Source organism: Manacus candei, unplaced genomic scaffold, assembly GCF_025592945.1.
Source record: "Manacus candei isolate 608988 ecotype Guabito, Panama unplaced genomic scaffold, ASM2559294v1 h1tg000078l, whole genome shotgun sequence".
Lineage (NCBI taxonomy): Eukaryota > Metazoa > Chordata > Aves > Passeriformes > Pipridae > Manacus > Manacus candei.
This window is the reverse complement of record NW_026138126.1, coordinates 1,366,596-1,508,998: the sequence shown is the minus strand read 5'-3', so window position 1 is coordinate 1,508,998 and position 142,403 is coordinate 1,366,596. Positions and strand designations below refer to the sequence as shown.

Genomic DNA, 142,403 nt, shown 5'->3' with positions numbered 1-142,403 from the left:
CAAGGAGGAGGGACATCCCAGAGCCAGCTGGAGGAGGCTCTGCTTATCCTCCTCTTTGCTCATGTAGTCTCTGAGAGTTCCCAAAGCCTCTCACTCCAGCAAAACAAATAAATGACACTGAAGGAATCCTGAAGAACACAGAACATGGCAACCACTGGCTGGGTCCTCCCCACAGGATGTAAATCCACTCAGTGGATCCACGACACCACATGGGCATCTTTGCTGCCCCTGCTTCATTGCAGGAACCACTGAGGAGGAGATGGAGGCTAAAAGCTGCTCACATAAGGGTGCTGTGATGGTTAAAGCTGTGTGCTTAAAGGGCTTCACGGTGAAAAATCCTCTCAGGGGTTAGAAATCAGCCACAGAATCATTGTGGGGTCACAGGATGGTTTGGCTTGGAAGGGTCCTGAAGGATCACCTCAGTCCAACCCCCTGGGCAGGGACACCTTTCACTTGCCCAGGTGGCTCCAAGCCCCCTCCAGCCTGGCCTTGGACACTTCCAGGGATGGGGCAGCCACAGTTTCTCTGGGCAACCTGTGCCAGGGCCTCCCCACCCTCACAGCCAACAATTCCTTCTCAATGTCCCATTGAAATCTCCACTTTTCCAGTTTGAAGCCATTCCCCTTGTCCTGTCCCTCCATCCCTTGTCCCCAGTCCCTCTCCAGCTCTCCTGGAGCCCCTTTAGGCCCTGGAAGGGCTCTCAGGTCTCTCTGGAGCCTTCTCTCCTCCAGGCTGAACAGCCTGAACTCTCCCAGCCTGTTTTCAAGAGATAATCAAGAGATAAAACCCTGAAATACAGAAATAGGAGACAAACTTTCAGCATGGAAAGAGATTAACAGCTCTATAGCCAACGATTCAGGCAAGAGAGAGAATTACTGAATATATTTAGTGAGGATCTATAAAAGACAGTGAAAATACCAGAAAATTAAGGCTTACAGAAAATTATTTAGATGTGAGAGAATTTTGAATGGTCCCAGATAGGAGAGGATTTTGAGGAACTTTGAAAGGACAGGAAGAAAAAGATCAGCTGGGCAATAGGATGGCAGATTAAAGTCAGTGCAATGTGATCCATATGGGAAGGAAGAGTTTGAAGTATTCCTGGTCTTCATGCATTGGAAATCAACTCAAAGGCCTTGGTGTCACTGCAAAGAGCTCATTAAGAAGCATCTGCTCAGCAAAGTGCTCTGACCATAAAAGCAAGATATTTAAATATAGGGTTTATGTAATGATGAAAATATTATAAAGCCATATCTTACAGTAGTGAGGACACCTCCTCATCTTAACCAGTGGGTTCAATCAGCTCTGTTCCCCTCATTTGGAAAATGTAAATCAAGTTCAAAGAGTGCAAGAAGAAATGCTAAAGACTTGGAAGATTTCCATATGAAAAGAGCCTGCTTGGACTGTTCCAGCTTTAGAGAAGACTTTTCTAATGGCAAAAACTGAATTTCATTCACTAACGAATGGGATGGGATATTTCAAAAATGATCTTCCAAAATACTCTGCTTCAAGAATAAGAAGGAGACACTGAGATAAATTCAAATAACCCTTTTATGTCGAGCACCATCAGAACTCAGATGAAGCACTTTTGATCTGGAAACTCATTAGTGCAGTAATTTGTGCCCAAGAACTCACTGAGCTTCCAGGAAGAGTTTCCTCCTCCTCCCCTGGACACTTGGCACAAAGATAATGCCAGTTTTCCCAAGTTCTGGTTGAATTCTCAGTCCTCTGGGAGAGTCCAAGGTTACTTTTTGAGCCAGAGCTCGCCCTTATAATGTACCAGTGAAACTGGGGTTTTAGATGGCCCATTTCCTTCAGGAAACATCCAGAAAAGCTCTGCAATATCACCTCTAGTAAACCTGGGTTGCTCTTCCCCACCTGTCAGTTTAGGCCCTGATGGAACAGTTAAAGCCTGTAAAATTCAATTCACATGCACGTCTTTATTTCCAGCAGCTCCAGGTTATTCCCTCGCCTCCAACTGCTCCTTTAAAAACCTAAAGTAAAATCCCATGGCATTCCAACTCCAGATACAACCCTGTGCCTGAGGGCAGAGCCAAACAACCCCTTAAAACCCCTCGAGGGAAGCCCAGTGGTCACTACAGGTTCTGCAAGGACACATCTGTTACACTGCAGATAGTCTCAAGTCTAAATGTTGGGTCTTAGGAGTGAGCTTAAGGCCAGAATTAGGGCAAATTAGTACATTTGAGATCTACCCCAAATATCCCCTGCATTTAAAGGGTGTTCCAGCAAATACCTGTGGCACAAGGAGCCAGCGCAGTTGGGGCGACCATGGGGAAGGTGTGGACACTCCCAGGGACATCAGCGATGTCAGAGGGCCCCAAATGCTGCCTGGAAATCCTCAGAATTTCCATTTTAAGGTGGTCGAAGTTCAGCTTCTCTTCCAGAGCCACGTGAATCCCAGAAAAGCTCTGAAACTCAGGTGTTCCCAAAAGCAACCAACTGAGGAAGAGCATACACAGCAATGAGAATTCCTTGTGCTGGGATTGCTCCAGAGCTCCAAGGGGATGGGTAAAGGCTGTGATGGGGACTGGAGGGTTACACAGGAAAGTCTCAAGTGCTACAATTTGCACCAAAACTCATCAACCCTTAAAAGAATCTTCTGTTTTGCAGATTTTCCCATGTTGTTCCTACACAACCCTCAGGAATTTGTACCGGAGATTTTAATTCTCATGGAGAAATCCACCACTCCCAGGATCACAGAGCTACCCTGACAACACATTTCAAACTCAGTTTTCCTCCCTGCCAATCTACTGGCTGCAAAAGCCACTCTCCTTCCCAGAAGGAATTCCCAAGCCCTTCTGGTGAGGGGATTTTGCATTTGGGCTTGATTTTGTTGTTGTTGTTTTGATTTGTTTGGGGTTTTTTTGTTTTGCAGGACACCCACTCATTGCCAAGCCACAGAAAACCCCCCTCAACAGTGCAATTTCAGTATTTCTGCTGAAAGCAAGGAAGATCATCTTGGAAAAACTCACCAGGGGACGTCCTAAGGTCCTGCAGGAGCTTCATCTGCAGTGTGGCTGTGGAGAAGAAACTTAGTGTGTCATCCAGCTTTTATAGAATCAAGGAATGGTTTGGGTTGGAAGGGACCTCAAAGATCATTTCATCCCACCCCTGCCATGGGCAGGGACACCTTCCTCTAGCCCGGGTTGCTCCAAGCCCCATCCAACCTGGCCTTGGACACTTCCAGGGATGGAGCAGCCACAGCTGCTCTGGGAAACCTGTGCCAGGGCCTCCCCACTCTCACAGCCAACAATTCCTTCCCAATGTCCCATTGAAATCTCCACTTTTCCAGTTTGAAGCCATTCCCCCTTGTCCTGTCCCTCCATCCCTTGTCCCCAGTCCCTCTCCAGCTCTCCTGGAGCCCCTTTAGGCCCTGGAAGGGGCTCTCAGCTCTCCCTGGAGCCTTCTCTCCTCCAGGTGAGCACCCCCAGCTCTCCCAGCTTTGAGCCCCCAACAAACTGTTCCCGGAGCCGATAAAACAAACTGGGCAACGTTCACAGCCGTTTTACGCTGCAATATTTGAAGTTGCCACAGTTTCCATGTATTTCAACATTTTCACACATGCAGGGAAAAACCATTTTCTGTTGTTAACATGAAGAGAAATTATCATGAAGCAGAAGAATGCCCATTAAACGTTTCCATCTGGGTGTTATGGGAAACCAGCCTGGCACAGGAGCCACTCCCTTTGCCTTGTCCCAGAGTGTGTGGCTGTGTTCTGGCACCTTTAACAGATGAAATCATGAACTGAAATATTATCAGAGTATTAAATGTTATCTAAATATTAGAACTTAAATATTATCTGACCTTAGAAAACCAAAAGTTCACTCAGTGAAACTGAGTTTCAAGCCAGGGAAGGGAAGCCACCAATCTCAGATGAGGACCTTGCTGGGAACTCCTGCTGAGGACACTTGTGCCACCAAATTATCTCTCTTTCAATGCTTCAGGTTTTCAAAGTTCTCAGAGCAATGCTGGTAAATTCTCTCTATCTGATACTTTCTCCGTGACTTTTTAAAGGTTTCAGAAGTTGTTTTTGAGCACTTGGTGCCACCCAACAAAGCTGGGGTTTGAAATGTTTAGTGCACTAATAAAACACCCACGTGGAAATTGAAATGTCTCTTTCCTTGGAAATTCTGTAATTTCCAACTCAATTTTCACTCCAGTGTGGAGTGAAATGTCATATTTAGAAATTCAGCACAAAAATGAGATGTTTAAGAAGTTTTTAAAAGTTAGTTGAAACACCCTGTTGTCATTTTGACAGGTCTCTCTGAGATTCTTATTGTCATTTATTACATCAGGTAATAATTTGCACAGCAAAAATTATTTTGAAAGCAGAAATGGAAATGTGAAGCTCCTGTCATTTGGAAATGGAACATTTCAGCCTTATTTGCATGTTTGACTTCTCATTTGGAATATAACAGGCAGGAACCAACACAATTGTGCTGCAAGCTTGGATTTCCATAAAGCATCATTATTTTTCAGAGGAAATTGTGTGAAAATGATGCCCAGCTACAGCAGGACTCGGTGCTGACTCATTCCTGGCCTCATCCCACTTGGAGACTCCTGCAATCCTTTGTCTTATCTTTGCTGTCACCTCATAAAAGGGGCACAAACCCTCCTTGGAGTCAGAGAGGGAATGTTCACCTCAGATCTTACATATATTTGGTGTTGGACATTTAGCAATCACCAAAGAAGGTCCCAAGGTCTGAGCACCTCCGAGCAGCTCTGAGCTGGATGGGCCTGGGGAATAAAACATCTCTTGGGCTCCACTGGATAATCTGAGGTGCCCTGGGGAGGGGGTGGAGGATTTAATCTGCTCACATCAGGGCTGCTTGCACCTGGGTGGATCCCTGATGGAAGAAAACCTAAAAAGACCACTTTAATATTATACATTTCCACTTCCAATTCTTGCTGTTTTATTCAGGCAACTCAGGTGTGACAAAGTTTTTTCAAGCTCATTGTAGTCACAGCTCTCCTTGTAAGAGCAGCAACCCCTGCTGTCCTGATGGAACAGGTGGAACACAGATGTGCAGCCTGAGAGGATCCTGAACTAGCAATGTTTTCAGCTCAGTTCTTGAAGGGCTCTCCCTGGTGAGGTCTCCCAGCACTGAAACATCAGGGCCAGAGCGGGACCGCAGCTCTGCTGTGGGCAGCTCCTGGCAGGGGAAAGAGCTGCACATGGAAGAGCTCTTGGTGACCAGGGACAGGACCCAGGGAAGGGCTGGAGCTGTGCCACGGGGGGTCGGGATGGATCTCAGGGAAAGGTTCTTCCCCCACAGGGTGCTGGGGCACTGCCCAGGCTCCCCAGGGCAGTGGGCACGGCCCCAAGGCTGCCAGAGCTCCAGGAGCGTTTGGACAACGCTCTGAGGGACAGGGTGGGATTGTTGGGGTGTCCTGGGCAGGGCCAGGAGTTGGGCTGGATGATGGTGAGACCCCACCTGCAGTGCTGCCTCCAGCTCTGGGGTCCCCAGCAGCAACCCCATGTCCCCAGGAGGGACAGGGACCTTTGGTAGCAAGTCCAGAGGAGGCACCGAGATGGTCAGAGGGCTGGAGCAGCTCTGCTGGGAGGAAAGGCTGAGAGATCTGGGATTGTTCAGCCTGGAGAAGAGAAGCTTCAGGGTGACCTTCCAGTACCTCAAGTTACTACAAGAAAGCTGGAGAGAGACTATTTACAAGGGTATGGAGTGCCAGGACAGGGGAGAATGGCTTCCCACTGACAGAGAGTAGGTTTAGTTTAGATGGAAAGAAGAAATCCTGCCCTGGGAGGGTGGGGAGGGTGGCATTGTTGGGGTATCCTGGGCAGGGCCAGGAGTTGGACCCGATGATCCTTGTGGGTCCCTTCCAGCTGAAGGTATTGTAGGATTCTAAGAAAGGTGTGGCCCTGGTGACAAGTTTGCTGAGGAGGAAGGTAATCAACTCATCTGATCTGTTCAGACAGGCAAGTAAGAAGGAAACAGCAGATGCTGAGTGAAGCTGGAGATGCCAAAGACATTCCTGCCACAAGTGTCCTCCTGCCATGCCTAACCCGGAAAAAAGGTCTTTTTTCCTTTATAGAATCACAGAACAGTTTGCGTGGGAAGGGACCTTAAATCTCATCTCATTCCACCCCCTGCCATGGGAAGGGACACCTTCCACCATCCCATGCTGCTCCAAGCCCCATCCCACCTGGCCTTGAACCCTTCCAAGTGTGGGACACCCTTTCCAGTCCTCTGCATTTGGCAAAATATAAACTTAACTTTCCCAGGCCTTTGTGGTGATTAATTCCTGTAAGTTGGCAAAGAGATTTTAGAAAAAATGACTGTTATGAAACTTTGGATCACTAACAATGATCTTGTTCCCCAAAGCACACCGGGAGGTACTCACAGTGTCCCTCATGACTCAGAGCTGGTGATCCTTGGTGTTACTCCTCCAAGGATTTCTGCTGTGTCTGCCACTCCTCACAAGGTTGGCCTTCTCTTTCCTGCTTAACCTCGAAGGGGATTTGGGTTGAAGACAGTTTTATTTTACCATCACATCAATGCAGCATCATTCCAGCAGGAATTTCTGGGCTGGGGAGAGAGAGAGAGAGAGAGAAATGGGCAGGAGCAACATGCAGAGGTCAGATTGCTCCAGGGATGTCTGCAGGGAGATGCAGGGGCTGAAAACCAGGCCATAAACTGCACAGCCCATAACCCATGAGGGCAGTGCCACTGCTACAGTGACATTCATGCTGCTCCCTCCCTGCTTCTTGGAGAAGATCTGTGGAATCCGGAGCTGTTTCTGCCAATGGGAGCAAAAGGGGTGGCAGACTTCCCTTCTCCCTGCAGGGTCACCAGTGGTGTCCCCCAGGGATCAGTGCTGGGCCCAGTCCTGTTTAATATCTTTATTGATGATCTGGATGAGGGGATGGAGCATCCCATCAGCACATTTGCAGATGACACCAAGCTGGGGGGGAGTGTTGATGTGCTGGAAGGCAGGAGGGCTCTGCAGAGGGACCTGCACAGGCTGGATCCATGGGCTGATTCCAAGGGGATGAGGTTCAACCAGGCCAAGGGCAGGGTCCTGCACTTTGGCCACAACAACCCCCGGCAGCTCCAGGCTGGGCCAGAGGGGCTGGAGAGCAGCCAGGCAGGAAGGGAGCTGGGAGTGGGGATGGACAGGGAGCTGAACAGGAGCCAGAGTGTGCCCAGGTGGCCAAGAAGGCCAATGGATCCTGGCCTGGTTCAGGAACAGGGTGGCCAACAGGGCCAGGGAAGTGATTCTGCCCCTGGACTCAGTGCTGGTGAGGCCACCCCTGGAGTGCTGTGTCCAGTTCTGGGCCCTCAGCTCAGGAAGGACATGGAGGGGCTGGAGCAGGTCCAGAGAAGAGCAGCGAGGCTGGGGAAGGGACTGGAGCACAAGTGCTGTGAGGAGAGGCTGAGGGAGCTGGGGGGGCTCAGCCTGGAGAAGAGGAGGCTCAGGGGGGACCTTCTGGCTCTGCAACTCCCTGCCAGGAGGGGGGAGCCGGGGGGGGGGTCGGGCTCTGCTCCCAGGAACCAGCAGTAGGACAAGAGAGCTGGGTCTTCAGCTGTGCCAGGGGAGGTTTAGGTTGGACATCAGGAAGAAATTCTTTACAGAGAGAGGGATCAGCCCATGGAAGGGGCTGCCCATGGAGGGGGTGGAGTCCCTGTCCCTGGAGGTGTTTAAGATGAGACTGGATGTGGCATCAGTGCCATGGGCTGGGAACCACAGCAGGGTTGGATCAAGGGTTGGACTTGATGATCTCAGAGGTCTTTTCCAACCTGGTTGATTCTGTGGTTCTATATCCTGGGTGCAGGAAGGGGAATCTGCTCTGCCTTTAATTTAAGCTGAGCCACGATGGCTGCACTTTCACAGCGTCTCTGTTACAGGTGAATAAACAAAACACCTGCAAATCCTCTTGGAGGCAGCAGGGCCTGCTAACACACCTCCAGTTTCCATAAAGACCTGCTAATGGGTCCCTGGGCTTCCTTAAAGGAGATCCCAACAAGGGAATCCCTCAGGCTCCTGTAAGAAGAAAACACCCCCAACCCATCAGCAGCAAAATGAACCAGGAAATACTAATTACCAAAAGAGAAAAGCCCTTCTAAGGAATGCAATGCTAGAAATGCAGGTCTACAGGATGCACACACAGCCCTGAACATTTGACCTTCACATTAATGCTTCTCACCACACCCCAAATGTATGAGCATCCAGTAGAACCTCATGCCTCAGGTGCTGTTGTGCCCTCTGTCTGCTTTCCTTGCATTGACATTTGTCTCCCCAAACCTTCCCCTCATTATTCCCCTCTTAACCATTTGGTTGCTGAGGAGTTTAAAGCACCAGGGTCAGATCAGGCCGTGATTCTCAATAGTTGTGTGAAACAGAGGTGTCTCGAGTTGGGTTTCACACAATCACAGAATCACTGAGGTTGGAAACGACCTCCAAGATCATCAAATCCCACCCTGGGCCAAATCCCACCATGCCAACTAAACCATATTGCACAGTGCCACGTCCCCTTGGTTTTTTAGCTCTTCCAGGGGTGGTGACTCCACCACTGCCCTGGGCAGCCCCTCCCAATGCTTGGCCACTCCTTCAGGGAAGGAATTGTTCCTAATATCCAACTCAAACCTCCCCCAGCACAACTTGAGGCCGTTTCCGCTGCGATGCAGCAGGAGAAGAGGGGACACTTGCAAAAGTGAGAGCCCAAGCTGAGACTGAGTCTCAGATTTCAGTGAAACACAGGTTTGGGTTCAAGGTTTGGGTTCAAGACCAGACTGTGCTCACACATCTACCAGCAAATCCATTGCACAGAGTTCTTTTGGCTTTCTGCAAAGAGGGTTTGAAATGCAACTGTAAAAATGCATTTATATAATATAAAAACATCATAATTATATTATAATTAAATTATGTATATATTATAAATATAATATATAATATACATAATATAATGTACTATATATAAAATATATAGATGTAATTAAATTATATAATTATATTATATTATAATAATATAAAAGCGCATCTGTATAATATCCGTTAATAATCTCTGGGATTGTGACCTGACAATATTCCAGGTGTTTGGACCATTTTTTTTCAGAAAAGCCCTTTGGACTCTTACATTTAATGGTATTATTTACAAGCTGAACAGAGGAAAGGGACCCCCCAGCAGGTCCTGGGTGAGACACTGTGAGCCCCTCCTCACACTGGGAGGGGCAGTGCCAACCTTGAGCACCTCCCATGGCACAGGAAGGACACCAGGGTGGTGCTGCAGGTTCAGAAGCTGAGCTGAGCACGTTATTACCATCGTGAGATGGTTCTTTGGGTTGCTACAGAGTTTACAGGTAATTTCTTGCCAGGGAGAGGTTTCCATGAGTGATGGCAGCCCGTTCTTGCTCCTCACCTTCCAATTGAGATACTCTTCCAAGCACCAGTGAGAGGAGCTGGAGGTGTGACCGGTACCACTGGGGGCATCCCCCCTGCCCTGTGACCCCTGGGCTTGTCCCCGGGCAGAGGGAGGTGCTTTGCCCAGGGAAGGCCCTGGGGAGGCCCAGTGCAGCTCTGGGGTTGTGCTTCCCATCCGGAATGCGCCGAACCACAGCTCTCCTGGCTGTCCCCAGCTGGGGCTGTCCCAGGGGTGCAACATCTCACACTTCGCACACCACATGAGGCCTCCCGTGCAGCTCTGGCTCTACAGCAAACCCTGAGGAGAAGAGCAAACTCTTGCCAATATCAGAATTTTTCTTTTTTAAAGATCAGTTGAAAATTAAACTTATTTTGTATCCTGGAATGTCTTGCGGGACCTTGTAAGTCCTATGAGGAGCAGCTGAGGGAGCTGGGGGGGCTCAGCCTGGAGCAAAGGAGGCTCAGGGGGGACCTTCTGGCTCTGCAACCCCCTGACAGGAGGGGGGAGCCGGGGCGGGTCGGGCTCTGCTCCCAGGGAACAAGGGACAGGAGAGGGAATGGCCTTGAGTTCCACCAGGGGAGGTTCAGGTTGGGCCTCAGGAGGAATTTCCTCATGGAAAGGGTGGTCAGGCCTTGGAAGGCCTGGCCGTGGCTCTCAGTGCTCTGGGCTGGGGGACAAGGCGGAGATCGGGCACAGGAGGGACTCGATGGGCTGGGAGGGCTTTTCCAACTTTAATAATTCCCTCTCCCTCTCCCTCTCCTCACAGATCCCACCACAGTTCCACCCTCCCAAGCCGCAGTTCCGAGAACTCCCGGGATAATCTTTGCTTTACAAATGCAAATTCGATGCCCTTTGTGTTCACCCCGCAGGTGCTGCCAAACCAGCCCCTCCGAGGCCTTTGGGATCTCCCCCGCTCAGCAGCCTCGTCACTGCCCTTTGGATGTCCAGGAGAAAACAAGACCTCAGGAGCCTTTTGTGGCCTCTGCTGCTGCTCCTTCCAACCAAGGTTCGCCCAGCGGGTAAGGAATGGATTTGGCTCAATAATTTCCTTTCATTCAGGCTGCCAACGTACAATCGAATTATTTTTCTTTAACCAAAGCTTTCCTGCATAATAATTTTCTCAAAGTTTTTGTCCCCACGCACTTGAAAAAATAAATAAGTTGTGAATTTATTTTATAAATGTATGTTACCTGCAAAGAATCCCCACGGTGGTGGCAGCCCATGAAGGCAACTTTGCATAGTTTCATTGCAGCTTCTTTTTTATGTTAAATAAAAAATTTAAATTATAAATTTAAAATAAAAATTATTTTAAATTAAAAATTTAAATATATAATATGAGTATTATAAATTTATATAAATTTATGTTATAAATTAAAAAATAATTATAAAATGAAGGTATGAATGATTAATCAACAAAACCCCACTGGCACTCAGCCAGTAAAATGGCCAGAAAATAGCAATTTGCATATAAAGCGGTGGGATAGGCTTCAGGGTTTTATGATGGGCTGATCCATGGATGGATAAATGCTACCAAAAAAAAAGCTGGAAGGAGCATTTAAAGGTTTCAACCTTGAACCTGTAATTCTTTGGAAGTACTTTGGGGTAAACTTTGGAAAGTCTAGTGTTGAATGACATGTTTGAACAGTTACCGAGGGGTGAGGTTAAATAAGTATTTCCATTTTGGTCAGACGTGTTGGTTAAAGGGTTTCATCAGCAGATCTTTTCCATTCACTCTTTGAAGTCAGGGTGGTAAATGGCAATTTCAAGGTTACCACCAGCATTTTGCAGAGTAACAGATTATTAAAACCATTATTGTTTTAATTAATCTGAATTAAGGGCTGCAAAGACTCTTAAAGAAAATACATTTATGTGTTGGAACCCTGGTAATGCATGACCACTCTCTTTGTAATGCAAGAGCATTGGCTCAGTGTTTTACTGCTCTTTGTAAAAATAAACTCCTCAAAGACAAAAATAATGCACTTTCTGCCTTAAAACTTCAGTCCTTCTAGTGCATCATCCCAGACATGGAAATGTGCTTTTGGGAAGATTTAGGATAATTCTCGGAGGTGTTTGGGAGAGATGAGAATCTCAAGAATGGGTTTATTTCATGATTCTCTGTGTCAAATCAACCCTCTGTGAGTGAACCCAAATATCTGCTGATATTTTTCTGGCCAAAGGAACGTGGAAACCCTTTGGAGCCCACAGGTCTCACTGGTAAAGAGACTTTCCTGAAAGGGCCTGTGCTGGTTTAAAGGTAAACCAGCAGGGGAAATGAACTCAACTCAAAAGAGAGATTATAAATCAGAATAACAATTTAATAAAATAATACAATAAGTACGATTATACAGACAAACAATTGGTTTTAACCCACAAAACCCAAATATATAACCCAGCACCCTGGGGCATGAACAGAATGGGCCCCCTGAGTCCAAAGGAAAAGGAGAGGGAAAAACCTGTTGGTGAGAGTGCTGGTGCAGTCTGGTCAAGAGTGGTGGTTGCAGTCTGGTTGAAAAGTGGTGGTTGCAGTCCAGTTGAGAGCAATGATCTGCAGTCTTCCTCTGGATCCCACGAGTGGTTAAAAAGGTCCCAGGACTCCAAGATTATATATCCTCCAGTTCAGGCAGGAATGCCCAGTACCTCCCTCAGGGCGGGGGGTTCCTTAATGGGTGTGAGGACAAGAGCAACTCCCTTTATACCTGAGGAGTCAGGCTCTATGTGCAGAGGGTGTAAATGGTTCATTGATAACAGTTTCTGGGAAATGGCATGGAAGGCTATGGAATACACAGTTTTGGGTTCCACCCATCCAGTGATGAACTGGTCTCAACTGTCCTAACTAGGACAGGGCCTTTCTCCAGTCCCCTGAGGTACCACGTGGATGGGGACCCACAGAGGTCCCTGGGAATCCTTGGCAGCATTTCTGGGACCTGGAGCAGAACTGGGGGAGCCTTGAAGGCCCATTGGCTTCAGTCCCATTTCCAAGAGAGTCCCTCTGACACACCCTCCCCCCTCAGATGCTTTAAGGAGTGTTTTCCAGATGCCTTGTGCAGTTTTGGTGTCACAGGGGGGTCATAAATGGGCATTTGGGGTGTTCTCTCCCCGAAGATGCTGTACTAGGAGAACAGTTGGAGATACTAGGTTAGAAAAGAAACCAAAGGGATTCTCAGGTCCTTTTTCAAATTAGTCCTTCCCTCCAGGCAAGAGAAATCAGCCACTGACAAAGAGAAAGGACAGTTCCCAGCTGGCCAATCCCACCAACCCCTTCCTTGCTTTTCCCAGAGCTGTTCCACACTGAAATTAGTTCACCTGAGCCCAGAACCAGGAAGCCAGACAACAAAAGATTCCTAATCCTTCTGTAGCCTCCTTTGCTATTAAATCTCTTCATAACTGGCCAGAGAATTGGTCACATAACTCCCCCGAGCTCGAGGTGGTCGGTGGAGCATTAGGGAGGAAAGCTCCTCACTCCTGGGGCTGTGCCAAACTCTGCCCCAGCTGAGAGGCAGAGTCAGCCCTTCTCCTGGGCTGCATCCCCAGGCTCTGCAAGCTGCATTTGCACAGGATTTAGACCCTGAAATCCTATTCTGTGGCCAATCCCTGCTCTGCTGCATTTATTCCCATTCTCTTCACTGACAGCCCCCTGCTCAGAGCATTTGTCCCAAAACTGAGATGTGGGTTCAGCTGCTTGTTTGAGAAGAATCATAGAACAGTTTGGGTTGGGAGGGATCTAGAAGTGAATCTCATCCCACCCCCTGCCATGGGCAGGGACACCTCCCACTAGCCCAGGTTGCTCCAAGCCCTGTCCAGCCTGGCCTTGGACACTTGCAGGGACGGGGCAGCCACAGCTGCTCTGGGAAACCTGTGCCAGGGCCTCCCCACCCTCACGGCCAAGAATTCCTTCCCAATATCCCATCTATCCCTGCCCTCTGGCAGTAGGAAGCCATTCCCCCTTGTCCTGTCCCTCCATTCCTTGTCCCCAGTCCCTCTCCAGCTCTCCTGGAGCCCCTTTAGGCCCTGGAAGGGGCTCTCAGGTCTCTCTGGAGCCTTCTCTTCTCCAGGATGAACAATCCCAGTTCTCTCAGCCTTTCCTCACAGCAGAGCTGCTCCACCCCTCTCATCACCTTGGTGCCTCCTCTGGACTTTCTCCAACAGCTCCAAGTCCCTCCTGTGCTGGGGCCCCAGAGCTGGATTCAAGACTCCAGGTGGGATCTCCCCAGAGCGAAGCAGAGGGACAGAATCAAAGCTGGTTTGCTCCTCTCCAGACTATCCCAAACCCCATAAGAAAACTTGGACCTTCTCCCAGGAGAGAAGAGCAGCAGGTGCATGGCTTGTACCTGCCATAATGAACATTCATATGGGCCCCCTTTGCAATAATTCTATATTTGTGTAAGGATTTCATGCAGCAGTGAGGTTTTAAATACTACTCACTGCAGAGCAGATTTCAGCACTAAATGTACTGAGACAGGGAAATAAATATGTCCAGACAGAAGCACTGGAAGTACATCCATGTGTGCAGAGCCATGGCTCAAAGGAGTTCAAGGAACACGCTCCAGCGCTAAATTTGTCCTTCTTGGGTCCAGACGTGCTCTGTTAAAATATCATTATTTATCTGCATTGCTGATGACATCAACAAAATCCACTGTGATTTTGGATTCTTTCCCTGCTGACCTCAAGGCATGAATTGGTTGGAAAGGGCTGTGGATCTTTGTTCCTCTGATTTCCCAGCACAGCTGGTGGGTCTCAGCTGAGCTGGCCCTTGACTGGGGCAAGAAGAGCCTCAGCCAGTTTGTGAACAGCAGCATTGGAGGGAGGATTCCTTCTCATCCATGGCAAAATCTGCAGAAGCAGCTCCTTTCCTGGGGCCTCCTAATCCTTAAATCTCAACCAGGACAAAGATGTCACAACAAGATTCAGTGCAAGACAAATATTTGGATTTAGAACATCGCAGTTTCCTGATGGTAACTTTTTATCCCTGAAGGGCAGGACTGGGCCAACATAAACTGTTCCTTGTAGAAATATCTTGTTTTGTTTGCATAACTGACCAGTTGTCTCAGGTGGCATTTAGATTAAAACCTGTGCAATCAATACCTGCACAGATTTCCTTTAAACTATGGGAAAAAACAAGTAAATCTTGTTCTTCTATTCCAGATATAAAAAAACCCTCTTCTAGATCTTGAAAATGTATTTAAGCTGAAGCATCTAAACAGGGAATTGTCTTCCTTTCAAGTTTTGTTTTCTTCTTTTTTCAATACACAGCACAGTGCTCTGGCCTCATCATGGCTAATTTCAAAGTAAATATATATAACAAGCCAAAATAAAGGGTCATAGAGAAATGAAATGTTTTAACTCCAACTTTTTTTTTCAAGCTTTGTCATCTGAAACAGAAGAAATGGAGTTGGTGACTCTGGGAGAAGAGCTTTGCTTGGACTAATTTCTGTTTGTATGAGCAGAAATCTAAGAGTAATGTGATCTGAGGCAGATTGATGTTCAACCAGAGAGGAACAAACATCTTTTGATTCTGCTTTTATCCCCTAAGTAAATAACACTAAGAACGGCAGAGAAGCCTTTAATACATTTCCTGCTTCTTTCTTGGATCAGTCCCACATTAGGAACATTCTTAGTCTTCAAACTGAATTTGTTTCATTTAGTGAGGTTCAAAAATTCTTTTAAATATGAAAATGTAAAATGGGAGATGAAACAATCCAAATCAGAATACGGACTGATTGTTTTTCTTATATTTTTAAAGGCTGTGACTGGTGAATTATTGCCTGTTATAAGAACTGCAAGAGGCAAGAAATAAAGGTCCATATATTAATTACAAGAAAGGCACAGCTGGGCAGAATGTCTTTGGGACTCTGAACATTTACATTTGGAGAAGGCTTTGCTTTCTGTATTTGTTTATTCTCAGACTGGCACCAGCTGGGCTGTGTGGACAGCACATGTTCCGAGATAAACATTCATGGAATCACAGAATTGTCCAGGTTGGAAAAGACCTTTAAGATCATCAAGTCCAACCATCAACCCACCACTACCATGGTCACCACAAACCTTGTCCCCAAGTGCCACATCCAAGTGTTTTCTGAACACTTCCATGGGTGGTGACTCCACTACTGCCCTGGGCAGCCTGTGCCAGTTCCTGACAAACCTTTCCATGAAAAAATCTATCCTAATATCCAACCTAAACCTGCCCTGGCACAACTTGAAACCTTCTTTCCAGTACCTAAAGGGAGCCTACAGGAAAAATGGAGAGAGGCTTTGGACAAGGGCCTGGAGGGACAGCACAAGGGGCAGTGGCTTCCTACTGCCAGAGGACAGGGTTAGGTGGGATATTGGGAAGGAATTGTTGGCTGTGAGGGTGGGGAGGCCCTGGCACAGGTTGCCCAGAGCAGCTGTGGCTGCCCCATCCCAGGAAGTGTCCAAGGCCAAGCTGGATGGGGCTTGGAGCCACCTGGGCTAGTGGAAGGTGTTCCTGCACTGGATGAGCTTTAAGGTCCCTTTCTACCCAAACCATTCTGTGACTCCAGAATTTCCACGAGAAGAAAAGGAAGCAAAACTATAAAAAACTTGGGAGATTCAGGCATTTGATCTGGATAAGGACACATGGGTGTGTGTGATGCTCTACACTCCCAGGTTTTGCTGTTTGCACTGTGGATGATTGTCACTTAACCCCCCCAGATCTCCATGTGACATTGCAGTCTGGGATGTGGAATCATAAGGCTGAAAAGACCTCCAACATCATCAAGTCCAACCTTTGCACAAACACTCTGTGAGTCTTTTGGCAGATCATCAAGTCTGGTGTCATCTGATGGCTCAGACTCCAACCTGCTTCTCCCTGCTTTGTCAGACCCACTTTGAGCTGAACCAGACCTGGAAGGAGCCGCGTTGGAAGTTCTAGTTTTAGCCCACTGCGAGTTAAAAATAGGCTGAGGGACTGGGAGAGGAGGAGGAACCGAAGCCAAACCACAACACGAGGCTTCTGTGGCACCGAGCTGTGCCCATCTGTCCCACCCGTCGGCGTGGGATGGACGTGCCAGCGTGGGCCCGGCACCACCAGCAGCAGGTTGGATGTTGGACTTATGGATCCTCCTGAAAAACGAGACGAGGCTTCTGGGAAAAACCATCAGGGACCTTCGAGCTGTTTGCATTCGGAGAGTAGTAAAATTCAGAGTAAAAAAAATCTCCCCTCTTTTTTTTTTTTTTCCCCCCAGATGAAAGGTAGTGAAAGAGAAAGCCTAAAATAATAGGTGATGTCCCAACTAGCCTTAGGAAAGAACATCCCCTGTTTAAAATAACGCCGGTTTTAAGATTCTCAAAGAAATGGTGTTTTTTTGGATCTGCAAGTAGGTTAAAGATGTCAAAGGGAACAAAAGCAAGATAGCAGGGAATCCAGGCATGGAAAATACATGGGTAGCTCAGCAAGTGCTCTCAGGATGGGAAAGCAAGTACAAATTCAGCTACAAATATAAAGGGGGAAGAAGACTGACCTGGCTGAACAAAGAGCTTTGTCTGGAACTCAGGGATAAAAAAGTTTATCACCTTTGGAAGAAGGGGCAGGAGGACTACAAGGCATCATGGAATCACTTAGGTTGGAAAAGGCCTCTCCAGTCATTGAGTCCAACTGTTACCCCAGCACATGTTCAAAACTAAACCATGGCCTCAAGTGCCACATCTGTGTGTCATTTAAACCTCTCCAGGAGTGGTGACTCCACCACTGCCCTGGGCAGCTGTGCCAGTGCCTGACCACCCTCTCCATTGAGAAATATTCCCTGATATCCAGTGTAAACCTCTCCTGGAACAACATGGGGCTGTTCCCTCTCCTCCTGTCCCTTGTTCCCTGGCAGCAGAGCCCGACCCCCCCCAGCTCCCCCCTCCTGTCAGGGGGTTGCAGAGCCAGAATGTCCCCCCTGAGCCTCCTTTTCTCCAGGCTGAGCTCCCCCAGCTCCCTCAGCTGCTCCTGCTGCTCCAGCCCCTTCCCCAGCTCCATTCCCTTCCCTGGACACGCTCCAGCCCCTCAAGGTCTTTCTTGTCCTGAGGGGCCCAGAACTGCCCCAGGATTTGAGGTGGGGCCTCAGCAGTGCCAGCACAGGGACAGTCACTGCCCTGGTCCTACTGTCACACCATGGCTGGTCCAGGCCAGGTGCCCTCGGCCTTCTTGGCCCCCTGGACACACCTGGGCTCATGCTGAGCCAGTGTCAACCAGCACCTCCAGGTCTCTCCCAGCTTTCCAGCCTCTGTCCCCCCAGCCTGGAGTGCTGCAGGGGGTTGTTGTGACCCAAGGGCAGGACCTGCCACGTTGTTGAACCTCATCCTTATCAGCTGAGAGGATCCCAGCCCTCCTTTGAGCTGCACTGCAGAACAGAACTGAGGTTTCTATGGTGTCCTTATCAGGTCCAGAGTGAACCTGGAATTTCTGCCACCTCAGCTCCTACAACCTGACATTTTATATTTCATTGAAACAGACTGGAAGGATCCAGCTCATACAGTGATGCCCCAAATGAAAGACTCATTCTGAAGTGTGCTGTTATAACTCATTAGACCAAGTGTCCTTACATTAATTATTCCAGATGATGGCAAAAAATTAACTTAATGTTCTAGACAAAAGATGTCAAGGTTAATGATTCAATCAGGAGAAAAAGTGCCAGAGGGAAAAAACCTCCATATGACAGATGTTGGGATATGAAATGGATAAAAAGAATTACAGATTTAAGAACTGAAGATGGCACCTACAAGAACCCAACCTCCCCCACTTGCACAGTCCCAGGCTGTATTTTACATTGAGGTTCCTCAAGTAAACAAACCTTTGCTCTTCCATATTATATTTTCTCCAAACAAATCCTCCAAGACCTATATTTATACCACAAAATGCTTGAAAAAAACCCTTCAAACACGAAGCTGATTCCAGGGGGTGGTGTGAAAATCAGCCTGTTCAACGCCAGCGTGTGTCTCACCCAATCTGTACCTTGGCTCTGTGCCTCCAGCTCCGTGTGAGAGCCAGGCATGGGGTGGTATTTAGAGCTCTAATTCATCCCACCAGCTCGTACTACAGGACTTGTGTGTTGAGTGGAACGAAGACACTTTTTTCCCATCAAACCTGACCAAGTTTTGCCAAGAGTGAAGGAATCACAGTGTTAAAGACATCGAGGGAACCCCCCTGTCCTAGTTACAGGGGCTGGGACTGGTTTATCACTCTGTGGGTATAACCAAACCTGTGTATTGTACCCTCCTGTGCCATTCCTGATGGACTGGGAATAAAGGGAGGGTTTGCAGCAGCTGCCCGGGGCACAGCTGACCCCTCAGCTCCCAGCTGGGTGTTGAAGAGCCCTGCGAGGCTGGGGAGTGTTTCTTTGCTTTCACACCACCAGCCAGCCGTAAAAACCCCCTCCAGAGTCAGCCTGAGGGGCCACCTCTGCTCATGGGCCACAATGGACTGGCATAACAGGCAGCTGCAAGGAGCCAGACCATCCAAGATTCCAAAGTTATCCCACGACTCACAGAGTTAAATCGCCCATTGTGGAACTCCCCGCCCTGGGGGAGGTCCTGGGCATTCCCACCTCAACCTGAGCACATATAATCTTGGGGGTTTGGGACTTCTGGGACCACTTGTCGGATCCAGAGGAGGACCAGAACTTCAGCACAACTGTGACCATCATCTGGACCAACAGGTTTCCTTTCCTTTTCCTTTGCCCCCAGGGGTGCTCAGAACACCCTTCTGTTCTTGTCCCAGGGTGCTGGGTTATACCTCTGTCTTTAAGGGTTAAAACCAGTTTTTTCTCTGTATCCTTGTATTTATTGTAATCTGTTTTAGTAAATTGTAACTCTGCCTTGTGATCTTTCTTCAGCTGGGTTCACTTCTCCTACCAGTTTACTTTTAACCCAGCACACCCCCCACTCTATGAATTGTCTTTTCTCTTTAAGTTTCTCACTTTTACTGAATATCAACTATATCAACTGTTGGAGCAAGACCAGAGGAGGTCACAAAGTTGATCAGAGGGATGGAGCAGCTCTGCTGTGAGGAAAGGCTGAGAGAATTGGGATTGTTCATCCTGGAGAAGGGAAGGCTCCAGGGAGACCTGAGAGCCCCTTCCAGTACCTAAAGGGGCTCCAGGAGAGCTGGAGAGGGACTTTGGACAAGGGATGGAGGGACAGGACAAGGGGAATGGCTTCCTACTGCCAGAGGGCAGGGATAGATGGGATATTGGGAAGGAATTCTTGGCTGGGAGGGTGGGGAGGCCCTGGCCCAGGTTGCCCAGAGAAGCTGTGGCTGCCCCTGGATCCCTGGAAGTGTCCAAGGCCAGGTTGGACAGGGCTTGGAGCCACCTGGGCTGGTGGAAGGTGTCCCTGCCCATGGCAGGGGATGGAACAGGATGAGCTTTAATGTCCCTTCCAACCCAAACCATTCCATGATTCTAATGAATGTTTAATTAGGTAGGTATTGAAGTCTCACTGAAATAAAATACTGCCATGCTCAAGGCTGGGCTGTGGCCCCAGGATGCACCAGCTCCATTGTTTGCCTTGTCCCCAACCCACCTTCATCTGCCACTGCACTGATGGGCCTTTAGGGAAAACAAGAGCCATGCTCTGGTTTCACAAGGAAATATGGGGTTGGCCAGGTCCCTTGAATTTCAACAGAATCCTGGAATATCCTGAGCTGGAAGGGACCCACTAGGATCATCAGCCCAACCCCTGGCCCTGCACAGACACCCCAACAATCCCACCCTGTCCCTCAGAGCGTTGTCCAAACGCTCCTGGAGCTCTGGCAGCCTTGGGGCCGTGCCCACTGCCCTGGGGAGCCTGGGCAGTGCCCCAGCACCCTGTGGGGGAAGAACCTTTCCCTGAGATCCATCCCAAGCCCCCTGGCACAGCTCCAGCCCTTCCCTGGGTCCTGTCCCTGGTCCCAGAGCAGAGCTCAGTCCCTGCCCCTCCGCCTCCCCTCGGCAGGAGCTGCAGCCCCCGAGGAGTCTCCCCTCAGTCTCCTCTGCTCCAGCTGAACCAGCCGAGTGCCCTCAGCTGCTCCTCAGACCCTTCCCCTCCAGACCCTTCTCCATCTCCATGTTCCTCCTTTGGGTACTCTCTGATACTTTTTTATCTTTCTTATATGATGGTGCCCATTTTTAGCCAATCCTTTAAAAGGATGTAAAATGCCACCAGAAGTCCTCGTTATAAAGCCCAACTCAGCTGACTGAGCTTCAGTTCCTTGTTGCTTTTCCCTTATGGTAAATGTTTGCCCCCTTCATTCTGAATTGCTCCAACAAAGCCCAAATATTTTGTGTTTTCCTGCTGCGTGGTGACAAGGGCCAACCTCTCCCTCCACTCCCACAAAGGCTTTTGTGTTTCCCATGTTGCTGGGAGGGAAGGCCTGGAAGGCCTGTGCCTTGTTAGCTTTCCCTCTGCCTCCTTCACGCCCAAACGTGCTCTGTGTGACTTTAGTCTTTGCCTTTTGGCAGCCCCTGAGAGAAGGAATAGATTCAATACAGAATTTAATCTGTAGTTAAACAGAAAGACAGAATGGAATGGTCAGACGGGGAAGGTTTCAATCCTCTCCTGTGAAGCTGCAACAATGCCAGGTGGAACTGAAAGGCTGCTGGATTTATACAGCCCAAGGGAGCACAGTGTGGTGCAGAGCAGCTCCCTGGCTCCATCAGCAGCAAATCCTGCAGGAAAACCCACACGAAACTCGTGAGGGTGCAAGCAAAGAACAACCAATCCTGAAACAAACTGCTTGGTCTGTTTTAAAAATATCTAAACTTTAATTAATCTTTTATGACTCTTGCTGTTGTCCTTTATTCCCACATGCTTTGCTACTTTATTTTAGGAGGTTTAGGATGGCCTCTAGTGGCCCACATGATGTGCAAGGAGAGACCCCTGTTTGGTTTGACTGAGTGGGGCTTGCACAGAACAGGGAACAGAGTGAAGCAGGGAAAACACCCTGGAGTGTTACTAAACAACCTTCAGACAACAACTCCTCCATGTCAAACTGTAAATGTAATATCAATGTGATAGGACAGGGGGAATGGCTTTGGGCTGAAGGAGGGTGGATTTAGGTGGGATATTGAGAAGGAATTGTTGGCTGTGAGGGTGGGGAGGCCCTGGCACAGGTTGCCCAGAGCAGCTGTGGCTGCCCCTGGATCCCTGGAAGTGTCCAAGGCCAGGCTGGATGGGGCTTGGAGCAACCTGGGCTAGTGGAAGGTGTCCCTGCAGGAGGTGGGACTGGATGATTTTTAAGCTCTCTCCCAACCCAAACCATTCTGGGATCCTGTGACACTTAACGAGGTGCATTTTTCACTTTAGAAACAAAACTGAGCATTTTCCAGGCTGTAATTTATTTTCATCTCTAAGAAAGCTGCCTTTGCAGAACTGCTGCCTAATTAGGACAGCAGGGATGTGCTCAGGGTTGAGGTGTGTGGTCAGCAGTGTCACTCTGGTATGAAATGAGATCCATGATCTTACTCTGGTCCCCAGAGGACACGTCTGAACATCTCCACGCACTGCTGGGACCTTCAGCTCTCTGGGTCCCTGAACATCACCCGAAGGAGTAGTTACAGTCCATTGGGTTCATTGTGATGCTGGAATTCAGGAGGCAAAGAACCATCCCAATTCATCCCTCTGAGGACACACCAGGAGCAGAAGAGGAGGGAATGTGCATCTCAGTCCCTTCCAGAGCCTTTGATCAGCACATTTCTGCCCAAAGTCTATTTGAGTTGGATTTTAATGACAAAACCACACAGGAGTGAGTTTTTTTAAATGAGTTATTTCCTTTATTTGAGCCAAAGGTGGTGTGAGGAATTCCTCCTGCAAACCCAAATCCTCTCCTTGTGCTCTGTGAGAGAGTTGTGGGTAAAGGACCCCTTGAGTGATCATCTGTCTCTCCTTTCAAGCAGTTGTCATCAACCCATTTTCTCATGGTCAATAATGATAATATTACTGTTGGGGACCTGCTTTGTTCCCAAACTTCAGCCCAATAAACCCTTTCTTTCTTAATTTATTTAAAATTCAAGTGCTTTTCTATTAATATTGCCACAACTCCATTTTTAGATGCCAAAACTTTGCATACAGAGCCTTCACCAGGCGATGTGGGACCTCAGCAAAGTCTCAAATGGATTCACAAAGAAAAGTGCATTTTTAGAACTAGAATTCAACATACTGGACCCAAGGTTTTCTTGCCCAGATAAAAGTTCCTTAAGCTAAGCAGGGTTTAAGGTGTGTCTGCTCAGCTAACACAGCAACATGCTTGTATTACCTCAGTTACTTCCATAACATTTGGAATTTGCTTGCAGGGGGAGCAGAGTTGTGAGGAGCCTGAAACAATCTCTCCTTTGGCTGAGGAGTCTCAAGGCAACAAAATGACCTGGAAACGTTGCTCTGGGCGATATTTTACACAAAATATGCTCGTGGCCGTGGTATTTTATTTCAACATGTGCACAGGAACAGGTAGGATGGACCTTGTGTTAATTATTTCATGGAATGCTCCAGGGAACGGTGAACTTTTGTAATGAAAGAGGGAGGTTTTTTTTAAAAGGGAATGTCTGTCTATATGTCAAATCTATACATATATTTTAAATTTAAGTATTTTTAAGCTAAGCTTAGCAGTAGCAGAATGTATTCAAAAATTCCTGGAAAATATCCGCACACACAGGGCAGAGGCAGGAAATTAAGGCAGAAAATAGTGAAGATGTTTTCTAGTCATTATGGATTATTCTGGGAGTAAAGAAGATGAAAAAAAAAAGGCCAAAATAGTCAAAATTGAGCATATTCCTTGTTGTGGGAAGAGAGGTTCGCTGCATGTTGTTCCCAGCTGTAACAGGGGACAGGAACTGGGAGGGAGGTTGAACAAGCAGTGGCTGATCCAGCCATGGATCAGAGCTGCACCTTCGCAATTTGAAGTTGTCCTTACTAATTTTCCCGCTGGATACAGAAAGGAAGGACACCTTACTCCTTCAGATCTCTTTTAACCCAAAAAAAGGGGAAATTTAGGTTTGAGATACAGAAGGAATTGTTGGCTGTGAGGGTGGGGGGCCCTGGCACAGGTTGCCCAGAGCAGCTGTGGCTGCCCCATCCCTGGAAGTGTCCAAGGCCAGGCTGGACGGGGCTTGGAGCAACCTGGGCTGGTGGAAGGTGTCCCTGCCCATGGCAGGGGGTGGGACTGGATGAGCTTTAAGGTCCCTTCCAATCCAAACCATCCATGATTGGCAGCTGTATAAGCCAAATTTCTAGGAATGATTCAGTGAGAGATTTTTTAACAGTTGATTTGTGCCCAAATCCATTATTTGGTTAAACAGAACCCCCAAATCCAGCATCTGCAGAGATGTTTTTACCCCAGACTGCACATATCTGACATCTGAGGGTTCAGCACAGGAAAGAAAATGTGGCTGAAATTTCTGCCCACATAAACCTGTCCTAATCCTTCAGCACGGGGCAAGCACTAAGAGGTAAAATTGCAGTGGAGTCTAAGAATGTAAGAATAGGAGAATTATTGTGGTGTAAGAAGAAACTCCTAAAAAAAGGGTTTCAGTATTCATTACATCATTAAAGCCCAAACCCGCAGATTGCCCTCAAATAAATGTTCTACCAGTATCTGACACCTTAAATTGCCAGAATTAGGTGAACATCACCTGAAGCAGTGGCAGAGGGATAGTTACAGTCCATTGGGTTCATTGAGATGCTGGAAATCAGGAGGCAAAGCAGTTCCTATCTGTGACACAATGATCCCAAGTCATCCCTCTGTGGAAAGAAAAGGAGCACAGAAGGAGGTGAATTAGGAGGAGAATTAGGTGACAAAAAGCAACAACCATGAGGTGGAAATTCGGAATATGAAAAAAAAAAGAAGAAAGAAAGAGAAATTCTATATGTGAGTTTTAAAACAAAGAAAGGGTAAATCCAGCCAGGCTGGGTGGGGTTCTGACCTCCCTGGTCCAGTGGAAGCTGTCCCTGCTCAGGCAGGGAGTTGGAACTGAGTGATCTTTGGGGTCCCTTCCAACCCAGGTCTTTATATGATTCTATAAGTACTGGAATTATTGCAGAGAAAGCTTCTGCCTCCCTGAGGGAACATAGAGGACACTCCTCATCCTCAAGGATTGCTTGAGCAAGAGGGACTGTAATTCCCAGCTGGAAAGAATCTTGGGTCTGCTCCACAGAAGGGCTGTTTGGAGCAGATGGGTCAGGAGACCTGGTTCAGAGAAAAGACCCCAAAAGAAAAGAAAAATCCCACCCAAAAATTGCAGAATCTGCTGATCTGGAAGGGACCCACAAGGATCATCCAGTCCAACCCTTAGCCTTGCACAGGACATCCCTGAGAGTCACACCCTGTCCCTCAGTGTCCAAACACTTCTGGAGCTCTGGCAGCCTTGGGGTCGTGCCCACTGCCCTGGGGAGCCTGGGCAGTGCCTGACCACACTTTTTAATTAATTAAATTAAAATAAATTGGTTAACAAAATAATTAAATTACTTAAAAATGATGAAAATCTTCTCCTCAGAAGAAGCATTCCTTAATTTGTGCTGGGTACTGAGATCCATGTATTCCCTCAGCAGGTGCCAGGAGTGCAGGGCATGGCACAAACATGAGGAAGATGCTGCAGGAGGCCAAACTCAGCATTCTGGGACCCGTGGCAGTGCCAGAGGGGAACCGTGGGCCTGGTATGACCAGAAGGACGACCCTGGAGGACACATTTTGGCCCTTTGGGCGAAGGCCCACAAGTGAACTGGGCCAGAAGCCCCCTGGGAGCACAGAGCCCTCAGCCCACGGCCCAGAGCCCCCCAGGACACAAAGGGTGGACGTGTCGCTGTCCCTCATCCACCAGGGGGGAGGTGGGAACTCTCCAGAGCCTTCACCCCCCCCAGCACCCAAGGCTGGAGCCCTGCCAGCCCTGCACAGCTCCATCAGTGCCCAGGGCCCCTCTGCAGGTGTTCGGGTGGATCTCACCGTGCCTGGCGTGGGGGCAGCGGGGGATCCTGGGGGGAGCCCCTCACCCCTTGGCACCCTGGGACCACCCAGACGCCCTCACGACCCCAGGACTGACTGCAGCAGGGCCCCGACCTCGAGGACTCCCCTGGACTGGCTGGGCAGCACAGCTGCAGGTGAGGGCTTTTACATGTTCATTACAAGTGATCAGCTGTTCCTTTTCTCTTATTTAGTAGTTTGAAACAGTTAATTTGGGGTCAGATCATCATCCTTCTGGTGGAAGGTGTCCCTGCCCATGGCATGGGGGTGGAGTGAGATGATCTTTAAGGTCTCTTCCAACCCAAACCATTCTGGGATTCTATGAAGTCCTCTTGCAGAGGTGTTTTCAGTCCACCCCGAGTGTCATCTGAAATGAGTTGATATCCCTTAAACTAGGGAGATTTTGCATGACTTAAGGAACCTTTTCCTCTGAGGTACATTATGGATGTCTGTTTATGCCTTAGAAACTCTCTCTGTGCTGTGGAATTGTTTTAATTCTCCATTATGGGCACTGAATTCCCCCCATGCAGTCCAAGAGATGCTGGGGACACTCAGGGCATGAGTTTGGGCTGCAAAACCAGAAACTTGTCTGCAGATTTCTGCCCTTTGACATCCAAAGGTTTTTGTTTGAGCATCCACTCACAGGAGCATTGTCCAAATTCTCTGTTATATTTGCCCTTTTAGCTTGATTGTCAACATCAGGGTTGAGTCACGTTCCAATTTTAGGCAGGTACCTGCGTCAGAGGAGGGGTTTGGGTGTGGCAAAGGAGCTGTTGAGAGGACACCTGCTGAGACAACAGCAATCAACTCAAATTATGCCTTAATCCAGAAGTAAATGAAAATAAAATAGGGGGAAATCACTTCTTTCCACAGCCTGGTTTGTGTTCAAAATGCAGTTCTTGGTTAATGCCAGCAGAAGGAAGTATTCGGTTACAAAACAGACTGGTAAAACCTGATAAATCAATCATAGTTTAGTGAGAGTTCATCAACACAGAACACCTAAAGAATGAAAGTTATTATGAATTCCTTTTCAAGCCACTCAGAAAAGTTCTCAGGAGTTCCCACTGAGCTTTCCTTTGCCACAGCAGCACAAGTGCAAGAATTACCCCCGTTTCAGAGCTGAAGTTCTCTTAAGGAAGTTAATTCTTGGATCAAATGGCAGGTTTAAAAAGGAAATTATACCCAGCCTTGTTGAAGGTGCTGCATTCTTTCCAAACCATTTAGGCCTTTCCCTTCACTTTCATTTACTGGTGGGAAATCAGCAGTGCACACAACGAGCTGTTCCTGCCAGGGAGGTGCAAACACCTGAGTTGGGCTTGAAAGGAAATTATGTTGGATTATGCAAAGGTCACTGGAGAGACATGATCAAAATGACACCTTTTACATCATGAAAATAGCACCACCTTTTTTTTTTTAAAGGTATTTCTTATCATCCCATGTAGTGATTGTTGTCTCTCAAAGATGTTTGTGACAGATTTTACTGCCATGAGTAGATTTTGCCTGCAAATTTGATTAGTTTTTAGTATCAAGCCTCCCTTTTGGTGCAGGTGTCTGTGGAGCTCTTCCATCCAGGTTTTGACTCTCAGTGGACTAAAATAAGCAGCCTGCACTGGCTAGTAGTACTTAAAATTCAGAGTGAAAACAGGGGATTTGTGCCTTTTTGCTTAAACCTCGAAGATCCTCAGAATTATTCCCAAAGCTCCTTTATTTCAATTTTATTTTTTAATACTGCATCCCTCTTCCTCTCCAAAGCTGGGATGGATCCCCTCCCCTCCAGTTTATTAACCCTTTTTATGTACAAAGGTCAAGCAAAATACAGATTGTGTAAAAGACAGTGGGGAACCAAGCAGAAAGGGTTGTGAATCACAAGCTGCTTCTCCCTTATAACACTTGAGGAAAGGTCAAGGATGTGCCTTCAACTCACCCAACTTCTTGCACAACCAGGCAGGAACACCCACGTCAGTCCCTCAGATCATGACATATGTGCTTGAGGTGATTTCAGACACTTTGGGAGCAACTTTTAATCTTTCCGTGTTACCCGAGCAGACCAAGCAATGAAGAGAGAGGGTCTTTGTATCACAGAAATGAATTTTCCAGAGAAATAAGATTTATGTGAACGAATCCAGGCTTCTAAAAACTATTTAATTACTCAACTAGGAAAACAGAATTTGCATTGGTTTTGTTATTATTTATTTATTTATTTATTACTAATTCTTTACCTGTGTAAAGAGCTTTTTTAATATAAATTATCTCAAAAATTTACAAAAAATCTTGGATATTCAAAGCAGAATTGTCTCCTACAAGTTGTACAAGACAGGAAATACGACATGATTTTTCAATCCAATCAATATTTCTCTAATATTCATAAACCAGCTGATTGAATTATATATAATTGGTTGATAGAGAATTTCCAGCTCATACAGACAAATATGTACTTTTCTACAGATATTGCCAGTTACTGTTTGAAAACTGACCCTCTAAACCTTGAACTGAGCTGGTAATGCAGCCTCTCTATCAGATATTATAAAGGTTTTGGCCCTTTCCCTGGTTTAGTGAGAACTGTTAACTAGAAAATAATGGAAAATGCAGATAAGAATTTATTTCTTTCTCTTGGGTCCACCTTGAACAAGAAATTTTGGGTTTGGAAGAAATGTGAGAGGAAAAGGAAACAGGATTCTGGAAGGAGAAAAAGGGCAAGACTTGAGGGATGAGGGAGCCCAGAGGCAGGTTCTGTACAAGTGTAGGTTTTCATTTCCTTTGTAGGTTAATCTGATAAAGAATTAAAGAGGGACAAAGCATCAAAGTAATTTAATAGTGGTGATGGTCCAAAATAGTTGCAAAGCTTTTTAATTATCCTCTGAATTCATGGATGTGGCAGTTCCTCCTTAAACTACACTGTTACCTACTGCCCCAGGTATCCAGCAATAGCAGCATGTGGATTTGCTGAATTTTGCCACTTTATCCACGAAACATTCCCTCAGAGAAGCTCTGAGGGGAAGAGGAGGGGCAGGCACTGATCTCTTCTCTGTTCTGACCAGGGACAGGACCTGAGGGAATGGCCTGAAGTTGTGCCAGGGGGGTTGGGATGGATCTCAGGGAAAGGTTCTTCCCCCACAGGGTGCTGGGGCACTGCCCAGGCTCCCCAGGGCAGTGGGCACGGCCCCAAGGCTGCCAGAGCTCCAGGAGCGTTTGGACAACGCTCTGAGGGACAGGGGGGGATTGCTGGGGTGTCTGTGCAGGGCAGGGGTTGGACTGGATGATCCTTGTGGGTCCCTTCCAGCTCAGCGTGTTCTGTGATTCCCAATGGAAGAAATCCCAGGGGGTGACTGAGATCAAGCCAAGTTTGCAGTTTTGGCAGTGGATGTACCCTTGATCCCAAAGAATTAGCACAGCTCTGCTGGGAAGGAGGGATGAGACCAGTGAGCTTTTCTTATCAATCAAACCAGGCCTTCACTGCCACAGGGACCCAGAGAACAGCATCAGGAAATGTTTGCTCTTTCCTCAGACAAAAGTTGTAATAGTGAAAGGTAAACTTCATTCTCAGCCAAACTGTTGCCTTCCCCTCTGTACCGTGTCCACCCTCAACTTAAATATCTCCTTCGTGAATGTGTGATTGTGGCCTCTTGAGGGTGTAGACTCGTCCCCATTCCTGCTCATTCATGCTCAGATTAACTCCCAGTGACCTTTTCAAGCAGCAAGTTTCTTATTTACCTTCCCTAGAGGGAAAGTACCCACTGGTGATTCTCAGCTGCTGGGGCTGTGAGGTGCAGGCAGGTGTGTCCCTCCCCAAGTCCTCCTCCAGGCCCTGGCATTATGCAAGGGGCTTTGCTTTAAGAGCTTTCCCCAACCCACCGGCCTCGCCTGCTCCTGTCCCACACCAGGACACGAGAGCTCCGGAGCCGACCCTGGGCTCAGCTCGGGAAACTGAACTCCTGGGAGGGAGAAGGATGGATTGGACAATAAATTTACCTCGATATAAGATGAAGGTTCTGTGTGTTGTCGTAGCTTTATGCTGCTTTTCGGGTAAGTTTGATTTATCCGTTACTTGGAAAAACTTTGGCGGTATATTTTAAGTTTAGCAGATTTTTCAAATTAAATTATTGCTGCTAAGAATGATAATTAAATAGAATGTATTTCATATTTATATTGTTAAACAATATCAAAATAATATATTATTATAATATAGATTATATATAATATAAAAAGAAAAATAATATAATATATTTATAGAATATGAAATTATATATATTATATATAATATATGAATAGACTTATATATAATTAGATACTTAGATACAAATAAAATCTGTTATATTTATTTATAATCTCTATATATAATCTCTTTCTATATAATCTCTCTGTATATAATCCATAAATAATAGATATATAATCTAATATCTATATATCGATATCTATATATGATATAGATATACAAATATATAATCTAATATATCTCTATATCTCTATATTATATAGATATACAATCTAAGTATCTAATTCTAGATATTCTATTTGTATCTAATCTTCAAACAATATTGATGATTAAATATATTCAGAATTTCACACAAGTGAAAAACTCTTTTTTTTCCAAAAACTTTGGGGTGATGTGTTGATTTTGTCCATTGCCTTGTCATTTTTTAGCATTTTACTCATGTTTTCATCGGTTAAAAGGAGAAAATAACAGAGGAGACATTTGGTTTTCAGATCTATTGAATATAAATTGGGAGGTAATTACAAAAGCTGAGCTGCTCTAATTTCATTTAGCAAAAGCCAGAATATAAACTGGGATATTTGTTTTTAGCAACCAAAGTTAATTTTGTTTTCTGAAAAGAATGAATGAGATGTTTATATTTACTTTATAAACCATGTACATTCCTCAGTTCAATTCTGAATTCATAAAAAGAGAAAAAAAAGAAGTCTAAAGCAGAAATGTTTCTAGAAAATAATCAGGCTAAAAATATTTTGAAAATTTTACAGTGTTTTCCAATTGCTTATTTTTTATCCCACATGAAAAAGTGGTACCTGAAAATCAAGAATGACATTTTCAATGGCAATGAAATGACAAAGGTCTGAGGGTCTGGAGTGCTCCAGTCACTGAAATGATATTTCTTTTTAAATGAAAATTAACTTTGTAAATATCTCTGAATTTAAAATCTAGGAGGCATTTAACCATCTAAAGTTTCAATATTATTTTTTTTTTAATTCAAGTTTGAATTACTTGATTTCTCTATGGAAAAGCAGTTTTGTGGTAGTGGTTACTCAAAGCTGTGTAAATCTCATTTTATGAAATAAAGAGGCCATTTAGGATTTGAAATCCCAGTGACTTTCAGAGCTGTCCAAGCACAGATACTCAGGAGAATTAATTCATATTATTAGAGAAGTTTCAAGTGCATTGGTGAAAACTATAAAATCATTTCTTCATACAACCTGCAGCTTAATTGGTATTAATTTTAAATTAAAGGCAATTAAGACTGTTTTAATTCTGAATTAAAGGAGAAACAGGAGTTGCTTTAAATGATATGTGCTCCAAAAACTTGCATAATGCAACAATTTGATTAATTTCGATTAATTTACTCTCTCCCAGTAGCCTTTTGCTGGTTTTGTCTGTGCTGGTGCAGAGGAATCTGCACAAGGATTTCAGCCAGAGCCAGACTTTGAAATGCAGGTTGAGGTGAAAATATTCCCCTTTTGCCACTGGACTGCAAAAAAATTCCAGCTTCGTTTTAGAGCGTGAAAACTCTTGTCCTGGTGCCTGATTTCTGGGTGGGATCAGGGAATCCACGGTGTGTTGTACTGATGGAACTTTGATGTTTTGGGGAATTCTTTGTGAATTCACCAAATGCTCTCCTAGAAGCACAAATAATTCTGTTGTTAATTCTACAGTTTGCAATTCAATCTCAGCACTTCAATGTATGCAAAATTGCTGCTTAAATATGAATATACCCAATAATGTTGGACAAACGTGGATCACTGGTCAGAGAACTTTGGGATGCACAAAGGTGGGATACAGAAGGGTGGGATAGAGAGAATTTAGCTCTGTGAGTCACCAGACCTCTCTGCCACGAGAGGCTTTGGTCCCTCCTTCGGTATTCCCAAAAAAACCCTGGCAAAACCATTAGACCTTGCCAGGAATGGCTTAAAACCCCCAGAGAATAGAGCAAAAAAGGCAGAATTTAACCATTGTCTAAATATTTTCTATTTATTTTCTATGTACAGAATATATATATATAAAATTTATATATATTATATACAAATATTATACGTGTGCATATATTATATGTATATATATATTAAAAAAGGGTATAAATACACAAGGGTACAGGGATGCCAAGAAAAAACTCCCTGCTCATTCCTGATATTTATACAGATTTGCATCCTTTTTTTACTAGGAAATGTGTTTTCATTGAATCCCAGGATGGTTTGGGTTGGAAGGGACCTTAAAGCTCATCCAGTGCCACCCCCTGCCTTCCACTAGCCCAGGTTGCTCCAAGCCCCGTCCAACCTGGCCTTGGACACTTCCAGGGATGGGGCAGCCACAGCTGCTCTGGGAAACCTGTGCCAGGGCCTCACCACCCTCACAGGGAAGGATTATTCCCAATATCCCATCTAACCCTGCCCCAGGCAGTGGGAAGCCATTCCCCCTTGTCCTGTCCCTCCAACATCTTAATGTGTATCTTTAATTCTCAAAACTGTAATGTTTGATATCATGACTGTTAATGTGAATGAACACGTAAACAACTCCGAGATAGGCCTTGATTGAGTCTTGAATCTAAAAAGACAACAAAGATTAAGGAACAGGGAAGGGACGGGGCATTATTTTGGAATATAATAGACAGAGCTGTGCCTTGCCTTGGAGTGGATCACAGCTCCCAAGTGCTGCTGAGGAGGAGAGCTCATCAGTGTGGCAATACAGCCACAAACAGTGCTGGTGGCTCGGGGCCGGGTGGCTGCAGGTGGGTGGCAGTGCCAGGAGGACAAATACCTACACGCAAAACCCCACACAAATTCCTCCCTTCCCTCATCCAGCTGGTGTTTTGTGACAGCAAAGGTATTCGATGTGATTCAGCCCTTCTGCTCCACCCTGGGGAGACCCCTGGAGTCCTCACCCAGCTCTGGGGTCCCCAACACGGGAAGGCCACGGACCTGTTGGAATGAGTCCAGAGGAGGCACCAGGGTGGTTAGAGGGATGGGGAACCTCTAGTATGAGGAAAGGCTGGGAAAATTGAGATTGATCAGCCTGGAGGAGAGAAGGCTCCAGGGAGACCTGAGAGCCCCCTCCAGGGCCTAAAGGGGCTCCTGGAGAGCTGGAGAGGGATTTGGGACAAGGGATGGAGGGACAGGACAAGGGAGAATGGCTTCCCAGTGCCAGAGGACAGGGTTAGATGAGATATTGGGAAGGAATTCTTGGCTGTGAGGGTGGGGAGCCTCTGGCCCAGGTTGCCCAGAGCAGCTGTGGCTGCCCCTGGATCCCTGGAAGTGTCCAAGGCCAGGTTGGACGGGGCTTGGAGCAACCTGGGCTAGTGGAAAGTGTCCCTGCCCATGGTAAAGGAGTAGAACAAGATGGGCTTTAAGGTCCCTTCCAACTCAGGCTAATCTATAATTCCATGATTCTATGAAGTTGTTTGCGAGGATGCTGGGATGATATGATGGTGATTCCTTACATTACCAACAGCTTGGTCTCAGTGCCTCTTCCTTCCCCATCCTTTTCCTCTGCAAGGGCACTAACTGAGGCAGAACATCCCCCCTGCTCATTTCCTGGTGGGTGTCAAGCACAGGCATTACTAACCTGGCTGGAATGTCTCACCCAAGAGAATCTTCTGAGGTGACACAACCAACCTGACAGGGGAGAGACCGGGGAGGTGTGGGGTGTGATTGCTCTGAAGGATTGTTAACAGAATGAGCCCCTCCTTAGAAACACATAATGGAGATGATTTTGAACTTTGGTGAATACCTCGGGGGAAGAGGGTAATTTATTTAGGCTCACAAACACACACCTATTGTGTTGTTGTCACTGAAGTAACTATGGATGAATAGCAGATTTTTCAGGTAAGACCAATTCATAAAGCTTGAGAAAGTAGAGGGTATGTAATGAATATGTAATGCTTACAGAAATAGCAACCTGAAAAATGTAGACTTGTTCAGAGTATTTTTCTTGACCCCCAGATTGATCCATTCGGGTATCTTCTTCTACTTTGGAATATGGGAATTACAGACAAGACTTAGGTCCCTCAGTGAAATATATTCAAATCTTGAAACAGCTCAGTCTTCTCAAGGAGATGCTCTGGAAAACTCTGAACATTCAACCTCTGGCCCTCTTTCCATTGCTTATGGAAAATGGGAGACACCCCAAGGAATTGGGGATGGGCAGGAACACGATTTCTCATTGGAAAGGAAGGACCTTGTTTTGTGGGGAATTCTCTGCAAACTATCTTTACTGCAATAAGCAGAAAATCAAAGATAATAGTAAGAATTAACAAGACCATATCAAAATTAAAGTGTGAAGAAGTACCAAAAGGAAGGAATTGTGCTGACCTGATTCAGTTTCCTTTTCGACAAGAGGTTTTGACCAAAGGGAAACCCTCAGCTGTAGTAAGAATTTAATCAGAGAATAAATTTGAACAGTGATTGACATGTATGTATGGCCAGTCTTCGCGAACGAAGATTTGGGAAAGGTCATTACCCTTCGAGCCTGCGCAGTGGATTTTTTAGGTGAGACGCAGTGTGCGCTGAACTGAGCCCACCCTTTAATCCTGAGGTTCATCTGCTGGGGCCAAGTGAGCTCGGACAGAGGCAGTGAGGTCCTCAGGACGTAGGTTTGTTTAGAGTGACCTTCTCTTAGATGGATGGCCTTACAGGGCTGACGAGCTCCATCTGCCCGGAGGGGTTCCCTGACCGGGAATCGAACCTGGGCTGTGGTGGTGAGAGCGCTGCATCCTAACCACTAGACCACCACGGGGCCCCCAGTGATTGACATAACACTTTCCTAAAAGAAGAAATTATCCAGTGTAGAGAGAAATCCTCAGGGATGACTGTTACTGGATGTTCTCTTCTGGGTTTGGGTGAAAGAATAAGGATGAAACACCCTCATAACAATTAATACTCAGTAATAACTGAGATATTTCAAATGTCACCATTTAAACTTCTGAGCCTTAGGGACAGTTTTCCGTGAATTCTTTGAAAGATTCTCTGTGGAATGATCAAAGCTGGGAATCCTGCAAATATATTGGAAGATGAGATTTAAGGTTGACTTAGGTTAGATATTCAGAAGAAGTTCTTCCCTGTGAGGGTGGGGAGGCCCTGGCACAGGTTGCCCAGAGCAGCTGTGGCTGCCCCTGGATCCCTGGAAGTGTCCAAGACCAGGTTGGATAGGGCTTGGAGCATCGTGGACTAGTAGAAAGTGTCCTTGCCCATGGCAGGGGGTGGAATGAAATGACTTTTAATGGCCCTTCCAACGCAAATAGTTCTATGATAACATCATATAATAAAGTCCTTCAGGAGCAAATGATTCCTGATTAATTTCAATTCTCAGTTTAAAGAGACATAACTGTAGAGACATATTTCCTATAACCCACAATAAAAGAAATCACCAAATATAGATTTTTGTAAAAATAGAAACAAAGCTAAAAAACATTATTTAATAATCAGAAGACTCAGAGCGAAAAATGATTGAATAATATACAAAATTAAAATGGCAGAAGTTTTAAAAAGGTACCAACAAAACCAATTTATATTTCAGGCAAGTCACTACAGGAGACTACTGAGACAAAAAGCACAGCTGAAGTAATGACGACAGTTGCTAAAACGACAAATACATCTACTACAACTGATAAGCAGCAGACAAATTCGAAAACTACAAAGATATATAGGACCCAACAAATAAACACAACGGCGGAGAAGGTGACTACAACTTCGACGTCGTCAACTCAGGAAAAAATTTCGAACCTTGAGACAACATCGACACCTATTGGAAGGACGCCACTCATCAGCTCCTCTACTGGTGCGTCTACAACCACATCAACCTCTGAAACCACCATTTTGGCCACCTCCACAATGGGGGAACCTTCCACCTCAGTGTCCCAGGGCACCTCTCCGGAGACTACAGCTTCAACCTCTTCCACTCGCGCACCAACGTCTACTCTTGAGACAAGGCCCAGGCTCGTCTCCACCACAGCACAAAGCTCCAGCCCAGCTCCTGGAACGACCACTGCAGTCCCTCCCAGCTCAGCTGGAACATCCACTCATGCTCAAGTCACAAGCGCTGCTACAGAGACAAGAGAGGCGACCAGCACGGTCCGTGCCCAAACATCCTCCTCTGCTCCTGGGACAAGCCAGGAGAGCACCTCCGCTCTTCCTCTGAGCTCTACTCTGGAGACCACTTCCCCAACTCTCACCACAACTACACCCACCTCGACGCCACCCACCAGCTCCTCTACTGGTGCCTCTACAGCCACGTCAACCCTTGGGGCCACCTCCACAATGGGGGAACCTTCCACCTCAGTGTCCCAGGGCACCTCTCCGGAGACTGCGGTTTCAACCTCTTCCACTCGCCCACCAACGTCTACTTCTGAGACATCGACCAGGCTCGTCTCCACCACAGCACAAAGCTCCAGCCCAGCTCCTGGAACGACCACTGCAGTCCCTCCCAGCTCAGCTGGAACATCCACTCGTGCTCAAGTCACAAGCGCTGCTACAGAGACAAGAGAGGCGACCAGCACGGTCCGTGCCCAAACATCCTCCTCTGCTCCTGGGACAAGCCCAACTGCTGAGAGCACCTCCGCTCTTCCTCTGAGCTCTACTCTGGAGACCACTTCCCCAACTCTCACCACAACTACACCCACCTCGACGCCACCCACCAGCTCCTCTACTGGTGCCTCTACAGCCACGTCAACCCTTGGGGCCACCTCCACAATGGGGGAACCTTCCACCTCAGTGTCCCAGGGCACCTCTCCGGAGACTGCGGCTTCAACCTCTTCCACTCGCGCTCCAACGTCTACTCTTGAGACAAGGCCCAGGCTCGTCTCCACCACAGCACAAAGCTCCAGCCCAGCTCCTGGAACGACCACTGCAGTCCCTCCCAGCTCAGCTGGAACATCCACTCGTGCTCAAGTCACAAGCGCTGCTACAGAGACAAGAGAGGCGACCAGCACGGTCCGTGCCCAAACATCCTCCTCTGCTCCTGGGACAAGCCCAACTGCTGAGAGCACCTCCGCTCTTCCTCTGAGCTCTACTCTGGAGACCACTTCCCCAACTCTCACCACAACTACACCCACCTCGACGCCACCCACCAGCTCCTCTACTGGTGCCTCTACAGCCACGTCAACCCTTGGGGCCACCTCCACAATGGGGGAACCTTCCACCTCAGTGTCCCACGGCACCTCTCCGGAGACTGCGGCTTCAACCTCTTCCACTCGCGCACCAACGTCTACTCTTGAGACAAGGCCCAGGCTCGTCTCCACCACAGCACAAAGCTCCAGCCCAGCTCCTGGAACAACCACTGCAGTCCCTCCCAGCTCAGCTGGAACATCCACTCGTGCTCAAGTCACAAGCGCTGCTACAGAGACAAGAGAGGCGACCAGCACGGTCCGTGCCCAAACATCCTCCTCTGCTCCTGGGACAAGCCCAACTGCTGAGAGCACCTCCGCTCTTCCTCTGAGCTCTACTCTGGAGACCACTTCCCCAACTCTCACCACAACTACACCCACCTCGACGCCACCCACCAGCTCCTCTACTGGTGCCTCTACAGCCACGTCAACCCTTGGGGCCACCTCCACAATGGGGGAACCTTCCACCTCAGTGTCCCACGGCACCTCTCCGGAGACTGCGGCTTCAACCTCTTCCACTCGCGCTCCAACGTCTACTCTTGAGACAAGGCCCAGGCTCGTCTCCACCACAGCACAAAGCTCCAGCCCAGCTCCTGGAACGACCACTGCAGTCCCTCCCAGCTCAGCTGGAACATCCACTCGTGCTCAAGTCACAAGCGCTGCTACAGAGACAAGAGAGGCGACCAGCACGGTCCGTGCCCAAACATCCTCCTCTGCTCCTGGGACAAGCCCAACTGCTGAGAGCACCTCCGCTCTTCCTCTGAGCTCTACTCTGGAGACCACTTCCCCAACTCTCACCACAACTACACCCACCTCGACGCCACCCACCAGCTCCTCTACTGGTGCCTCTACAGCCACGTCAACCCTTGGGGCCACCTCCACAATGGGGGAACCTTCCACCTCAGTGTCCCAGGGCACCTCTCCGGAGACTGCGGCTTCAACCTCTTCCACTCGCCCACCAACGTCTACTTCTGAGACATCGACCAGGCTCGTCTCCACCACAGCACAAAGCTCCAGCCCAGCTCCTGGAACGACCACTGCAGTCCCTCCCAGCTCAGCTGGAACATCCACTCGTGCTCAAGTCACAAGCGCTGCTACAGAGACAAGAGAGGCGACCAGCACGGTCCGTGCCCAAACATCCTCCTCTGCTCCTGGGACAAGCCCAACTGCTGAGAGCACCTCCGCTCTTCCTCTGAGCTCTACTCTGGAGACCACTTCCCCAACTCTCACCACAACTACACCCACCTCGACGCCACCCACCAGCTCCTCTACTGGTGCCTCTACAGCCACGTCAACCCTTGGGGCCACCTCCACAATGGGGGAACCTTCCACCTCAGTGTCCCAGGGCACCTCTCCGGAGACTGCGGCTTCAACCTCTTCCACTCGCCCACCAACGTCTACTTCTGAGACATCGACCAGGCTCGTCTCCACCACAGCACAAAGCTCCAGCCCAGCTCCTGGAACGACCACTGCAGTCCCTCCCAGCTCAGCTGGAACATCCACTCGTGCTCAAGTCACAAGCGCTGCTACAGAGACAAGAGAGGCGACCAGCACGGTCCGTGCCCAAACATACTCCTCTGCTCCTGGGACAAGCCCAACTGCTGAGAGCACCTCCGCTCTTCCTCTGAGCTCTACTCTGGAGACCACTTCCCCAACTCTCACCACAACTACACCCACCTCGACGCCACCCACCAGCTCCTCTACTGGTGCCTCTACAGCCACGTCAACCCTTGGGGCCACCTCCACAATGGGGGAACCTTCCACCTCAGTGTCCCACGGCACCTCTCCGGAGACTGCGGCTTCAACCTCTTCCACTCGCGCTCCAACGTCTACTCTTGAGACAAGGCCCAGGCTCGTCTCCACCACAGCACAAAGCTCCAGCCCAGCTCCTGGAACGACCACTGCAGTCCCTCCCAGCTCAGCTGGAACATCCACTCGTGCTCAAGTCACAAGCGCTGCTACAGAGACAAGAGAGGCGACCAGCACGGTCCGTGCCCAAACATCCTCCTCTGTTCCTGGGACAAGCCAGGAGAGCACCTCCGCTCTTCCTCTGAGCTCTACTCTGGAGACCACTTCCCCAACTCTCACCACAACTACACCCACCTCGACACCACCCACCAGCTCCTCTACTGGTGCCTCTACAGCCACGTCAACCCTTGGGGCCACCTCCACAATGGGGGAACCTTCCACCTCAGTGTCCCAGGGCACCTCTCCGGAGACTGCGGCTTCAACCTCTTCCACTCGCGCACCAATGTCTACTTCTGAGACATCGACCAGGTTCGTCTCCACCACAGCACAAAGCTCCAGCCCAGCTCCTGGAACGACCACTGCAGTCCCTCCCAGCTCAGCTGGAACATCCACTCGTGCTCAAGTCACAAGCGCTGCTACAGAGACAAGAGAGGCGACCAGCACGGTCCGTGCCCAAACATCCTCCTCTGCTCCTGGGACAAGCCCAACTGCTGAGAGCACCTCCGCTCTTCCTCTGAGCTCTACTCTGGAGACCACTTCCCCAACTCTCACCACAACTACACCCACCTCGACGCCACCCACCAGCTCCTCTACTGGTGCCTCTACAGCCACGTCAACCCTTGGGGCCACCTCCACAATGGGGGAACCTTCCACCTCAGTGTCCCACGGCACCTCTCCGGAGACTGCGGCTTCAACCTCTTCCACTCGCGCTCCAACGTCTACTCTTGAGACAAGGCCCAGGCTCGTCTCCACCACAGCACAAAGCTCCAGCCCAGCTCCTGGAACGACCACTGCAGTCCCTCCCAGCTCAGCTGGAACATCCACTCGTGCTCAAGTCACAAGCGCTGCTACAGAGACAAGAGAGGCGACCAGCACGGTCCGTGCCCAAACATCCTCCTCTGTTCCTGGGACAAGCCAGGAGAGCACCTCCGCTCTTCCTCTGAGCTCTACTCTGGAGACCACTTCCCCAACTCTCACCACAACTACACCCACCTCGACGCCACCCACCAGCTCCTCTACTGGTGCCTCTACAGCCACGTCAACCCTTGGGGCCACCTCCACAATGGGGGAACCTTCCACCTCAGTGTCCCAGGGCACCTCTCCGGAGACTGCGGCTTCAACCTCTTCCACTCGCGCACCAATGTCTACTTCTGAGACATCGACCAGGTTCGTCTCCACCACAGCACAAAGCTCCAGCCCAGCTCCTGGAACGACCACTGCAGTCCCTCCCAGCTCAGCTGGAACATCCACTCGTGCTCAAGTCACAAGCGCTGCTACAGAGACAAGAGAGGCGACCAGCACGGTCCGTGCCCAAACATCCTCCTCTGCTCCTGGGACAAGCCCAACTGCTGAGAGCACCTCCGCTCTTCCTCTGAGCTCTACTCTGGAGACCACTTCCCCAACTCTCACCACAACTACACCCACCTCGACGCCACCCACCAGCTCCTCTACTGGTGCCTCTACAGCCACGTCAACCCTTGGGGCCACCTCCACAATGGGGGAACCTTCCACCTCAGTGTCCCACGGCACCTCTCCGGAGACTGCGGCTTCAACCTCTTCCACTCGCGCACCAACGTCTACTTCTGAGACATCGACCAGGCTCGTCTCCACCACAGCACAAAGCTCCAGCCCAGCTCCTGGAACGACCACTGCAGTCCCTCCCAGCTCAGCTGGAACATCCACTCGTGCTCAAGTCACAAGCGCTGCCACAGAGACAAGAGAGGCGACCAGCACGGTCCATGCCCAAACATCCTCCTCTGTTCCTGGGACAAGCCAGGAGAGCACCTCCGCTCTTCCTCTGAGCTCTACTCTGGAGACCACTTCCCCAACTCTCACCACAACTACACCCACCTCGACACCACCCACCAGCTCCTCTACTGGTGCCTCTACAGCCACGTCAACCCTTGGGGCCACCTCCACAATGGGGGAACCTTCCACCTCAGTGTCCCACGGCACCTCTCCGGAGACTGCGGCTTCAACCTCTTCCACTCGCGCTCCAACGTCTACTTCTGAGACATCGACCAGGCTCGTCTCCACCACAGCACAAAGCTCCAGCCCAGCTCCTGGAACGACCACTGCAGTCCCTCCCAGCTCAGCTGGAACATCCACTCGTGCTCAAGTCACAAGCGCTGCTACAGAGACAAGAGAGGCGACCAGCACGGTCCGTGCCCAAACATCCTCCTCTGCTCCTGGGACAAGCCCAACTGCTGAGAGCACCTCCGCTCTTCCTCTGAGCTCTACTCTGGAGACCACTTCCCCAACTCTCACCACAACTACACCCACCTCGACGCCACCCACCAGCTCCTCTACTGGTGCCTCTACAGCCACGTCAACCCTTGGGGCCACCTCCACAATGGGGGAACCTTCCACCTCAGTGTCCCACGGCACCTCTCCGGAGACTGCGGCTTCAACCTCTTCCACTCGCGCTCCAACGTCTACTTCTGAGACATCGACCAGGCTCGTCTCCACCACAGCACAAAGCTCCAGCCCAGCTCCTGGAACGACCACTGCAGTCCCTCCCAGCTCAGCTGGAACATCCACTCGTGCTCAAGTCACAAGCGCTGCTACAGAGACAAGAGAGGCGACCAGCACGGTCCGTGCCCAAACATCCTCCTCTGCTCCTGGGACAAGCCCAACTGCTGAGAACACCTCCGCTCTTCCTCTGAGCTCTACTCTGGAGACCACTTCCCCAACTCTCACCACAACTACACCCACCTCGACGCCACCCACCAGCTCCTCTACTGGTGCCTCTACAGCCACGTCAACCCTTGGGGCCACCTCCACAATGGGGGAACCTTCCACCTCAGTGTCCCACGGCACCTCTCCGGAGACTGCGGCTTCAACCTCTTCCACTCGCGCACCAACCTCTACTCTTGAGACAAGGCCCAGGCTCGTCTCCACCACAGCACAAAGCTCCAGCCCAGCTCCTGGAACAACCACTGCAGTCCCTCCCAGCTCAGCTGGAACATCCACTCGTGCTCAAGTCACAAGCGCTGCTACAGAGACAAGAGAGGCGACCAGCACGGTCCGTGCCCAAACATCCTCCTCTGCTCCTGGGACAAGCCCAACTGCTGAGAGCACCTCCGCTCTTCCTCTGAGCTCTACTCTGGAGACCACTTCCCCAACTCTCACCACAACTACACCCACCTCGACGCCACCCACCAGCTCCTCTACTGGTGCCTCTACAGCCACGTCAACCCTTGGGGCCACCTCCACAATGGGGGAACCTTCCACCTCAGTGTCCCACGGCACCTCTCCGGAGACTGCGGCTTCAACCTCTTCCACTCGCGCTCCAACGTCTACTCTTGAGACAAGGCCCAGGCTCGTCTCCACCACAGCACAAAGCTCCAGCCCAGCTCCTGGAACGACCACTGCAGTCCCTCCCAGCTCAGCTGGAACATCCACTCGTGCTCAAGTCACAAGCGCTGCTACAGAGACAAGAGAGGCGACCAGCACGGTCCGTGCCCAAACATCCTCCTCTGTTCCTGGGACAAGCCAGGAGAGCACCTCCGCTCTTCCTCTGAGCTCTACTCTGGAGACCACTTCCCCAACTCTCACCACAACTACACCCACCTCGACGCCACCCACCAGCTCCTCTACTGGTGCCTCTACAGCCACGTCAACCCTTGGGGCCACCTCCACAATGGGGGAACCTTCCACCTCAGTGTCCCACGGCACCTCTCCGGAGACTGCGGCTTCAACCTCTTCCACTCGCGCTCCAACGTCTACTTCTGAGACATCGACCAGGCTCGTCTCCACCACAGCACAAAGCTCCAGCCCAGCTCCTGGAACGACCACTGCAGTCCCTCCCAGCTCAGCTGGAACATCCACTCGTGCTCAAGTCACAAGCGCTGCTACAGAGACAAGAGAGGCGACCAGCACGGTCCGTGCCCAAACATCCTCCTCTGCTCCTGGGACAAGCCCAACTGCTGAGAGCACCTCCGCTCTTCCTCTGAGCTCTACTCTGGAGACCACTTCCCCAACTCTCACCACAACTACACCCACCTCGACGCCACCCACCAGCTCCTCTACTGGTGCCTCTACAGCCACGTCAACCCTTGGGGCCACCTCCACAATGGGGGAACCTTCCACCTCAGTGTCCCACGGCACCTCTCCGGAGACTGCGGCTTCAACCTCTTCCACTCGCGCTCCAACGTCTACTCTTGAGACAAGGCCCAGGCTCGTCTCCACCACAGCACAAAGCTCCAGCCCAGCTCCTGGAACGACCACTGCAGTCCCTCCCAGCTCAGCTGGAACATCCACTCGTGCTCAAGTCACAAGCGCTGCTACAGAGACAAGAGAGGCGACCAGCACGGTCCGTGCCCAAACATCCTCCTCTGCTCCTGGGACAAGCCAGGAGAGCACCTCCGCTCTTCCTCTGAGCTCTACTCTGGAGACCACTTCCCCAACTCTCACCACAACTACACCCACCTCGACACCACCCACCAGCTCCTCTACTGGTGCCTCTACAGCCACGTCAACCCTTGGGGCCACCTCCACAATCGGGGAACCTTCCACCTCAGTGTCCCAGGGCACCTCTCCGGAGACTGCGGCTTCAACCTCTTCCACTCGCGCACCAATGTCTACTTCTGAGACATCGACCAGGTTCGTCTCCACCACAGCACAAAGCTCCAGCCCAGCTCCTGGAACGACCACTGCAGTCCCTCCCAGCTCAGCTGGAACATCCACTCGTGCTCAAGTCACAAGCGCTGCTACAGAGACAAGAGAGGCGACCAGCACGGTCCGTGCCCAAACATCCTCCTCTGCTCCTGGGACAAGCCCAACTGCTGAGAGCACCTCCGCTCTTCCTCTGAGCTCTACTCTGGAGACCACTTCCCCAACTCTCACCACAACTACACCCACCTCGACGCCACCCACCAGCTCCTCTACTGGTGCCTCTACAGCCACGTCAACCCTTGGGGCCACCTCCACAATGGGGGAACCTTCCACCTCAGTGTCCCACGGCACCTCTCCGGAGACTGCGGCTTCAACCTCTTCCACTCGCGCACCAACGTCTACTTCTGAGACATCGACCAGGCTCGTCTCCACCACAGCACAAAGCTCCAGCCCAGCTCCTGGAACGACCACTGCAGTCCCTCCCAGCTCAGCTGGAACATCCACTCGTGCTCAAGTCACAAGCGCTGCCACAGAGACAAGAGAGGCGACCAGCACGGTCCATGCCCAAACATCCTCCTCTGTTCCTGGGACAAGCCAGGAGAGCACCTCCGCTCTTCCTCTGAGCTCTACTCTGGAGACCACTTCCCCAACTCTCACCACAACTACACCCACCTCGACACCACCCACCAGCTCCTCTACTGGTGCCTCTACAGCCACGTCAACCCTTGGGGCCACCTCCACAATGGGGGAACCTTCCACCTCAGTGTCCCACGGCACCTCTCCGGAGACTGCGGCTTCAACCTCTTCCACTCGCGCTCCAACGTCTACTTCTGAGACATCGACCAGGCTCGTCTCCACCACAGCACAAAGCTCCAGCCCAGCTCCTGGAACGACCACTGCAGTCCCTCCCAGCTCAGCTGGAACATCCACTCGTGCTCAAGTCACAAGCGCTGCTACAGAGACAAGAGAGGCGACCAGCACGGTCCGTGCCCAAACATCCTCCTCTGCTCCTGGGACAAGCCCAACTGCTGAGAGCACCTCCGCTCTTCCTCTGAGCTCTACTCTGGAGACCACTTCCCCAACTCTCACCACAACTACACCCACCTCGACGCCACCCACCAGCTCCTCTACTGGTGCCTCTACAGCCACGTCAACCCTTGGGGCCACCTCCACAATGGGGGAACCTTCCACCTCAGTGTCCCACGGCACCTCTCCGGAGACTGCAGCTTCAACCTCTTCCACTCGCGCTCCAACGTCTACTCTTGAGACAAGGCCCAGGCTCGTCTCCACCACAGCACAAAGCTCCAGCCCAGCTCCTGGAACGACCACTGCAGTCCCTCCCAGCTCAGCTGGAACATCCACTCGTGCTCAAGTCACAAGCGCTGCTACAGAGACAAGAGAGGCGACCAGCACGGTCCGTGCCCAAACATCCTCCTCTGCTCCTGGGACAAGCCCAACTGCTGAGAGCACCTCCGCTCTTCCTCTGAGCTCTACTCTGGAGACCACTTCCCCAACTCTCACCACAACTACACCCACCTCGACGCCACCCACCAGCTCCTCTACTGGTGCCTCTACAGCCACGTCAACCCTTGGGGCCACCTCCACAATGGGGGAACCTTCCACCTCAGTGTCCCATGGCAACTCTCCGGAGACTGGGGCTTCAACCTCTTCCACTCGCGCACCAACGTCTACTTCTGAGACATCGACCAGACTCGTCTCCACCACAGCACAAAGCTCCAGCCCAGCTCCTGGAACGACCACTGCAGTCCCTCCCAGCTCAGCTGGAACATCCACTCGTGCTCAAGTCACAAGCGCTTCTACAGAGACAAGAGAGGCGACCAGCACGGTCCGTGCCCAAACATCCTCCTCTGTTCCTGGGACAAGCCAGGAGAGCACCTCCGCTCTTCCTCTGAGCTCTACTCTGGAGACCACTTCCCCAACTCTCACCACAACTACACCCACCTCGACGCCACCCACCAGCTCCTCTACTGGTGCCTCTACAGCCACGTCAACCCTTGGGGCCACCTCCACAATGGGGGAACCTTCCACCTCAGTGTCCCACGGCACCTCTCCGGAGACTGCGGCTTCAACCTCTTCCACTCGCGCACCAACGTCTACTTCTGAGACATCGACCAGGCTCGTCTCCACCACAGCACAAAGCTCCAGCCCAGCTCCTGGAACGACCACTGCAGTCCCTCCCAGCTCAGCTGGAACATCCACTCGTGCTCAAGTCACAAGCGCTGCTACAGAGACAAGAGAGGCGACCAGCACGGTCCGTGCCCAAACATCCTCCTCTGCTCCTGGGACAAGCCCAACTGCTGAGAGCACCTCCGCTCTTCCTCTGAGCTCTACTCTGGAGACCACTTCCCCAACTCTCACCACAACTACACCCACCTCGACGCCACCCACCAGCTCCTCTACTGGTGCCTCTACAGCCACGTCAACCCTTGGGGCCACCTCCACAATGGGGGGACCTTCCACCTCAGTGTCCCACGGCACCTCTCCGGAGACTGCGGTTTCAACCTCTTCCACTCGCGTTCCAACGTCTACTTCTGAGACATCGACCAGGCTCGTCTCCACCACAGCACAAAGCTCCAGCCCAGCTCCTGGAACGACCACTGCAGTCCCTCCCAGCTCAGCTGGAACATCCACTCGTGCTCAAGTCACAAGCGCTGCTACAGAGACAAGAGAGGCGACCAGCACGGTCCGTGCCCAAACATCCTCCTCTGCTCCTGGGACAAGCCCAACTGCTGAGAGCACCTCCGCTCTTCCTCTGAGCTCTACTCTGGAGACCACTTCCCCAACTCTCACCACAACTACACCCACCTCGACGCCACCCACCAGCTCCTCTACTGGTGCCTCTACAGCCACGTCAACCCTTGGGGCCACCTCCACAATGGGGGAACCTTCCACCTCAGTGTCCCAGGGCACCTCTCCGGAGACTGCGGCTTCAACCTCTTCCACTCGCGCTCCAACGTCTACTCTTGAGACAAGGCCCAGGCTCGTCTCCACCACAGCACAAAGCTCCAGCCCAGCTCCTGGAACGACCACTGCAGTCCCTCCCAGCTCAGCTGGAACATCCATTCGTGCTCAAGTCACAAGCGCTGCTACAGAGACAAGAGAGGCGACCAGCACGGTCCGTGCACAAACATCCTCCTCTGCTCCTGCGACAAGCCAGGAGAGCACCTCCGCTCTTCCTCTGAGCTCTACTCTGGAGACCACTTCCCCAACTCTCACCACAACTACACCCACCTCGACGCCACCCACCAGCTCCTCTACTGGTGCCTCTACAGCCACGTCAACCCTTGGGGCCACCTCCACAATGGGGGAACCTTCCACCTCAGTGTCCCAGGGCACCTCTCCTGAGACTGCGGCTTCAACCTCTTCCACTCGCGCACCAACGTCTACTTCTGAGACATCAACCAGGCTCGTCTCCACCACAGCACAAAGCTCCAGCCCAGCTCCTGGAACGACCACTGCAGTCCCTCCCAGCTCAGCTGGAACATCCACTCGTGCTCAAGTCACAAGCGCTGCTACAGAGACAAGAGAGGCGACCAGCACGGTCCGTGCCCAAACATCCTCCTCTGCTCCTGGGACAAGCCAGGAGAGCACCTCCGCTCTTCCTCTGAGCTCTACTCTGGAGACCACTTCCCCAACTCTCACCACAACTACACCCACCTCGACGCCACCCACCAGCTCCTCTACTGGTGCCTCTACAGCCACGTCAACCCTTGGGGCCACCTCCACAATGGGGGAACCTTCCACCTCAGTGTCCCACGGCACCTCTCCGGAGACTGGGGCTTCAACCTCTTCCCCTCGCGCTCCAACGTCTACTCTTGAGACAAGGCCCAGGCTCGTCTCCACCACAGCACAAAGCTCCAGCCCAGCTCCTGGAACGACCACTGCAGTCCCTCCCAGCTCAGTTGGAACATCCATTCGTGCTCAAGTCACAAGCGCTGCTACAGAGACAAGAGAGGCGACCAGCACGGTCCGTGCACAAACATCCTCCTCTGTTCCTGCGACAGGCCAGGAGAGCACCTCCGCTCTTCCTCTGAGCTCTACTCTGGAGACCACTTCCCCAACTCTCACCACAACTACACCCACCTCGACGCCACCCACCAGCTCCTCTACTGGTGCCTCTACAGCCACGTCAACCCTTGGGGCCACCTCCACAATGGGGGAACCTTCCACCTCAGTGTCCCAGGGCACCTCTCCGGAGACTGCGGCTTCAACCTCTTCCACTCGCGCTCCAACGTCTACTCTTGAGACAAGGCCCAGGCTCGTCTCCACCACAGCACAAAGCTCCAGCCCAGCTCCTGGAACGACCACTGCAGTCCCTCCCAGCTCAGCTGGAACATCCACTCGTGCTCAAGTCACAAGCGCTGCTACAGAGACAAGAGAGGCGACCAGCACGGTCCGTGCCCAAACATCCTCCTCTGTTCCTGGGACAAGCCAGGAGAGCACCTCCGCTCTTCCTCTGAGCTCTACTCTGGAGACCACTTCCCCAACTCTCACCACAACTACACCCACCTCGACGCCACCCACCAGCTCCTCTACTGGTGCCTCTACAGCCACGTCAACCCTTGGGGCCACCTCCACAATGGGGGAACCTTCCACCTCAGTGTCCCACGGCACCTCTCCGGAGACTGGGGCTTCAACCTCTTCCCCTCGCGCTCCAACGTCTACTCTTGAGACAAGGCCCAGGCTCGTCTCCACCACAGCACAAAGCTCCAGCCCAGCTCCTGGAACGACCACTGCAGTCCCTCCCAGCTCAGTTGGAACATCCATTCGTGCTCAAGTCACAAGCGCTGCTACAGAGACAAGAGAGGCGACCAGCACGGTCCTTGCCCAAACATCCTCCTCTGTTCCTGGGACAAGCCCAACTGCTGAGAGCACCTCCGCTCTTCCTCTGAGCTCTACTCTGGAGACCACTTCCCCAACTCTCACCACAACTACACCCACCTCGACGCCACCCACCAGCTCCTCTACTGGTGCCTCTACAGCCACGTCAACCCTTGGGGCCACCTCCACAATGGGGGAACCTTCCACCTCAGTGTCCCACGGCACCTCTCCGGAGACTGCGGCTTCAACCTCTTCCACTCGCGCACCAACGTCTACTTCTGAGACATCGACCAGGCTCGTCTCCACCACAGCACAAAGCTCCAGCCCAGCTCCTGGAACGACCACTGCAGTCCCTCCCAGCTCAGCTGGAACATCCACTCGTGCTCAAGTCACAAGCGCTGCTACAGAGACAAGAGAGGCGACCAGCACGGTCCGTGCCCAAACATCCTCCTCTGCTCCTGGGACAAGCCAGGAGAGCACCTCCGCTCTTCCTCTGAGCTCTACTCTGGAGACCACTTCCCCAACTCTCACCACAACTACACCCACCTCGACGCCACCCACCAGCTCCTCTACTGGTGCCTCTACAGCCACGTCAACCCTTGGGGCCACCTCCACAATGGGGGGACCTTCCACCTCAGTGTCCCACGGCACCTCTCCGGAGACTGCGGCTTCAACCTCTTCCACTCGCGCTCCAACGTCTACTTCTGAGACATCGACCAGGCTCGTCTCCACCACAGCACAAAGCTCCAGCCCAGCTCCTGGAACGACCACTGCAGTCCCTCCCAGCTCAGCTGGAACATCCACTCGTGCTCAAGTCACAAGCGCTGCTACAGAGACAAGAGAGGCGACCAGCACGGTCCGTGCCCAAACATCCTCCTCTGCTCCTGGGACAAGCCCAACTGCTGAGAGCACCTCCGCTCTTCCTCTGAGCTCTACTCTGGAGACCACTTCCCCAACTCTCACCACAACTACACCCACCTCGACGCCACCCACCAGCTCCTCTACTGGTGCCTCTACAGCCACGTCAACCCTTGGGGCCACCTCCACAATGGGGGAACCTTCCACCTCAGTGTCCCAGGGCACCTCTCCGGAGACTGCGGCTTCAACCTCTTCCCCTCGCGCTCCAACGTCTACTCTTGAGACAAGGCCCAGGCTCGTCTCCACCACAGCACAAAGCTCCAGCCCAGCTCCTGGAACGACCACTGCAGTCCCTCCCAGCTCAGCTGGAACATCCATTCGTGCTCAAGTCACAAGCGCTGCTACAGAGACAAGAGAGGCGACCAGCACGGTCCGTGCACAAACATCCTCCTCTGCTCCTGCGACAAGCCAGGAGAGCACCTCCGCTCTTCCTCTGAGCTCTACTCTGGAGACCACTTCCCCAACTCTCACCACAACTACACCCACCTCGACGCCACCCACCAGCTCCTCTACTGGTGCCTCTACAGCCACGTCAACCCTTGGGGCCACCTCCACAATGGGGGAACCTTCCACCTCAGTGTCCCAGGGCACCTCTCCGGAGACTGCGGCTTCAACCTCTTCCACTCGCGCACCAACGTCTACTTCTGAGACATCGACCAGGCTCGTCTCCACCACAGCACAAAGCTCCAGCCCAGCTCCTGGAACGACCACTGCAGTCCCTCCCAGCTCAGCTGGAACATCCACTCGTGCTCAAGTCACAAGCGCTGCTACAGAGACAAGAGAGGCGACCAGCACGGTCCGTGCCCAAACATCCTCCTCTGCTCCTGGGACAAGCCCAACTGCTGAGAGCACCTCCGCTCTTCCTCTGAGCTCTACTCTGGAGACCACTTCCCCAACTCTCACCACAACTACACCCACCTCGACGCCACCCACCAGCTCCTCTACTGGTGCCTCTACAGCCACGTCAACCCTTGGGGCCACCTCCACAATGGGGGAACCTTCCACCTCAGTGTCCCAGGGCACCTCTCCGGAGACTGCGGCTTCAACCTCTTCCACTCGCGCTCCAACGTCTACTCTTGAGACAAGGCCCAGGCTCGTCTCCACCACAGCACAAAGCTCCAGCCCAGCTCCTGGAACGACCACTGCAGTCCCTCCCAGCTCAGCTGGAACATCCACTCGTGCTCAAGTCACAAGCGCTGCTACAGAGACAAGAGAGGCGACCAGCACGGTCCGTGCCCAAACATCCTCCTCTGTTCCTGGGACAAGCCAGGAGAGCACCTCCGCTCTTCCTCTGAGCTCTACTCTGGAGACCACTTCCCCAACTCTCACCACAACTACACCCACCTCGACGCCACCCACCAGCTCCTCTACTGGTGCCTCTACAGCCACGTCAACCCTTGGGGCCACCTCCACAATGGGGGAACCTTCCACCTCAGTGTCCCACGGCACCTCTCCGGAGACTGGGGCTTCAACCTCTTCCACTCGCGCTCCAACGTCTACTCTTGAGACAAGGCCCAGGCTCGTCTCCACCACAGCACAAAGCTCCAGCCCAGCTCCTGGAACGACCACTGCAGTCCCTCCCAGCTCAGTTGGAACATCCATTCGTGCTCAAGTCACAAGCGCTGCTACAGAGACAAGAGAGGCGACCAGCACGGTCCTTGCCCAAACATCCTCCTCTGTTCCTGGGACAAGCCCAACTGCTGAGAGCACCTCCGCTCTTCCTCTGAGCTCTACTCTGGAGACCACTTCCCCAACTCTCACCACAACTACACCCACCTCGACGCCACCCACCAGCTCCTCTACTGGTGCCTCTACAGCCACGTCAACCCTTGGGGCCACCTCCACAATGGGGGAACCTTCCACCTCAGTGTCCCACGGCACCTCTCCGGAGACTGCGGCTTCAACCTCTTCCACTCGCGCACCAACGTCTACTTCTGAGACATCGACCAGGCTCGTCTCCACCACAGCACAAAGCTCCAGCCCAGCTCCTGGAACGACCACTGCAGTCCCTCCCAGCTCAGCTGGAACATCCACTCGTGCTCAAGTCACAAGCGCTGCTACAGAGACAAGAGAGGCGACCAGCACGGTCCGTGCCCAAACATCCTCCTCTGCTCCTGGGACAAGCCCAACTGCTGAGAGCACCTCCGCTCTTCCTCTGAGCTCTACTCTGGAGACCACTTCCCCAACTCTCACCACAACTACACCCACCTCGACGCCACCCACCAGCTCCTCTACTGGTGCCTCTACAGCCACGTCAACCCTTGGGGCCACCTCCACAATGGGGGGACCTTCCACCTCAGTGTCCCACGGCACCTCTCCGGAGACTGCGGCTTCAACCTCTTCCACTCGCGCTCCAACGTCTACTTCTGAGACATCGACCAGGCTCGTCTCCACCACAGCACAAAGCTCCAGCCCAGCTCCTGGAACGACCACTGCAGTCCCTCCCAGCTCAGCTGGAACATCCACTCGTGCTCAAGTCACAAGCGCTGCTACAGAGACAAGAGAGGCGACCAGCACGGTCCGTGCCCAAACATCCTCCTCTGCTCCTGGGACAAGCCCAACTGCTGAGAGCACCTCCGCTCTTCCTCTGAGCTCTACTCTGGAGACCACTTCCCCAACTCTCACCACAACTACACCCACCTCGACGCCACCCACCAGCTCCTCTACTGGTGCCTCTACAGCCACGTCAACCCTTGGGGCCACCTCCACAATGGGGGAACCTTCCACCTCAGTGTCCCAGGGCACCTCTCCGGAGACTGCGGCTTCAACCTCTTCCCCTCGCGCTCCAACGTCTACTCTTGAGACAAGGCCCAGGCTCGTCTCCACCACAGCACAAAGCTCCAGCCCAGCTCCTGGAACGACCACTGCAGTCCCTCCCAGCTCAGCTGGAACATCCATTCGTGCTCAAGTCACAAGCGCTGCTACAGAGACAAGAGAGGCGACCAGCACGGTCCGTGCACAAACATCCTCCTCTGCTCCTGCGACAAGCCAGGAGAGCACCTCCGCTCTTCCTCTGAGCTCTACTCTGGAGACCACTTCCCCAACTCTCACCACAACTACACCCACCTCGACGCCACCCACCAGCTCCTCTACTGGTGCCTCTACAGCCACGTCAACCCTTGGGGCCACCTCCACAATGGGGGAACCTTCCACCTCAGTGTCCCACGGCACCTCTCCGGAGACTGCGGCTTCAACCTCTTCCACTCGCCCACCAACGTCTACTCTTGAGACAAGGCCCAGGCTCGTCTCCACCACAGCACAAAGCTCCAGCCCAGCTCCTGGAACGACCACTGCAGTCCCTCCCAGCTCAGCTGGAACATCCACTCGTGCTCAAGTCACAAGCGCTGCTACAGAGACAAGAGAGGCGACCAGCACGGTCCGTGCCCAAACATCCTCCTCTGCTCCTGGGACAAGCCCAACTGCTGAGAGCACCTCCGCTCTTCCTCTGAGCTCTACTCTGGAGACCACTTCCCCAACTCTCACCACAACTACACCCACCTCGACGCCACCCACCAGCTCCTCTACTGGTGCCTCTACAGCCACGTCAACCCTTGGGGCCACCTCCACAATGGGGGAACCTTCCACCTCAGTGTCCCAGGGCACCTCTCCGGAGACTGCGGCTTCAACCTCTTCCCCTCACGCTCCAACGTCTACTCTTGAGACAAGGCCCAGGCTCGTCTCCACCACAGCACAAAGCTCCAGCCCAGCTCCTGGAACGACCACTGCAGTCCCTCCCAGCTCAGCTGGAACATCCATTCGTGCTCACGTCACAAGCGCTGCTACAGAGACAAGAGAGGCGACCAGCACGGTCCGTGCACAAACATCCTCCTCTGCTCCTGCGACAAGCCAGGAGAGCACCTCCGCTCTTCCTCTGAGCTCTACTCTGGAGACCACTTCCCCAACTCTCACCACAACTACACCCACCTCGACGCCACCCACCAGCTCCTCTACTGGTGCCTCTACAGCCACGTCAACCCTTGGGGCCACCTCCACAATGGGGGAACCTTCCACCTCAGTGTCCCAGGGCACCTCTCCTGAGACTGCGGCTTCAACCTCTTCCACTCGCGCACCAACGTCTACTTCTGAGACATCGACCAGGCTCGTCTCCACCACAGCACAAAGCTCCAGCCCAGCTCCTGGAACGACCACTGCAGTCCCTCCCAGCTCAGCTGGAACATCCACTCGTGCTCAAGTCACAAGCGCTGCTACAGAGACAAGAGAGGCGACCAGCACGGTCCGTGCCCAAACATCCTCCTCTGCTCCTGGGACAAGCCCAACTGCTGAGAGCACCTCCGCTCTTCCTCTGAGCTCTACTCTGGAGACCACTTCCCCAACTCTCACCACAACTACACCCACCTCGACGCCACCCACCAGCTCCTCTACTGGTGCCTCTACAGCCACGTCAACCCTTGGGGCCACCTCCACAATGGGGGAACCTTCCACCTCAGTGTCCCAGGGCACCTCTCCTGAGACTGCGGCTTCAACCTCTTCCACTCGCGCACCAACGTCTACTTCTGAGACATCGACCAGGCTCGTCTCCACCACAGCACAAAGCTCCAGCCCAGCTCCTGGAACGACCACTGCAGTCCCTCCCAGCTCAGCTGGAACATCCACTCGTGCTCAAGTCACAAGCGCTGCTACAGAGACAAGAGAGGCGACCAGCACGGTCCGTGCCCAAACATCCTCCTCTGCTCCTGGGACAGGCCAGGAGAGCACCTCCGCTCTTCCTCTGAGCTCTACTCTGGAGACCACTTCCCCAACTCTCACCACAACTACACCCACCTCGACGCCACCCACCAGCTCCTCTACTGGTGCCTCTGCAGCCACGTCAACCCTTGGGGCCACCTCCACAATGGGGGAACCTTCCACCTCAGTGTCCCACGGCACCTCTCCGGAGACTGGGGCTTCAACCTCTTCCCCTCGCGCTCCAACGTCTACTCTTGAGACAAGGCCCAGGCTCGTCTCCACCACAGCACAAAGCTCCAGCCCAGCTCCTGGAACGACCACTGCAGTCCCTCCCAGCTCAGTTGGAACATCCATTCGTGCTCAAGTCACAAGCGCTGCTACAGAGACAAGAGAGGCGACCAGCACGGTCCGTGCACAAACATCCTCCTCTGCTCCTGCGACAGGCCAGGAGAGCACCTCCGCTCTTCCTCTGAGCTCTACTCTGGAGACCACTTCCCCAACTCTCACCACAACTACACCCACCTCGACGCCACCCACCAGCTCCTCTACTGGTGCCTCTACAGCCACGTCAACCCTTGGGGCCACCTCCACAATGGGGGAACCTTCCACCTCAGTGTCCCAGGGCACCTCTCCGGAGACTGCGGCTTCAACCTCTTCCACTCGCGCTCCAACGTCTACTCTTGAGACAAGGCCCAGGCTCGTCTCCACCACAGCACAAAGCTCCAGCCCAGCTCCTGGAACAACCACTGCAGTCCCTCCCAGCTCAGCTGGAACATCCACTCGTGCTCAAGTCACAAGTGCTGCTACAGAGACAAGAGAGGCGACCAGCACGGTCCTTGCCCAAACATCCTCCTCTGTTCCTGGGACAAGCCCAACTGCTGAGAGCACCTCCGCTCTTCCTCTGAGCTCTACTCTGGAGACCACTTCCCCAACTCTCACCACAACTACACCCACCTTGACGCCACCCACCAGCTCCTCTACTGGTGCCTCTACAGCCACGTCAACCCTTGGGGCCACCTCCACAATGGGGGAACCTTCCACCTCAGTGTCCCAGGGCACCTCTCCGGAGACTGCGGCTTCAACCTCTTCCACTCGCGCACCAACGTCTACTTCTGAGACATCGACCAGGCTCGTCTCCACCACAGCACAAAGCTCCAGCCCAGCTCCTGGAACGACCACTGCAGTCCCTCCCAGCTCAGCTGGAACATCCACTCGTGCTCAAGTCACAAGCGCTGCTACAGAGACAAGAGAGGCGACCAGCACGGTCCGTGCCCAAACATCCTCCTCTGCTCCTGGGACAAGCCAGGAGAGCACCTCCGCTCTTCCTCTGAGCTCTACTCTGGAGACCACTTCCCCAACTCTCACCACAACTACACCCACCTCGACGCCACCCACCAGCTCCTCTACTGGTGCCTCTACAGCCACGTCAACCCTTGGGGCCACCTCCACAATGGGGGAACCTTCCACCTCAGTGTCCCAGGGCACCTCTCCGGAGACTGGGGCTTCAACCTCTTCCCCTCGCGCTCCAACGTCTACTCTTGAGACAAGGCCCAGGCTCGTCTCCACCACAGCACAAAGCTCCAGCCCAGCTCCTGGAACGACCACTGCAGTCCCTCCCAGCTCAGTTGGAACATCCATTCGTGCTCAAGTCACAAGCGCTGCTACAGAGACAAGAGAGGCGACCAGCACGGTCCGTGCACAAACATCCTCCTCTGCTCCTGCGACAGGCCAGGAGAGCACCTCCGCTCTTCCTCTGAGCTCTACTCTGGAGACCACTTCCCCAACTCTCACCACAACTACACCCACCTCGACGCCACCCACCAGCTCCTCTACTGGTGCCTCTACAGCCACGTCAACCCTTGGGGCCACCTCCACAATGGGGGAACCTTCCACCTCAGTGTCCCAGGGCACCTCTCCGGAGACTGCGGCTTCAACCTCTTCCACTCGCGCTCCAACGTCTACTCTTGAGACAAGGCCCAGGCTCGTCTCCACCACAGCACAAAGCTCCAGCCCAGCTCCTGGAACGACCACTGCAGTCCCTCCCAGCTCAGCTGGAACATCCACTCGTGCTCAAGTCACAAGCGCTGCTACAGAGACAAGAGAGGCGACCAGCACGGTCCGTGCCCAAACATCCTCCTCTGTTCCTGGGACAAGCCCAACTGCTGAGAGCACCTCCGCTCTTCCTCTGAGCTCTACTCTGGAGACCACTTCCCCAACTCTCACCACAACTACACCCACCTCGACGCCACCCACCAGCTCCTCTACTGGTGCCTCTACAGCCACGTCAACCCTTGGGGCCACCTCCACAATGGGGGGACCTTCCACCTCAGTGTCCCACGGCACCTCTCCGGAGACTGCGGCTTCAACCTCTTCCACTCGCGCTCCAACGTCTACTTCTGAGACATCGACCAGGCTCGTCTCCACCACAGCACAAAGCTCCAGCCCAGCTCCTGGAACGACCACTGCAGTCCCTCCCAGCTCAGCTGGAACATCCACTCGTGCTCAAGTCACAAGCGCTGCTACAGAGACAAGAGAGGCGACCAGCACGGTCCGTGCCCAAACATCCTCCTCTGCTCCTGGGACAAGCCCAACTGCTGAGAGCACCTCCGCTCTTCCTCTGAGCTCTACTCTGGAGACCACTTCCCCAACTCTCACCACAACTACACCCACCTCGACGCCACCCACCAGCTCCTCTACTGGTGCCTCTACAGCCACGTCAACCCTTGGGGCCACCTCCACAATGGGGGAACCTTCCACCTCAGTGTCCCAGGGCACCTCTCCGGAGACTGCGGCTTCAACCTCTTCCCCTCGCGCTCCAACGTCTACTCTTGAGACAAGGCCCAGGCTCGTCTCCACCACAGCACAAAGCTCCAGCCCAGCTCCTGGAACGACCACTGCAGTCCCTCCCAGCTCAGCTGGAACATCCACTCGTGCTCAAGTCACAAGCGCTGCTACAGAGACAAGAGAGGCGACCAGCACGGTCCGTGCCCAAACATCCTCCTCTGCTCCTGGGACAAGCCCAACTGCTGAGAGCACCTCCGCTCTTCCTCTGAGCTCTACTCTGGAGACCACTTCCCCAACTCTCACCACAACTACACCCACCTCGACGCCACCCACCAGCTCCTCTACTGGTGCCTCTACAGCCACGTCAACCCTTGGGGCCACCTCCACAATGGGGGAACCTTCCACCTCAGTGTCCCACGGCACCTCTCCGGAGACTGCGGCTTCAACCTCTTCCACTCGCGCTCCAACGTCTACTCTTGAGACAAGGCCCAGGCTCGTCTCCACCACAGCACAAAGCTCCAGCCCAGCTCCTGGAACGACCACTGCAGTCCCTCCCAGCTCAGCTGGAACATCCACTCGTGCTCAAGTCACAAGCGCTGCTACAGAGACAAGAGAGGCGACCAGCACGGTCCGTGCCCAAACATCCTCCTCTGCTCCTGGGACAAGCCAGGAGAGCACCTCCGCTCTTCCTCTGAGCTCTACTCTGGAGACCACTTCCCCAACTCTCACCACAACTACACCCACCTCGACGCCACCCACCAGCTCCTCTACTGGTGCCTCTACAGCCACGTCAACCCTTGGGGCCACCTCCACAATGGGGGAACCTTCCACCTCAGTGTCCCACGGCACCTCTCCGGAGACTGGGGCTTCAACCTCTTCCCCTCGCGCTCCAACGTCTACTCTTGAGACAAGGCCCAGGCTCGTCTCCACCACAGCACAAAGCTCCAGCCCAGCTCCTGGAACGACCACTGCAGTCCCTCCCAGCTCAGTTGGAACATCCATTCGTGCTCAAGTCACAAGCGCTGCTACAGAGACAAGAGAGGCGACCAGCACGGTCCGTGCCCAAACATCCTCCTCTGTTCCTGGGACAAGCCCAACTGCTGAGAGCACCTCCGCTCTTCCTCTGAGCTCTACTCTGGAGACCACTTCCCCAACTCTCACCACAACTACACCCACCTCGACGCCACCCACCAGCTCCTCTACTGGTGCCTCTACAGCCACGTCAACCCTTGGGGCCACCTCCACAATGGGGGAACCTTCCACCTCAGTGTCCCACGGCACCTCTCCGGAGACTGCAGCTTCAACCTCTTCCACTCGCGCTCCAACATCTACTCTTGAGACAAGGCCCAGGCTCGTCTCCACCACAGCACAAAGCTCCAGCCCAGCTCCTGGAACGACCACTGCAGTCCCTCCCAGCTCAGCTGGAACATCCACTCGTGCTCAAGTCACAAGCGCTGCTACAGAGACAAGAGAGGCGACCAGCACGGTCCGTGCCCAAACATCCTCCTCTGCTCCTGGGACAAGCCAGGAGAGCACCTCCGCTCTTCCTCTGAGCTCTACTCTGGAGACCACTTCCCCAACTCTCACCACAACTACACCCACCTCGACGCCACCCACCAGCTCCTCTACTGGTGCCTCTACAGCCACGTCAACCCTTGGGGCCACCTCCACAATGGGGGAACCTTCCACCTCAGTGTCCCACGGCACCTCTCCGGAGACTGCGGCTTCAACCTCTTCCACTCGCACTCCAACGTCTACTCTTGAGACAAGGCCCAGGCTCATCTCCACCACAGCACAAAGCTCCAGCCCAGCTCCTGGACCAACCACTGCAGTCCCTCCCAGCTCAGCTGGAACATCCACTCGTGCTCAAGTCACAAGCGCTGCTACAGAGACAAGAGAGGCGACCAGCACGGTCCGTGCCCAAACATCCTCCTCTGTTCCTGGGACAAGCCCAACTGCTGAGAGCACCTCCGCTCTTCCTCTGAGCTCTACTCTGGAGACCACTTCCCCAACTCTCACCACAACTACACCCACCTCGACGCCACCCACCAGCTCCTCTACTGGTGCCTCTACAGCCACGTCAACCCTTGGGGCCACCTCCACAATGGGGGAACCTTCCACCTCAGTGTCCCAGGGCACCTCTCCGGAGACTGCGGCTTCAACCTCTTCCACTCGCGCACCAACGTCTACTTCTGAGACATCGACCAGGCTCGTCTCCACCACAGCACAAAGCTCCAGCCCAGCTCCTGGAACGACCACTGCAGTCCCTCCCAGCTCAGCTGGAACATCCACTCGTGCTCAAGTCACAAGCGCTGCTACAGAGACAAGAGAGGCGACCAGCACGGTCCGTGCTCAAACATCCTCCTCTGCTCCTGGGACAAGCCAGGAGAGCACCTCCGCTCTTCCTCTGAGCTCTACTCTGGAGACCACTTCCCCAACTCTCACCACAACTACACCCACCTCGACACCACCCACCAGCTCCTCTACTGGTGCCTCTACAGCCACGTCAACCCTTGGGGCCACCTCCACAATGGGGGAACCTTCCACCTCAGTGTCCCAGGGCACCTCTCCGGAGACTGCGGCTTCAACCTCTTCCACTCGCGCTCCAACGTCTACTCTTGAGACAAGGCCCAGGCTCGTCTCCACCACAGCACAAAGCTCCAGCCCAGCTCCTGGAACAACCACTGCAGTCCCTCCCAGCTCAGCTGGAACATCCACTCGTGCTCAAGTCACAAGCGCTGCTACAGAGACAAGAGAGGCGACCAGCACGGTCCGTGCACAAACATCCTCCTCTGCTCCTGCGACAAGCCAGGAGAGCACCTCCGCTCTTCCTCTGAGCTCTACTCTGGAGACCACTTCCCCAACTCTCACCACAACTACACCCACCTCGACGCCACCCACCAGCTCCTCTACTGGTGCCTCTACAGCCACGTCAACCCTTGGGGCCACCTCCACAATGGGGGAACCTTCCACCTCAGTGTCCCACGGCACCTCTCCGGAGACTGCGGCTTCAACCTCTTCCACTCGCGCACCAACGTCTACTTCTGAGACATCGACCAGGCTCGTCTCCACTACAGCAGAAAGCTCCAGTCCAGCTCCTGGAACGACCACTGCAGTCCCTCCCAGCTCAGCTGGAACATCCACTCGTGCTCAAGTCACAAGCGCTGCTACAGAGACAAGAGAGGCGACCAGCACGGTCCGTGCACAAACATCCTCCTCTGCTCCTGGGACAAGCCCAACTGCTGAGAGCACCTCCGCTCTTCCTCTGAGCTCTACTCTGGAGACCACTTCCCCAACTCTCACCACAACTACACCCACCTCGACGCCACCCACCAGCTCCTCTACTGGTGCCTCTACAGCCACGTCAACCCTTGGGGCCACCTCCACAATGGGGGAACCTTCCACCTCAGTGTCCCAGGGCACCTCTCCGGAGACTGCGGCTTCAACCTCTTCCACTCGCGCTCCAACGTCTCCTTCTGAGACATCGACCAGGCTCGTCTCCACCACAGCACAAAGCTCCAGCCCAGCTCCTGGAACGACCACTGCAGTCCCTCCCAGCTCAGCTGGAACATCCACTCGTGCTCAAGTCACAAGCGCTGCTACAGAGACAAGAGAGGCGACCAGCACGGTCCGTGCCCAAACATACTCCTCTGCTCCTGGGACAAGCCCAACTGCTGAGAGCACCTCCGCTCTTCCTCTGAGCTCTACTCTGGAGACCACTTCCCCAACTCTCACCACAACTACACCCACCTCGACGCCACCCACCAGCTCCTCTACTGGTGCCTCTACAGCCACGTCAACCCTTGGGGCCACCTCCACAATGGGGGAACCTTCCACCTCAGTGTCCCAGGGCACCTCTCCGGAGACTGCAGCTTCAACCTCTTCCACTCGCGCTCCAACGTCTACTCTTGAGACAAGGCCCAGGCTCGTCTCCACCACAGCACAAAGCTCCAGCCCAGCTCCTGGAACGACCACTGCAGTCCCTCCCAGCTCAGCTGGAACATCCATTCGTGCTCAAGTCACAAGCGCTGCTACAGAGACAAGAGAGGCGACCAGCACGGTCCGTGCACAAACATCCTCCTCTGTTCCTGCGACAAGCCAGGAGAGCACCTCCGCTCTTCCTCTGAGCTCTACTCTGGAGACCACTTCCCCAACTCTCACCACAACTACACCCATCTCGACGCCACCCACCAGCTCCTCTACTGGTGCCTCTACAGCCACGTCAACCCTTGGGGCCACCTCCACAATGGGGGAACCTTCCACCTCAGTGTCCCAGGGCACCTCTCCGGAGACTGCGGCTTCAACCTCTTCCACTCGCGCTCCAACGTCTACTCTTGAGACAAGGCCCAGGCTCGTCTCCACCACAGCACAAAGCTCCAGCCCAGCTCCTGGAACGACCACTGCAGTCCCTCCCAGCTCAGCTGGAACATCCACTCGTGCTCAAGTCACAAGCGCTGCTACAGAGACAAGAGAGGCGACCAGCACGGTCCGTGCCCAAACATCCTCCTCTGTTCCTGGGACAAGCCAGGAGAGCACCTCCGCTCTTCCTCTGAGCTCTACTCTGGAGACCACTTCCCCAACTCTCACCACAACTACACCCACCTCGACGCCACCCACCAGCTCCTCTACTGGTGCCTCTACAGCCACGTCAACCCTTGGGGCCACCTCCACAATGGGGGAACCTTCCACCTCAGTGTCCCAGGGCACCTCTCCTGAGACTGCGGCTTCAACCTCTTCCACTCGCGCACCAACGTCTACTTCTGAGACATCGACCAGGCTCGTCTCCACCACAGCACAAAGCTCCAGCCCAGCTCCTGGAACGACCACTGCAGTCCCTCCCAGCTCAGCTGGAACATCCACCCGTGCTCAAGTCACAAGCGCTGTTCCAGAGACAAGAGAGGCGACCAGCACGGTCCGTGCCCAAACATCCTCCTCTGCTCCTGGGACAAGCCCAACTGCTGAGAGCACCTCCGCTCTTCCTCTGAGCTCTACTCTGGAGACCACTTCCCCAACTCTCACCACAACTACACCCACCTCGACGCCACCCACCAACTCCTCTACTGGTGCCTCTACAGCCACGTCAACCCTTGGGGCCACCTCCACAATGGGGGAACCTTCCACCTCAGTGTCCCATGGCACCTCTCCGGAGACTGCGGCTTCAACCTCTTCCACTCGCGCACCAACGTCTACTTCTGAGACATCGACCAGGCTCGTCTCCACCACAGCACAAAGCTCCAGCCCAGCTCCTGGAACGACCACTGCAGTCCCTCCCAGCTCAGCTGGAACATCCACTCGTGCTCAAGTCACAAGCGCTGCTACAGAGACAAGAGAGGCGACCAGCACGGTCCGTGCCCCAACATCCTCCTCTGTTCCTGGGACAAGCCAGGAGAGCACCTCCGCTCTTCCTCTGAGCTCTACTCTGGAGACCACTTCCCCAACTCTCACCACAACTACACCCACCTCGACGCCACCCACCAGCTCCTCTACTGGTGCCTCTACAGCCACGTCAACCCTTGGGGCCACCTCCACAATGGGGGAACCTTCCACCTCAGTGTCCCACGGCACCTCTCCGGAGACTGCGGCTTCAACCTCTTCCACTCGCGCTCCAACGTCTACTCTTGAGACAAGGCCCAGGCTCGTCTCCACCACAGCACAAAGCTCCAGCCCAGCTCCTGGAACAACCTCTGCAGTCCCTCCCAGCTCAGCTGGAACATCCACTCGTGCTCAAGTCACAAGCGCTGCTACAGAGACAAGAGAGGCGACCAGCACGGTCCGTGCCCAAACATCCTCCTCTGTTCCTGGGACAAGCCCAACTGCTGAGAGCACCTCCGCTCTTCCTCTGAGCTCTACTCTGGAGACCACTTCCCCAACTCTCACCACAACTTCACCCACCTCGACGCCACCCACCAGCTCCTCTACTGGTGCCTCTACAGCCACGTCAACCCTTGGGGCCACCTCCACAATGGGGGAACCTTCCACCTCAGTGTCCCAGGGCACCTCTCCGGAGACTGCGGCTTCAACCTCTTCCCCTCGCGCTCCAACGTCTACTCTTGAGACAAGGCCCAGGCTCGTCTCCACCACAGCACAAAGCTCCAGCCCAGCTCCTGGAACGACCACTGCAGTCCCTCCCAGCTCAGCTGGAACATCCACTCGTGCTCAAGTCACAAGCGCTGCTACAGAGACAAGAGAGGCGACCAGCACGGTCCGTGCCCAAACATCCTCCTCTGCTCCTGGGACAAGCCCAACTGCTGAGAGCACCTCCGCTCTTCCTCTGAGCTCTACTCTGGAGACCACTTCCCCAACTCTCACCACAACTACACCCACCTCGACGCCACCCACCAGCTCCTCTACTGGTGCCTCTACAGCCACGTCAACCCTTGGGGCCACCTCCACAATGGGGGAACCTTCCACCTCAGTGTCCCACGGCACCTCTCCGGAGACTGCGGCTTCAACCTCTTCCACTCGCGCACCAACGTCTACTTCTGAGACATCGACCAGGCTCGTCTCCACCACAGCACAAAGCTCCAGCCCAGCTCCTGGAACGACCACTGCAGTCCCTCCCAGCTCAGCTGGAACATCCACTCGTGCTCAAGTCACAAGCGCTGCTACAGAGACAAGAGAGGCGACCAGCACGGTCCATGCCCAAACATCCTCCTCTGCTCCTGGGACAAGCCCAACTGCTGAGAGCACCTCCGCTCTTCCTCTGAGCTCTACTCTGGAGACCACTTCCCCAACTCTCACCACAACTACACCCACCTCGACGCCACCCACCAGCTCCTCTACTGGTGCCTCTACAGCCACGTCAACCCTTGGGGCCACCTCCACAATGGGGGAACCTTCCACCTCAGTGTCCCAGGGCACCTCTCCGGAGACTGCGGCTTCAACCTCTTCCACTCGCGCTCCAACGTCTACTCTTGAGACAAGGCCCAGGCTCGTCTCCACCACAGCACAAAGCTCCAGCCCAGCTCCTGGAACAACCACTGCAGTCCCTCCCAGCTCAGCTGGAACATCCACTCGTGCTCAAGTCACAAGCGCTGCTACAGAGACAAGAGAGGCGACCAGCACGGTCCGTGCCCAAACATCCTCCTCTGCTCCTGGGACAAGCCCAACTGCTGAGAGCACCTCCGCTCTTCCTCTGAGCTCTACTCTGGAGACCACTTCCCCAACTCTCACCACAACTACACCCACCTCGACGCCACCCACCAGCTCCTCTACTGGTGCCTCTACAGCCACGTCAACCCTTGGGGCCACCTCCACAATGGGGGAACCTTCCACCTCAGTGTCCCAGGGCACCTCTCCGGAGACTGCGGCTTCAACCTCTTCCACTCGCGCTCCAACGTCTACTCTTGAGACAAGGCCCAGGCTCGTCTCCACCACAGCACAAAGCTCCAACCCAGCTCCTGGAACGACCACTGCAGTCCCTCCCAGCTCAGCTGGAACATCCACTCGTGCTCAAGTCACAAGCGCTGCTACAGAGACAAGAGAGGCGACCAGCACGGTCCGTGCCCAAACATCCTCCTCTGCTCCTGGGACAAGCCAGGAGAGCACCTCCGCTCTTCCTCTGAGCTCTACTCTGGAGACCACTTCCCCAACTCTCACCACAACTACACCCACCTCGACGCCACCCACCAGCTCCTCTACTGGTGCCTCTACAGCCACGTCAACCCTTGGGGCCACCTCCACAATGGGGGAACCTTCCACCTCAGTGTCCCACGGCACCTCTCCGGAGACTGCGGCTTCAACCTCTTCCACTCGCGCTCCAACGTCTACTCTTGAGACAAGGCCCAGGCTCGTCTCCACCACAGCACAAAGCTCCAGCCCAGCTCCTGGAACGACCACTGCAGTCCCTCCCAGCTCAGCTGGAACATCCACTCGTGCTCAAGTCACAAGCGCTGTTCCAGAGACAAGAGAGGCGACCAGCACGGTCCGTGCCCAAACATCCTCCTCTGTTCCTGGGACAAGCCAGGAGAGCACCTCCGCTCTTCCTCTGAGCTCTACTCTGGAGACCACTTCCCCAACTCTCACCACAACTACACCCACCTCGACGCCACCCACCAGCTCCTCTACTGGTGCCTCTACAGCCACGTCAACCCTTGGGGCCACCTCCACAATGGGGGAACCTTCCACCTCAGTGTCCCAGGGCACCTCTCCGGAGACTGCGGTTTCAACGTCTTCCACTCGCGCTCCAACGTCTACTCTTGAGACAAGGCCCAGGCTCATCTCCACCACAGCACAAAGCTCCAGCCCAGCTCCTGGAACGACCACTGCAGTCCCTCCCAGCTCAGCTGGAACATCCACTCGTGCTCAAGTCACAAGCGCTGCTACAGAGACAAGAGAGGCGACCAGCACGGTCCGTGCCCAAACATCCTCCTCTGCTCCTGGGACAAGCCAGGAGAGCACCTCCGCTCTTCCTCTGAGCTCTACTCTGGAGACCACTTCCCCAACTCTCACCACAACTACACCCACCTCGACGCCACCCACCAGCTCCTCTACTGGTGCCTCTACAGCCACGTCAACCCTTGGGGCCACCTCCACAATGGGGGAACCTTCCACCTCAGTGTCCCAGGGCACCTCTCCGGAGACTGCGGCTTCAACCTCTTCCACTCGCGCTCCAACGTCTACTCTTGAGACAAGGCCCAGGCTCGTCTCCACCACAGCACAAAGCTCCAGCCCAGCTCCTGGAACAACCACTGCAGTCCCTCTCAGCTCAGCTGGAACATCCACTCGTGCTCAAGTCACAAGCGCTGCTACAGAGACAAGAGAGGCGACCAGCACAGTCCGTGCCCAAACATCCTCCTCTGCTCCTGGGACAAGCCCAACTGCTGAGAGCACCTCCACTCTTCCTCTGAGCTCTACTCTGGAGACCACTTCCCCAACTCTCACCACAACTACACCCACCTCGACGCCACCCACCAGCTCCTCTACTGGTGCCTCTACAGCCACGTCAACCCTTGGGGCCACCTCCACAATGGGGGAACCTTCCACCTCAGTGTCCCAGGGCACCTCTCCGGAGACTGCGGCTTCAACCTCTTCCACTCGCGCTCCAACGTCTACTCTTGAGACAAGGCCCAGGCTCGTCTCCACCACAGCACAAAGCTCCAGCCCAGCTCCTGGAACGACCACTGCAGTCCCTCCCAGCTCAGCTGGAACATCCACTCGTGCTCAAGTCACAAGCGCTGCTACAGAGACAAGAGAGGCGACCAGCACGGTCCGTGCCCAAACATCCTCCTCTGCTCCTGGGACAAGCCCAACTGCTGAGAGCACCTCCGCTCTTCCTCTGAGCTCTACTCTGGAGACCACTTCCCCAACTCTCACCACAACTACACCCACCTCGACGCCACCCACCAGCTCCTCTACTGGTGCCTCTACAGCCACGTCAACCCTTGGGGCCACCTCCACAATGGGGGAACCTTCCACCTCAGTGTCCCAGGGCACCTCTCCTGAGACTGCGGCTTCAACCTCTTCCACTCGCGCTCCAACGTCTACTCTTGAGACAAGGCCCAGGCTCGTCTCCACCACAGCACAAAGCTCCAGCCCAGCTCCTGGAACGACCACTGCAGTCCCTCCCAGCTCAGCTGGAATATCCACCCGTGCTCAAGTCACAAGCGCTGCTACAGAGACAAGAGAGGTGACCAGCACGGTCCGTGCACAAACATCCTCCTCTGCTCCTGGGACAAGCCCAACTGCTGAGAGCACCTCCACTCTTCCTCTGAGCTCTACTCTGGAGACCACTTCCCCAACTCTCACCACAACTACACCCACCTCGACGCCACCCACCAGCTCCTCTACTGGTGCCTCTACAGCCACGTCAACCCTTGGGGCCACCTCCACAATGGGGGAACCTTCCACCTCAGTGTCCCATGGCACCTCTCCCGAGACTGCGGCTTCAACCTCTTCCACTCGCGCACCAACGTCTACTTCTGAGACATCGACCAGGCTCGTCTCCACCACAGCACAAAGCTCCAGCCCAGCTCCTGGAACGACCACTGCAGTCCCTCCCAGCTCAGCTGGAACATCCACTCGTGCTCAAGTCACAAGCGCTGCTACAGAGACAAGAGAGGCGAGCAGCACGGTCCGTGCACAAACATCCTCCTCTGCTCCTGGGACAAGCCAGGAGAGCACCTCCGCTCTTCCTCTGAGCTCTACTCTGGAGACCACTTCCCCAACTCTCACCACAACTACACCCACCTCGACGCCACCCACCAGCTCCTCTACTGGTGCCTCTACAGCCACGTCAACCCTTGGGGCCACCTCCACAATGGGGGAACCTTCCACCTCAGTGTCCCACGGCACCTCTCCGGAGACTGCGGCTTCAACCTCTTCCACTCGCGCTCCAACGTCTACTCTTGAGACAAGGCCCAGGCTCGTCTCCACCACAGCACAAAGCTCCAGCCCAGCTCCTGGAACGACCACTGCAGTCCCTCCCAGCTCAGCTGGAACATCCACTCGTGCTCAAGTCACAAGCGCTGTTCCAGAGACAAGAGAGGCGACCAGCACGGTCCGTGCACAAACATCCTCCTCTGCTCCTGCGACAAGCCAGGAGAGCACCTCCGCTCTTCCTCTGAGCTCTACTCTGGAGACCACTTCCCCAACTCTCACCACAACTACACCCACCTCGACGCCACCCACCAGCTCCTCTACTGGTGCCTCTACAGCCACGTCAACCCTTGGGGCCACCTCCACAATGGGGGAACCTTCCACCTCAGTGTCCCAGGGCACCTCTCCGGAGACTGCAGCTTCAACCTCTTCCACTCGCGCTCCAACGTCTACTCTTGAGACAAGGCCCAGGCTCGTCTCCACCACAACACAAAGCTCCAGCCCAGCTCCTGGAACGACCACTGCAGTCCCTCCCAGCTCAGCTGGAACATCCACTCGTGCTCAAGTCACAAGCGCTGCTACAGAGACAAGAGAGGCGACCAGCACGGTCCGTGCCCAAACATCCTCCTCTGCTCCTGGGACAAGCCCAACTGCTGAGAGCACCTCCGCTCTTCCTCTGAGCTCTACTCTGGAGACCACTTCCCCAACTCTCACCACAACTACACCCACCTCGACGCCACCCACCAGCTCCTCTACTGGTGCCTCTACAGCCACGTCAACCCTTGGGGCCACCTCCACAATGGGGGAACCTTCCACCTCAGTGTCCCAGGGCACCTCTCCGGAGACTGCGGCTTCAACCTCTTCCACTCGCGCTCCAACGTCTACTCTTGAGACAAGGCCCAGGCTCGTCTCCACCACAGCACAAAGCTCCAGCCCAGCTCCTGGAACGACCACTGCAGTCCCTCCCAGCTCAGCTGGAACATCCACTCGTGCTCAAGTCACAAGCGCTGCTACAGAGACAAGAGAGGCGACCAGCACGGTTCGTTCACAAACATCCTCCTCTGCTCCTGGGACAAGCCCAACTGCTGAGAGCACCTCCGCTCTTCCTCTGAGCTCTACTCTGGAGACCACTTCCCCAACTCTCACCACAACTACACCCACCTCGACGCCACCCACCAGCTCCTCTACTGGTGCCTCTACAGCCACGTCAACCCTTGGGGCCACCTCCACAATGGGGGAACCTTCCACCTCAGTGTCCCACGGCACCTCTCCGGAGACTGCGGCTTCAACCTTTTCCCCCCAGGAAGAAACATCCCCTCTTCCGACTACCTCCACAGTCTTCTCCACCGCCGCACGAAGCTCTAGCACGGCTGGTGAAATGACCTCCTCTCACCTCATTGTCTCCACAGCAGCTCCTTTTGCTACTCAGACATCTCTCGTTTCTGTTCCCGCTCTCAGCAGTCCAGGGTATTTTCGAACGACTGTGATACCTGATATGAATACTGCTCTCAAAACAAGTAAGTAATGCCAGAATCAGTGTTAATATTATTAAATTTCCCTCAATGCATTTTGGCCCTTGTTTCGATTTAATAAATATTATTTTTAGTTTAATTTCTTGTACTGAGGAGATCAGTTTTTTACATTTATCATTACAATGTTTTGCAGAAGGAGACTCATTTTTTTCAATTCTGAGAATGGTTTAAGTTTCAGTGCTTTACACATACCTCCATTTTTTGATACTTCTCTAAGAACCTAAATTAAAAGCCTGGAAAAGTGGAGATGGTGTGTCCTCCTTTTAAAATCTAACGGCAATAAAGAAAGGCACTGGAGAAATATTCTAATAATATCAGGAAAAAGGTTAAACTAATATATTACTCTCAAGTTTATATATTTATAAAAACATAACATCACTGTTAAAGTGCACACAATCAAATCAAATATATTATATCATATCATATCATATTTTAATTTGTGAAAAACAGGTAAAGATTTATTTATCAGACTAGGGAGAAAGCAAAAACATGCTAGAATACAGAACGAAGACAGAGAGAGGCATGGATGACCACTGCATGTTGGCATGAGACCTCTGTGCTTGTCCAGCCAAAGCATTGACCCCCTGGCTCTTGGCCTGTTTTCACTCCCCATCTGTGCTTCTTCAGCTCCCCCCCAGCCAGCACCGACAGCTGCCGCCCTCGAGCCTTTCACCGTCAACTTCACCATCACCAACCTCCCCTACAATTCCGACCTGGAGAATCCAGACTCGGCAAGGTTCAAGTCTGCACAACGAGTCATGAACACCTTGGTGAGTGGACCATCACTGGGAGATTGCCTTGCCCCCTCTGCCCTCATAACCTTGCGGGAGGCAGGGGCCTGGGCATGGTTTAACTGTGAAACCCTCCCCTTGGCAGCTCGACCGCCTGCTGAAGGAAACCAGCATTGGCCCCGATTTCCAGGGATGTGAAACAAGAGCCTTCAGGTATGAGTTGCACCTCAGTGTCCCTTTGAAAGTCCTTGCTCAGATGAAAGGGTCCATTCTTGTTGTATTCAGTTGGCGCTTAGTCTATGGAGGCAGGACCTCTATATTGATGCTGTCCTGTCTCTGAGGTTCCCATGTCTTCCTCTGCTCTTCACTCTACTTGCTGATACTGTAGGCCTAAGATGACTCTAAAGTCATGCCTGAAAGGGCCGCAGAAGTCCCAAGACCCAGTCCTGATGTGAGAAGGCACAGAGAAGGGCGCTCATTAATGTCACGATGTTTTGCAGGCCGGGCAGCCAAAGGGACGAGACCCGGGTGGACGCCGTGTGCACGTACAGGAAGGAGCCCTCGGCTCCACCTTTGGACAGGGTGGGCCTGTACCACCAAGTGAGCAACAGGACCAGAGGCATCACCCAGCTGGGCCCCTACAGCCTGCACAAGGACAGCCTCTACGTCAACGGTGACCCGCGCTCCTCTCTCTGCCCCCTCTGCTCTCCCCCACCAGCCACCCCCAGTGCTGCCCCTTGCCCAGCTCCAGCTCCTGACCCTCTGTCTCTCTCTTTTCCCAGGCTACAACGAGCAGCCAGTCCTGCCCAGTGAGTACCTTGCAGGAGTGGGCTGGGCAAAGAGGGCAGAAAGTTGTGTGTGAGGGTCTTCTTTTGAGTAAAGGAGTCTGGGGGCGGGGGCTTGGGATCCTGGGGAGAGGCAGAGGGCCTGAAAGCCTTTCCAATGGATAATTGGGCTGGCACGAGACCTCTGTGCTTGTCCAGCCAAAGCCTTGACCCACTGGCTCTTGGCCTGTTTTCACTCCCCATCTGTGCTTCTTCAGCTCCCCCCCAGCCAGCACCGACAGCTGCCGCCCTCGAGCCTTTCACCGTCAACTTCACCATCACCAACCTCCCCTACAATTCCGACCTGGAGAATCCAGACTCGGCAAGGTTCAAGTCTGCACAACGAGTCATGAACACCTTGGTGAGTGGACCATCACTGGGAGATTGCCTTGCCCCCTCTGCCCTCATAACCTTGCGGGAGGCAGGGGCCTGGGCATGGTTTAACTGTGAAACCCTCCCCTTGGCAGCTCGACCGCCTGCTGAAGGAAACCAGCATTGGCCCCGATTTCCAGGGATGTGAAACAAGAGCCTTCAGGTATGAGTTGCACCTCAGTGTCCCTTTGAAAGTCCTTGCTCAGATGAAAGGGTCCATTCTTGTTGTATTCAGTTGGCGCTTAGTCTATGGAGGCAGGACCTCTATATTGATGCTGTCCTGTCTCTGAGGTTCCCATGTCTTCCTCTGCTCTTCACTCTACTTGCTGATACTGTAGGCCTAAGATGACTCTAAAGTCATGCCTGAAAGGGCCGCAGAAGTCCCAAGACCCAGTCCTGATGTGAGAAGGCACAGAGAAGGGCGCTCATTAATGTCACGATGTTTTGCAGGCCGGGCAGCCAAAGGGACGAGACCCGGGTGGACGCCGTGTGCACGTACAGGAAGGAGCCCTCGGCTCCACCTTTGGACAGGGTGGGCCTGTACCACCAAGTGAGCAACAGGACCAGAGGCATCACCCAGCTGGGCCCCTACAGCCTGCACAAGGACAGCCTCTACGTCAACGGTGACCCGCGCTCCTCTCTCTGCCCCCTCTGCTCTCCCCCACCAGCCACCCCCAGTGCTGCCCCTTGCCCAGCTCCAGCTCCTGACCCTCTGTCTCTCTCTTTTCCCAGGCTACAACGAGCAGCCAGTCCTGCCCAGTGAGTACCTTGCAGGAGTGGGCTGGGCAAAGAGGGCAGAAAGTTGTGTGTGAGGGTCTTCTTTTGAGTAAAGGAGTCTGGGGGCGGGGGCTTGGGATCCTGGGGAGAGGCAGAGGGCCTGAAAGTCTTTCCAATGGATAATTGGGCTGGCACGAGACCTCTGTGCTTGTCCAGCCAAAGCACTGACCCCCTGGCTCTTGGCCTGTTTTCACTCCCCATCTGTGCTTCTTCAGCTCCCCCCCAGCCAGCACCGACAGCTGCCGCCCTCGAGCCTTTCACCGTCAACTTCACCATCACCAACCTCCCCTACAATTCCGACCTGGAGAATCCAGACTCGGCAAGGTTCAAGTCTGCACAACGAGTCATGAACACCTTGGTGAGTGGACCATCACTGGGAGATTGCCTTGCCCCCTCTGCCCTCATAACCTTGCGGGAGGCAGGGGCCTGGGCATGGTTTAACTGTGAAACCCTCCCCTTGGCAGCTCGACCGCCTGCTGAAGGAAACCAGCATTGGCCCCGATTTCCAGGGATGTGAAACAAGAGCCTTCAGGTATGAGTTGCACCTCAGTGTCCCTTTGAAAGTCCTTGCTCAGATGAAAGGGTCCATTCTTGTTGTATTCAGTTGGCGCTTAGTCTATGGAGGCAGGACCTCTATATTGATGCTGTCCTGTCTCTGAGGTTCCCATGTCTTCCTCTGCTCTTCACTCTACTTGCTGATACTGTAGGCCTAAGATGACTCTAAAGTCATGCCTGAAAGGGCCGCAGAAGTCCCAAGACCCAGTCCTGATGTGAGAAGGCACAGAGAAGGGCGCTCATTAATGTCACGATGTTTTGCAGGCCGGGCAGCCAAAGGGACGAGACCCGGGTGGACGCCGTGTGCACGTACAGGAAGGAGCCCTCGGCTCCACCTTTGGACAGGGTGGGCCTGTACCACCAAGTGAGCAACAGGACCAGAGGCATCACCCAGCTGGGCCCCTACAGCCTGCACAAGGACAGCCTCTACGTCAACGGTGACCCGCGCTCCTCTCTCTGCCCCCTCTGCTCTCCCCCACCAGCCACCCCCAGTGCTGCCCCTTGCCCAGCTCCAGCTCCTGACCCTCTGTCTCTCTCTTTTCCCAGGCTACAACGAGCAGCCAGTCCTGCCCAGTGAGTACCTTGCTGGAGCTCAGAGGGCAGCAAGTGCCTCGTGGGCTCCTCTTTCAGTCAGAGGGTGTTGGGGGCTGGGACTTGAGGTCCCAGAGAGACGCAGGGAGCCTGAAAGCCTTTTCAATGGGCTGGCAGGAGAATCCTGCACTTGTCCAGCCACAGCCCTGTCACCCTCCCTCTGCTCCCTCCTCACTCCCTATCTCTGTATTTTGCAGCTCCCCCCCAGCCAGCACCAACAGCTGCCACCCTCGAGCCTTTCACCGTCAACTTCACCATCACCAACCTCCCCTACAATTCCGACCTGGCCAAGCCTGACTCAGCAAGGTTCAAGTCGACACAACGAGTCATGAACACCTTGGTAAGTGACCCAGAAGGGGGACATAACCTTGCCTGGGCTGGTCTCATTAACTTGGTGGCAGTGCAGGGATCTGGCCTGGATTTAACTGTGCAACCCTCCCCTTGGCAGCTCGACCGCCTGCTGAAGGGAAGCACCATTGGCCCCGATTTCCAGGGATGTCAATCAACAGCCTTCAGGTATGAATTGAGCCCCAGTGTCTGTTTCCATATCCATTTTTCAGATGAGAGGCTTTGTCATGTTCTTTTCCCCTGGCACCTCTCCTATGGAGGCAGGACCTTATCTCTTATGCCCTCCTACATCAGAGTCACTCCTTGCTGCCAGGCCTCTCACCTTGGGGTGCTAATGGCATAATCCCACAGTGACTCTGTCTTCCTGGAGAGCCTCGGGGTGTTAGTGGAGGTGGAGAGCAGTGGCTGGCCAGCACACTGAACATTTCAGGAAGGAAGAGTTTGCCTTCCCATACTTGGATGGCCACAGAAGGCCCAAGGTCCAGACCAGAGGGGAGAACATGCAGAGGACACGGGCTCAGGGATGTCCCTGTGCTTTGCAGGCCGGGCAGCCAAAGGGACGAGACCCGGGTGGACGCCGTGTGCACGTACAGGAAGGAGCCCTCGGCTCCACCTTTGGACAGGGTGGGCCTGTACCACCAAGTGAGCAACAGGACCAGAGGCATCACCCAGCTGGGCCCCTACAGCCTGCACAAGGACAGCCTCTACGTCAACGGTGACCCGCACTCCTCTCTCTGCCCCCTCTGCTCTCCCCCACCAGCCACCCCCAGTGCTGCCCCTTGCCCAGCTCCAGCTCCTGACCCTCTGTCTCTCTCTTTTCCCAGGCTACAACGAGCAGCCAGTCCTGCCCAGTGAGTACCTTGCTGGAGCTCAGAGGGCAGCAAGTGCCTCGTGGGCTCCTCTTTCAGTCAGAGGGTGTTGGGGGCTGGGACTTGAGGTCCCAGAGAGACGCAGGGAGCCTGAAAGCCTTTTCAATGGGCTGGCAGGAGAATCCTGCACTTGTCCAGCCACAGCCCTGTCACCCTCCCTCTGCTCCCTCCTCACTCCCTATCTCTGTATTTTGCAGCTCCCCCCCAGCCAGCACCAACAGCTGCCGCCCTCGAGCCTTTCACCGTCAACTTCACCATCACCAACCTCCCCTACAATTCCGACCTGGCCAAGCCTGACTCAGCAAGGTTCAAGTCGACACAACGAGTCATGAACACCTTGGTAAGTGACCCAGAAGGGGGACATAACCTTGCCTGGGCTGGTCTCATTAACTTGGTGGCAGTGCAGGGATCTGGCCTGGATTTAACTGTGCAACCCTCCCCTTGGCAGCTCGACCGCCTGCTGAAGGGAAGCACCATTGGCCCCGATTTCCAGGGATGTCAATCAACAGCCTTCAGGTATGAATTGAGCCCCAGTGTCTGTTTCCATATCCATTTTTCAGATGAGAGGCTTTGTCATGTTCTTTTCCCCTGGCACCTCTCCTATGGAGGCAGGACCTTATCTCTTATGCCCTCCTACATCAGTCACTCCTTGCTGCCAGGCCTCTCACCTTGGGGTGCTAATGGCATAATCCCACAGTGACTCTGTCTTCCTGGAGAGCCTCGGGGTGTTAGTGGAGGTGGAGAGCAGTGGCTGGCCAGCACACCGAACATTTCAGGAAGGAAGAGTTTGCCTTCCCATACTTGGATGGTCACAGAAGGCCCAAGGCCCAGACCAGAGGGGAGAACATGCAGAGGACACGGGCTCAGGGATGTCCCTGTGCTTTGCAGGCCGGGCAGCCAAAGGGACGAGACCCGGGTGGACGCCGTGTGCACGTACAGGAAGGAGCCCTCGGCTCCACCTTTGGACAGGGTGGGCCTGTACCACCAAGTGAGCAACAGGACCAGAGGCATCACCCAGCTGGGCCCCTACAGCCTGCACAAGGACAGCCTCTACGTCAACGGTGACCCGCGCTCCTCTCTCTGCCCCCTCTGCTCTCCCCCACCAGCCACCCCCAGTGCTGCCCCTTGCCCAGCTCCAGCTCCTGACCCTCTGTCTCTCTCTTTTCCCAGGCTACAACGAGCAGCCAGTCCTGCCCAGTGAGTACCTTGCAGGAGTGGGCTGGGCAAAGAGGGCAGAAAGTTGTGTGTGAGGGTCTTCTTTTGAGTAAAGGAGTCTGGGGGCGGGGGCTTGGGATCCTGGGGAGAGGCAGAGGGCCTGAAAGCCTTTCCAATGGATAATTGGGCTGGCACGAGACCTCTGTGCTTGTCCAGCCAAAGCCTTGACCCACTGGCTCTTGGCCTGTTTTCACTCCCCATCTGTGCTTCTTCAGCTCCCCCCCAGCCAGCACCGACAGCTGCCGCCCTCGAGCCTTTCACCGTCAACTTCACCATCACCAACCTCCCCTACAATTCCGACCTGGAGAATCCAGACTCGGCAAGGTTCAAGTCTGCACAACGAGTCATGAACACCTTGGTGAGTGGACCATCACTGGGAGATTGCCTTGCCCCCTCTGCCCTCATAACCTTGCGGGAGGCAGGGGCCTGGGCATGGTTTAACTGTGAAACCCTCCCCTTGGCAGCTCGACCGCCTGCTGAAGGAAACCAGCATTGGCCCCGATTTCCAGGGATGTGAAACAAGAGCCTTCAGGTATGAGTTGCACCTCAGTGTCCCTTTGAAAGTCCTTGCTCAGATGAAAGGGTCCATTCTTGTTGTATTCAGTTGGCGCTTAGTCTATGGAGGCAGGACCTCTATATTGATGCTGTCCTGTCTCTGAGGTTCCCATGTCTTCCTCTGCTCTTCACTCTACTTGCTGATACTGTAGGCCTAAGATGACTCTAAAGTCATGCCTGAAAGGGCCGCAGAAGTCCCAAGACCCAGTCCTGATGTGAGAAGGCACAGAGAAGGGCGCTCATTAATGTCACGATGTTTTGCAGGCCGGGCAGCCAAAGGGACGAGACCCGGGTGGACGCCGTGTGCACGTACAGGAAGGAGCCCTCGGCTCCACCTTTGGACAGGGTGGGCCTGTACCACCAAGTGAGCAACAGGACCAGAGGCATCACCCAGCTGGGCCCCTACAGCCTGCACAAGGACAGCCTCTACGTCAACGGTGACCCGCGCTCCTCTCTCTGCCCCCTCTGCTCTCCCCCACCAGCCACCCCCAGTGCTGCCCCTTGCCCAGCTCCAGCTCCTGACCCTCTGTCTCTCTCTTTTCCCAGGCTACAACGAGCAGCCAGTCCTGCCCAGTGAGTACCTTGCAGGAGTGGGCTGGGCAAAGAGGGCAGAAAGTTGTGTGTGAGGGTCTTCTTTTGAGTAAAGGAGTCTGGGGGCGGGGGCTTGGGATCCTGGGGAGAGGCAGAGGGCCTGAAAGCCTTTCCAATGGATAATTGGGCTGGCACGAGACCTCTGTGCTTGTCCAGCCAAAGCCTTGACCCACTGGCTCTTGGCCTGTTTTCACTCCCCATCTGTGCTTCTTCAGCTCCCCCCCAGCCAGCACCGACAGCTGCCGCCCTCGAGCCTTTCACCGTCAACTTCACCATCACCAACCTCCCCTACAATTCCGACCTGGAGAATCCAGACTCGGCAAGGTTCAAGTCTGCACAACGAGTCATGAACACCTTGGTGAGTGGACCATCACTGGGAGATTGCCTTGCCCCCTCTGCCCTCATAACCTTGCGGGAGGCAGGGGCCTGGGCATGGTTTAACTGTGAAACCCTCCCCTTGGCAGCTCGACCGCCTGCTGAAGGAAACCAGCATTGGCCCCGATTTCCAGGGATGTGAAACAAGAGCCTTCAGGTATGAGTTGCACCTCAGTGTCCCTTTGAAAGTCCTTGCTCAGATGAAAGGGTCCATTCTTGTTGTATTCAGTTGGCGCTTAGTCTATGGAGGCAGGACCTCTATATTGATGCTGTCCTGTCTCTGAGGTTCCCATGTCTTCCTCTGCTCTTCACTCTACTTGCTGATACTGTAGGCCTAAGATGACTCTAAAGTCATGCCTGAAAGGGCCGCAGAAGTCCCAAGACCCAGTCCTGATGTGAGAAGGCACAGAGAAGGGCGCTCATTAATGTCACGATGTTTTGCAGGCCGGGCAGCCAAAGGGACGAGACCCGGGTGGACGCCGTGTGCACGTACAGGAAGGAGCCCTCGGCTCCACCTTTGGACAGGGTGGGCCTGTACCACCAAGTGAGCAACAGGACCAGAGGCATCACCCAGCTGGGCCCCTACAGCCTGCACAAGGACAGCCTCTACGTCAACGGTGACCCGCGCTCCTCTCTCTGCCCCCTCTGCTCTCCCCCACCAGCCACCCCCAGTGCTGCCCCTTGCCCAGCTCCAGCTCCTGACCCTCTGTCTCTCTCTTTTCCCAGGCTACAACGAGCAGCCAGTCCTGCCCAGTGAGTACCTTGCTGGAGCTCAGAGGGCAGCAAGTGCCTCGTGGGCTCCTCTTTCAGTCAGAGGGTGTTGGGGGCTGGGACTTGAGGTCCCAGAGAGACGCAGGGAGCCTGAAAGCCTTTTCAATGGGCTGGCAGGAGAATCCTGCACTTGTCCAGCCACAGCCCTGTCACCCTCCCTCTGCTCCCTCCTCACTCCCTATCTCTGTATTTTGCAGCTCCCCCCCAGCCAGCACCAACAGCTGCCGCCCTCGAGCCTTTCACCGTCAACTTCACCATCACCAACCTCCCCTACAATTCCGACCTGGCCAAGCCTGACTCAGCAAGGTTCAAGTCGACACAACGAGTCATGAACACCTTGGTAAGTGACCCAGAAGGGGGACATAACCTTGCCTGGGCTGGTCTCATTAACTTGGTGGCAGTGCAGGGATCTGGCCTGGATTTAACTGTGCAACCCTCCCCTTGGCAGCTCGACCGCCTGCTGAAGGGAAGCACCATTGGCCCCGATTTCCAGGGATGTCAATCAACAGCCTTCAGGTATGAATTGAGCCCCAGTGTCTGTTTCCATATCCATTTTTCAGATGAGAGGCTTTGTCATGTTCTTTTCCCCTGGCACCTCTCCTATGGAGGCAGGACCTTATCTCTTATGCCCTCCTACATCAGAGTCACTCCTTGCTGCCAGGCCTCTCACCTTGGGGTGCTAATGGCATAATCCCACAGTGACTCTGTCTTCCTGGAGAGCCTCGGGGTGTTAGTGGAGGTGGAGAGCAGTGGCTGGCCAGCACACTGAACATTTCAGGAAGGAAGAGTTTGCCTTCCCATACTTGGATGGCCACAGAAGGCCCAAGGTCCAGACCAGAGGGGAGAACATGCAGAGGACACGGGCTCAGGGATGTCCCTGTGCTTTGCAGGCCGGGCAGCCAAAGGGACGAGACCCGGGTGGACGCCGTGTGCACGTACAGGAAGGAGCCCTCGGCTCCACCTTTGGACAGGGTGGGCCTGTACCACCAAGTGAGCAACAGGACCAGAGGCATCACCCAGCTGGGCCCCTACAGCCTGCACAAGGACAGCCTCTACGTCAACGGTGACCCGCACTCCTCTCTCTGCCCCCTCTGCTCTCCCCCACCAGCCACCCCCAGTGCTGCCCCTTGCCCAGCTCCAGCTCCTGACCCTCTGTCTCTCTCTTTTCCCAGGCTACAACGAGCAGCCAGTCCTGCCCAGTGAGTACCTTGCTGGAGCTCAGAGGGCAGCAAGTGCCTCGTGGGCTCCTCTTTCAGTCAGAGGGTGTTGGGGGCTGGGACTTGAGGTCCCAGAGAGACGCAGGGAGCCTGAAAGCCTTTTCAATGGGCTGGCAGGAGAATCCTGCACTTGTCCAGCCACAGCCCTGTCACCCTCCCTCTGCTCCCTCCTCACTCCCTATCTCTGTATTTTGCAGCTCCCCCCCAGCCAGCACCAACAGCTGCCGCCCTCGAGCCTTTCACCGTCAACTTCACCATCACCAACCTCCCCTACAATTCCGACCTGGCCAAGCCTGACTCAGCAAGGTTCAAGTCGACACAACGAGTCATGAACACCTTGGTAAGTGACCCAGAAGGGGGACATAACCTTGCCTGGGCTGGTCTCATTAACTTGGTGGCAGTGCAGGGATCTGGCCTGGATTTAACTGTGCAACCCTCCCCTTGGCAGCTCGACCGCCTGCTGAAGGGAAGCACCATTGGCCCCGATTTCCAGGGATGTCAATCAACAGCCTTCAGGTATGAATTGAGCCCCAGTGTCTGTTTCCATATCCATTTTTCAGATGAGAGGCTTTGTCATGTTCTTTTCCCCTGGCACCTCTCCTATGGAGGCAGGACCTTATCTCTTATGCCCTCCTACATCAGTCACTCCTTGCTGCCAGGCCTCTCACCTTGGGGTGCTAATGGCATAATCCCACAGTGACTCTGTCTTCCTGGAGAGCCTCGGGGTGTTAGTGGAGGTGGAGAGCAGTGGCTGGCCAGCACACCGAACATTTCAGGAAGGAAGAGTTTGCCTTCCCATACTTGGATGGTCACAGAAGGCCCAAGGCCCAGACCAGAGGGGAGAACATGCAGAGGACACGGGCTCAGGGATGTCCCTGTGCTTTGCAGGCCGGGCAGCCAAAGGGACGAGACCCGGGTGGACGCCGTGTGCACGTACAGGAAGGAGCCCTCGGCTCCACCTTTGGACAGGGTGGGCCTGTACCACCAAGTGAGCAACAGGACCAGAGGCATCACCCAGCTGGGCCCCTACAGCCTGCACAAGGACAGCCTCTACGTCAACGGTGACCCGCGCTCCTCTCTCTGCCCCCTCTGCTCTCCCCCACCAGCCACCCCCAGTGCTGCCCCTTGCCCAGCTCCAGCTCCTGACCCTCTGTCTCTCTCTTTTCCCAGGCTACAACGAGCAGCCAGTCCTGCCCAGTGAGTACCTTGCAGGAGTGGGCTGGGCAAAGAGGGCAGAAAGTTGTGTGTGAGGGTCTTCTTTTGAGTAAAGGAGTCTGGGGGCGGGGGCTTGGGATCCTGGGGAGAGGCAGAGGGCCTGAAAGCCTTTCCAATGGATAATTGGGCTGGCACGAGACCTCTGTGCTTGTCCAGCCAAAGCCTTGACCCACTGGCTCTTGGCCTGTTTTCACTCCCCATCTGTGCTTCTTCAGCTCCCCCCCAGCCAGCACCGACAGCTGCCGCCCTCGAGCCTTTCACCGTCAACTTCACCATCACCAACCTCCCCTACAATTCCGACCTGGAGAATCCAGACTCGGCAAGGTTCAAGTCTGCACAACGAGTCATGAACACCTTGGTGAGTGGACCATCACTGGGAGATTGCCTTGCCCCCTCTGCCCTCATAACCTTGCGGGAGGCAGGGGCCTGGGCATGGTTTAACTGTGAAACCCTCCCCTTGGCAGCTCGACCGCCTGCTGAAGGAAACCAGCATTGGCCCCGATTTCCAGGGATGTGAAACAAGAGCCTTCAGGTATGAGTTGCACCTCAGTGTCCCTTTGAAAGTCCTTGCTCAGATGAAAGGGTCCATTCTTGTTGTATTCAGTTGGCGCTTAGTCTATGGAGGCAGGACCTCTATATTGATGCTGTCCTGTCTCTGAGGTTCCCATGTCTTCCTCTGCTCTTCACTCTACTTGCTGATACTGTAGGCCTAAGATGACTCTAAAGTCATGCCTGAAAGGGCCGCAGAAGTCCCAAGACCCAGTCCTGATGTGAGAAGGCACAGAGAAGGGCGCTCATTAATGTCACGATGTTTTGCAGGCCGGGCAGCCAAAGGGACGAGACCCGGGTGGACGCCGTGTGCACGTACAGGAAGGAGCCCTCGGCTCCACCTTTGGACAGGGTGGGCCTGTACCACCAAGTGAGCAACAGGACCAGAGGCATCACCCAGCTGGGCCCCTACAGCCTGCACAAGGACAGCCTCTACGTCAACGGTGACCCGCGCTCCTCTCTCTGCCCCCTCTGCTCTCCCCCACCAGCCACCCCCAGTGCTGCCCCTTGCCCAGCTCCAGCTCCTGACCCTCTGTCTCTCTCTTTTCCCAGGCTACAACGAGCAGCCAGTCCTGCCCAGTGAGTACCTTGCTGGAGCTCAGAGGGCAGCAAGTGCCTCGTGGGCTCCTCTTTCAGTCAGAGGGTGTTGGGGGCTGGGACTTGAGGTCCCAGAGAGACGCAGGGAGCCTGAAAGCCTTTTCAATGGGCTGGCAGGAGAATCCTGCACTTGTCCAGCCACAGCCCTGTCACCCTCCCTCTGCTCCCTCCTCACTCCCTATCTCTGTATTTTGCAGCTCCCCCCCAGCCAGCACCAACAGCTGCCGCCCTCGAGCCTTTCACCGTCAACTTCACCATCACCAACCTCCCCTACAATTCCGACCTGGCCAAGCCTGACTCAGCAAGGTTCAAGTCGACACAACGAGTCATGAACACCTTGGTAAGTGACCCAGAAGGGGGACATAACCTTGCCTGGGCTGGTCTCATTAACTTGGTGGCAGTGCAGGGATCTGGCCTGGATTTAACTGTGCAACCCTCCCCTTGGCAGCTCGACCGCCTGCTGAAGGGAAGCACCATTGGCCCCGATTTCCAGGGATGTCAATCAACAGCCTTCAGGTATGAATTGAGCCCCAGTGTCTGTTTCCATATCCATTTTTCAGATGAGAGGCTTTGTCATGTTCTTTTCCCCTGGCACCTCTCCTATGGAGGCAGGACCTTATCTCTTATGCCCTCCTACATCAGAGTCACTCCTTGCTGCCAGGCCTCTCACCTTGGGGTGCTAATGGCATAATCCCACAGTGACTCTGTCTTCCTGGAGAGCCTCGGGGTGTTAGTGGAGGTGGAGAGCAGTGGCTGGCCAGCACACCGAACATTTCAGGAAGGAAGAGTTTGCCTTCCCATACTTGGATGGTCACAGAAGGCCCAAGGCCCAGACCAGAGGGGAGAACATGCAGAGGACACGGGCTCAGGGATGTCCCTGTGCTTTGCAGGCCGGGCAGCCAAAGGGACGAGACCCGGGTGGACGCCGTGTGCACGTACAGGAAGGAGCCCTCGGCTCCACCTTTGGACAGGGTGGGCCTGTACCACCAAGTGAGCAACAGGACCAGAGGCATCACCCAGCTGGGCCCCTACAGCCTGCACAAGGACAGCCTCTACGTCAACGGTGACCCGCGCTCCTCTCTCTGCCCCCTCTGCTCTCCCCCACCAGCCACCCCCAGTGCTGCCCCTTGCCCAGCTCCAGCTCCTGACCCTCTGTCTCTCTCTTTTCCCAGGCTACAACGAGCAGCCAGTCCTGCCCAGTGAGTACCTTGCAGGAGTGGGCTGGGCAAAGAGGGCAGAAAGTTGTGTGTGAGGGTCTTCTTTTGAGTAAAGGAGTCTGGGGGCGGGGGCTTGGGATCCTGGGGAGAGGCAGAGGGCCTGAAAGCCTTTCCAATGGATAATTGGGCTGGCACGAGACCTCTGTGCTTGTCCAGCCAAAGCCTTGACCCACTGGCTCTTGGCCTGTTTTCACTCCCCATCTGTGCTTCTTCAGCTCCCCCCCAGCCAGCACCGACAGCTGCCGCCCTCGAGCCTTTCACCGTCAACTTCACCATCACCAACCTCCCCTACAATTCCGACCTGGAGAATCCAGACTCGGCAAGGTTCAAGTCTGCACAACGAGTCATGAACACCTTGGTGAGTGGACCATCACTGGGAGATTGCCTTGCCCCCTCTGCCCTCATAACCTTGCGGGAGGCAGGGGCCTGGGCATGGTTTAACTGTGAAACCCTCCCCTTGGCAGCTCGACCGCCTGCTGAAGGAAACCAGCATTGGCCCCGATTTCCAGGGATGTGAAACAAGAGCCTTCAGGTATGAGTTGCACCTCAGTGTCCCTTTGAAAGTCCTTGCTCAGATGAAAGGGTCCATTCTTGTTGTATTCAGTTGGCGCTTAGTCTATGGAGGCAGGACCTCTATATTGATGCTGTCCTGTCTCTGAGGTTCCCATGTCTTCCTCTGCTCTTCACTCTACTTGCTGATACTGTAGGCCTAAGATGACTCTAAAGTCATGCCTGAAAGGGCCGCAGAAGTCCCAAGACCCAGTCCTGATGTGAGAAGGCACAGAGAAGGGCGCTCATTAATGTCACGATGTTTTGCAGGCCGGGCAGCCAAAGGGACGAGACCCGGGTGGACGCCGTGTGCACGTACAGGAAGGAGCCCTCGGCTCCACCTTTGGACAGGGTGGGCCTGTACCACCAAGTGAGCAACAGAACCAGAGGCATCACCCAGCTGGGCCCCTACAGCCTGCACAAGGACAGCCTCTACGTCAACGGTGACCCGCGCTCCTCTCTCTGCCCCCTCTGCTCTCCCCCACCAGCCACCCCCAGTGCTGCCCCTTGCCCAGCTCCAGCTCCTGACCCTCTGTCTCTCTCTTTTCCCAGGCTACAACGAGCAGCCAGTCCTGCCCAGTGAGTACCTTGCTGGAGCTCAGAGGGCAGCAAGTGCCTCGTGGGCTCCTCTTTCAGTCAGAGGGTGTTGGGGGCTGGGACTTGAGGTCCCAGAGAGACGCAGGGAGCCTGAAAGCCTTTTCAATGGGCTGGCAGGAGAATCCTGCACTTGTCCAGCCACAGCCCTGTCACCCTCCCTCTGCTCCCTCCTCACTCCCTATCTCTGTATTTTGCAGCTCCCCCCCAGCCAGCACCAACAGCTGCCGCCCTCGAGCCTTTCACCGTCAACTTCACCATCACCAACCTCCCCTACAATTCCGACCTGGCCAAGCCTGACTCAGCAAGGTTCAAGTCGACACAACGAGTCATGAACACCTTGGTAAGTGACCCAGAAGGGGGACATAACCTTGCCTGGGCTGGTCTCATTAACTTGGTGGCAGTGCAGGGATCTGGCCTGGATTTAACTGTGCAACCCTCCCCTTGGCAGCTCGACCGCCTGCTGAAGGGAAGCACCATTGGCCCCGATTTCCAGGGATGTCAATCAACAGCCTTCAGGTATGAATTGAGCCCCAGTGTCTGTTTCCATATCCATTTTTCAGATGAGAGGCTTTGTCATGTTCTTTTCCCCTGGCACCTCTCCTATGGAGGCAGGACCTTATCTCTTATGCCCTCCTACATCAGAGTCACTCCTTGCTGCCAGGCCTCTCACCTTGGGGTGCTAATGGCATAATCCCACAGTGACTCTGTCTTCCTGGAGAGCCTCGGGGTGTTAGTGGAGGTGGAGAGCAGTGGCTGGCCAGCACACTGAACATTTCAGGAAGGAAGAGTTTGCCTTCCCATACTTGGATGGTCACAGAAGGCCCAAGGCCCAGACCAGAGGGGAGAACATGCAGAGGACACGGGCTCAGGGATGTCCCTGTGCTTTGCAGGCCGGGCAGCCAAAGGGACGAGACCCGGGTGGACGCCGTGTGCACGTACAGGAAGGAGCCCTCGGCTCCACCTTTGGACAGGGTGGGCCTGTACCACCAAGTGAGCAACAGGACCAGAGGCATCACCCAGCTGGGCCCCTACAGCCTGCACAAGGACAGCCTCTACGTCAACGGTGACCCGCGCTCCTCTCTCTGCCCCCTCTGCTCTCCCCCACCAGCCACCCCCAGTGCTGCCCCTTGCCCAGCTCCAGCTCCTGACCCTCTGTCTCTCTCTTTTCCCAGGCTACAACGAGCAGCCAGTCCTGCCCAGTGAGTACCTTGCAGGAGTGGGCTGGGCAAAGAGGGCAGAAAGTTGTGTGTGAGGGTCTTCTTTTGAGTAAAGGAGTCTGGGGGCGGGGGCTTGGGATCCTGGGGAGAGGCAGAGGGCCTGAAAGCCTTTCCAATGGATAATTGGGCTGGCACGAGACCTCTGTGCTTGTCCAGCCAAAGCCTTGACCCACTGGCTCTTGGCCTGTTTTCACTCCCCATCTGTGCTTCTTCAGCTCCCCCCCAGCCAGCACCGACAGCTGCCGCCCTCGAGCCTTTCACCGTCAACTTCACCATCACCAACCTCCCCTACAATTCCGACCTGGAGAATCCAGACTCGGCAAGGTTCAAGTCTGCACAACGAGTCATGAACACCTTGGTGAGTGGACCATCACTGGGAGATTGCCTTGCCCCCTCTACCCTCATAACCTTGCGGGAGGCAGGGACCTGGGCATGGTTTAACTGTGAAACCCTCCCCTTGGCAGCTCGACCGCCTGCTGAAGGAAACCAGCATTGGCCCCGATTTCCAGGGATGTGAAACAAGAGCCTTCAGGTATGAGTTGCACCTCAGTGTCCCTTTGAAAGTCCTTGCTCAGATGAAAGGGTCCATTCTTGTTGTATTCAGTTGGTGCTTAGTCTATGGAGGCAGGACCTCTATATTGATGCTGTCCTGTCTCTGAGGTTCCCATGTCTTCCTCTGCTCTTCACTCTACTTGCTGATACTGTAGGCCTAAGATGACTCTAAAGTCATGCCTGAAAGGGCCGCAGAAGTCCAAGACCCAGTCCTGATGTGAGAAGGCACAGAGAAGGGCGCTCATTAATGTCACGATGTTTTGCAGGCCGGGCAGCCAAAGGGACGAGACCCGGGTGGACGCCGTGTGCACGTACAGGAAGGAGCCCTCGGCTCCACCTTTGGACAGGGTGGGCCTGTACCACCAAGTGAGCAACAGGACCAGAGGCATCACCCAGCTGGGCCCCTACAGCCTGCACAAGGACAGCCTCTACGTCAACGGTGACCCGCGCTCCTCTCTCTGCCCCCTCTGCTCTCCCCCACCAGCCACCCCCAGTGCTGCCCCTTGCCCAGCTCCAGCTCCTGACCCTCTGTCTCTCTCTTTTCCCAGGCTACAACGAGCAGCCAGTCCTGCCCAGTGAGTACCTTGCTGGAGCTCAGAGGGCAGCAAGTGCCTCGTGGGCTCCTCTTTCAGTCAGAGGGTGTTGGGGGCTGGGACTTGAGGTCCCAGAGAGACGCAGGGAGCCTGAAAGCCTTTTCAATGGGCTGGCAGGAGAATCCTGCACTTGTCCAGCCACAGCCCTGTCACCCTCCCTCTGCTCCCTCCTCACTCCCTATCTCTGTATTTTGCAGCTCCCCCCCAGCCAGCACCAACAGCTGCCGCCCTCGAGCCTTTCACCGTCAACTTCACCATCACCAACCTCCCCTACAATTCCGACCTGGCCAAGCCTGACTCAGCAAGGTTCAAGTCGACACAACGAGTCATGAACACCTTGGTAAGTGACCCAGAAGGGGGACATAACCTTGCCTGGGCTGGTCTCATTAACTTGGTGGCAGTGCAGGGATCTGGCCTGGATTTAACTGTGCAACCCTCCCCTTGGCAGCTCGACCGCCTGCTGAAGGGAAGCACCATTGGCCCCGATTTCCAGGGATGTCAATCAACAGCCTTCAGGTATGAATTGAGCCCCAGTGTCTGTTTCCATATCCATTTTTCAGATGAGAGGCTTTGTCATGTTCTTTTCCCCTGGCACCTCTCCTATGGAGGCAGGACCTTATCTCTTATGCCCTCCTACATCAGAGTCACTCCTTGCTGCCAGGCCTCTCACCTTGGGGTGCTAATGGCATAATCCCACAGTGACTCTGTCTTCCTGGAGAGCCTCGGGGTGTTAGTGGAGGTGGAGAGCAGTGGCTGGCCAGCACACTGAACATTTCAGGAAGGAAGAGTTTGCCTTCCCATACTTGGATGGTCACAGAAGGCCCAAGGCCCAGACCAGAGGGGAGAACATGCAGAGGACACGGGCTCAGGGATGTCCCTGTGCTTTGCAGGCCGGGCAGCCAAAGGGACGAGACCCGGGTGGACGCCGTGTGCACGTACAGGAAGGAGCCCTCGGCTCCACCTTTGGACAGGGTGGGCCTGTACCACCAAGTGAGCAACAGGACCAGAGGCATCACCCAGCTGGGCCCCTACAGCCTGCACAAGGACAGCCTCTACGTCAACGGTGACCCGCGCTCCTCTCTCTGCCCCCTCTGCTCTCCCCCACCAGCCACCCCCAGTGCTGCCCCTTGCCCAGCTCCAGCTCCTGACCCTCTGTCTCTCTCTTTTCCCAGGCTACAACGAGCAGCCAGTCCTGCCCAGTGAGTACCTTGCAGGAGTGGGCTGGGCAAAGAGGGCAGAAAGTTGTGTGTGAGGGTCTTCTTTTGAGTAAAGGAGTCTGGGGGCGGGGGCTTGGGATCCTGGGGAGAGGCAGAGGGCCTGAAAGCCTTTCCAATGGATAATTGGGCTGGCACGAGACCTCTGTGCTTGTCCAGCCAAAGCCTTGACCCACTGGCTCTTGGCCTGTTTTCACTCCCCATCTGTGCTTCTTCAGCTCCCCCCCAGCCAGCACCGACAGCTGCCGCCCTCGAGCCTTTCACCGTCAACTTCACCATCACCAACCTCCCCTACAATTCCGACCTGGAGAATCCAGACTCGGCAAGGTTCAAGTCTGCACAACGAGTCATGAACACCTTGGTGAGTGGACCATCACTGGGAGATTGCCTTGCCCCCTCTGCCCTCATAACCTTGCGGGAGGCAGGGACCTGGGCATGGTTTAACTGTGAAACCCTCCCCTTGGCAGCTCGACCGCCTGCTGAAGGAAACCAGCATTGGCCCCGATTTCCAGGGATGTAAAACAAGAGCCTTCAGGTATGAGTTGCACCTCAGTGTCCCTTTGAAAGTCCTTGCTCAGATGAAAGGGTCCATTCTTGTTGTATTCAGTTGGTGCTTAGTCTATGGAGGCAGGACCTCTATATTGATGCTGTCCTGTCTCTGAGGTTCCCATGTCTTCCTCTGCTCTTCACTCTACTTGCTGATACTGTAGGCCTAAGATGACTCTAAAGTCATGCCTGAAAGGGCCGCAGAAGTCCAAGACCCAGTCCTGATGTGAGAAGGCACAGAGAAGGGCGCTCATTAATGTCACGATGTTTTGCAGGCCGGGCAGCCAAAGGGACGAGACCCGGGTGGACGCCGTGTGCACGTACAGGAAGGAGCCCTCGGCTCCACCTTTGGACAGGGTGGGCCTGTACCACCAAGTGAGCAACAGGACCAGAGGCATCACCCAGCTGGGCCCCTACAGCCTGCACAAGGACAGCCTCTACGTCAACGGTGACCCGCGCTCCTCTCTCTGCCCCCTCTGCTCTCCCCCACCAGCCACCCCCAGTGCTGCCCCTTGCCCAGCTCCAGCTCCTGACCCTCTGTCTCTCTCTTTTCCCAGGCTACAACGAGCAGCCAGTCCTGCCCAGTGAGTACCTTGCTGGAGCTCAGAGGGCAGCAAGTGCCTCGTGGGCTCCTCTTTCAGTCAGAGGGTGTTGGGGGCTGGGACTTGAGGTCCCAGAGAGACGCAGGGAGCCTGAAAGCCTTTTCAATGGGCTGGCAGGAGAATCCTGCACTTGTCCAGCCACAGCCCTGTCACCCTCCCTCTGCTCCCTCCTCACTCCCTATCTCTGTATTTTGCAGCTCCCCCCCAGCCAGCACCAACAGCTGCCGCCCTCGAGCCTTTCACCGTCAACTTCACCATCACCAACCTCCCCTACAATTCCGACCTGGCCAAGCCTGACTCAGCAAGGTTCAAGTCGACACAACGAGTCATGAACACCTTGGTAAGTGACCCAGAAGGGGGACATAACCTTGCCTGGGCTGGTCTCATTAACTTGGTGGCAGTGCAGGGATCTGGCCTGGATTTAACTGTGCAACCCTCCCCTTGGCAGCTCGACCGCCTGCTGAAGGGAAGCACCATTGGCCCCGATTTCCAGGGATGTCAATCAACAGCCTTCAGGTATGAATTGAGCCCCAGTGTCTGTTTCCATATCCATTTTTCAGATGAGAGGCTTTGTCATGTTCTTTTCCCCTGGCACCTCTCCTATGGAGGCAGGACCTTATCTCTTATGCCCTCCTACATCAGAGTCACTCCTTGCTGCCAGGCCTCTCACCTTGGGGTGCTAATGGCATAATCCCACAGTGACTCTGTCTTCCTGGAGAGCCTCGGGGTGTTAGTGGAGGTGGAGAGCAGTGGCTGGCCAGCACACCGAACATTTCAGGAAGGAAGAGTTTGCCTTCCCATACTTGGATGGTCACAGAAGGCCCAAGGCCCAGACCAGAGGGGAGAACATGCAGAGGACACGGGCTCAGGGATGTCCCTGTGCTTTGCAGGCCGGGCAGCCAAAGGGACGAGACCCGGGTGGACGCCGTGTGCACGTACAGGAAGGAGCCCTCGGCTCCACCTTTGGACAGGGTGGGCCTGTACCACCAAGTGAGCAACAGGACCAGAGGCATCACCCAGCTGGGCCCCTACAGCCTGCACAAGGACAGCCTCTACGTCAACGGTGACCCGCGCTCCTCTCTCTGCCCCCTCTGCTCTCCCCCACCAGCCACCCCCAGTGCTGCCCCTTGCCCAGCTCCAGCTCCTGACCCTCTGTCTCTCTCTTTTCCCAGGCTACAACGAGCAGCCAGTCCTGCCCAGTGAGTACCTTGCAGGAGTGGGCTGGGCAAAGAGGGCAGAAAGTTGTGTGTGAGGGTCTTCTTTTGAGTAAAGGAGTCTGGGGGCGGGGGCTTGGGATCCTGGGGAGAGGCAGAGGGCCTGAAAGCCTTTCCAATGGATAATTGGGCTGGCACGAGACCTCTGTGCTTGTCCAGCCAAAGCCTTGACCCACTGGCTCTTGGCCTGTTTTCACTCCCCATCTGTGCTTCTTCAGCTCCCCCCCAGCCAGCACCGACAGCTGCCGCCCTCGAGCCTTTCACCGTCAACTTCACCATCACCAACCTCCCCTACAATTCCGACCTGGAGAATCCAGACTCGGCAAGGTTCAAGTCTGCACAACGAGTCATGAACACCTTGGTGAGTGGACCATCACTGGGAGATTGCCTTGCCCCCTCTACCCTCATAACCTTGCGGGAGGCAGGGACCTGGGCATGGTTTAACTGTGAAACCCTCCCCTTGGCAGCTCGACCGCCTGCTGAAGGAAACCAGCATTGGCCCCGATTTCCAGGGATGTAAAACAAGAGCCTTCAGGTATGAGTTGCACCTCAGTGTCCCTTTGAAAGTCCTTGCTCAGATGAAAGGGTCCATTCTTGTTGTATTCAGTTGGTGCTTAGTCTATGGAGGCAGGACCTCTATATTGATGCTGTCCTGTCTCTGAGGTTCCCATGTCTTCCTCTGCTCTTCACTCTACTTGCTGATACTGTAGGCCTAAGATGACTCTAAAGTCATGCCTGAAAGGGCCGCAGAAGTCCAAGACCCAGTCCTGATGTGAGAAGGCACAGAGAAGGGCGCTCATTAATGTCACGATGTTTTGCAGGCCGGGCAGCCAAAGGGACGAGACCCGGGTGGACGCCGTGTGCACGTACAGGAAGGAGCCCTCGGCTCCACCTTTGGACAGGGTGGGCCTGTACCACCAAGTGAGCAACAGGACCAGAGGCATCACCCAGCTGGGCCCCTACAGCCTGCACAAGGACAGCCTCTACGTCAACGGTGACCCGCGCTCCTCTCTCTGCCCCCTCTGCTCTCCCCCACCAGCCACCCCCAGTGCTGCCCCTTGCCCAGCTCCAGCTCCTGACCCTCTGTCTCTCTCTTTTCCCAGGCTACAACGAGCAGCCAGTCCTGCCCAGTGAGTACCTTGCTGGAGCTCAGAGGGCAGCAAGTGCCTCGTGGGCTCCTCTTTCAGTCAGAGGGTGTTGGGGGCTGGGACTTGAGGTCCCAGAGAGATGCAGGGAGCCTGAAAGCCTTTTCAATGGGCTGGCAGGAGAATCCTGCACTTGTCCAGCCACAGCCCTGTCACCCTCCCTCTGCTCCCTCCTCACTCCCTATCTCTGTATTTTGCAGCTCCCCCCCAGCCAGCACCAACAGCTGCCGCCCTCGAGCCTTTCACCGTCAACTTCACCATCACCAACCTCCCCTACAATTCCGACCTGGCCAAGCCTGACTCAGCAAGGTTCAAGTCGACACAACGAGTCATGAACACCTTGGTAAGTGACCCAGAAGGGGGACATAACCTTGCCTGGGCTGGTCTCATTAACTTGGTGGCAGTGCAGGGATCTGGCCTGGATTTAACTGTGCAACCCTCCCCTTGGCAGCTCGACCGCCTGCTGAAGGGAAGCACCATTGGCCCCGATTTCCAGGGATGTCAATCAACAGCCTTCAGGTATGAATTGAGCCCCAGTGTCTGTTTCCATATCCATTTTTCAGATGAGAGGCTTTGTCATGTTCTTTTCCCCTGGCACCTCTCCTATGGAGGCAGGACCTTATCTCTTATGCCCTCCTACATCAGAGTCACTCCTTGCTGCCAGGCCTCTCACCTTGGGGTGCTAATGGCATAATCCCACAGTGACTCTGTCTTCCTGGAGAGCCTCGGGGTGTTAGTGGAGGTGGAGAGCAGTGGCTGGCCAGCACACCGAACATTTCAGGAAGGAAGAGTTTGCCTTCCCATACTTGGATGGTCACAGAAGGCCCAAGGCCCAGACCAGAGGGGAGAACATGCAGAGGACACGGGCTCAGGGATGTCCCTGTGCTTTGCAGGCCGGGCAGCCAAAGGGACGAGACCCGGGTGGACGCCGTGTGCACGTACAGGAAGGAGCCCTCGGCTCCACCTTTGGACAGGGTGGGCCTGTACCACCAAGTGAGCAACAGGACCAGAGGCATCACCCAGCTGGGCCCCTACAGCCTGCACAAGGACAGCCTCTACGTCAACGGTGACCCGCGCTCCTCTCTCTGCCCCCTCTGCTCTCCCCCACCAGCCACCCCCAGTGCTGCCCCTTGCCCAGCTCCAGCTCCTGACCCTCTGTCTCTCTCTTTTCCCAGGCTACAACGAGCAGCCAGTCCTGCCCAGTGAGTACCTTGCAGGAGTGGGCTGGGCAAAGAGGGCAGAAAGTTGTGTGTGAGGGTCTTCTTTTGAGTAAAGGAGTCTGGGGGCGGGGGCTTGGGATCCTGGGGAGAGGCAGAGGGCCTGAAAGCCTTTCCAATGGATAATTGGGCTGGCACGAGACCTCTGTGCTTGTCCAGCCAAAGCCTTGACCCACTGGCTCTTGGCCTGTTTTCACTCCCCATCTGTGCTTCTTCAGCTCCCCCCCAGCCAGCACCGACAGCTGCCGCCCTCGAGCCTTTCACCGTCAACTTCACCATCACCAACCTCCCCTACAATTCCGACCTGGAGAATCCAGACTCGGCAAGGTTCAAGTCTGCACAACGAGTCATGAACACCTTGGTGAGTGGACCATCACTGGGAGATTGCCTTGCCCCCTCTGCCCTCATAACCTTGCGGGAGGCAGGGGCCTGGGCATGGTTTAACTGTGAAACCCTCCCCTTGGCAGCTCGACCGCCTGCTGAAGGAAACCAGCATTGGCCCCGATTTCCAGGGATGTGAAACAAGAGCCTTCAGGTATGAGTTGCACCTCAGTGTCCCTTTGAAAGTCCTTGCTCAGATGAAAGGGTCCATTCTTGTTGTATTCAGTTGGTGCTTAGTCTATGGAGGCAGGACCTCTATATTGATGCTGTCCTGCCTCTGAGGTTCCCATGTCTTCCTCTGCTCTTCACTCTACTTGCTGATACTGTAGGCCTAAGATGACTCTAAAGTCATGCCTGAAAGGGCCGCAGAAGTCCCAAGACCCAGTCCTGATGTGAGAAGGCACAGAGAAGGGCGCTCATTAATGTCACGATGTTTTGCAGGCCGGGCAGCCAAAGGGACGAGACACGGGTGGACGCCGTGTGCACGTACAGGAAGGAGCCCTCGGCTCCACCTTTGGACAGGGTGGGCCTGTACCACCAAGTGAGCAACAGGACCAGAGGCATCACCCAGCTGGGCCCCTACAGCCTGCACAAGGACAGCCTCTACGTCAACGGTGACCCGCGCTCCTCTCTCTGCCCCCTTTGCTCTCCCCCACCAGCCACCCCCAGTGCTGCCCCTTGCCCAGCTCCAGCTCCTGACCCTCTGTCTCTCTCTTCTCCCAGGCTACAATGAGCAGCCAGTCCTGCCCAGTGAGTACCTTGCTGGAGCTCAGAGGGCAGCAAGTGCCTTGTGGGCTCCTCTTTCAGTCAGAGGGTGTTGGGGGCTGGGACTTGAGGTCCCAGAGAGACGCAGGGAGCCTGAAAGCCTTTTCAATGGGCTGGCAGGAGAATCCTGCACTTGTCCAGCCACAGCCCTGTCACCCTCCCTCTGCTCCCTCCTCACTCCCTATCTCTGTATTTTGCAGCTCCCCCCCAGCCAGCACCAACAGCTGCCGCCCTCGAGCCTTTCACCGTCAACTTCACCATCACCAACCTCCCCTACAATTCCGACCTGGCCAAGCCTGACTCAGCAAGGTTCAAGTCGACACAACGAGTCATGAACACCTTGGTAAGTGACCCAGAAGGGGGACATAACCTTGCCTGGGCTGGTCTCATTAACTTGGTGGCAGTGCAGGGATCTGGCCTGGATTTAACTGTGCAACCCTCCCCTTGGCAGCTCGACCGCCTGCTGAAGGGAAGCACCATTGGCCCCGATTTCCAGGGATGTCAATCAACAGCATTCAGGTATGGGCTGTATTTGTATGTCCCTTTGCTGTTCCCTTGCTCAGGGCCAGTGGCCTGTCATGGTCGTGTTCTGTAGACGCCTCTCCTACAGAGGCAGGACCTTCTCCTTGACGCTCTCCTGCCGCAAAGCCTCCCCTCGCTGCCTGCCCTCCCTTCTTGGGGTGGTGAAGGCCTAATTCCAAGATGACTTTAAAGTCCTGCTGGCCCTGTGCTTCTTGAACACACCGAGGGAATTAGGGGAGTTGGAGGGCAGTGGCAGGGCACAACACACACACTCTTTGGAAGGGAGAGTGATGGCCATAGAAGCCCCAGGACCCATCCTTTGAGACAGAAGGCACAGAGGAGACTGCTCTGTGACATCCCTGTGCTTTGCAGGCCGGGCAGCCAAAGGGACGAGACCCGGGTGGACGCCGTGTGCACGTACAGGAAGGAGCCCTCGGCTCCACCTTTGGACAGGGTGGGCCTGTACCACCAAGTGAGCAACAGGACCAGAGGCATCACCCAGCTGGGCCCCTACAGCCTGCACAAGGACAGCCTCTACGTCAACGGTGACAATTTTTTTTCTAGTTTCTGTAATTTTCCTGTTTTCCTATTTACTGATATTATTTTATTTCTTGTCATACTCTTTCACTAAGAATTCCATTTTTTTCTAACTTTTTTGGCTCTTCCAATCAACCGTATCTTTCATATTTTTTGTTGAATTTACGTGACATGCTCATATACTGGTTTGTATTTTATTTCCTTCTGTATAAATGGTGGAATGGTTTGGGTTGGAACAGATCTTAAGGATCATCTCATTCCACCCTTTTGCCATGGACAGGTACACATTCCACTAGACCAGGTTTCTCCAACCTGGTCTTGGACCCTTCCAGGCCTGGGGCAGCCACCGCTGCTCTGGGCAATCTGTGCCAGGGCCTCCTCACCCTTACAGGGAAGGATTCCCTCCCAATATCCAACACAAATTTCCCCTCTTTCTCTTTGAAGCCACTCCCCCTTGTCCTGTCCTTCCATTCCTTGTCACCAGTCCCTCTCCAGGTCTCCTGGAGCCCCTTCAGGCACTGGAAGGGGCTCTCTGGTCTCCCTGGATCCTTCTCTCCTTCAGGGGAACACCCCCAGCTCTCCCAACCTGGCTCCAGAGCACTGGGGCTCCAGCCCTTGGAGCATCTCCATGGCAAGGGGTGGAACAGGATGATCTTTAAGGTCCCTTCCAACACAAACCGTTCTGGGATTCTGTAACTACAGAAGCCATAAAACCTGCAGGGGAGCAAGAGCAAACGGGACCAAAGCAGAGGAGCCACTGTCACCCACAGCCTTTGACCTTCTGATTGCTTTGCACTGAGTAACATCAAAACACACCAGAGGTCATTGCCGGGAAAATACAAGGATTGACCTGCCAAGGTCAAGGAACAGCACTAGAACTGAACGGCACTGGACAAAATCATACAGAAGTTGCCAGTCTAGAAGTCAAATGGTTCCCTGCCCATGGCAGGGGTTTGAAACAAGGTCGTCTTTAAGGTTCCTTCCAACCCAGACCATTCTGGGATTCTAAACTGGATTTAGCGAATGGGCAATTCCCTCTCAACATCCCTAGGAAAGGGAAAATTCTGTGCAGTACTAAAAAAAGCAGCAGCTTGCCAACAATATAGAGCAGGATGAATGTGCATTTATGCACAGATTGTCATCAAATCAGTTTTTCATATCAAATATTTACACAGGACCTCTCAGAAGAAACCTGTTCCAGTTCTGTATTGAAACATGTGCCAGACCTTCCAAATTGGAAGCAGGTTTCTCAAATATGTCCCTTTTCTTCCCCCCACAGGTTACAATGAGCTGCAGCCTGAGCTATGTAAGTACCTTTGAAGAGCTGTTGAAGTGTCAAGAAGATTTTGCTCATTAGCAACAGCCAAAAAAAGCAGGTTGGACCAAGCAACCAAGAACTCTGCTAGATTTATAAAACAGTGTTCAGAGAATTCAGGAGCCTGTTATGGAACCACATGTTCTCCAACCTTGAAGCCAAATAGAATATCTGAGAATTTTTCCTATAGTGTTTCCTCTTGGTGTGATGATCATAAATTGGACTTTCAAGCATTGACTTTCCTTTCTCATTGCAGCTGCTGCTCAAAATGCACAACCACCTCTGCCACCAGCAGTGAGGAACTTCACTTTGAATGTCACTATAACCAACCTCCCGTTCACTGCAGATATGGCAACACCAAATTCCAGGAAATTCAAGTCAACAGAAAAAGTCATGTCCTATTATGTAAGTCAGGCAAAACCATGTCCTGCTTGGGCCTAGTTCTTTTAATATCTCTGATCTCTCACCTTTGCTGTGACATTTGACCTAATTACATGTTATTGTTGAATTTCTAGGTTGACCCTTTACTCCAAAGAAGCAGCATTGGCCCTGCTTATATTGGGTGCAAAGTAATGGCATTCAGGTAAGAGCCATGTCTCCATGACCTGCTTCTTAAAATGTTCCTTCCCATTTCTCAGCACTCAACACATGTCTGAGTGTTGTTTTTTTTTAATTGGTAGTTTTGCCTCTGAGTGTTTTTTTTTATATATATCTTTGATCATGTCCTAAAAGTTAAGATGAATTTCTCAATAATGGCTAAGACACCTAGAACTTTGCCTCATTTCCCAGGTCAAATAAGAACAGGGATGACACAGCAGTAGATGCCATGTGCAGCTGTAGAGATGAGCCTTCAGGTCCCAAATTCAACAGAGAAACCATTTACCATGAGCTGAGCAACATGACAAATGGCATCACCAAGTTGGGACACTTCAGCCTTAACAGCCAGAGCCTCTACATTGATGGTAACAAACCACCCCAAGTGTTATTCCAATGATGTTGTGGCTGCCCCATCTCTGGAAGTGCTTAAGGCCGTGTTGGATGGAGCTCTGAGCACCCTGGTCTTGTGAAAAGTGTCCCTGTCCAATGAAGGGGGTTGGAATGAGATGATCTTTAAGGTCCCTTCCAACCCAGACCATTCTGGGATTCTGTGTTAGAATCGTAGACTCGTTAAGGTTGGAAAAGGCCTCTCATCATCAAGTCCAACCTTCAGTGTTGACACAGAGTAATTTGAAATGAAAATGAAGAGGATTTTCATACACCTCTCAAAAGCAGATAACAAAAAGTAGAAGGCAAAAACCTGTCAGAGTCACAAAGTTACAAGTCATGAATTCAATAACTACAATCTTGTAATAAAACCCCATGTATTTAGTCCTGCTGAGACTTTCTTGGAATATTTTCCCAATAATTGTCCATTTGTTTTTCAGATTACAATGAACCACACAGTCTGTCATGTAAGTATATTTAAAGACATGTTAAAGCTACTCAAAGGCATAAATTGAGTTTGCTTCCCCCTGATTTGGCAATGTTTGTAACATTGCAAAGTGTACGATCACGCTCATATGGCTCTTTGCTCTCAAAACTTAATAACAGCCCTGTGTCTTATGGAGATTCTGTTCTTATTTAATCTGGGTGGTTTTTGTTCTCTCAGTGGTGAAACCAACCCCCCCACAAAATCCAGGACCAACAACAGAGCACTTCACCCTCAACTTCACCATAACCAACCTCATGTTCACGAGAGACCTGGAGACACCAAACTCTGCCAAATTCCGTTCCACTGAGAGGATAATGCGACACTACGTAAGCCAAAGTCACGTTGTTTGTCACTGAAATCACCCAGAATTTGGGGTTTCCCCTGTTCACAAAGATTTTTCCTTGTCAGATTGACCCCCTGCTTCAGAGGAGCAGCTTTGGCCCCTATTTCTCTGGCTGCAAAGTAACAGGATTCAGGTGAGCAATAAACTGAAAGATTAACTTTGAACTGCAGCAAATGGATTTCCTTAAGTTTGACTGATACTTCCTTTTCCTTTTCCTTTTCCTTTTCCTTTTCCTTTTCCTTTTCCTTTTCCTTTTCCTTTTCCTTTTCCTTTTCCTTTTCCTTTTCCTTTTCCTTTTCCTTTTCCTCTTTTCCTTTTCCTTTTCAAGTTGTTTTCATCACTATAATAAAGCTCCTATGCACCTTTCTATTGTCTTTTTCTTACAAAGCCTTTTTCTTTGTAAGACCATACATTTGTAGTTCATCTGAGGACTGTGGACAGATTTATTTGGGTTTTTTTTAATCACATCAGAAAAAAAATATATTTTTTAATAACTAACAGAAGTTTCATGATATTGAATTCCTTAGGGCAATGAAGAAGAGGGATAGTACAGGAGTAGACACCACCTGCAGCTACAGAAACAGCTCCCAAGTGCCCACGTTTAACTCAGCTGAGGTTTACCAAGAACTGAGGAACATGACAAGCGGCATCACCAAGTTAGGAATCTACAGCCTGGACAGCAAGAGCCTCTATATCAATGGTAAGTGTTTGATTTTCTTGTTCCTCTGGGCACTGAGCAGTTTGGGACCACCTGGGGTCTCAGGGATCACTTCAATGTTAAAAAAGTGGCCTGAAGGAGAAGATCCCACTGGAGTTTTCTGTGTAAGATGAAGTGTAACCTTTAAAATCTTTTCACACAGATATTTTTGAAGACTTTAATTTCTATATGGCATTGAAGAGTGACTTAATTTTAGTCTTGACCTCAGTCATTCACCTGCACGTGAACATTTCACCTGCTTTCTATCCCACCAGTATTTAATTACACAGCAGCACGGCTGTTTTCTCATTGTAGTCACCAGTCTTACAAAAGCACCTTGTTCTGCTTAAGCTTTGTTTGTCTAACAGATTCACACCCTGGGGGGGGGGAGCGGGCAGGTTCTGATGATTCACTCCCAAGTCATCCATTTAATCATCCCCTCTCCACTTTCATTCTCTTAAGTGGATGGTTCTCTTACATAACATTTCTCTTGCATTTCCTTTCCAGGTTACAACGAACCACTTCAGAGATCAGGTACGTATTTTGCTGAATTCACTCCAGGGAAAGGTGTCAAAGGAGTGGTGCGCTCAGAAAATAACAGGGGAAGAGATTATTGAGAGGGGAAGACATTATCCAGAGTAGCCTTGAAACGTGCTGGGGTTGGGAACGTCTTTGAAAGTGAAGGTAACTCTTTTGTAATAAATTCATAATCCTTTTTCCCTTTGATTACAGCTCCAAGCACAACTACTGCATCAGGACCAACAACCAGGAAGTTCACCCTTAACTTCACCCTGACCAACCTCCCGTACACCCCAGACCTGGATGTCCCAACTTCCCGCAAATTCATTTCCACAGTGAATATTCTCAACCACTATGTGAGTCTGGCTCTGGGTTTGCCCATTTGGGGGTTTGGTGCTGCCCTTAATCCACCTGCATTAAGCTCAGCACCCGATTTCCAGTTCTCAGCTGTACTATTGTTTCCCCTGACAGATTGACCCTCTGTTCAAAAGAAGCAGCGTAAGCTCTGCCTACACAGGATGTAAAACTATGAGGTTCAGGTAAGACTCAGAATCTCAGGATGGGTCAGGTTGGAAGGGCCCACAGTGTGCCCGGAGCACATGGCACAGGAGCGTGTCCAGATGGTTCTGGAATATCTCCAGGGAGGGAGGCTCCACACCCTCTCTCGGTGCTTGGTCACTGCACAGGGAAGTTCTTCCTCATGTTCAGGTGGAACTTCCTGGGCATCAGTTCCTACCTGTTGCATCCTAATACTTGACACCAAGAGAAGTCTGGCTCCGCCCCCTGCCACCTCCCTAATAAAGATACTGAAAGTATCTTTATTTTTCTGATACTAAAAGTATCTGAGAGTACCTTAAAAGACTCCTGAAAGTGGAATTAACCTTTATCTGCTCTTACATACCGTAAATTTGCATAAATTATCATACTTGTTCTGATGTCAGAATAGAGAAGCCTCCCTGTGGACACCTCCCTGTCCATTCATGATGGTAAAATCATTTTGGGATCTAAATGTCATCAGCACAATTCTAAAGTGTGGTGAAAGATGTAGGAGCCCCATTACAGTGATTTTGGTGTCATTCCTGGTCATACAAATCACACAGAGTGTCCTAAAGAATGTGTCTGATGTTTTTGCTCAGGTCTGGGAGACACAGGGATGACACAGGAGTAGATGCCATCTGCAGCTACCAGGACAGTGCCAGCCTGGCCAGGTTTGACAGGGAACAGGTTTATCGGGAGCTGAGCACCATGACAGAGGGTGTCACCAAACTGGGGCACTACAGCCTGGACCAGAACAGCCTGTATGTCAATGGTGAGTATCCATGAACAGATCAGGATTTTGGGATCTCTTGGAGATCACTCCCCATCACTCCACTGGGGCTAGAGCACCGAGGAACCCTCTGGTTTGTTGGTTTTCTGTAGGTTTTGACACTGTGGCAAAGCCAATCCAGCAGCATCTTGCCATTCTAGAAGCATCTCCAACCCTTAAATCATACAAATTCCTGGAGAATGTCATTATTATATTATATAATCTAAGCAGAGCCACACATATATTGTTTTTATGGTATGGATAGATCTGATGTAAAAATAAATGCACTCTGTCTTTTCTATTTAGGTTTTCCCCTCACAGAAACAGCTACCACCAGAAAGCCAGTCTTTGTTGAAGCTCCAGCCAAACAGGGCTACAGACTGAGCTTTAGAATAGTCAATGAAAATCTAACCAACCCAGACTCTCAGTCTCCAGAGTACAAAGCAGCAGTGGAAAGCATCACTAACAAGGTGAGGAATTGCAGCTCAAATATCACCATGTTTGGTCAATTTTTTGCCATAGTTTTATGTCTTAATTAAAAAAAAAATCAACATTTAGGAACAAAAATTTCTAGAATCTGAAAGATGAGACTGACCTTTGAATCACTTTTTGTTATGTTGGATGTTGCACCTCGTGGGTGCCATCCCTGCCCATGGCAGGGGGTTGGACCTGGATGATCTTTAAGGTCCCTTCCAACCTAAACAATCCTGGGAATCTGGATTAATAAATTATGTCCAGCCAAAGACATGGACAATGAAATACAGGAGGTTTGGGTGATCTGTTCAATGCACAGGGACTCAGCATTTCAGTCCCATCTCCAGAAGTGTTTGCAAATCCCTGCCAGTTTGGAGTCAACACACCCATAACTCACTGCTGAGAATCCAACACATTCCCTTCAGCCCCAACCCAACCTACCAGACTGATCACTCCCTAATTTTGCTCTTTAGGTGAAACTGTAACACACTGTACTTGGAATTCTGGGTGTGTGAGGTGTGCATGAGTTGACAGCTGCCAGTCAGCAGACTGGGCTCTTTTAACACTGGCAGCTCGCTCAGATAAGGCAGAAGATCTGCCAGGCTGGGAGTCAGATTCCATCACCAGAAGGCACGTTCCAAAGTCAAAACCAACTCCCATGAAATCCAACCAGCAAAAAAACCCCCATAGCCTGGGCTTTCCCCAGCATTCAAGTCCCTCCTGCTGGCCTGAAGCACCTTGCAGAGTGCCCTGGGCTCATGAATCTTTACCATGACATTTGTGTTGCAGATGAATCAGCTGTACCGGCAGAGCGACCTGCGGGACCAGTTCCTGGGCTGCAACATCACCCACCTGAGGTCTGGGGTGGGATCTAAGTGTGGTTGAAGGGTTGCCACTCCCTGGCACCCCTCCCCCATGGCCAAGTGCCATTGTCCCCTGTGGAATTCCTCCCCTTCCTTCTCATGTTGGAACTTTATGCCCTAAGAAGTCATTTCTAGGCTTCATTTGTTGTTTTGAATTTTTTCTGACTTGTTATAAACTGATATTTTTCTCAGTCTCAGTCAGGCATTCTCAGGTTGCTGACTATCCCAGGAATTACTGATTCCCATCCTCTTAATGGGAACTGATGATCCTGTAACCTCTGCACTCCCCCTCTTCACTTGAACTCCACTAGGCTTTAAAAGTGGGCTTCAGGTATAGCCGTAGTGTCCAGCTCTGGGTGGAAAGAGGCTTGGACAAGGGACCCTCCCAGAGGGTAAAAGCTCTTAAAAACCCCAAACTGCTGATCTTTCATTGTGTTCATGCAGTAAAGCCTAAGTTCCTAGAGAGAACAGGTGGTATTTCCTTTGCTGTCCCTGCCCAAGGCAAACCCCCCCATCAGCCCATTCCACGCCATCATTCCACCCCGTTACTTCCAAACAGAGCAGGAACCTTTCAGGAAACTCTTTCCCACGTGAAGTTTTGTGATCATCAGCCTCTTTACCACAGAACCTCTGTTCCTCTGCCCACAGGGCTGGATCCATAGTGGTCGACTGCCAGTGTTTCTTCCACCCTGAACCCAACATCAGCAGGGCCGTGGTTGAAAGGACCTTCCAGGACGGGACTTCCAATGAAACTGGGCTGTGGCTGGGGAGCAGCTACAGGCTGCAGGAATTCTCAGTGGACAGTACGTAGAGCTCAAATCTCTGCCCAGTGTCCACCCAGTCACCTCACTTTGCCATGGAATGCTCAGAATTCCCCAATTTCTGGCCTATCAGAGTGGAAATAAATCTGGTTTTAAGTTGAACTGCTGAGTTCAGCTCTAAGTTGGGCCATTCAGACATTTAGTCTGGCTCAGTGTAGCCCTTGAGTCTTCAATGGCTTAAGATCTTATTCAGTGATAAGTAGTTACTTGATATTAAGGTGTTATTCAGTATTAAGGTGTAATTCAATATTAAGGTGTTATTCAATTTTAAAATGTTATTCAATTTTAAGGTGTTATTAATTTTTAAGGTGTTATTCAATATTAAATAATTAGAAAATGAAGTGGCAACTACTCATCAGAACTTCAACCATTTAGAGATAAACAGACTTTCAGGGTTTTTTTCCAACGTACAGCATCCCAAATAAAGGAGTAGCTGAAGGACTGATTGGGAATTTCCTGTCAGAGTAGTGAAAGTCTTTGGTAGAAGAGCCCCAGTTTCTCTCTGTTAGAATTTATACTGACTTTTCCCCTCCATTTTCCAGCCTTGGAATTAGCAATTGAGGCAGCAACTTACAAAACACCCCTCAAGTCTGGGAAAGAAAACTTTGGCTTGAATTTCCAGATCTCCAGCCTGCCCTTCTCGCCACAGCTGCAGGACCCCAGGTCACACGTGTACCGAGTGAACAAAGAGAACATCGAGAAAGAGGTGAACTGAGCAGCAGTAGCTCGAGCTCCCTGTCCAAAGGATGTGTTCAACTGACTCTGTTTTCCTCCACTGTTTTGTGTTTCCTGTCAGCTCGAGGTGTTCAGGACCGGCCGCCTGAAGGAGCACTTTGCCGGTTGTACCGTGGAGAGTTTTGGGTAAGTCCTGCTTGGAAGTGGCTTTTCCTTGAGCCCCAAAGAGCAGTTCAGGAAGGCATTCAGGGTCACAGCAGGGAGTTCACGCCTCCCTGGGGACCTTTGTGCTCCAGATCACACACAGGAAGCACCTTCATGCAAGTTCTGCTTTTACCACAAAAGGTTTCTGTCCAAAGGAGAGGTGGTTTTGTTTCCGTGCTTGCACAGCATAAACAATTCCGGAGGAAAACAAACACGTTCATTCTCTTATTTCAAGTACTCAAATACACTAAAATTCCACAGACACACATTAGCAAAACAATGAGTGGGACTGACCCTGCCTAAGGACAGGATCTGCTGTGTGTGTCTCCTCCAACACCTCTTTGGAGGAACAAAGAAGCCGAGTTGATTTACCTCTTAGAAATGGGGATTAACTCAGTGGGTGGTTTCACAAGGCTGCAAGAGCTCCTGTCTTGCCTGGAATAAACTCAAAAAGTGATCCCTTGCTAATAAAACATCGCTGAGACATCTGCAAACCTGAATCTCCCACTCAGCTCTGCTTCTTCCTCTCTTCTCCATAATGATTCTGTGCCTGTCACTCTCCAGGCCTGTCCATGGGAAAGGATACACAGAAGTCTTCTCCATCTGCAAGTTCACCCTGGATCCCCTCTCAGGGTCTTTACAAAAGCAAGAGGTGTTTGAGGAGCTGAAACAACTGACCCAGGGGTTCACCAAGCTGGGCCCCAGCTACGAGCTGGAGGAGCAGAGTCTGGTTGTTGAAGGTGAGAGCTCTGCAGTGACATTTGGGGGATTCTTCTTGGTCTTAATAAGCTCCAGAGGCTTCTGTTTCTCATCTGTCCCATTCTTTATTTCCAGGTTATTCTCCACTCAAGACAAATGAACCAGAGTCTGAAAGATCTGGTAAGTGCTTTTTGGGAGGGATTGACCCTACAGCCACTGCAGACTTGGACTAGAATAAATTAGCATTACATGCCTTGAAATGCAGACTAGACCCTTGAAATGGAAACTAAACCCATGGAAGAGACCCAAAATCTGGGCCTCTTGGTAGGCTGGCAGCAAACAGTGGGTACCACCAGAGCCAGCCAGCCTGAGGAGATGAAGGACAGGCAAAACCAGTCCAATGTGGGAAGATGTTTTAAAGCTCTGGCACCAATAAATGTTTATAACTGCAGTATTTATAAAAAAAAACCCTAAAAATCCCCAGATATGGTGTTGTAAGGACAGCCACCACCCCAGAGCTAACAGTAAACAGGAGAAAGAAAAAAAGTACTCTGAAGTGTTGCACCACAAACACATTGGCAAAATGACAGCTTTTGCTGCCACCCTTAGCCCTGTCCCCTTCCCCAGAAGAGTCCAGCCAGCAGCTAAGAGAGAACTTTGTCTCTCTGAACATCCTTGAAACCCTCTGAGGGCTCAGACTCTCACATTTAAAGTGGTAGATCCTCAGGCCCTCACTCCATTTTACCCAAGTTTCTGTAATTTGGCCTCAGCACTGTTGAACTTTGCCAGGGAGAGATTTCCCACTCTGAATCCCCTGTGGATGAGTCCAAACATCTGATGTGCTCTTATTTTCCCTTTGCAGAGCTTCAGTTCTGGGCCATCATCCTCATCTGCGTTTTCACCCTGCTTGGCTTCATCCTCCTCCTCTTCTTATGCTTCCTGGTGAGTGTCCCCTTCGCTGTCCTACCTCTCCCTGGACTCCAGCAGTGCCCAGACATCTGGGGACTCACAGGAGGGACATTCACATTCCCAAGAAGCCCAGTGGCAACAGTATTTAACACCCCAACAGCAAGTGAGATGCCAAATCCTGTGGTTACTGCCAACTCTTCCAAGGATTTGAGCACAGGAGGATGGGGAAGGGAATTTATAGTCAGCTGAGTAGATTTCTAGGAAAGGAAGCAGGATCTTCTTTCTAGAAAAGCAGCAGGATCATGACTGAGCTCGAGTTTTTGCAGAGAGAAAAACAGAAACCCAAAGGTGAGGCCAAGCCAAGGTGACAGGTGGAATTAGGGCATCCCCTGCAGCACTTCTTAAACCTCTTCCCTCTTCAGTATCTGCAGAATGATCAGGTTACAGGCAAGGGAGGGCCAAAGACAACATATTTCATAACCACATCAAGAATTTCGTGCTCAGTGCTCTTAACCTGTAGACTGTGCAGCCTTGCAGGGCCAAACTCCAGCTGTATATCCTTGGAAAAGTCAGTACCCCCCCTTCCCATCTCTGGGGATGGTTTAATGGGCATCAAAATCTTAACAGCACTGTTTCAAAAGCAGCTGTTTGCTTTGCAGCAGCTGAAGGGAAGGGCTATATCTACAGAGAATAAGAATTACTCTCCTTAGAGGTTCAGGAGTGAAAATTCCAGCCAGGGAGATTTAGGAGAGGAAAAACCTCCATCTCAGAGCTGGGGGTTGTGCCAGTGTCATCCTGGCAGCTTTAGACAAATATCTCATTCCCAAAGTCCCTCCATTCCCACCCTCCAAATGTAGTTTGGAGGCATCTAATGACGGGCAAAGCACAGATTCCTATTTTTGCCATTAATTTTGTCCTTTTCTCTCCAGGTCATCTCTTGCCTGAGAAGGAAGTCCCACCTATACCAGGTCCAGCAAGGCTTGTACGGGTTGTACTTCCCACACCTGAGCACAGGAAAAGTGCACTGACAGATGAAGTTGGGTCCTCACAGACCTGTTTGTCCACTGATGAAGGAAGAATATTTATAAATACTAGAAAAATGTTTCTTTAATAAATTATTTTCAGCATTTTCTCTCATCTTGAGATGAATCTTTGCACTATTGCCAGAATTATTTTCATACTACAGGAAACTGCCAATAATGCAGATGCTGAGGAAAGTGGTTTTTTTTAAAGCACTGCAGTATTTTAAACTATTGCACAATCAACAGAGAATAAAGACCACGAAAAGGTAAAATTCTGCTCTACAGAGCTGCAGTTTGCAAGGCCCTTCAGTGTTAACGTCAGTTTTCTGAAAAAGGCTTAAAATTATACTAATTTGTAGATTTTTGTGGACTGACTGTTGTAGCCTTAGAAATTTCACCTAGATTTTAGCTTTGTCACGACTTAGCTTTTGAAATGTAAATATCTTAAATTAACTAAAATATTTCGTATCTTAAATTAATTAAAATATTTCTATTTATAATTATGACAAGAGATGAGATACAGATGCGTTGTTAAATCTGAGTGGGACGCAGCCAGGCTGTGTCTGTGGCGATTGCTGCTGATTCCAGTTGAATAAATGCGACATTTCCTGCCACGAAGTCCTGTTTCCTCTGCATTGACACTTTTCACCCCTAATCACAAATTATGCCCTGTGGAAATCCCTGGTTGTTTGCTCCTTGGTTGTCAGCCCAGAGTGTGGGGCCTGATTCAGAGACCAGGACCTCCTTCTGCCCCTCCAGCTCATCTCAGCCAGACAGAATTGCCCCAAAATTCTCTTTTTCTGCCCCAGTTCTCTGCAGGAGACAGAGCTGATCTCTGTGTAATTATATGATACTACCATTAGATGAACTCCCCACTGAAAGTGAAAGCATTAGAATTAATGAAACCACGATTAGTCATTAATCCTCCCACTCCAGGCAATGTTTCTACGAAACCAAACTGACTTTTGGGCTTTCAAAGTAAAGCTCAGGTTGGACTAGTTCTTCCCCCGGCTCAGTTTCCTCCACAGAGGATTAGAAACCTGTTTGCTCGATCAAACAAAGGCTTTCAAGCACCAATTATGTCAGCAAACATCAGATTAAACGCTTGCAGAGCTGCTTGCAAAACACCTCTGCAGGTGTCCTGTCACTGGGGGTGTCCTGGCTGGAGCTGCCACCAGTGACAGGAACTCTGGGGGTGGGAAGGACTTCCCAGCTCGGGGTCTGACCAGGTGCACTCAGGAAAAGCTGGGTCTAATCACAGAATCAGGGGATGTCCTGAGCTGGAAGGGACCCACAGGGATCATCCAGTCCAACCCCTGGCCCTGCACAGACACCCCAACAATCCCACCCTGTCCCTCAGAGCGTTGTCCAAACGCTCCTGGAGCTCTGGCAGCCTTGGGGCCGTGCCCACTGCCCTGGGGAGCCTGGGCAGTGCCCCAGCACCCTGTGGGGGAAGAACCTTTCCCTGAGATCCATCCCAACCCCTCTGGCACAGCTTTCTGCCATTAGAGCACCAGCTCCTGCCTTGACAGCCTTGGGAAACCCCCGGGATCTTCATCCAACTGTCCCTGCTGTGCCTCTGCCTCCTTCACCCTGGCTCCCCTCTCCCCACAGAGTTTCTTACTCCCAAAAACACACAAGTGGTGACACAGGCTGTGGAAATGTGGCAGTGAGCACTGGGAGAGGAAGGGGCTATTTTTTGGACCTGTTTGGTAGATACTCTGAATTTTCTATTTTACACCACGGCCATGGGGGAAGAGCTGCCCCTCAGCACCATGAGCCACACCACCTCTTCCCACAGGCTCTTCCCAGGATTTGCTGGGACCAGAGGAGAGGCTCAACACACTCAGCAGGGCAGAGCTGGCACCATTGTCCAGCTCAGGGACAAAAGGGAGGGCAGAAAATACAGCAGTTTCCCAGGGGAGCTCTGGGAAGAACTCCAGGCCCAGGACAAACTGGGAGCACGGGGCACATGGAGCTGATCTAATGCAGAGAAGCTTTAGTCCTGATGCAACACAGCAGCACCCAGCTCTGCCTGACCTGTCTGTGGGGATCCGAAGAGCCAAGGAAACCTTCCTGTGAGACCCCATTTCCCTAAGGAATTGTTCAAACATGCCTTTCTGCAGGAACACGCCAAACATCCCCCTGGTACCAGCACTCACTGGCAGACCGGGCTGTGCCAGGTACCTCCAACCCCACACACCTCTGCCAGCATGGGCAGGGAGTCAAACCCCAACCCCCACAACTAAAGCTGAAACCCTCCGAGGAAGGGGCACCGAGAGAGGGGAAAGTGGCTGAGGAGCTGAGAAAGCAGCAGTTGCAGGGAGAAGGGCCGAGCTCAAGCACACCCTGGGCACGGCTGGTGCCCACGAGCCTCACTGGGGCTGCCTTCCAGGAGGAAGGAGGCTCCACACACCGTGGTCCTCCTCAGCAGCCCCTGCCTGGGGTGGCTGAGAGCTCCAAGGTGTGGTTGGACACCAGCCCACATTTGTTGTGGGGCTGCTCTTGCAAACAGGGGCTCCTGTGGGGCCAGGCCAGCTAAACAGTGACACAGGGGGCTCACCCTGCCACCCTCAGTGGGGGAAGAGGCTCAGTCTGACCCAGCACCACCTTTACCTTTGTTGCCCCTCTTCTTCTGCAGATGCACCAGGGCTTGTTCCTGAGCATTTCTGTCCTTGTATTTGTCCTCATTCCACTCATCTCAAGAGTCCCTGCTGCTACCAGGTGTGAACTGGCATCTGGCAGCACCAGGATCACCTCTTCTCCTGTTCTGGACCTGCCTGGCACTGCCTTGGTAATCACTGTCAAGTCAGACACAGTTTATCAATCTCCTTTTCAGCTCTTTAAACACGTTGTGCTGAACACTGGAAACAAGCCTGAAGTGCAGAGATAAGATTCAGCTGCCTCTCATCATTCTCCCCAGCAATTCCTAGTCAATTTGGCTCTGAGAGTTAGGAAAATGCTCCATCTGCTTTGGAAATAGAGGCCAAAAAGCCCTGTGTGCAGCAAGGACACCCTTCAGGGACTCACACACTGTAACCTCGTGTTCTCAGCACCAACCCAGCACCATTTCCCAGCAGCAGAACTCTCTCCTGTTCCATCTTCCATGGGAAAAACAGGAACAACCTGAGCTGCTTGTCCATGGCAGGATCCAGACCACCCACTCCATCTTCCACCTGGTCTCAGCTTCACTGCTGGGATTTACAGCTCCCTAGGAAAGGGCATATCCTTCCTGCTCCCTCCTCATTCCTCCATCACTAATTACATCTCATCAGCCTTTCCCCTACCCTGCCCCGCTAGGAACCTCAGCCAGGAAAGCCCCAGGGTGCCCAGCCAGCAATTTAATTTGTGAAATGGCTGCTTCATCAGCAAATGTATCATTTTGTCAAAACCAATCACTGAATTCTATTCCCCTCCCATCAGCCTGCAAGAAGCAAATACAAATTTCGCTCTGAGCCACTGCTGGGCCTTTGCACAAACTCATCTGGTCCTCTCTGGTAAAAACACCAGATTTAGGGGCAGCAGGAGGAAGAAAATTAGGAAATTGCATTTTTATGCTTCATTTGGGAGTTTCCCCAAAGCATCAGTAGAAGGAGCACAGAGGCAATACAAGGTTTCAGCACTGCTGGGGCTTCCCTGTTGGAAAAGCAGCTGGATCTGTGCTGCAAACGGCCAGACAGTGACCACACCACACAGGTCCTGTGGCCTGGTGTCAGCTGGGTGGCTCAGTGTCACCTACATGCTGCTCAAACAGCCTTAGGCATCCTGGTGGGACTGAACTCGCTCAGCACACAGAGGCAGAAAATCCCATCACTGGGGCTGGAGGTGTCTCCCTCCCTGTATCCACCCCTTCCCAGTTCCTCTTACCGGGTCTGAAGAGCCTCCCAGCAATGCAGGGATCCCACCTGGGCCACCATCACCACCCACACTGTTCTGCAGGACCCAACCCAGCTCCTGACATGTCCCAAGGACATCCCGCTCTGGCCTCTGCCCCACCCCGGCACTGCCAGGGGCCAGGCCAGGCAGCAGGGCCACAACTGCTGTGTGGGCACAGGGGGCATTCCCAGGGTACAGACAGAGCCAGCCAGTCCCAGGACCTGCCCCAGCAAGGCACGTCTGGGTCCTTTTTGGGGCAGGGCAGAGGTGCCTGGTAAGACCCTCCAACACAGGCAGGGGTTCCATTGGCACCACCTCAGAGCTGGTGATGTCACAGTTCCCTTTGTGACATTCCCCCCAATCCCACTGGTGGTGGAACCTCAAGGAATGTGTCCCCTCTCCCTGGGGATGTGTTGCCCCCCAGCTCTGCAGGGACCCTGGGCTGGGGCTCCCCAAATCCAGTCCCAGGCCCAGCCTGGAGCAGGACTCGCCCCCCGGGGTTTGCACTGTTCCAGTGGCACCAGGATCACCAGGCCTGGGCTCTGGGAGCACCACAACGTCAGGACACCTCTCCCACACCATGGAAAGGATTTTCCTAACTTGCCCAGGGGGCCAGGAAAGGCACTGCCATGAGCTGGGGACTGGAGGGAATGTGGGAGGGACTCGGGATGGAGGAGGGAGGGATGTGACAGGGACATTGCAGCACTGGGGAGGGGATGGCACAGGGATGTTGCAGTGTGCTGGTTTAAAGGTAAACAGGCAGGGGAAATGAACCCAACTCAAAAGAGGGATTGTAAGTCAGAATAACAATTTAATAAAATAATACAATAAGTACGATTATACAGACAAACAATTGGTTTTAACCCACAAAACCCAAATGTATAACCCAGCACCCTGGGGCATGAACAGAATGGTGTTCTTTGGGCCCCCTGAGTCCAAAGGAAAAGGAGAGGGAAAAACCTGTTGGTGAGAGTGCTGGTACAGTCTGGTCAAGAGTGGTGGTTGCAGTCCGGTCGAGGGTGGTGGTTGCAGTCTGGTTGAGAGTGGTGGTCACAGTCCTTCTCTGCTTCCCATGAGTGGTTAAAAAAGTCCCAAGACTCCAAGATTATATATCCTCCAGTTCAGGCAGGAATGCTCAGTGCCTCCCTCAGGGCGGGGAGTTCCACAGTGGGTGTGAGGACAGGAACACCCTCCTATCTCCCAGGCCTCTGAACACCCAGTTTACAGCCTGATCAGTCAGGCTGCTCTGGGCAGAGGGTGTAAATAGTCTACTGATAACAGTTTCTGGGAAATGGCATGGAAGGCTACAGAATACACAGTTTTGGGTTCCACCCATACAGTGATGAACTGGTCCCAGCTGTTCTAACTAGGACATGCAGGAATGTTGCAGGGAGACCAGAGGGATGCAGGAGGATGCTGCAGGGATGCTGCAAGAATACAGGAGGCATCTTGCAGGACACCTTCCCACGGCTCTCTGCCAAGTAAAGAGTGCTCTCCTCTCAGATTGACTCAAAGTGACCACTTCATTTCCCTTGAAACTTTCCAGAGAACACAAATTCATCTCTCACTACAAACCCAGCCCCAGATCTGGGCTGCCTGGAGGAAGGAGCAGCTCTGGGATCCCACGGAGACACTCCCAGCCCTGGACACCCACTGGCTGCTGCCTCCCCAGGTGTCACCTGTGGGCTGAGCTGGTGGCACCGTGTGCCCACGGGTGTCACCTCCTCTGGACATGGACACCACTGAGCCACAGCATTACAAAAAATATCAACAACAAAAAATTCCCAAAGTGGATCAGGAAACCCCCTAGGACACTTGGGCTGGTGTGAGCCAGCACTAGTGAGGCACACTGGTGAAGCAGCACCAGTTCCTTTTCCACCACACTCCTGCCCAACAGCAGCTGATCCATCGAGCATCCTGGTGGGACTGAACTCGCTCAGCACACAGAGGCAGAAAATCCCATCACTGGGGCTGGAGGTGCTTCCCCCCCTGTAACCACCCCTTCCCAGTTCCTCTTACTGGGTTTGAAGAGCCTCCCAGCAATGCAGGGATCCCACCTGGGCCACCATCACCACCCACGCTGTTCTGCAGGACCCAACCCAGCTCCTGACATGTCCCAGGGACATCCCGCTCTGGCCTCTGCCCCACCCCGGCACTGCCAGGGGCCAGGCCAGGCAGCAGGGCCACAACTGCTGTGTGGGCACAGGGGGCATTCCCAGGGTGCAGACAGAGCCAACCAGTCCCAGGACCTGCCCCAGCAAGGCACATCTGGGCACAGCTGCAGCCCAGAAAATCCCCCTTTTCCTGTTGCTGCTCAGCAAAAAGCTGGAGCAGCAGCACCTTTCCCTCCTGCTTCACCCCCAGCTCACCCGGGGGGCAGGGGCAGGAGGGGGGAGTTGGGCTCAGCCTTTCTGCTCCCCCTCACCACGAGCTGCGAGTGCTCTCGGAGCAGCTCCTCTGCCCTCTCCCGGGGAAAACCTGGGCACTGCCACTCTGCTTTTCCCCCAGAGGGTGCTGGGGCACTGCCCAGGCTCCCCAGGGCAGTGGGCACGGCCCCAAGGCTGCCAGAGCTCCAGGAGGGTTTGGACAACGCTCTGAGGGACAGGGTGGGATTGTTGGGGTGTCTGTGCAGGGCCAGGGGTTGGACTGGATGGACCTTGTGGGTCCCTTCCCACTCAGGACATCCTGTGATTCCATGGTCCCCCTCTCATCTTCCCAAGAGGTACTTTCTGTCACCCACCAGCCCTTTCCCATGGAGAAGGATGGCTCCTTTCACCCACTGGAGTGTTTGGGAATAGGCTCCACGGTAGCAGCAGTTCCTGAGGGGCTTTTTGAGAGTCCGAATTCAAGCACTGCCAGAGCCCTCCCTGCCCACTCTGCACCACCCCCGGGGCAGCTCTGCCTCAAATCCTGCCTTGCCCAGCCCCCCAGAAACACCCCCCCACCGACTCTCTGGGCTGACACAGCCCCTGCACATCAAGGGGTGACACTCTGCAGATGTGCAAAGCTACTGGGGAATTTGGGGCACTGGCACAGCCCAGCAAGATGCCAGGGACTGATGCTCAGCTCTGGCATCCTGGCCAGCTGCAATCAGGGGCAACCTCATCCAGGCAGTGATGGATATGACATTTTTGTGCCAAAGGGATTGGTCCAGCTCAGAGCTGATGGCAGCTTCCATGTTATATAATAATAATAATAATAATAATAATAATAATAACAATAATAATAATAATAATAAACAATCAATAACAATAATAATAACAATCATGTGGGAGAGGTGTAAATTATTATATAAATAATATATATTTCTATATAAAGTTATACACTAAAATATATGTTTATATCATATATAAAATGATAAATTATATAATAGAAATTATATAATATGTAAAAATATAAATATATACAAATAAACATAGAATATATATCTTGTATATGTGCATATATAAATATATAATTATAAATATATAAAATAACATAAATTATATACATTTATTCATATAACATATGATATATAAAGTGATAAAAATTCACACTGTGAATTAGTCACCCAACAACACGTCACAGGTTCAGGGCCTACAGGGCACAGGGCAACCCCCATGAGCTCAGTGCTGGAGCCCTGACACAGCAACCCCCCAGGACCCCACTAAAACTGGGATGTAAAACCCCTCATCCTCGTGTCTGTGGGAAGGAATGGCCCAGGAAGAAAGGGCTGGTGTGATTTTTGCGGTAATTCAGCGGAAAGTATTTTTCTGCTGTAATCTCCCTCTCCTGCCAGGTTTGTTCTTGCTGCGTTAGAGAAACGCACCGAGCGTGGGAGGTGCGAACTAATGTTACCGCACTGGGAAGGCGGTGACGACCGGAGATCTCACAATGATGAACAGCAGCTCCCTCATCGCCGGGGTGTGAGCAAGTACAGTGGAAAAAAAGGGACATAACTGGTCTCTTAAGAAAAAAACCCAAAGCAAAGAGCTGTGAGACAACCTCGTCAGCAAATGCTATTTAGGAGCACAGACATTCACCTCCTCTCGCCTGGGGCAAGTGTTAACCTTTAAATGCTGCCTTTCAGCTCCCTTCCCTTTCACTCCTATTTTTTCCTCCTCCTGCTCTCCAGCTGCCAAAATCTCTCGTGTTTCCCCAGCAAGAGCCTGTGGCTGTCACTGTGCTGCTGTGCTGTGACACACCGTGCCCAGAGCTGCTCCATCCACAACCATCACCTCCATCCCTGCGCTGCAAAATCTCTTCTGCAAAAAAAATGGGCAGCAAAAATCTACTTGTGGCACCCAGGGCTTGGAAATCAGCCTCATTTCTTGCCATCTCTGGGCCAGATTTCCTGGGAAGGCAGATGGAGCTGAACCTTCCCAGGGGAGCTGGCCACGAGCATCTCCTTGACTGTCCCACTGTTACAGATTCCTGCACACTCAGAGCTGTCTCCCTGCTTGGAAGGTGTTTTTCCAGCTGCAGGAAAGACCTACCAGTGTGAAACCTGCCAGGGAGGTTTCTGAGGGAGAAACTTGTCCACACTGTTGCTTCTTGTCCCAGTTGCAAGGGCAAGAAAAAGAGCTCAAAAAGTGACCTGGGACAGGGGAAATGCAGTTCCCTCATTTCCAGGGAGCATCTCCTGGTCGTTGGTGGTGAGGGGAAATGGCCTTGCAGGGAGAAGGAGCATCAAGTGCCACAAATTGCTTTATTATCCCTGATATCACATCACATCTTCACTCCACGCTGCACTCCCAGTGTTTTGGATCAGGGGGCTGAAGGCTGGACACTGGATGGAGGAAGATCCCTGCCTGCAGCACACGGGCACAGCCCAGGAATGCACCTCCCAGTCAGGCTCCAGCACCAGCTGGGCGTGGCTATTGGGAGCCCCAGCCTCAGTCTTGCACCCCCCAGAGCACCCCAGTCCAGAGAGATGGATGTGCCTTTGCACATCCTTTACCCAATTTAAAGAAAAGCAGGATGAGGCTGAGCTGCCAGCACAGCTCCTCCAGCTGTGCCTCATCCTGCACCCTTTGGTGCAGCTCCCTTGGCCCAGGCTCATGGCCAGAGGCTACAACGAGGGACTGAGCCCAGGGGAGGAGGAGCAGGTGCCTTGGGAAGGTGCAGAAAGGGAGGAGAATCTCTGAGATAAAGGGATTGTATCTGTATTGTGCAACTTCTTGCTCACAACCCACCACAATTTCCTGAGGGAGGACTGAAGGTGTGGAGGGAGCTGTGAAACCCCCCCCAGGCAAGGAGGCATCGCTATGGGTGCCCACAGCTCCTCATGCTCTGACTGCCTCACTCTGGGCACTCAGCTCCGTGTTTATTCACTTTAAAAAGGCAATAAGAGGCTTTTTTAAAATCAAAACCCTTTAAACTCCCGAAGTTGCAGCCTCTGCTTCAAAGGCATGAAGAACTGAAATAGGTTTTTTCTGATGAAAGAGACTGTGACTCATTAAGAGTTTTCAACTGCTGCTCTAGTGCCAAGTCCCCCAGAAAGTCAGGAGAGGAAGCTGCTTGTTCTCTCCTGGGGAGACTCAGCTTTTGTCACCAAGTGTCCCCAAAGACTCCCGAGTCCCTCTCAATGAAGCCCATCCCCAACTCTTTAGGATCTGGGTCAGAAAGATTATTAGAAACCTAAATAACCTAAATCTTCCAACCTAGTCCACATTTCACAGCCCCAGAGAGGGCAGAGCTTTAGTATTTGCAGCACAGATCCAGCTCAGCTTCTTTAGCTTTGGCAGCAGAGGCAGAACAGCACAGCCCTGAGAGTGGGACCTTGGCTTGGATTTAGGCTAAGAAATTAAAACCAACCCACTGAGTGTTTACAGGAGGTGAATTCCCCTCTTTCCCAGATGTCCAGGCTGTAGGTATGTGGTCAGTGAGATGCTCTGAGCACCATCTGCCTCCCCCACATCTCCCACCTCAGCCCCTCCTGCAGTGCAGCCACATCAACATCCTCTGCACCCTCAGTCCATCACCAGCACCCTCAGTCCATCACCAGCACCCTCAGAGCATCACCAACATCCTCAGAGCATCACCAGCACCCTCAGAGCATCACCAGCACCTTCAGTCCATCACCAGCACCCTCAGTCCATCACCAGCACTATCAGAGCATCACCAGTACCCTCAGTCCATCACCAGCACCCTCAGTCCATCACCAGCACCCTCAGAGCATCACCAACACCCTCAGAGCATCACCAGCACCCTCAGAGCATCACCAGCACCTTCAGTCCATCACCAGTATCATCCAAGCACTGAGAAAATAGCATATTTTAAAGGAAATCTCCCAAATTCTACCCAGTTTGGTAGGGAGAGTCCTTGCTACCATAGCTGGGGGCTCAGGAGCCTCAAGCCCTGTGGTTGTGCTCCAAATATAATTAATCCTCTTGTGACAAACACGAGGCCACCCGGGACTCTGGAGCTGGTTTTGTGTTACTGTGCAGTTGTTCAGAATTTTGGGGCCACTGTGGGGCTCAAACAGGTCCCTCATTTCACCCCCACACACCTGGGGCACAAGCTGTGGGCAGATCATGCTTAATTTCACAGTGGTGTTTACCAAAAAGGATTATTTTCTCTGTTTCTTCAAGGCATGAAATAAATAATGCAACAGCACTTCTATTCACTTCTGGATTTTGTGTTTTGCTGTTCCTTTCCCTCCTCATTTTCAAGCTTTTTTTATTCCCACTGCTTTCAAACACTGAACAATTCAGGAAGATTATTTATGCCAGCAGGAAAAATGCTGAGACAATGAGGAAAATTGCCCTGGGTTAGACAAAATAAGAAAGTTTTGATATAACTTGTGCATTAATAGACCCCGGTCATACAGAGGATGAATCCGTGGTGCCCTCAGCCATGTCTCACATTCCCATTTGGTCCAGAAGGAGATTAAGAAAGACAGACACAGTAGGAATTAATCAAATAATCCCATCCAGCTCCTGGCAAAACATTCCCTAGAAAGGTTATTTTGTCCTGAACACCCCCTCCACCACCACATTTTCCAAGCAAATTACAGTAAAGAGATTCTCTCTCTCTTTTATTTTGGTTACAGAAATAAATAGGTGCAACTTCAAATTTAAACCCTTGACATTTTGGGGGGTGGAGGGAGGGAAATGCTGACAACATGAAAACCATTATCAGCTCATGTGGCTTTCACCTGCCAGGGAGGAAAAAGAAAATTCCCTCAACAGCTGTAATTGCTGATGAGCAGGAAAACTGCCCAGGAGGGATTTCCCTGTCCTTTAGCTGGAGTGCAAAGAGTGCAGAGGCAGCACATCTGGAGCTGGGGGTGACCAGGAGGCCACATCTGGATTGCTGCATTGACATCCTGAGACTGAATTCCACAGGAAATCTGGGGGGATCAAGAAAACCCTAATTTTTTTCCTCTGATCTCTTCCAGAGGAGGAACCTCCAGCAGCCAGAGCCATGGGTCTGTGTCATCACTGAATATTCAGGGTTATGGATGTGGAAACCCAGCAGAGGGGTTAAAGCAGGGGGAGGCTCAGGGCATGGAATCATAGAATCATGGAATATCCTGAACTGTGACCTGCAAGAATCATCCAGTCCAACTCCTGCCCTGCCTGGGACACCCCAATAATCCAAACACTCCTTGTCCAAACGCTCCTGGAGCTCTGGCAGCCTTGGGGCCGTGCCCACTGCCCTGGGGAGCCTGGGCAGTGCCCCAGCACCCTCTGGGGGAAGAACCTTTCCATAATATCCATTCCAAAACTTCCCTGGCACGACTTCATGTCATTCCCTGGGATCCTGTCACTGGTCACCATAGAGAGAAGATCCGGGAAGAAACCCAGCATAGGAAGGGGTCTCAGATTCCTGACAAGCAGAGCCTCCTCTCCTGTGCTCAGTGTCCCACCATCTCAGGCACAGATGTGGCTAACAGGGTTCTTCCCTCCTGTTTGGGGGGATATGGACACACAGGAACAACCACCAAGCTCCTCACACCTCTTGCCACTGCAACTGGTTCATCTGCAAGCAAGAAATCCTCTGTCAGGCTTCTCCTTCCCCTCTCCCCCGGGGTGCAGATGACACCATGATCCAGCTGGACATCAAAAAAGCTGTGTTTTGTTGGGCCAAAGCAGCACCTGCAGGGTGGAAGGGTTGGAAGGGACCTTAAAGATGATCTAAATCCAACCCCCCTGCCATGGGCACCTGATATAACCCTCCACATGTTTCTAACCATTCCAGCTGTGCCCCAGATGTGAGGGAGGGGGTTGATCTCTGCAGGAACCAGTGCTGAGCCAGCCCCCAGAGCTCTGGATCCATGGAAAGAGAGGGATAGAACAGCAGCACAGGAATACCAGACAACTTCCAGGTTTAGCCCAGCACAGTAAGACCTGAGCTCTGGAGAATTTGCAGGATTTCCAGGAAGGCTTGGATCACACTTTAGTCCAAGCTGGTTGTTGCAGCCATCACTAAATGAAGGAGTTGGGCAGAAAGAAGCAGAAATAAAGACACCACAACCCTGAGTGATGTGTGAGAAGTGGAGCTCAGCACCCTGCTCTGCCATAGCCTGAAAATCAGGAAAAAGACCCTCCTCAGCAGGGCACTGGGATTGTGTCTGCCCCAGTGAGCCAGGGCTGCACCAGACACAAGGAGAAGTTGGGGTGGAAACACCTCTTGCTATAGGTTTTGGGGCCAAGTTTGAATTTAGGGGCCTAGGTTGAGTTTAGGTGCAGGTTTTTCAGCTGTTCCTTTACCCCACCCAGCCCAAACACATCACAACTGGCATTTTCAATGCCTGAAAAGAACAAAAATAAGAACCAGGCAAGCCTGATTCATCCTGGAGTGTTGCTGTCTGAATAGTTTGTTTGAGGTTCCCTCTGATGTTTCAGCACTGCCCAGGTATGAGTAACACTGAGCCCCAGAAAGGAGAGCTTGTGGCCTTCAGAGGAACTGGTATGAGAAACCTGGTTGAAGAGGAATAACTCAATGTGTTCACACTTCTTCAGTTGCATTTACAACATCATTTCTACAGGTTAATGTAAAGGAAATATTTCTTTTTTCTCTTATTTTTTTTTTCTGCACACAAATATGAATTTAAAAGACTGAGAATCTGATAAGAGAAAGATGGAAGCTGGAAGGTAGTATATAAATATTGACCTCTGTACCCAAGACATTTCTAATAATCACTTCATCTTAACACATTTTTGCACGTTGTTGCACATAGACAAGGATATTTTTTGGTGGGAAAAGGAATTTAGACAGAAATTCGCAGTGTTTTGCATTAAAAGGAGCTAAATTGCATGATCTGCTTTATCTTTTGCAAGTCAAAGGGTGGAGCTGCAGTTCAGGTGACACAGGAGGCTGAAGGGCACCCCAGATGTTGGCCAGTGGGTGTCTCAAGATCATTTCTCCAGCTGTGCTTCAGCCTGACCTTGCAGTGAAGGATGGACAGAACTCACAGGCATTTTGAAGTTTATCCTCCCTAAATCCCTCTGGGATAAATCAGGCCAAGAAGCCCATGGCCATGCACATCTCCACCACAGGACTCAGTCCCTGGAAACCCAAAACCACAGGCACCAAAACTCTGTCTTGTGCAAGTTACTGTGCACTCAGCTCTCACCAAGGTGCTGATCACCACCTTTTGCCTGTTCCAGTAACAGAGACGTAGGTGGGCATGAAAATCCTGCCTGGTTTCCTGGTGGTATTTTACAAACAGTCTCCAACACCCTTCCTGTTAAAACCAGTTTTTCTAAACACTTTTCCAAGCTTTCACAGATGGTGCCCAAACAGCCCTGGGGTAACTGAGCCAAGAAGACAACTTGCAGAGTTGGTGAGATGTGCAAAGCACAGGCAGGGGATTTATAGGGGCTGCAGGAGAGCGTGCGAAGAAGGCACCTGGATATAAAGATAAGGGTGAAGTTCAGCAGGAAAGAAATAGGGGTGTGATCCAGCAGCTCAGAGCAGAGCAGATCACACGAGGATAAGGCCAGAACGAGATAAGAGGTAGAAATGTTCTTGATGCCTGTGGTCACTCAACCCAACCCCACAGGATCTCTCTGCTGGAAACAACAAAACCCAGCCCCAGCTCCAGTGTCCACAAGCTGTGACTCCCCAGAAGGGTTGGACCATCACCTTCCCACTGCAAACAGCCCCCCAGGCACCAGGAATCACCTCCAGACTGGGATTTGGAAAGAAACCCAACCCTCTGCCCTCAAAGGATTTCGAAGCAGCTCCACCTGGCCGAGCTGCACTCCAGGCCCTGATCCTGCTGAGCTCACCTGGGATTTCTGATAGTGGAAACACCAACAAAGAACATGCTGATTATTTTGTTTTCCACTAAAAGATCAACCCTCTTATCTAGAAATAATCTAGGATTCACATAAGATTAAACTGGAAGGCTCTTATAAGATGGGAGAAGGGAAACTCAACTTGAGGCTGAGAAACATTATTTAAAGAACATCCGACCCAACAATGTAAAAAATGCCACTGTACTAAAAACACAGCAGTTTAACAACAACCCTTTCCCCAAACCAAATTCAGGTGTGAAATTAGAATAATTACTTAAATTTAATACTTATTCATGGTGAGCCCTGTACATGAGCATTGCAGGACAAAAACAAAAGCTACATGAAAACCAATAATTTCTTCCGTTGAAGACACTACTTTTTCACTTCCATTTACAGCCATACCAGTAAATTTTTCATGAGAGCCCTTGACTTTTAGGCTGCTCAAAATCAGAGAAATTTAGAGGCAAATGCCAAAAAATATCCCCAGTTCAGCCTCCCAGCTCCCTGACAAGTGTTAAAATCCCCTGGTCTCCTGTGTGAGTGGGGGACACGATGCAGTTCCTTTCACAGATGATTAACACTAATAATTGTATATAGTTTGGAATTTTCCCTCCTAATTATTTTATAATTAAGGAAATATAACCAAGATTCAATTTAAAACAGATTTTTGGAGCAGCATTGCCCTTACAGGGGCAACCAGGAGCTCCACAGTCTGTCACAGGGTCCTCTGAGTGCAGCATCTCTTTCCAGAAGTCGTTACTAACTTTTCCTCCATCAGTAATGATTCAGTTTGGGTCCTAAGCCTGAGCTAAAGGTCATCATTAACTCATGCTCTTAAGGGAAGCCTCTGTAGTCATTTCTCTGCCTAATACTGCAAAGTGTGACAAACAGAGCCTGAAAGGTGTGAGATTTGTCAGGGGGTTTTGGAGTTCATCAGGTGACAGAGAAATTTCCTTTTCAGAGGCACAGGGATGGAGGAGCACTCGGATCAGACTTTGCCTCCATCCAGCTTGTGTCCAAAGCTGGTGGATGCTTTCCAAAAACCTGTGAGAGCAGCAGCTGAGCTGAGCCTGTTGAGCTTTGGGGTGTCCTGAGCTAAAGTCTCACCACTGCTCAGGCTAATCCTCCCTGAATACTGCTTTGTCCTCATTTATATCCATGTTACCACCCCATCCTGTGGCAATAATTTGCCTGGTTTAACCACATGCTGCATAAATAAAGTACATTCTTTGGCTTTTTTTCTTAAAACCTCTGCCCACTTTCACTCGTTCTGCGTTGTGGAAACCAGTGAGCAATTTTCCCCTGCTCAGGTTCTGCAGCTCTCCCATTGATGTATATTTAGATACCTGAAACATGTCCCTTTCTTCTTCCCATTCTGGTAGACAGATTAAAAAATACTTGAACAGTTTTCCAAAGTGATACAAACAAGAAATATTTTCTTTGTCTTCCCCTCTTGAAACACACAGAGGTTTTTTTCTTATATAACACTCAGCCCAGTAATAACCAGCTTGAAAACTATATGAGATTACTTTGGAACAAGACTAGTTAAAGAATTAACTTCGAAGCCTGAGCAGGAGCAGAAACAGCTCAGCTCCCTTCCAGGCAAGGCTCACAGCCACCATCACCTGAAACAATCAGTACAATAAGGACTCTTCTCTGAGGATGTTACTAAATGTGGGATTTGGGGATGGGAGAGTGGATAGAGATGGCTGGATCTCCCCCAGGTAGGAAACTCTTGAGGACAAGGAGATGTTCAGGTGTGGAGGGAAACACCCTCCCCTGTGGATGTCCTCCAGGTGAGTGGCCCTGGAGGAGAGGAAAAGCCAAACCTGGAGCAAGAGAAAGAGTGGAAAAGGTTTGTAAGGAGGTGTGAGCTGAGCCAGGTGTGGGGCCAGGGCTGGCTCATTCCATAGCCTTTCCTCCTCTCCTGCTGCTTTTCCTGCTGCTGTCCCACCCTTCCTCTCCCTCCACGAGGGCCCAACAGCTCCCACTGCCATGAACCCCAGCTCCAAACCGTGTTTGGCCCTTGGTTTGTGCTACAGCAGGGACACAGCAAACAGGAAATGTTACTCACTGCTGCATCATTTTCAGAGCAACTCTGCCTGCTCCCCACAAAAATGCACCTTTGGGCGCCTGCAAGTTTAAATCTCTCAGGGCTGGCTCTCCCTGGGCCCCAGGCAGCAGGTACAGTAGGGTTAGGAGGGACAGCAGGATTAGGATGTAGAGCAGAGTTAGGATGTGCAGCAGGATTACGAGGTGCAGCAGGATTAGGAGGTGCAGCAGGATTAGGGGGTACAGCAGGATTAGGATGTACAGCAGGATTAGGAGGTACAGCAGGATTAGGGGGTACAGCAGGATTAGGAGGTGCAGCAGGATTAGGATGTACAGCAGGATTAGGGGGTACAGCAGGATTAGGATGTACAGCAGGATTAGGAGGTACAGCAGGATTAGGGGGTACAGCAGGATTAGGGGGTACAGCAGGATTAGGAGGTGCAGCAGGATTAGGAGGTACAGCAGGATTAGGGGGTACAGCAGGATTAGGATGTACAGCAGGATTAGGGGGTACAGCAGGATTAGGATGTACAGCAGGATTAGGAGGTACAGCAGGATTAGGGGGTACAGCAGGATTAGGAGGTGCAGCAGGATTAGGGGGTACAGCAGGATTAGGAAATACAGCAGGATTAGGATGTACACAGGATTAGGAGGTGGAGTAGGATTAGGAGGTACAGCAGATTCTGGGGGCCACCCCTTCCCTGCAAACACCAAACCCACTCTCCAGAGCAGGCTGAGCTCCCTCACACCCACTTGCTGCCCCCTGAAACATTTGCAGCACACGGAGCCTGCTCTGCCCAGCCCTGAGAAAAACTGGTCCTTTTCTCAGGCAGGGGGCAAACCCATTTATGGGCAGAGGAATCAGGAAGGTGTGTGTGCCCCACAGCTCACTTCATCTGTGCCCTGTGCTGCTGCTGAGCAGGGCTTGGCTCCACAGGGTGGGTTTCTCACACTGGCTGTTCCTGAGGAGGGAATTTCCAAGCGGATACAATCCCAACAGACAGGCCAGGACACCGCTGGCAGCTCGTGGAAACAGTTTTATTCGGCACATGTTGATATGTCCCCAGCCCAGGTGACCCTTTGAACAGCCCTGCCCAGCCCCGAGAAAAGCTGGTCCCGCTGTGAGGGGGATGAGCAAGAGGTGGGAAGAGGTGAAACACTTTCTGAGCCCCCTTCCTGCTGTGGGCTGTCCCTCCCAGCTCTGAGGGGAAGAGAGGACAGAGGGAATGAGCCAGGAAATGGAACCACTTGTGGTTTCTTTTCATCTGAAAGCATCACTACGTCGAGTTTCACACCTGAGGAGCTGTTGCCATGCTCTGGTTTCCCCTCATGGCACTGGGTACAGCAGAGCTGCCCCCTCATGCCCTGGCAGCCGCGAGCCCGAAGCTCTGCCCATTCCTCTGCACCCATCTCAGCACAGAAATGGGGGAGATGGACAGGCATGGAACCATAGAATATCCTGAGTTGGAAGGGACCCACAAGGACCATCCAGCCCAACCCCTGGCCCTGCACAGACACCCCAACAATCCCACCCTGTCCCTCAGAGCGTTGTCCAAACCCTCCTGGAGCTCTGGCAGCCTTGGGGCCGTGCCCACTGCCCTGGGGAGCCTGGGCAGTGCCCCAGCACCATCTACTTATCTTCTGAAATGAATCCCCAACTAAATTAGAGGGTGTTAGAGGTTCAACAGTATTTTATTGTAGAATTAGAGTTAGTGCCTGTGTGCTGCTGTGGTATTTCATAGTCTTTTTTATTTCTTCCAATGTTGAGCCAAAAGAAGTCCTGGAATATTATACCATTGCTTGAAAAATATTTGTCTTGTAGCTTCAGAATATGTAATTGGTTTTTAGTAAACACTGAAAAATGTCTTCTGAAGGGGAAGGGGGGGAAATGAGGATATTTAGAAAGCTCCAGTGTCTGTTTTATAGATGTTGTGATACTTTTTAAAAGGTTTGCTGTCTTCTGTCCTAAAATTGCAGCTTCTTGCTCATGAGAACCTGTTCAATTTTAGTATTTTAGGAACTGTCCTGCCTGTGTGTAAAGGGAAGCTTCTTAAATATGTCACCTTCCCTAAAATATCTAAAGCACAGATAAAACAATCAAAGATGATGGATGTTTCATCCAGTAACAAAGTCAGAAGGGTTGGTCCTTGTGGGATATCCCTACAAACAATGGTGAGCTGTGTGAGAGCCCCACCCCACCAGCAGTGTGGGGCTGCAGGAGGACTCTGGGGTGAAGAAATGAGGGTCCTGCTGTGAGAACAGAGACACAGACGTGGGGCAAACACATTTATGGGCAGAGGAATCAGGAAGGTGTCAGGACTCGCTCCAGACACAAAAGGAATAGGACAGTCCTGTGAGCAGCACAACTGGTGAAGTGAAGACTCCCAGGATCTGAGTTCCCAGTGTCATCTCTGCTTTCCTTTAGGGCTGAGCAGACAGTGCAGCTTTTCTGTTATTAGGAACACTGTAGATTGCATGAAAATGTGTGTTTGGGGCAGAGGAGAACAGTTTGGAGTTGCTTATTCACTTTGAGATGTCTTCCATCAGGCTGGGCTGATGGAATCATCGGGTTGGGCTGTGTTTGTCCATCATGTCAAAAAATGTTTGGGGTTGAGGGACACAGCACCATCCAAACTACATCAGCCTCCTTTCCTTGGGAAAAAAAGACAAAGCATGAAAGAACTGAGGATAAGAAGTTATAGCTATGCCTGGAATGTATCCCTGAGAATTACCTTTGGCTGGAAAACTGAGGTGGCTGAGGAACAGCATCAAGTAGGCTCTAGAACCTTCTGCGAGGCTGCTGCTCACTGAGGCTTTCCCAAAGGCTTTCCTGAGGTTTTCCCAAAGGCAAAGCAGTCAGGATGGACAGGGAGAACATCCCTGCAGATATAGGAGTACATACACTATGTGCAACACGTGCATAGGTAAAAGTTGCCTGTGTTTTCTAAGGGAAATTCCCAAATATAAAAAGCTCATTTTTTAAAATGTCTTATTTAAAAAGCAAGAAGCTAAAGTAAAATATTTTTTGCATTTCAATTTTAAAAAAAATAGAAAATTTAGTCTTTCAAAATAACTGTTGCAAATATAAATGAAACTATATTCTGGACCACACTGTGTATGGTCACAGAGAAAGAGTTCATTGTCTCTGAAGATAAATTATGATAAACTGTGAATAAAGTGGACAAGGTCCTGCTCTCCTTTCATGCCAGTGTAAATCCATAGTCACAGAGTCACTATCTCATTTTATTTTCTCCAGGGGTCTGAAGCTGTTTCCATCAATATTTTCCCATGTGGAGCAATCAAGAATTGAGGCACAACCTTGAAGATGAAGGTGATGATGAAGCAAAGATGATTACAAGGGTTGCCACCCCAAGCACCTGCGATTGTGTTACGTGGTGTGGGAACCACCTCCACTGTCTTGGCACCTTCCTGCCCCTTCACACCTCCCACTTGAGCTTGTTGTGTCAGCAGAGCAGCCGGGTGGTACTCGGGGACTGCAGGGTCTGACAGTCTCACCCATCAAGAGGAACCTCATGGCCAGCTGCACTTGAGCTGTAGTGGAGCAGCCCAGGCATAGAAACCCCCCTGGCATTTCTGCAGAGCAGGAAAAATCACATCCCTCTTTGAAGAATAAGACATTCCCCTCCCACCCCACCCTTCCAAACCCTTCATGTCTTTCCAAAGTCTTGCACTGGCCTCGTGATGGATCATTCCTCTGCTGCCTCAGTGGGAGTCCAGACCACCCTCCTCCAAACTGCTGAGGGCTTTGGTCTTAATCCTGAGCTTGTGAGGGAGGGCGGCGTGGCTTCGGCCCTTCAGGTGATCCTCAGAAGGGCAGGGCAGGCTGCAGGGGGGCAGAGGAGAAGTCTTGGGCACTTGTTGCTCGTCATCTTCGTCCGACACAGTGATGCTGCTTTCTTTGCTCACCTCGGTGGCACTGGGGGAAGGGCACAACAGGCAGGAGCTGCCTGACCAAGGCCAAGGGAAGGGATATTTATCTGACCAGTGGTAGTTGAGGACTGGAGAGCCCAAGGATGCTTCAAGACTTTTTGGCTGCTGGAGGCCCGGTGTGTCCATGGGAAGCAGCTTTGAGTCACAGCCCAGGATGTTTCTGGGCGGGCCAAAGGTTTTGCAGAAGTCAGCAGGTTCCACCACCCTGGGCATGAAGCTCTTCCGCACAGGGAAGCAGGACTCTGCCACCAAGGGCTCCAGCCCACGGAGCGGGGAGGTGGCCCTGTGCCCTCTGAGGTAGATCCCGAGGGGGCGGCCCTGGTAGGAGGTGGTGTCCGGGCTGATGAGCCCAAAGCGCAGCTTGAGGGAGAGCAGCTCCATCCTGAGCACGGCATTCTCCTTGCTGAGGGCGGCCAGCTGGGTCTCCATGGCCACGTCGTTGAGGCGCCGCTTCTCCCGCGAGCGCTTGGCGGCCTCGTTGTTCTTGCGCCGCTTCTCCCAGTACATGTTGTCCTTCTTCTCGTCGGGCATGAACTCCCGCTTGCGCCGGGAGGCACCGCCGGCCTTGCCTAGCAGGAGCTGGGCCTTGTTGGGCTGGAGAGTCAGCTCAGTGACGGAGCTCAGTGGGGCCAGGAAGTTCTCCATGGTGGTGAATGCGGCCGGGGCTCTGCCAGGGTTGGAACACAAAGATGGTACCACTAAAGGGTCACAGAGTCATGAAAATGTTGAGTTGGAAGGGACTCACAAGGATCATCAGTCCAACCCTCAGCCCTGCACAGACACCCCAACAATCCCCCCCTGTCCCTCAGAGCGTTGTCCAAACCCTCCTGGAGCTCTGGCAGCCTTGGGGCCGTGCCCACTGCCCTGGGGAGCCTGGGCAGTGCCCCAGCACCCTGTGGGGGAAGAACCTTTCCCTGAGATCCAACCTAACCCTGCCCTGACACAGCTCCAGACATTCCCTGGGTGCTGTCCCTGGTCCCCCCAGAGCAGAGCTCAGTCCCTGCCCCTCCTCTGCCCCTGCCCAGGCAGTTGGAACTGCACTGAGGTCTCCCCTCAGTCTCCTCTGCTCCAGCTGAACACACCAAGAGCCCTCAGTGTCCTCACACAGTTTCAAATCAAGGCCCTTCACCATCTTTCTTGCCTCCTTTGGATGTTCTCTACAACACAAGCTGTTACCACTAAAGGTTCATTAATGTAATGAATAAATTAATCTTGCCACATGGTTGTTTTGTGTCTATTCCAGTCATCCCAGTAGAGCACCACACACACGTAAACTGGGGACACTTGCCCTCAGTTATTTCTCTCATTTTGGAGCCACATTCTCAAAGTATTCAGATTCTGCTGTATTAGCACATCAATCACTCACATCTCACCAACATCTGCAAAGTCCAGCACAGGACACCCAAAAATGTGTGTGACTGAGCAGAGTTAAACCCCACATATTTTGCCGACTCAGGGAACAATCACGAACATTTTGTCTGAGTAACTTCAATCAAGATAACAAAAATTAGTACTTATCTCCCACTAATCTCCAGATACCTTACAAAGGAAATAAGAGTCATTTACCCCTGGTTCGCAGATAAAGGAGGCACAGGGAGAAGAACTGATTTACCTCAGTCACGTAGTTGAGTCAGCAGCTGAAGCAGGATTACAAATCTACTGAGTGGACTCAGCCCCCAGATTTCCCCAAAACCCCTTGTCCCACCCTGGAAAGCTGGATTTGGTGAAGTCTGTGACTTTGGTAGATCTGTAAGCAAATCATAGAATGGTTGGGTTGGAAGGGACCTTAAAGATCATCTTGTTCCACCCCATGCCATGGGCAGGGACATCTTCCACTATCCCAGGTTGGTCCAACCTGGTCTTGGACACTTGCAGGGATGGGGCAGCCACAGCTTCTCTGGGTAACCTGTGCCAGGGCCTCCCCACCCTCACAGGGAAGGATTTCTTCCCAATATCTAATCTGAACCTATTGTATTTCAATTTGAAGCCATTCCCCCTTTTCCTGTCACTCCAGGTCCTTGTAAATATTCTCTCTCCATCTTTCCTGTATCTCCTTCAGGTACTGGAAGGTCACAATTCCAGCCTGGAACCTTCTCTTCTCCAGGCTGAACAATCCCAACCAACAGAAAGCTGGGCCAGAGGGACAACCACCATGGAGCCTGATAAACCATCACCTCTGCAGGATTGCCCTAAAATGGTAAAGAAAGGCATGATTGTTTCACTTTGATTAGCAGCTGGTGCACTGGGGCTTTGGCCACGTTTCAGTCCCCACAGCCCTTGCACAAGGCCCTTCATTTCAGCCTCCTCCCTGTCGGGACCCAAAAACACCAACACACAAATGGTGGCCAAGATGCCCCCCCCCACTATTAGCACTGAAATGCACTCATGGTTCACCAAATACACCAAATAGACACAGCAGCTGTTTAGAGAACTGCAAAGTGCTTTTCTGAGTCATGGCACAGCATCATCGAGGTTCCTGGCAGGGCTGCTCACACTGCTGGGGGGAAGAGGCCTGGTCGACACTTTCAGCTGGAAACTTACCTCCCATCTTACCCCTAAGAAATAAAATGTTTCATGCTGAAAAGTGCCCAAACTCAGAGGAAAGAAACCAAAATAACCTCCAAAAGCCAGCCAGAAATTTCAAAGAGCTATTTAAGAGTCAACAGAAATGGAGATGTTTAGAGGTACCGGTGAAGTGAGAGCTCCAACTCTTCTTGGCTCGCATGGGTTTGTGCAGCCAGATGCTGTGAGCTGTGAAATGTGACCTTCTGCAAATCAACAGGGCAAATCCACATGACTAAGAGCCAACCTTCTTGTTAAAACAATTTATTGTGTGATAGACGTGAATTGCTCTTTCTCAGGGAGTGATAACCATCCTCAAGCAAAAGGCAATAATCCCAAGTCATTCAGGATTTTGAATTGCAGAGTCTGTGTGTCCCTCTGAACACAGAAGAGTGAACAGAAACAGAAATTAGGATGTTTGGATGCTCCACTTTTCTTCCTGAATGTTCACATCAACACAAATCAAAAGAGTTCACATGGGTGTGGAAAGTAAATAATTCCTAAACATTGCCCAGTTGTATTTTGTGTCTGGAGGTTTTGAAAACTTCCGGGGTTCTTCACTTTCAAAGTTTCATGTGAAAAGATCACATTTAAATGTGGTCAGATTTTCCAAGAGTAACTAGTGATTCCATAAGAATCCAAGTCATAAATCATAAAAAGTTTGGAAGCAAAATATAGAATCATAGAAAGGTTTGGGTTGGAGGGACCATAAAGTTCACCCAGTGCCACCCCCTGCCATGGGCAGGGACACCTCCCACTAGCCCAGGTTGCTCCAAGCCCTGTCCAGCCTGGCCTTGGACACTTGCAGGGACGGGGCAGCCACAGCTGCTCTGGGTAACCTGTGCCAGGGCCTCCCCACCCTCACAGCCAACAATTCCTTCCAAATATCTAATCTGAACCTCCTCTCTGTCAGTTTAAAGCTCTTTCTGAAAATCAGATCCCTTTTTAAGGTATTCCAAGACAGCACCCAAAAAATGGGGCAGAAAAATCAAAGTGTGAGGATGGATGTGAAGGAGTTCCACCACAAACACACAGTTACACACACCCTGTACAGTAGAAATGTCAACACCGAGCCGAAAACTGCTGTAGAAGCTCTTTGATTAAATATTCTGCTGATTGCAGATGAAATATCAGCTATTTATTTATGCAGATTTAGAGACCTTCAGAACTGGCAGGTTGTCATCAAGAGTGATCTCTGCACAACCTAGACCTGCAAAACAGACAAATCTACATTTCTTCACCCTCTCAGTTTGCTCAGCGTGACCAGAGTTTTGTTCTGGTTTAAATCAGGACAAGTCCCACACAAGTATTCTCTGTCCAAATCAGTGGGATTTTGTAATTAAATACATTTATTTAAATTTATCAACAGTCCTCAAAGAGTAAGTAAAGGTTCTGAGTGTAACCAAAACAAAGAATGTCCTTTAGCACAAAGAAGTTTGGGGCAATTCCTTTAGCTTTCAGTCAAAATTTCTTCTGAGCTCAAAGCATCAAAAGGAGAATTTCAGCAAGTGTACTTGTGGTTTCTCACAGTGTCAAGAGGCAGAAATACAGGTTTTTTTCAGGGCTTCCTCACTTACAAGGAAAGTTTCAGGTTAGGATGTGACATGGCTTGTTTGTCGAATGAGTCAAGGATCAACAGGTGGCTTTTTCTCTGTGTAAACTCGTCACCCAAAGTAGACAAAACGGGTTGTTTTCTCCCTGTCCTTTTCTTTCTCTTGGTGCTATAAGGAGATCCTATAAGAAGTTTCAAGGTCATTGCACTCAGTATTCCCTGTCCAGTAGAGCTGGGAAGCTTGGGAAATAAAAGGGACCCAAAAGAGGCATTTGTGAGACAGAACAGGAAGTCACAACAAACCTGAACGATGAACCTTCCAGAAAACTCATTTTGTTTAACCTTTCCCACATTTGCTCAATCCCTCACACTCAAACTGGTTGTGCCAAGGTGAAATTTCCTTTGGACCTCAACACTTGCAGCAAATGGAAGGGAAATAGTGAGAAGTGAGAGTCGAGCCCAGGGAGCCAAACCAGAGGGAGGACACAGCTCTTCTGGGTTGGAGGGGGGAAGGTCTGGGAGGAGGTTGGGTGTGGAGTGGGAGGCAGGAGAAGTTCTTATCCGAGGCAGGATCTGGCCTTTTAAGGTCAAGGAATGAAGGCTTAGCTGGGCCAGTATGTGAAAGCATCAAGGCTTAGGCCACAGAGTCTAAACTCTACCTGTTATTTATATCTGCAGCCCACAAACTCACACCTGTGCCCACACGATGAGTGTCTCGAGGTTCTTCTCGAGCGCAGCCTCCAGCAGTCGAGTGCACAAAGTGACATTCAGCCCGTGCCCACAGGGCTGCTGGAGACATTAATGTCAGCAATGACAGCAGAACATTTTGGCCGAGGGCCTTATGCAACCAGAGCTCTCTAAAGGTGCTTTGGTATCCGTTGCTCCTGTGGCCAAAAAGTGAAAGACATTCACCACCATCCTGGCAGAACACGGGCTGTGTTCTGTGTCCTCTGCACCCCCAATGGAGAGGTGGGGTGATGAATGCTGGGAAATGATGGCATTCCTTCATTTTTCACCTCTGATTTGCACTAAATCTACTGGATCTGGTCAGACAGAGCATCTCTCTGAAGCTCTGCTTCTCTGAGGAGCAGCCTTGGAGCTTTTCCAGCCTCTTGCATTTCTGAGCAGGCAGAAAGCAAGTCACTTTTTTTTATATAAAGACTGTTAAATACATGAAGATACACAATAAAATTATCCTTATCACCTCTACAATGCATCTGATCAGCTGTGAAGGGCTAAATGTGCAATGTCCTGGTTGAATGTGCACCTCCGTGGCAGTGAGGATGTGCTGGACTGAGGGGTTTGTACCTGCTCTTCATCTGCCTCGTCAAAATATCCTCATTTCTGCTAAAACTATTTCCTTGCACTGACAGAGGACCATCTTAGGGCTCAGCCTTCAGTGAGTTGTTCAAACTTATCTCCCTTTCTTTCCTTATCTCCCCTCTGAGCAGCAGATAGGAGCAGACTGATGAATTGTGCTTTCCAGCAGGGTGAGCAGAACCCTCCAGAAAAGACTTATCTCTCACAGGAACTGATTCATTGCAGATCTCTGAGTTGATACACACTTTTCTTTAATCAAACCACACAGAAAACAGCAGGTGAACCTCCCTTTTCTCTGAGTGTGTCAAGCCCTTGACCCTCAGATTATTCTTTTTTCCAGGGATGGAGTCAAATTAAAACAGATCCTGCAAAGGGCCACCAGAACAGCTGCAGATTCAGAACAGTTTCTCTAAACAGAAAGGTTACCTCAATATTTCTCATGAATAAAGAACACGAGCTGGAATTATCAGGCAGTGGATTTCAAAGGAGCAAAGGGAAGCACATCTTCTATCTAAAATTTGGACTTCATTGCCTCAGGATAACGGAGACAATTAAAATTTGTCTACAATACAAATAGAATTTAAAATAAAATAAAATGTAGATATCTAAAAGGAAATGACAAGGGAATATCAGGCAAAAGATCAAGTCATGTGGGCAATCATCCAGGGTCCACCCACCACACAGCAAGAGGGTTCTTGATGCTCCATAACTGAACCACAGTCATGGGTTTTACCTTTTCTTTGCATCAGAAGACAGGATGAAGTGGATTGTCATAATATAGTGAATATCTGTATTTTATTATTCTCAATTTGCTATTTTTAATGTATGACTAAATTTTACTGCCTCTCACTATGGCTTCGCTTTCTATAAGTTGCAAAATCATTCTTAGATCTTCACATGTGTTTATTTGCCCCTATGTATATCACAAATTCATATCTACAACCATTGATAATGATTTGCAGTTTGAAGCCTCGATTAAAAACACAGCTGAGAGGAGAATTCATCACTAAAATCTCAAGAATGAAAATCCAAGCATAAATGTGCATATATTTAAATTAAGTAGGGAAGCCAATGTAATATAAAAGGGCACAGAGTGACTTGGCAGATCTTCCCTGTGTTAGGCATTTCTGTTCTTCACTCTGAAGTGCAAATGGGTGATTTGCTGTGATATTCCCATGCCAGAATCATAGAATATCTCAAGTTGAAGGGGATCCATAAGGATCATCAACTTCTCCTTGCAAGACTCCCTAAAACTAAACCACATGCTCAGACTGCAGGACATATATTGTGTTTGAATCCAATATAAATTGGATATACTGTAAATTTGATTTTCGATATAACTTGTATATTTGTTTTTCAATATAACTTGTACCCTTGAATTTCAATATATTTGATTTCCAATATAACTTTAAACAACAAAAGGGAAGGAAGTTTCCCATTATTTTTCATAAAAGACATAATTCCATTATGAAATTTCCTCCCCTACAGGCAATTTTTGGATCAAATTTTCATTCCCAGTTTCCTGATCACACTCAGTTCAGCATGTAAGAGCCAATCCATGGAAACATCACAGTTTACCTGCCTTTGTTGAGCTGGGAAGAGAATTTAGAATTTAGCATTTAGAGCACAAAGTTTGAGCCAAGCTGTCCTTGCTTTACACTAATTTAAAGGAGCTTGAGAGCTGCCTATTTTTCACTCTTGAATTAGTTCTAATATTAATTCTAGTTCTTTTCACTCTTAAATTAGTTCACCCTGAACTAAATCAGAACTCAGTTGTTCATCTCAAGCTCCTCCAGCACATCAGTGTCTGACCCACAGGAGTTAAGAATTTACGCTCATAAAATGAGACAATGATTTTACAACAGAAACCTCTGAAAACTTCTCCCAGGGACACTGCACTGTACAAACAAATTTTGATCCTTGGTGCTGTTTCTTCATCTCAGTAATAAGAAAAAAAAAATTAAACCTGTGGTTTGGTGGTATCTGAGAGAACTCTCTAAACCTCCTGGTCTGTTCAAGATAAAAGGGCTTCATTCTAATTACTCATATTCCTGAGTATTTCATGTTCACACTAAAGCAGTGGTTAACAGGAGCTGTTGAGGAACAGCTCTTACTCACTTCTTGTGTCTCAGTGGGAAATAACGTGGTCTAGTGATGAAAGGAGGCAGAAAAGGAGAAAACAGAGCAGAACCCGATGAACTCAGGGCCAACAACTTCTGTGGCAGCTCCTGGTGGAGGAATCGCTCTTGCTGCGAAGCTTTAAACTCAAATTCAAGCCAAAACTGACTCAGACACAGCCCCACCATGCCAAAGTCACAGTTTGCTGCATGTCTGTTTTGAAAACACCAAATGATTGTTGGCTCAAGGCGCTGAATGTTGCTGCAAGTCTGTCAGTGCATCCCAGAATTTCAAACCCAAGGATTTTCACCACCAGCTTTTCTAAAATCTGGTCTCCACTGAAACTTTGCACTTGTTTAGGCACTTGTTTGTAAGTTCAGACTCAAGAACCCATAAGGATTCTCTGGAGTGGATTATTCTTGAAACCTGGCCATAATCACAGATGCTGAACTCCCCAAAATCACATTTTTCTCTATAGATTCCTGGTCTGAAGGACATATTGAACTCAAAGATATTAAATCACTGTCTGTGCAACTTATTCACAATAGGTGATTTGTTTGGGAGCTTGGGAGGATTAATTTTGTCTCTTGGTCTTGAGGTAGAGACTTCAAACCATGCAAACCTACCCAAAATTACCAAACCAGCAGCAGCAAAAGTGCTGCATGAGCCCTCCTTGATCCCTCAGTCCTTGTGGCCAGAGCCACAGCCCTGAGGCTGCACTCTCATGGTAACAAGCCTCAAAACCAGCTCAGGTATTACTCAGGTTGGAACAAACCGACCTCTAAACTTTCCTGTGGGTCTACAAAGACCGTAAGATGGAAATGTATTGCAAAGGCCTAAAACCCCCCACCTCACTAATGATCTTTGACCAACTTTCACATTTCTTGGTCTGCAAATGCTTCAGTGAGTGCTGCTGCTGAAGAATCTCAAAATAATGAAGTCTTCATGGTATTTGCTTCTCTTAACTTGCCTCTGACCCAAGAAATCTGAACCCCTTCCCACCGTAGCTCAGTATAAGGTACTTCATAGATGTGGGGGTTTTTCCTCTGGGAAAGGACTTTAAAGAAATCCTTTTTCTTCCTCTGCTTTGTTTCGCAGTTTGGGTTGAAAGTCTTGACTTTTGGGCTGACTGTGCTTGACAGGGACAGTTTAGTTCAATTCTGAAATAGTGCAACTGGGGACTCAAGGCTTTCAGCTCAAAACTGAAACCAGCTCTGGGGTTCTCAGCTCAGGAAGGACATGGAGCTGTTGGAGCAAGTCCAGAGGAGGCACTGAGATGGTCAGAGGGCTGGAGCAGCTCTGCTGGGAGGAAAGGTGAGAGAATTGGGATTGTTCAGCTGGAGAAGAGAAGCTTTGGGGTGATCTGATTGTGGCCTTGCAGGGCCTGAAGGGGCCAACAAGGAAGATGGAGACTATTTCCAAGGGCCTGAAGGGACAGGACAGGGGGAATGGCTTCAAACTGAAAGAGAGTGGGTTCAGATTAGACATTAGGAAGAAATTGTTCCCTGTGAGGGTGGGGAGGCCCTGACACAGGTTGCCCAGAGAAGCTGTGGCTGCCCCATCCCTAGAAGTCCAAGGCCAGGTTGGACGGGGCTTGGAGCAACCTGGGCTAGTGGAAGGTGTCCCTGCCCATGGCATGGGGTGGAACAAGATGATCTTTAAGGTCCCTTCCAACCCAAACCATCCTGGGATTCTATGAAAATGCAAACCAATCAACATCTTAGTATTTTCATATAACTTTTGGTCTTTTTTTTAAAATAACTAAAACTTTCCTTGGAATGCTAATTGTGCCTGAAAAACAATCTGGATACTCCTAAGTATTTTCCAAACATTTTTAGCTATTCCTTTAGTTTGAGCACCTTATGATGGGCCCTGCTCCAGGAACATAGAACATGAATAACCCAAATATTCTTCTTCCCTTTGCCATTTCTTCTCTGCATGACACAGGGCAGCACAGGGGTATCTGAGGTGTTTCATTCAGACCCAACGATTCTGAGACAGACTGGAATTCCCCAGGCTCACTAATGCCAACAAACCCAACTTGGCACTGCTGCCACCACCAAGTACTGAAGCTGCCTCACTGAAACCCCAGTCACAGCACACAGATTGCAGGAGCAGCCCCTCTGTATCAGACCTGTGTCCTACCATTCACAATAAAGCAGTAAATAACATATTTATGCCACACAGCAGCACAGAGGGAAGGCACGAACCCCTTGATTCCCGCGCGAGGACGTTTGAAGCGACGCTTTCTCTGACAAGAACCAGGAAGGTGTGGCTGCATTTACCTTGGTGGACCTGCAGGAAGCCTTTTCCAGTCACTGGGTCTTCGCTCTCACAACTGATGGGAGAAGAGGAGAGCAGGCCCAGGAGCTCACAAGGCTGGCTGAAGGAGCAGTGGGATGCTCGTGTGCGACGTGCAGGATGTGTAGCCCTGCATCCGCTCTCCACCTCTCTCTGCCTACCCAGAGGAATGGAAAATTCCATCTGCTTCATACTGAATGTGACAAAAACTGCTGTCACAATAGGTTTTTTTTTTTAAGTAAAGATTGATTCATAGAGATAAAGCTCATAATTATCTGAAGGTTACCCCACAAGTTACGGTGATGCCTCGTCATGAGGAAGAAGTGAGAGGCGGCCAAGACCCAAAGGTAAGTCCCTTCCTCTCCACAGGTCACGAATGTCATTGCAGGCTATGATGGGGCCTAAATTTAAATTTAACATTCAGCAGAAGCTTAATTTTAAAAATTAAGCTGAGGCTGAGAGCTGAGGCAAGGCCAGAAACACTGGCTTAAGCAAGATCTGCCGCTGGCATTTGCAAGTCGGTGGCTTTCTGTCCCAGAAATTAGAAGTCAAGAACCACCAGGAAAGTATTTAACACATTTCTGATCTTTCATAGATTCAGTCATCTGTGGTCACTAGGTCTTCAGGGTGCATAAAATCCCTGTTTTAAAAATGGAATGGGATCACATGCAAATGACCAAACCCCCGCTCTGCAGCAGCTGCAAAGACACCACAGTCACCAAGTCTGTGACAACACCTCAAGAGGAAAAGCAAAACAAATCCTGGTAAAAACAAGGACTTCCCCTCCATTTTCAAAATCCAACACCAGGAAGCACAACCTTCTCCTATATTTGATATTCCCAATTCCTTTCTTCATCTTTTCACGTATCCGTTTCAAAATGCCCAACCCAACATAATTTCCTCAGCCAGTAAAACTTCCAGGACCTGTTCCATCCCCATTATCCTGCTCCTTGGGCAGTTACAGCAGCAGCTGCAAATTATTCCTCATTTACAAAACTGAATGAGGCCCCTTAACTCATGGCTGAGCCACAGAGACACACACAGGCAGTAAATCCCATGGGATTTTTCTTATCCAGCAGTGCTGGCATCCAGATTCTAACCCTAAGAAATTATTCTGTTTTAAATACACAAACTTAAAGCAAGTCCAGCTCTCTCCTTCTCCCAGTCTTTCCTGCTCCTACCTACAGCACAAGCACTTCCAGAAGGGCTGATCACAAGGTCCCATTTACAGAAGTTTCTTGAAGAACCAAAATAAAACTGATCCTATTTTTGCCCTTCTGTTTTGGGCCATTCACAAGGAGATGTGTAGAAATATTTAGCAGATTAGCAGTGGAGTTTATCGAGGATCACAAATTTCTGCATGTGGCATCTTTCCCATCATCTCATGATGTTTGCAGGTTGTCCAGAGAAGCTGTGGCTGCCCCAGCCCTAGAAGTGTCCAAGGCCAGGCTGGACAGGGCTTGGAGCAACGTGGGACAGTGGAAGGTGTCTCTGCCCATGGCAGAGGGTGGGACTGGATGAGCTTTAAGGTCCCTTCCGACCCCAACCATTCTATGATTCCATGATCATGTTCTGGCAGGAACACTCCCATCTTTGTGTTCTTTTGCAGAAATCCTGTCATGGGATCTGAAGTTCTCTAAAAGCTTTCTCTGTGCTCCTTAAAGGAAGTCAGTCATCGTTACGGGCTCGTCTTGAAGGCCACCAGGCCTCCTCCATCACCCACCCGTGCCAAGGGCACTCTCGACCCAGCCTGATCACCTCCCTCATTCATTAATTGCTAATATCAAGATTTTCTGTCAGAGGTTTCCCTTTCACTGTGTTATCACAGGAAATAAATGAAACTTCTGAAGACTTTTCGGGCAGAGTCACCTCTGATGAGTTTCTATAACACACACAACCCGTGACAACCCACGAAAGGTGAAACTGCTCATTTCCACCCGAAATCATGGAGTTCCTCTGTGCCCCAAGCACCAGGGTGCTTATCAGTGCTTCATCAGTCTCAAAATACTGCTGGGGAACTGAAGTGAGGGCTCTAAATTAGGGGTTGGGTTTTGTCTGAAACTGCACTCGAGCCAAATCTGGAGTGACTCCACTAGTGCTGCACAGCCATCCCAGCAGCAGAAATCAGCAGCCAAGCTTTAATAACTTTTACAGAAACCAGCAAAAACCAATTAACTCTCCCTTACATCCCTTGGGTTATTCTGTGCAATATTAGAATAAATATTAATATTCACAGTGCACTGTCACAAAATGGAAGAAGTGGGAGTTTCTTGACTCCATAAGAAAATAAAGATACTGTTCCTTCTCAAAACACAAAGCCAAATTCTGATGTTAACTGCACCTTACCTGACTTATTTCTGTTATTATTGCTCCTATTGCTATATATATTGCTATTATCTCACTTTAAAGTTAGGGCACAGGTTTGGAGAAGGGAGCTGTGACCTTGGCACCGATTTCAGTGACGCACATCACCCAAGGGTTTTCACCTGCCACAGTTCTCAGGGACCCCCGGGAGCACAGGATGAGTCCTTGAGCCACCAAAGACTGAAAATCGGGGGATACTTCACCCTCCCAGGTGCTGTGGCCACACTGACATGGTGGCACAGCAAGAGCCCATCTCAGACCAACCCTACAGGACAACGCAGTGAGGGAGTGTAAATTATGAGGAGATAATTTATAAAGAGATAAATTATAAAGATATATATTATAAGATAGAAAGGCTGAACAGCAGGAACTGGACTGTGTTCCAGAGGCTTCTCCTCCAGGGAAGAAGTCTGGGCAGGAATCACAAGGATGAGGTCAAGCCCTTGGGTTGTTTTTTGCAGCTGAACAGATGTTTTACAGTTGCTCAAGAAAAAAAATCCTGAAGTTTAATAAGACTTTCCCAATATCTGCTGATTTCCTGAAGGTACCTCATTACACTGAAGTGTCAGCTTTCAGTTAAAGAAAACTGTGGTTAATTCTTGAGGATTAAAAATGGAACACTGAGGAGCCCCAAAAACAAGACAAGTAGAAAACTCCTCTTCAACAACAACAAACCCGACCCCACCAACAAAACCAACCCAAAAGTTCTTCACATTTGATTTTACCACTCAACATCACTTGAATTTGGCTTTTAAAGACACGCTGCAAAGTTAAAGTTAAGACTGGAGTGGTTTTTTAAAATAGTTCATGTTTTAGAGTGTCTTTATTGGAGAACCGCAGTTCTGAGACATCTTGAGAGATGCCTGAATTTTAAAAGTGGTCTTTTCCAAATGAAACCTGTTACATTTGGCAATAGAAATGTCAGAGATTGGAGTGATTAATTTTATCTGCCTGACAGCTACAGATTTTTCCACTCACAATGGCATGGAAGCCACCCTACAATTAATTATTCCAACAGTGATTTCTGATGAGCAGAGTTCTAGATATGGGATAGTTGTATAATTTGGAACTGTGACTGCCCCCAAGAAATTCAGCCTTTCAGAAGGCTCAGCACAGCAAAATTCAAATTTAGAGTGGCAAAAAATTTACAAAAAAATTTGATATTTCAAAAATTAAGCGTTGTATTCTGTCTGAACCAACAAGGGATTTTTCACATGTGGAACAGGAGCTTCCAACCTTTGGGTGGGAGCCCAGTGGTCACTTCTTAGTCTGGGAAGACCCAAGAATTGTCCTTCAAACAGGTTTTTTATCAGCAGAATAGTTATTTGCTGTCAAACTCTCTTTAAATCAAAAGCAACACCAGCTACTAAAATAAGCACAGAGGAAAGAAAAGGCAACAAAAGTGTCCAACCTCGACAATTAGGAAAACAGAGTAGAATAATACAATAAAACCTATTAATATAACCACTTCCATGACTCCTTCTGAGGATGGGAAGAGAAATTGGGAAGGAAGAATTTGGGCATTGAATTATGGGGAGGGTGTGAGCACTCAGGTGTGGGCACAGCCAGGTGTCTCTGGGTGGGCAGGTGTGGCAGGGAGGGGTCCTGGATGCCAAAAATTTAGAGAAATTCAGGGAATGGTGGAGGAAAGCAGAGAGTGCGTGGAGATAATATATGGAGGGGAGAGAGAGAGGAAGGAGGGAAAAGGGAAAGAGAAGAAAAAGAAGAAAAAAAGAAAGACGAAAAAGATAAGTAATGAAAGATTAGAATGAAAGAGATTAAAAAAAAAGATTAAAAAATACGAAAAAATGAAAAAGTGGGGGAGAAAAAAGATAAAAAAGGAAAGAATAAAAAAAAATATGAAAAAAAAATCAAAAAGCCAGCAGTTTTCATGCCACAAGCCATCCATGGTTCAGGAGAGATGCAGAGCTTCAGGGACGAGCACAGAAGTGGTTTTTTTGAGAGTTGTTGCCTTCTTTGCCCCACAACACCCGAAAAAGCCCCAATTCCATGAACTCCCCAGCACCAGCGTGGCCAGGACTTACCCTGCGGGTCGGACCCAGCCCCTGGAGTCACCCGGCACCGGCTCCTGAGCCCGGAGCCCCCCCGAGCACGGCCAGAACTCCTCCTGTCCCATCCCTTCCTCACCTCGCCCCTCCTGGGGCAGCCCCGCACCCCCAGGTGCCTCCGTGCCTCGCCGGGGATTCCTTTTTAGGCTCTTTTGGTTTTAGTTTGTCACCTTTTTCCTGGCTCGGCAGCCCGGGAGCGCTGCGCTCCTGTCGCGGTTCCGTGAGGGCGGTGACAGCGGGGCCAGGCCCGCGGCATCGCCGCGCTGGGGGTCAGGTGGCTCCTGAAGCTGCTTTCGAGCTTCCCGTTCACATTTACAGCGAAAAGGCAGCGCGGAGGGGGGGCCTGTGCTCGGCTTGAGGCTCAAAAACTCAACCCCCTGTTGTAGGGGTTGAGTCACTCGGGCTGAGTGAGAGTGTGAGCGGGAGCTCGGGAGGGGGAGCAGCAGTCTGAGGGGGCAGGGGGACCACCATGGATGTCTGGTGGGACATGGAGAGGAGGAGGAGGACAAGGAGAATTTGATGGGTGCAGCCAGATAAATCCTTATTTAAGAAAGAGGATGGGTGTTGAGTTAGAAGCCAGGAGTGAGTGTGAGCTCAGGGAGGTGGGAGAAGCAGCCTGAGGGGGGCATGGAGGTCACCATGGATGTCTGCACTGGTGGGATGTGGAGAGGAGGAGGAGGAGGTAGAGGAGGAGTAGTCGATGGGTCCATCCAGATAAATCTCAATTTAAGTAAGAGGATGGGTGTTGAGTTACTCAGAAGCCAAGTGTGAGTGTGAGCTCAGGGAGGCACAAGCAGCAGCCTAAGGGGGGCACAGGGTGGTGGGCATTGGTGGGACAGGGAGAGGAGGAGGAGAAAGAGGGAGAGGAGGAGTTGATGGGTACAGGCAGATAAATCTCAATTTAAATAAAAGAATGGGTGTTCAGCGACTCAGAAGTCAAGTGTGAGTGAGAGCTCAGGGAGGTGGGAACAGCAGCCTGAACAGAGCACGGGGACCATCGTGGGGTGGTGGGCACTGGTGGGACATGGAGAGGAGGAGGAGGAGCAGTTGATAAATCTCAATTTAAGTAAGAGAATGGGTGTTGAGTTACTCAGAAGCCGAGTGTGAGTGTGAGCTCAGGGAGGTGGGAGCAGCAGCCTGAGGGGGGTACAAGGTGATGGGCACTGGTGGGACATGGAGAGGAGGAGGAGGAGGAGGAGGAGGAGGATTTGATGGGTGCAGGCAGATAAATCTGAATTTAAATAATAGAACAGACAAGTCAGTCCAGCACAAATACAGTCACAGAATATTCTGGGTTGGAAGGCTCATCAGCTCTGAAGTGAATGGCCCATAAGGGGCTCAAACCCCCAGCCTTGGTTTAGCAGCACTATGCTCTGCCCAAGCTGATTTTGGACAGGGAGATTTGGGGCTGTGATGTTTTCAGATGTTTCTCTATCGATGAGTCAAGTATTGGCACACAGCAAATGACTGTGTAACAACCACAGTTAATGAATTGATTCTAATCAGTTAAATTCCCTCTCTGAATTCTTCAGCACAGAGGGTTCCACCACCCCTCACTGATGTTTCTGCTGCAGTTTTAAGCAGCTGCTGTATCTGTGTTGCCCAGAGCAGCTGTGGTTGCTCCTGGATCTCTGGAAGTGTCCAAGGCCAGGTTGGACAGGGCTTGGAGCACCCTGGGCTGGTGGAAGGTGTCCCTGCCCATGGCACAGGGTGGCACTGGGTGGGTTTTAAGGTCCCTTTCAGCCCCAAACATCCCATGATTCCATGATGAATAAAGTGAGGATGGTCATTGCTTAGATGGCAGATTTTTAGAGTACATTTGGTACCTGCTGCTCCTGCTGTGGCAGCACCAGGATCTTATTTGTGCTTTTACATTTTGCTGTAATTCAGTGAGGAAACGGTGCAGGTGTTGGTGTGTTCAGCTGGAGAGGAGGAGACTGAGGGGAGACTTCACTGCAGTTCCAACTGCCTGGGCAGGGGCAGAGGAGGGGCAGGGACTAAGCTCTGCTCTGGGGGGACCAGGGACAGGAAGGGCTGGAGCTGTGCCAGGGAGGTTGGGATGGATCTCAGGGAAAGGTTCTTCCCCCACAGGGTGCTGGGGCACTGCCCAGGCTCCCCAGGGCAGTGGGCACGGCCCCAAGGCTGCCAGAGCTCCAGGAGCGTTTGGACAACGCTCTGAGGGACAGGGTGGGATTGTTGGGGTGTCTGTGCAGGGCCAGGAGTTGGGCTGGATGATCCTTGTGGGTCCCTTCCCACAGGAAATTCCAGGATTCTGTGACAGAGGAACAAGGAACTGGCTCTGCTGAGCCCTCAGTGCAGCCCAGGGGAGCAGAAATCCCCTCTGCGCTTTGCTGCCCCTGTTTGTGCCCCTACCAGGAGCCTGTTCCACCTGCTGGGCATCAGCCAAGGCCTGAGGTGCTCCCAGAGTTGGCTGGAAGAAAAGAAGAATATTTTATGATTGGGTTGGAACCACCCCAATTGCAGGGGATGTTTTAAATCATAAAAGTCATAGGAAGGTTTGGGTTGGAAGGGACCTTAAAGCCCATCCAGTCCCACCCCTGCCATGGGCAGGGACACCTTCCACTAGCCCAGGTTGCTCCAAACCCTGTCCAACCTGGCCTTGGACACTTGCAGGGATGGGGCAGCCACAGCTGCTCTGGGCAACCTGTACCAGGGCCTCCCCCCCCTCACAGGGAAGGATTTCTTCCCAATATCTAATTGCCCAGAGATTGCAGTTTCATTCATAGCACTGTTGTATTTTATTTTATTTTATTTATTTCATTTCATTCTTTATTACTTTATTCTATTTTATTTTTACTGGTTCTGACAGGATTAGTGTGATCAAGGCAGAAAGTGAATCTTTCTTCCCAGGAAATCAAGCCTGGAAAGGGCTGAGCTGTAGAGGTCACTCTTCTCTCTTCTTGCTCCCAAAACTGGGAATCCTTATATTCCTGATTTCATTTAACTTTAGATATCTGCAAGTGCAGAGTTTTTACATCTGGACTGATCCTCTAAGATTCCCTTTAAAGTGAAGGGAGAGAAACAAACATTTATGGGGTTCTGATCTACTTTGGGTTATTATCTCGAGAAGCAAAAATATATCTTTACATCTTTCTCTGAACTGGGAAGGTGAGGAGTCTGGATGGGGCAAATGGCCTCAGGTTGTGCCAGGAGAAGTTTAGGTTGGATATCAGGAAAAATTTCTTCACTGAAAGAGTGGTCAGACATTGGAATGGGGCAGTGGGAGAGTCACCACCTCTGAAGGGCTCAAAAAACAAGTGGATGTGGCACTTTTGGTGTGCCGTGGGGGGATTCAGTCACAGGTGACTTGGTGATCTTGGAGGTATTTTCCAACCTTATA

At 51.8% G+C, this 142,403-nt stretch overlaps 2 protein-coding genes across 2 annotated transcripts; one reads left to right on the top strand and one right to left on the bottom strand.

Moving 5' to 3' along the window:
• The first annotated feature begins 24,945 nt into the window (after window positions 1-24,945).
• Window positions 24,946-105,199, top strand: LOC127481299 (mucin-16-like). The gene is made up of 109 exons (XM_051810440.1): window positions 24,946-25,192; window positions 36,019-36,769; window positions 36,872-37,633; window positions 40,132-40,189; window positions 40,287-40,349; window positions 45,915-46,949; window positions 48,408-48,659; window positions 48,909-49,201; window positions 49,754-50,219; window positions 60,564-60,666; window positions 62,209-62,503; window positions 68,082-68,151; window positions 68,949-69,080; window positions 69,187-69,254; window positions 69,542-69,714; window positions 69,824-69,850; window positions 70,084-70,226; window positions 70,333-70,400; window positions 70,688-70,860; window positions 70,970-70,996; window positions 71,230-71,372; window positions 71,479-71,546; window positions 71,834-72,006; window positions 72,116-72,142; window positions 72,358-72,500; window positions 72,609-72,676; window positions 72,895-73,289; window positions 73,590-73,717; window positions 73,826-73,893; window positions 74,110-74,438; window positions 74,548-74,623; window positions 74,749-75,087; window positions 75,412-75,650; window positions 75,969-76,251; window positions 76,558-76,730; window positions 76,840-76,895; window positions 76,982-77,224; window positions 77,333-77,400; window positions 77,619-77,947; window positions 78,057-78,112; window positions 78,199-78,441; window positions 78,550-78,617; window positions 78,834-79,162; window positions 79,272-79,347; window positions 79,473-79,811; window positions 80,136-80,308; window positions 80,418-80,473; window positions 80,560-80,802; window positions 80,911-80,978; window positions 81,197-81,525; window positions 81,635-81,710; window positions 81,836-82,174; window positions 82,499-82,671; window positions 82,781-82,807; window positions 83,023-83,165; window positions 83,274-83,341; window positions 83,716-83,888; window positions 83,998-84,024; window positions 84,258-84,400; window positions 84,507-84,574; window positions 84,861-85,033; window positions 85,143-85,198; window positions 85,285-85,527; window positions 85,636-85,703; window positions 85,922-86,250; window positions 86,360-86,386; window positions 86,620-86,762; window positions 86,869-86,936; window positions 87,223-87,395; window positions 87,505-87,531; window positions 87,747-87,889; window positions 87,998-88,065; window positions 88,284-88,612; window positions 88,722-88,748; window positions 88,982-89,124; window positions 89,231-89,298; window positions 89,585-89,757; window positions 89,867-89,922; window positions 90,009-90,251; window positions 90,360-90,427; window positions 90,646-90,974; window positions 91,084-91,159; window positions 91,285-91,623; window positions 91,948-92,120; window positions 92,230-92,285; window positions 92,372-92,614; window positions 92,723-92,790; window positions 93,118-93,338; window positions 94,610-94,636; window positions 94,902-95,050; window positions 95,161-95,228; window positions 95,435-95,607; window positions 96,070-96,096; window positions 96,294-96,442; window positions 96,525-96,592; window positions 96,987-97,159; window positions 97,664-97,690; window positions 97,889-98,031; window positions 98,147-98,214; window positions 98,812-98,984; window positions 99,288-99,451; window positions 100,245-100,312; window positions 100,967-101,121; window positions 101,682-101,845; window positions 101,936-102,000; window positions 102,583-102,758; window positions 102,853-102,897; window positions 103,580-103,659; window positions 104,556-105,199. The coding sequence occupies exons 1-109, from the start codon at window positions 24,946-24,948 to the stop codon at window positions 104,652-104,654; spliced, it is 18,162 nt and encodes a 6,053-aa protein (XP_051666400.1). The 3' UTR covers window positions 104,655-105,199.
• Window positions 105,200-124,528: 19,329 nt separating this feature from the next.
• Window positions 124,529-125,401, bottom strand: NFILZ (NFIL3 like basic leucine zipper). Its single transcript, XM_051810750.1, has one exon. The coding sequence runs from the start codon at window positions 125,399-125,401 to the stop codon at window positions 124,529-124,531; it is 873 nt and encodes a 290-aa protein (XP_051666710.1).
• Between the last annotated feature and the right edge of the window lie 17,002 nt (window positions 125,402-142,403).

Coding starts and splice junctions, on each gene's coding strand:
- NFILZ (XM_051810750.1), bottom strand. CDS start 125,401: ATGGAGAACTTCCTGGCCCCACTGAGCTCCGTCACTGAGCTGACTCTC.
- LOC127481299 (XM_051810440.1), top strand. CDS start 24,946: ATGAGGAAGATGCTGCAGGAGGCCAAACTCAGCATTCTGGGACCCGTG. Junction 79,348..79,472: donor AAGAGGGCAGAAAGTTGTGT/GTGAGGGTCTTC, acceptor GTGCTTGTCCAG/CCAAAGCCTTGACCCACTGG. Junction 89,758..89,866: donor GGACAGCCTCTACGTCAACG/GTGACCCGCGCT, acceptor CTCTTTTCCCAG/GCTACAACGAGCAGCCAGTC.